The sequence below is a fragment of the Sylvia atricapilla genome, chromosome 6, assembly GCF_009819655.1.
Source record: "Sylvia atricapilla isolate bSylAtr1 chromosome 6, bSylAtr1.pri, whole genome shotgun sequence".
Lineage (NCBI taxonomy): Eukaryota > Metazoa > Chordata > Aves > Passeriformes > Sylviidae > Sylvia > Sylvia atricapilla.
In genome coordinates, this window is record NC_089145.1 from 36,466,509 (window position 1) to 36,605,537 (window position 139,029).

At 48.2% G+C, this 139,029-nt stretch overlaps 7 protein-coding genes and 1 pseudogene across 12 annotated transcripts in view; 4 read left to right on the top strand and 4 right to left on the bottom strand.

The window, feature by feature from the left end:
- Window positions 1–2,850: 2,850 nt before the first annotated feature.
- Window positions 2,851–35,246, bottom strand: TXNDC16 (thioredoxin domain containing 16). The gene is made up of 19 exons (XM_066321520.1): window positions 35,047–35,246; window positions 34,022–34,104; window positions 33,211–33,284; window positions 32,310–32,384; window positions 31,890–32,011; window positions 31,314–31,404; window positions 29,219–29,375; window positions 27,992–28,158; window positions 27,610–27,670; window positions 26,010–26,151; window positions 25,150–25,296; window positions 24,633–24,692; window positions 17,508–17,676; window positions 17,071–17,207; window positions 11,904–11,988; window positions 8,541–8,679; window positions 7,825–7,985; window positions 5,846–6,036; window positions 2,851–4,882 (listed from the first exon to the last, which is right to left on the bottom strand). Exons 1-19 carry the CDS (start codon window positions 35,213–35,215, stop codon window positions 4,596–4,598), a joined length of 2,517 nt encoding a protein of 838 aa, XP_066177617.1. The 5' UTR covers window positions 35,216–35,246; the 3' UTR covers window positions 2,851–4,595.
- Window positions 35,247–41,081: 5,835 nt separating this feature from the next.
- Window positions 41,082–62,525, top strand: GPR137C (G protein-coupled receptor 137C). The gene is made up of 7 exons (XM_066321521.1): window positions 41,082–41,491; window positions 48,675–48,718; window positions 49,381–49,609; window positions 52,658–52,807; window positions 53,317–53,439; window positions 53,533–53,648; window positions 61,334–62,525. Exons 1-7 carry the CDS (start codon window positions 41,159–41,161, stop codon window positions 61,479–61,481), a joined length of 1,143 nt encoding a protein of 380 aa, XP_066177618.1. The 5' UTR covers window positions 41,082–41,158; the 3' UTR covers window positions 61,482–62,525.
- LOC136362734 (splicing factor 3A subunit 3 pseudogene) lies at window positions 57,104–59,240 on the top strand (annotated as a pseudogene).
- Window positions 62,526–65,267: 2,742 nt separating the features above from the next.
- On the bottom strand, window positions 65,268–84,126 carry ERO1A (endoplasmic reticulum oxidoreductase 1 alpha). The gene is made up of 16 exons (XM_066321522.1): window positions 84,027–84,126; window positions 76,894–77,013; window positions 75,501–75,584; window positions 73,963–74,001; window positions 72,963–73,039; window positions 72,798–72,871; window positions 72,045–72,165; window positions 71,627–71,664; window positions 70,800–70,811; window positions 69,636–69,662; window positions 69,373–69,465; window positions 67,901–68,147; window positions 66,979–67,048; window positions 66,767–66,853; window positions 66,390–66,523; window positions 65,268–65,654 (listed from the first exon to the last, which is right to left on the bottom strand). Exons 1-16 carry the CDS (start codon window positions 84,117–84,119, stop codon window positions 65,594–65,596), a joined length of 1,377 nt encoding a protein of 458 aa, XP_066177619.1. The 5' UTR covers window positions 84,120–84,126; the 3' UTR covers window positions 65,268–65,593.
- A 1,685-nt stretch (window positions 84,127–85,811) lies between these two features.
- PSMC6 (proteasome 26S subunit, ATPase 6) lies at window positions 85,812–95,926 on the top strand. The gene is made up of 14 exons (XM_066321523.1): window positions 85,812–85,954; window positions 86,717–86,796; window positions 87,026–87,065; window positions 87,427–87,479; window positions 89,319–89,386; window positions 89,760–89,874; window positions 90,417–90,504; window positions 90,998–91,059; window positions 91,138–91,261; window positions 91,388–91,449; window positions 92,435–92,555; window positions 92,646–92,726; window positions 94,833–94,904; window positions 95,441–95,926. Exons 1-14 carry the CDS (start codon window positions 85,828–85,830, stop codon window positions 95,557–95,559), a joined length of 1,212 nt encoding a protein of 403 aa, XP_066177620.1. The 5' UTR covers window positions 85,812–85,827; the 3' UTR covers window positions 95,560–95,926.
- Window positions 95,927–98,355: 2,429 nt separating this feature from the next.
- STYX (serine/threonine/tyrosine interacting protein) lies at window positions 98,356–112,309 on the top strand. 2 transcript variants are annotated; one of them, XM_066321524.1, is made up of 11 exons: window positions 98,374–98,594; window positions 107,217–107,249; window positions 108,079–108,132; window positions 108,825–108,922; window positions 109,335–109,395; window positions 110,140–110,176; window positions 110,507–110,546; window positions 110,630–110,680; window positions 110,983–111,055; window positions 111,519–111,612; window positions 111,789–112,309. In XM_066321524.1, exons 1-11 carry the CDS (start codon window positions 98,538–98,540, stop codon window positions 111,860–111,862), a joined length of 672 nt encoding a protein of 223 aa, XP_066177621.1. In that variant the 5' UTR covers window positions 98,374–98,537; the 3' UTR covers window positions 111,863–112,309. The 2 variants fall into 2 exon arrangements, with proteins under 2 accessions (XP_066177622.1, XP_066177621.1); XM_066321525.1 differs by lacking the exons at window positions 111,519–111,612; window positions 111,789–112,309 and adding an exon at window positions 111,124–111,474 and having other exon boundaries at window positions 98,356–98,594.
- Window positions 112,310–115,178: 2,869 nt separating this feature from the next.
- GNPNAT1 (glucosamine-phosphate N-acetyltransferase 1) lies at window positions 115,179–122,436 on the bottom strand. Its single transcript, XM_066321533.1, has 6 exons — window positions 122,378–122,436; window positions 119,899–120,086; window positions 119,147–119,209; window positions 117,883–118,010; window positions 117,259–117,320; window positions 115,179–117,028 (listed from the first exon to the last, which is right to left on the bottom strand). Exons 2-6 carry the CDS (start codon window positions 120,068–120,070, stop codon window positions 116,881–116,883), a joined length of 573 nt encoding a protein of 190 aa, XP_066177630.1. The 5' UTR covers window positions 120,071–120,086; window positions 122,378–122,436; the 3' UTR covers window positions 115,179–116,880.
- Window positions 122,437–134,710: 12,274 nt separating this feature from the next.
- The window catches only part of FERMT2 (FERM domain containing kindlin 2), a 50,118-nt gene continuing 45,799 nt past the window's right edge, over window positions 134,711–139,029 (bottom strand). For 3 of the 5 annotated variants that reach the window (XM_066321526.1, XM_066321528.1, XM_066321530.1), the window contains 4 exons: window positions 138,060–138,080; window positions 137,462–137,586; window positions 136,872–137,013; window positions 134,711–134,991 (listed from right to left, as the gene is read on the bottom strand). In XM_066321526.1, coding sequence (XP_066177623.1) covers window positions 134,818–134,991; window positions 136,872–137,013; window positions 137,462–137,586; window positions 138,060–138,080 — 462 coding nt within the window. In that variant the 3' untranslated portion in view covers window positions 134,711–134,817. The remainder of the gene's footprint in view (window positions 134,992–136,871; window positions 137,014–137,461; window positions 137,587–138,059; window positions 138,081–139,029) is intronic. The other 2 variants (XM_066321527.1, XM_066321529.1) reach the window with 1 other exon arrangement.

The window sequence follows — 139,029 nt, forward strand, 5'->3', positions numbered from 1 at the left end:
CTTGGGAGCTGGGGGTACTTTCCTGAGACATTTGTATTTTTAGCAATGGAAGTGCCAGGTGGAAGAGGACATACAGTTCCTCACCCTATGTCATGAGGAACCCCATCCTGCTCAGCCACCACGCCTTATCTCACATCCCAGCTCCATCCTGCACCTGTACCCTCCTCTCCCCAGAGCTCCTCAGACACCTCCAACTCTGCTATTATGGCATCAAATCGCTTCCTGTCCCACCCTTGGACCAACATCTGCCTGTCTGTCCCTGGATTGTCCCTGCTTGGTCCCCACCACCTGCTTCACACTGACAGGCAGCAGGGGCATTGTGTGGGCTCGGGGAGCTGGTTTGGGAGGGAGCACACAGTGGTGGGGACACACTGCCAATGATGGACACACCAGGCAGCTGCGGAATCCTTCTCCATCCCCTCAGGCGATGCCAAGGACACAGGGAACACATCCAGGGCACCGACATGGATTGCATCAGCCTGGATGTCACCAAGGGTGGGCTGAGGTCTGGATGAGACTACTCCAGACTCCCCTGGCAGCAGCCCAGCCTCACCCGGCAACTCCGCACAAACATTCCGGACGTGGGGCAGGGCCCTGAGGCAGCAGCGGGTGCTCCAGGGCAGGGATCACAGCCAAGCCATGCTGGAGAGGAACCTGCCCTGCAGGGAAAGCATCTCTGCCAGGCTGAGCCACCAGATGGGATGGAGGGACTGGTTCTCACTGTCCTCCAGCCCTGCCAGCCTCCCTGTGCTCACCCAGCCCCAGGCACCGATGAGCTCAGGGGACACGAGCCAGCCAGGTCTTGTCCTGCTGCACATCCTGGCAGCGCTGTTGGAATCTGTCCAGGCAGATCTGTCCTTCCTGTGGCCCTGCTCCTGCCTGGCAGCATCTCCCTTCTGGGGATCACATCCCGTCCTTGTCTCCTCCCTGCTACAGCCACCTCTTCCACCATCCTGCAGCTGTATCCCAGACCAGAGCCTGGCCATGGAATGAGGCTTGCCAGGAGGGACTGTGGCTACCCATGAGTGATCCAGGATGGCCTGGGAATTTGGAAATTCTCAGCCAATTTGGAAAATCCACATTCCAAGACAAGGGCTTGTCTCTCACCACCCTGGTTCTGCTCCAAGAGTGAAAAACTTGGAAGAAATGCTGTGATTGCTTCCCATGTCCCACAGTTTGAGACTACTCCCCATAAACATGGAAAACACGACACTTTTAATATTCCCTCTGCCTGTAGTGAGCACTGCTGTCAGCCTGGCTTTGTGGGATTCCTTAAGGATGGGGACAGACCAGAGAATCACAGAATATCTTGAGTTGGAAGAGGCCAACAAGAAGTGCATGGAGAATTTCCTGTTGTTTTGGACAATAAATTGTTTTGCTTTCAGGACAAGCATATATAATCCTTTTTTGGGTGCGTGTGTATCTTTGTTTTACCTTCTGATAATTTAAACACCCCTTGAAAGGCTCCTGAAGCACATCCAAACGTCCACTGAAATGAAACTCCACCAGAAGAAGAGTTTGGTCTGAAGCTGCAGTTGATCCATATCAGCCAGGAAATCTTCAGCTGAGCCTGCACCCCCGAGGGAGGCAGAGCTGTGGTTGATCCGGACAAACACGGCTTTTATTGTTAAACGGTTGAAGAGGGAGCTGATAACATCAGTGGCCCTGGTGATCTCACCTCACTTGTGCAGCAGCATTGACACAGGGAGGTTGATGAGCACGCAGACCCTGCTGCCTTCCACGTGCAGGAGCATCTTGCTCCTCTTGTCCTGGACCAGGACGGATCCTGCTCCTCCAGCCTCCTGGGAATCACTCTGTCCCTCACAGCTGCCCCCCAGAACACGAGCTCTGCCTCCTCTGCCTCACTTCTTGCCCAAGGTTGTAATTTCAGGGCAAGCTGGATGGGAATTAGAGCAGCTTTGTCCAGTGGAAGGTGTCCCTGCCCATGGCAGGGTTGGACTGAATGCCCTTTAAAGGTCCCTTCCAACCCCAAACCACTCCATGGCTCTGATTCCATAAACACCCTCAGAGAGTTCCTTTCTGCCCCGCTCTGCCCCCAGAGCCAGAGTTCTTGGGAACAGCCAAGTGCCAGAGCATTTCCTCTGGTGGATGAGGAAACTTTGGGATGCACACCCCCATCAAACTGCCCTCAGTATCCCTAACATTTCTCCCCTGTCCATACATCACCTGGCACATCTCTGCCTCCATGGATTTCCCCGAGTGCCTGTTTGAGCTACACAGTGAAAAAGACATTTTGTGTTGAAAAATAAAACCCCAATAAACTCAAAACCACCGCATGTGATCCAGGTCCATGAGCTGCATCCAAAGCAAACCCACAGCTGGCAGTCCAGCAGGATTCTGGCAGTGATGGGACATAGATAACCACATCCCTTCCCAAGTCGTGCTGCCACCTGCAAGGTGGACTCAGCTCTGGGGCATCCCAACCCAGCCTGGGGCTGATGGATCCCACTGGTGATGTTGGGGATGAAGCCAGCAGAGCCGGGGATCCCCAGGCATGGCCCCTCATCCAGCAGCATCCCCACAGCGTCCCACCGGGAAGCTGTTCCTGACCAGAGCTCCGGTGGTGACGCTCCAGCCTCAATCCAGCAGCACTGGAAGAGGAAGGGGTTTGGATAGCCACAACGGAGATGTGGCACTGACCCCTAGTGACAAACTCCTGCCCCAGCCGTGCACGGGAGAAGGGTTGTGCCTGGAAAAAGACACGTGGATAAGAGTGGGGCCGTCGGAATGCTCCTCACCTTCCACAAACCCTGTGAAAGGATCCCGCTGATGAGGGGCACCCGCCCCAGGCCCCTTGCTCCCCCTACCCAAAACAGACGGAGAGGAGTCTACTGGAGATGGCGTTTATTTAAGATGTAATGACAAACCCAAATATTCCACTTCAAACTGCAAGTTGGCAAGGTTAGATGGGATAATTGGAAGAAATTCTTGGCTGTGAAGATGGGCACAGGGTGCCCAGGCACAGGGTGCCCAGAGAAGCTGTGGCTGCCCCATGATCCCTGGAAGAGTCCAAGGCCAGATTGGATGCGGTTTGGAGCAACCTGGGATAGTGGAAGGTGTTCCTGCCCCTGGAAGTGGTGGCATGAGCTTTAAGATCCATTCCAACTCAACCCATTCTGGGATTTGATGCTGATGATCAGGGAGAGGATGGGAAATGACCAATGTACAGTTTATGGAATTCAGCAGCGTAAGGAGCTTATGGAGCAGAGGAATGACGGGAACACACGAAGGCTCTGTCCACACCCTTCCCTGGGGAATAATGCCTTTGATCAGCAGGCTGCAGTTTATTCCTTTAAATACATACATTTTGGCTCAAAGCCTGTCACTCTGTCCAAAAATGGTCTCCCTCAATTAAGGGCTTCCAGGAGAGCCCAGGACTAATGACCTATTTCTGGGTATTTCAAAAGACTCACAGTCTGGTGTTGCTGCTTGCAGAATGAGAAATAGAGTTTGCAATGCTCTCAGCAGTCCCTTACCACCATTTCCCCCCCTTTCCAGTAATTTCAGAGCTCTAAGGAATAGGAAGAGGATCTGACTCTCCCAGCACATCTCAGCAGTGCTGTGGAAGGGAGATGTTCATTGGAGGGCGTGGGATGATCATGGATTCCATGGCTTGGGTTGGAAGGGACCTTAAAGATCATCTGCTTTCAAGGCCCTGCCATTTCTTGTCCCCAGGAGATCAGCAGAGGCTGGAAATCCACTTCCCCAGCTTTTACATCTCCCCACTTAAAGTTTTGGATGTGAAGCAGCTCCCTCCCACCTTGGAAAGGCCCAGCCTTGCCCTTCATCTCGCTCCCCTCTTCCACAGCACTTGGCTTTCCACAGACCTTGCTCCCTGCACCATTCCCAGCTCAGGAGGCACCAACCTCACCGCTGTCACCGAGAGCAAAGACAAATCGAGGCTGCAAATAACCCCCTGGGCTTGTGACCAAGAAAATGCCAACAGTGAGGAAAGCCATCTACTAACCTGCCCACCCTTGGGATTTGCTGGCAGGGTTTTGTCCCAGCTATTCAGGACTGTTGTGTGACCTGAGCTTTGGCCTCTGGAATAAATCTGCTTTGACCAACTCCTCCTCTTCCCCCTGAGGATGAACATGCTCACGAATTTGGGTCACAAGTCAGGTGTAAACACAACTGGGGGCTGGTTGGAGCAGCCCTGGAGTGGTGGAATGCTGGCTCCACACAGTTCCAGCACAGATGGAATTGCAGGATTTTCTGTCACACATCAGTAGAGCTTCTCCTGCAACCACGGAGGAGAAAAATGGGCTTTTTATCTTGGAATCATCCACCCCTTCCTGCTCAGGGGCAACTGAAGCAACTCTGAGATTTGGGGAATCTACAGAGCAGGGCTGATTTGTCTTTTCCAGTACAGCTTGTTGCTCAGTGAGCTCCCAACAGCAGCCAGGGAGCAGCATGTGGGATGTACAGACACGCCCCTGGCATCAGAAACCCCCAGCACTCTGCAGCAGGGAGTGTCTTTCTTTTCAACATTCCTTGACAGCTGAAACCACTTCTCTCCTTGGAGAAAAAGCTGGGAAAGTGGGAGATTTTCACACGTTTCCCCACCCCAACTCTCAGAGCTCGCTGTGCCTCTTGCCCAGCTTGTCCCTGGCTGCCAGCCTCGGGGCTGTCCCCCTCAGGCCCCTCCCAGGGGAACCAATTTCCTCCGCTGTGCTCTCCTGGGATGGCTCCTCCCGGATGGCAGTGTCTCCTCTGGCAGTGTCCCCTCCGGGGCTTTGGGGTGGGTGCTTTGCCGGGGTGTGCCCGGCGTGGGGGGACAACTCAGGCACCGATGGCTCCATCATCTGGAGGAAATCATAAGCAGGGAGTGGTGGCTTCCAGTCTTCCTCAGACAAGGTACCTGAGCAGGAAATAGAGTCCCAGTTAGTAGGTAAAGAGTTATGCCCCAGCTCCACAGATATTTCCCTTTCTGAGGAATTAGGGCTTTTTTTAACCCCCATTCCAAGGAATACAAAATTATTTTTTTTTTCTGAAAGATCATAAAACCACAGAACAATTTGGGTTGCAAGGGGCCTTAAAACTCATCTTGTTCCAGCCCCCTGCCATGGGCAGGGACACTTTCCAATATCCAAGATATCCCATCCAACCTGGTCTTGGACACTTCCAGGGATCCAGGGGCAACCACAGCTTCTCTGGGCACCCTGTGCCAGGGCCTCCCCACCCTCCCAGCCAGGAATTCCTTCCCAATATCCCATCCATCCCTGTCCTCTGGCAGAGAGAAATCATTCCCTATGTCCTGTCTCTCCATCCCTTATCCCAAGTCCCTCTCCAGCTCTCTTGAGGAAGGCAGATTCACGCTGGCTTCCTCCAAAGTCTCATCAGACTGATTAAGACAGGAGGGATGCTGTGAAAAGCTTCACAGCACAAGCCAACCCGTTATGTCCCAAAGGCCCCAGTAAAATACCAACTTCCTCAACATTTCCCACCCAAAAAGAAATGCAGGAACGTGCCTAAAGAGCAGCTACTTCTTACATTGGCAGCTGGGAGCTGGGAGGTTTTATTAGCAAGCTGTGGCTGGGAATGGGAAAACACAGCCAGATTTGGGGATTATCACAGGGAAAAGATGTCAATTCCAAACTATCCACGTTTGGCTCTGAGCATTAAACAGTCCCAAAGCAAACTTGTGAGTGTGGGCATTCTCTCCTGGCTGGACTATTTGTACTTCTCCAGCTCTAACAAGCAGAGCTGGTTTTTCCATCGTTAAATTCCAGGGCAGACAATTTATTGCACGTAGTAACTTCTCATAAACAGACTGGAGCTCACAGTGTGTGCTTGGGAACGTTATAAACCTGTGTCCACTTACTGCTGGGAATCTCCAGTCCTGCCTGGAGCTTCTCCAGCCACGACAAGATGTTCATCTCAGTGATGGACTGCTCTGATGGGAACTTGAATACCTGACCCCCAGCATGGAGGTTCACCCAGAGGAGAACGGGCAAGGAAGGCATGGTGGAAAAGTACGTCCTCAGGATCCCGTGTCCCACTGGAGTCTTCTTCCTGTTGGGAAGAGGAGATTCAGGTTTGGCAGCACAATAGGACTGAAAGCTAAAAAACCTCCAAAGCCCTTGGGTCACTTGGTGGGACTGCAGAAGCATCATCCCTGGAAGTGTTCAAAGTCCGTGGATGGGGCCTGAAGCAACCTGGAATTGTGGAAAGTTTCCCTGCCCATGAAATAATCCTCTGATTTTAAGCACTGTAAATAACCTTGATGCTTAGGGAACCTGTCAGGATCCAATGGAGAGAGAGCAGACAACAGCCTGGATGTGTGAAGAAATCCTTGAGCAAGACAAACTCTGTTGGAAGCTGAGATGTTTTCCCCCTTAATCTTCAAAGAACAGGTGGGACAAGAGTGGGACAGATCCTGCAGCCCCCCAGGGTCAGACCCTGTCTGCAGGGACAGCTGCCAGCTCCTTCCAGCCCAGCTGCTGCCACTGCCTCATGGCAACAGCAATTCCACAGGGATGGAAAGCCAAATTCCTCAAGTGACACAGAGAGAGTGAAAACAGGACATTGAGACAGAGGGACAGCAAGCCCACAAAGGTGCTGAGACATTCCAGCACTATTTTAAGGCTTCAGGTCTGGGCTACCTCTTGCCCTGGGAATGAGGACCTTTTTCTAGGATGAGGGACTTTTAACAAGGACATGAAGTGACAGGACACAGGGAATGGCTTCTCACCGCCAGAAGGCAGGGTTAGATGAGATATTGGAATGGAATTCTTGGCTGTGAGGGTGAGGAGGCCCTGGCACAGGGTGCCCAGAGAAGCTGTGGCTGCCCCCGGATCCCTGGAAATGTCCAAGGCCAGGTTGGATGGGATATCTTGGATAGAGGAAGGTGTCCCTGCCCATGGCAGGGGTTGGACTGAGATGATCTTTAAGTTCCCTTCCACCTCAAACCACTCTGGGACTGTGCCAGATCCTGTTTTGTGGCAGTGCCATTTTGCTCTGGCACAGGAAAGCTTTTAGTGTCTCAGGGAGGCAGAGCAAAGGCAGATGTGTAGGTGGGGAAGTTCCAGGGCTCTCGTTTCTGGTGTATTACTGGCAGCCCAATCCCCTTCTCTCTGCGCACATGTGCGCTTTCCCCCTCAGCTCAACTCCAGCCCACGCTGGACGGCGCTTCCCAGACTTCAAAGCACGTTATGATTAAGCGACTGAAGTTTCTCTGGGCTTGGGCACAACAAACAGAGGCCAAAAATTCAAAATGCAACTAAGAAGAGGAGGATTAAAAAAAAACCAAACCAAAACAAAAAAACAACCAACCCCAAAAACCTTTCCTACAATCTTCTATTTCTTAGGTCATGAATTAATTTTGTTGCTTGAATATTTATTAAGTTTAATTTACGGGCCTTCTGGTTGAACCTTCTTGTGAAAATTTTCTTTCCCCAGTCAATGACCAGTCATTCCCCCTAACTGCTGGTGGAAAATCACCATAAGACATTCCAGGAGGGCAAATTTCCAGTTTTTTTTCTTCCCACATGCAACAAAAATACAAATAACACCAGACCCAGGTTCAAGCTACTACAAGCACTAGAGAACATTTTCCTCTATTGAAAATGATTTCTGCAACCAATTAAATATTTACTAGTTTTACTTTGTCAGGCAATTTTTGCAGTTGCCTAGAACACTGAGTGAACCATTGCTCAATGGTTTGACCTCCCAGCTCCTGAAGATTTCAGACCAAATAATCACATTACCAGCTTGTGTTCTCAGTAATTGCAGCCTCAGGGTTTTTTTCCCCTGCAAGGCTCAGAGTGAGTTAATGCAAAGGAGAGACTTTCAAACACTCACAGGTTCAACCAGCAAGCCACAAATGTCTTCTGGGGTCTTCCTTTTGTCAGCTTCAGCATCTCCTCACTTTCCATCTGACTGATCTCACCAGCACTGAACAAGATAAGGAAGGGCTTTCCAAGCTGCAAGTACTGGGGCAGGTTTGACACGGTGATTTCTGGCTGCAGGACGTCACAAACAAGAAATTGGGGGTTATGAGGAAGAGAAAACAGGAGGAAATTCCACTTTCTGCTCTTACATGAGGGTGCAGGGGTTACAAGGCTGCCGTGTCCCTGTGGAATGTGGGAAGCTGGAAGAGGGCTGGGATTTTGGCACTACTTGGAGATGTCTTTGCCTAACCCAAGTGCACCAAGTCTGTGGGAGCAGCTGTGAGCTTGGTGATGGGGATGTGAGAAGAGCAGGCAGAGGCTCCAGAAGACACATGGAAAAAGCCCTGGGAATAGGGAATAGACCGTGTGGAAGGCCAAGCCACTGCTGCAGCAGGTGAGTGACTCTGAGGCGAGTCCCTCAACTCCAGGGTCTCCTGCTCCAAGACCACACAGCAAACAGCAGATTTCCGTTCAGACTCCCTGCTCCAAGTCATGAACTTTAAAAACAAACTCAGCACGATAAAAATAACGAGCAGACATGGCCGTTCCACAGAACTCCATGCTATAATCAAGGCTCTGCAAATGACTACAATGGAAAAAGCACATTTTGATTTTATTTTTACTCACAAAAATGTCCAGCAGTTGATATCTGATCATCTGCACCATGTCCTGCACGCTGTGTTTGGACAGAGGGATGCCTTCCACGCTCTGGCTGCCGCTCCGGGTGAGGAGGAGGGCAGGGGGGGACACTGAGTATTTTCGAGATCTGGAAAAGAGGGAGGGGCACAGAGGGGTTGGACACACCCTAAATGTGCTGCACACAGAGCTGGCATGCTCCTGGAGATGTGTCCTTGGAAATGGTCAAGGCCAGGTTGGACAGGGCTTGGAGCAGCCTGGGATAGTGGAAGGTGTCCCTGTCCATGGCAGGGGTGGAATGAATTTTAAGGTCCTTCCAACCCAAACCATTGTGGGATTTGGGGATTTTATTCCTACTTCTCCTTCATTTTTACATCTACAGTTGGGTGATGAAAACATCCACCCAGGGCTTCACTCTGCCTCCCCAGCCAAGGCAAACAGGGGTCTCAGATTCCATCCAAGGGACACAACCCACACAAACCAAGGCTGGATCCTCCAGGAGATCCAATTTTTGTCTCAGTGAAAAAGCCCCAAAATTTTGGTGAAGTCCAAGCTCTACATTGGAACAAAACACACAGGCTGCACCCATCCACTCTTGGTGGAGTAGCCAGACTATCCTTTGTTCCACCACGTCCTTCTGGTTGAGAAGGTTCAAGGTATTCAAAGAAAAGCTGAGAAAGTGGGAAAAGCAAAAATAGGAGAAGTCTGAGCAATGAAAGGGCAGAGGGGACACCAAGCCAGGACAGCAACTTTCTGGAAGTTTGAGGAACTTCAGCCCTGGAGGCTGCAGATGGCAATGGCCAGAGGAAGGGTGTGACCGGGAAAATCAGTTGCCTGTGCAGTTTTTGGGGGCATGTCTGGTTTTTCAAAGGCTCCTGGCAATTTTTCAAAGGCTGTGACACCAAAGAATCCCAGAATGGTTTGGGTTGGAAGAGACCTTAAAGCTCAGCCAGTGCCACCTCCTGCCATGGGCAGAGACACCTTCCACTGTCCCAGGTTGCTCCAAACCCTGTCCAACCTGGCCTTGGACACTTCCAGGAATGGGGCAGCTTCTCTGGAATCCTCTTCCATGGCCTCCCCATCCTCACAGGGAAGAGTTTTTTTAGGTCATCAATGACACAAGTGGAGGGAACTGCAGATAATTAATTTCCATGGTGTCCAACTCCTATGAAGGCCTTTCCCATCCTCCATCACAGCATTCATCTCTCTGGGACTAATATACCTACTGCAAACTTCACTGTGAGCTGATGTAATTACAGTAGATTAAGGCTGGCAAAATCCTAAAAAATATTTAATTCAGGGGTTTTGAACTTATTAAACTTCTATGGGTTTTAAAGAGAGTTTTGGCATGGCTCAGAGGAGTGAGGATTCTTGTTTCCTGTACCTAAAATACATCAGCTTGTTCAACAGCCTTTGATAAGCACCTGTGAGGGTGGTGAGGCACTGGAAGAGGATTCCAGAGAAGCTGCCCCATCCCTGGAAGTGTCCAAGGCCAGGCTGGATGGGGCTTGGAGCAACCTGGGATAGAGGAAGGTGCCCCTGCCCATGGCAGGGGGTGGAACTGGATGTTCTTAAACATTTCTTCTAATCTGAACCATTCTGGGTTTCTACTCTATGTTTCTATAAGGAAATATCTTCTATACTGCCAGAAAACCACCAAATTCCCCAGCTACACTCTATCCTGAAATCCCTTCTCCTCTTCCTGGTACTGAGGGGTTGTGCTGCTTACCACAGCTTTCTATTTATACAGCAGGACCATTCAATGGGTAACACGAGCCTTGCATTTTAATCAAAACCATCTGCAAACAAATACTTGGCAGGAATCTCTGACATCGATGTGGAAATAAATAACAACCTCATGCAAAACATTTATTCCTCAATGCCTTTTCCCCCTTCATTAGTGACCAGCCCAGCAGGTGCCTGCTGAGCAAACAGCTTTGCTGACAACAGACTTTGTGTATCCTGTAGCTCTTTTTTCTCTGGAAAAGGCCTACAGGATGCACAGAAGGGGAATCAGCTTTCTGTGACCTGGGAGCCACAAATATTTCCTCTCTGAGCACTGAGCTGAAGAAGGGCTTTTCATTTTCTGAAGAAGGGAAGTGAGCCTGGCTCTTGCATAAGGAATTCCTGTAAGTGCTTACTTTCTGCTTACAGTTGAGAAGCCCATCAGCTACAGTAGCTTCACCCACAAATCACAGCCAAAAGCCAAATTTGGCAGAAGGACTATCAATATAAACTGCACTAAATACTCCTGCTAAACAGGAGCAGGCTGCAGACTCCTGGAGCAGGATTCTTGCATGTGTCAGCACTGAAAGAGCACAGGCTTCTTTTACTGGTACCTTGAGAGATCACCCATTCCTCTGCTTTTTTGTCTTCTATCAGCTGGGCTGAAATCCTCAGGGAAGAAAAGTCTTAACTGATGCCTGGAGAAGTTTGGTTAATAGAGATGTATTCCCAAGGTATTTGCACTTTTATTCTCCATGCTCACCACAAAACTGCCTGTGTCTCATCAGGAATGCATCACACCTCTCTGAGGAACTAATGAAAATAATTCCCCACTGCACTGCATGCTGGTAAACCCACACCTGAAAAACAGGCCAAGGACCTCCTGGGATTTTTAACTCCGCCCTGATAGCTCATTCCTGATGGAAATGAGATGCCAGGGCAAGCTGGAGATTCCCCCTGGATCCAGCTGCACTTTTAGGCACTGAAGCACCTTTCACACTTCAACCCAAAAAACAGTGCTCTTTGCTGGAGTCCTAATGACACAGGTAAGATCCCATTAATTCCCATTTGGCTTAAAGTCAGGAATGCAGCTCCATGGCAAGCCAGCATTTATTTCCCAGCTTCCAAAGCCTTTTCCAGCACCCAGACTCAATGTTCGCTTCACTCTTAGCTCAAGTAGTCACAAGCAGCTTCTTTTCTGGCAGTTCATGGTAAATGGGGGCAACCACCAGAGCAAGGGAAGGCACTGCAGTGACTATCCATAATTTTTTTCCTCATGGAAAGAGAAAGGCAGGACTTTTTCTCCTTCACACACTGATGGTATGATTTTTCCAGCCTGTTTTTTTATTTCCAGAAAGGTTTGCTCCAGTTTATGTGAGGAACACAACCATATCCAAAGGGGCTGAAGGACTGAAAATACTCAGAGTGAAAATGAACAGCAGGAAGGTCACCATGGAGAGACTGAGAATCAGTGGCAGAGCCAAGGTGACAATTCCCTTTGGATGAATCCTGACCCATCTCCCTGCAGGAAAAAGTCACTTGTAGCTGTCACTGAGCACAGTGACACTTGCCTTTCACTAAGTGCAGATCAGCTTGAATTCCTCCCAAAGCAAAAGAGAAACCACTTACAAAGACAAGGCATCATCTTCAAAATACATCCCCATCCTTACGTCGCCACTTAGGATGTTTCCTGCCTCTTCAAAAGCTTCCCTGGCTGGAAAAAGACAAAGATACAAGAATAAACAATAAGAAGAGAGGTGTTGAGTTTTTTTCCTGGAAACCTGATCGATGCCTGCACACATAACATCCTGCCAGAGCAGACTAAACCAGGATTAGAGGCTCACAAGAAATTACTGCAGCTCAGGGCTGCAGGCCATGGCAGGAGGAGCAGGCAGAGAGCAAGGATCAGGGGAAAATTCCCATTATGAGAACAGTGTTTGCTCTTCAGCACTAAGCCTCCAGGATCTGCAGGACAGAGGCACTGCTGGAAAATGAAATGTCTTTAAGGACTTACAGTCCGTAAGCGTTCTTGGAAACGAGAGACCAATTATAAGTCTAAACAAAAATCTTATAAATCCCAGTGACCTTTGAGAAATGATGGATGACAGCTTTACTGGAGTAGGGCTAAGAGCCTGGAGATAAACCAACCTCTCCCTCAAGTGTCTCTTGGTTTATCCAGCTCCTCCTAGCAGACTGGGGCTGTTGCAGGATACAGAAAAACCAGGCTGGGCTCTCTTGATTACAGCTGAGACTGAGAGCACGGCTCCAAAACAAAGCTGACTGCAGAGCTGGTTTATTCCCTTATAAAAAACCTGCAATTTCACAGAATTCCAGAATTATTTAGGCTGGAAAGGACCTTAAGCTCATCTTGCTCTACCCCCTGCCATGGGTAAGGACACCTTCCATCAGACCAGGCTGCTCCAAGCCTTGTCCAGCCTGGCTGTGGTTTCAGGCAGTGGATCCATGGGAAAGCCAAGCTTTGTGGGAACATGCAAGGCACGGTGGGGAGCTTGTGAAATGCAGAGATCAGAGCTCCAAACAGCTGCTGCTGAAGGTGGGGTGAGAACAGAGAAGATTTCAACACCACCAGCCCTCCCTCCTCCTTTGCATTGAGCAACTGAAAGCAACAAAAACGGCTCTTCCGACCCGAGGAAAGGGAGAAATCTCACTCTTCGGAGAAGGCAGGTTTTTCCTGAGAATTAAGGGGGTATCTCACATATAGCCATGATATAAAGTGCTGTCACACAGCAGTGACTGTTTCTCAGAACGTTCACTGTCACAGCAGAGCTGGCCAGCCCAAGCTCCTGGGACCAGTGACTCAGAGCTCAATAGATGGAGCTGCCTCACAACTGGTCACTTTCTGGTTCTTTGATTCCTGTTTTGCAGCTACGCTCAAAGCTGTATTTTCCACTGTTTCCCACGTGGCCCATAAACTTTAATTTGAACTGTTTTCTTTTCTTTTTTAAATGAAAGGAGTTCCTTAAGGAGTGGCTCATTGAGGGCTCAGTCATTATCATAGAATCTCTGAATGATCTGGAGTGGGGACATTAAAAATCATCCAGTCCCACCCTGCCATGGGCAGGGACACTGTCCACTATTCCAGGCTGCTCCAAGCCCTGTCCAGCTTGGCCTTGGACACTTCAGGGATGCAGGGGCAGCCACAGCTTCTCTGGGCACCCTGTGCCAGGGCCTCCCCACCCTCCCAGGGAACAATTTCTTCCCAAAATCCCATCTCGCCATGCCCTCTGGCAGTGGGAAGCCATTCCCCATGTCCTGTCACTCCAGGCCGTTGTCCCAAGTCCTTCCCCAGCTGCTAGAGAGAAACTATTCTTGGATGTTGCTTTCCAGCTCTTCTGGTCTTTGGTTACTTGATTTTATCAGTGCTGAGAGAAAAGTTCCCATCCCAAGTACTTCCACTAAGCTTTAAATCCTCACTTGAGATATGAGCTTGTCTTGAAGTGCTGCCCTGGGTCAGCCCTGGCTGCAGGAATTCCCTCCTAAGTCAGGACAACCTCCAGCAATACCAGGCTTATTCCTTTACCTGATGAGATCCTCCCTCCCCATCATACTGTTGGAGTCCAGGACATCCCCTTGGATGGCCTGGGACCTGAGGAAAGGAGTTTGAGCCCTGGACAGGGGGGTGTGGAGACGGTCGAGGGGGCTCGGAGACCTTGACACAGAGCCCAGGGAGACACTGGGTTTGATTTTGATCCATGGGAAAAGCTCTCAACATTGCAGAAGTAATTACAAACTCCCAGGATGTCAAAATTGTAGTCTAGCACAGTAGATGATGTAGAATTTAATAGTCTTAGAATTTTTAGAATAGAGGTAAATGGGGACAAGATGGTGAAATTCGGGTGGTACCTTATGTACTTCTCCTTCCTCGTCCCCCATTTTCTGGGGCGGTGATGGCACAAAGTAGTTAGAGTAGATTGGACCAAAGTAGAATGTCACTTTTAGTATGGGCACTGGGCATTGGCACAAAATAGTAAATAACTAGTACGTAATAATCTGTATAAATGTTAGGGGACATCCCATCTGTGGGGTAGTCGCCTCGTGTCCCAGCTGCTGTCCGGACCTCGGCTGGGAGCAGAGAAAATTTTGAGATACCAAACAATAAACAACATGAGAAACCTGAAAACAAACCTTGAGGACTCTGCTTTCTTACACGGACGCGACTCGGGGCTTTTTAGAGGGCCAAGGACTTTAAACCACCTAAAGCTCGGGTGAGGAACCCTCCCGACACATACTTCCAAACTTTTCCCTATTTCTAGACCCACAGCCATACACCAGGCCATATTTCTCAAGTGACACGATCTTTGCTTTGTACCCAAAACCTCCCTAAATTCACACAGCTCCACTGCAAACAGAAAGCACTTTAAAAAAATCTTTTTAAAGATTTCCTAGGGAATTAGTCCCCCTTGAAAGCACAATTTTAATTCCCTGAGGGGCCCGATCATGCTCTACAGCACATTCCTTGAGCTGAGATCCCAGCTGCTCTGAACTGCACAAGCACAATTTCACTGATTTGGGAACAAGAAGGAAGCAATCTGCCAGATGAGGAAAGGTCTAAAATCCCTGAAGAGCTTTGGTGAGCAGGATCTGAGCCTCACCACTGAACCCTCTGGAAGAAGGCATCTTCTGACCGTGCTTTCCAGCACAGCAGCTCCTGTAGCATCTCTCATGCCTTCTTCACTTGGCTTCCACTGGTGCTGCCAAGGCCTGTGAGGCACCAGAGCTCAGGGATACTTTCAAATATTTTACTTCAGTTTTACTTCCCTGGATGCTTCCAGTTTCTGCATGAAAAGAAAATTTCTGTCCTAAAACTCCTCCAAGCTTCCAGGAAAACGCTCATTCATTGCCTTCACAACACATTCACCTCCTCCTAGGAAATTTTATTTAGGATTTTCCCATTAAGCCTCTTTTAGCTCAGACCCCTCAAAGGGCTTCTTAACATAGTCCTGACGTTGAGGGTTGGAAAATTTTCAGGGTTTTTTTCAGGACATCTCATTGCTCTGTTTCAGTTCACTAGAAAGGGCAATGACGCCACTCACTGCTGCTCGGGGTTAGAGAGGGAATTCTGCCATGAGAAAATAATTGGAAAATCCAGATAAATCTGCAGGTTGATAAGAGGAACAATGTAGCTCTCCTGACTCCAGCCTGGTTTGATGCCAGAACAGCTGGCTCCAGGTTCCTGCTCCCTCAGGCTGTTCTGCATCACAGCTCCAGCACCCCCAGGAAATGGATGGAGAAGACACCCCAAATTTCATCTCCTTGGGGCTGAGTTACTCGAGCCTGAGGATGCCATTCTGGATTGCAGATGGAATGTGCACTGAGGGAACAGGCAATCCTACAGGATCCACAAAGAGCTGTCTGGAAATCTCCAAGGCTCTTGTTTGCATGGAAGGAAATGAACAACTTCTCTGTAGATTCCCAGAATGGTTTGGGTTGGAAGGGACCCCATCCACCCCCTGCCATGGGCAGGGACACCTTCCACTATCCCAGGCTGCTCCAAGCCCTGTCCAACATGGTCTTGGACACTTCCAGGAATCCAGGGGCAGCCACAGCTTCTCTGGGCAGGACTAAAGTGTTTTTGGGATCAGTAGGATTTCCTACTGTATTTACCAGATTAGACCTCCAGAGGAAGGCAGAGAATTGGCTGTCAGCAGGCTCAGGGAACACAGCCCAAGTGTTTTGTAGTTGGTTCCAGGCATCTTGTCTTGTTCTTACCTCCTCCCTCTGGACCCTCGCACATGAGAGTAGATTGGTTTGCATTAAACCAAAGTTTAGAGGCACAAGAGAGCTTTAAAATGAAAAATAGTCCGAAAGTTTGATCTTAAGCAAGATCAGGAAGTTCTCCTATTTTTAAGGCAGCAATTCCCAGGGGAAGCCAGCAACTAAGAGTTTGTGGAGTTGGAAGATCTCAGCTCCCAATGGTGAGGCCCTGGGACAGGGTGCCAACAGAAGCTGTGGCTGCCCTGGATGTGTCCAAGGACAGGTTGAACAGGGCTTGCAGCAGCCTGGGATAGTAGGTGTCCCTGCCTGTGGCAGAGGGTGGAATGGGATGGGTTTTAAGATCCCTTCCAACCCAAACCATTCTGGGATTCTGTGATTTGCCTGATGTTCTCTCTCCAGACTGCCTTTATTCCCTCTCCCTTGGTAACACATAGCATTTCTGTGTCCACCTATTCCAAAATCCACAAGTGGATTTCATTGAGTTATTCACATTTCATTCCTTCTGATGCAGGAAACTTCTATTTTACCTTATTGCCGTTCTGTTTTTTTAAAAAATAAAGGTTTTGGATTGTGTTTTACAAGAACTGGGGCTACTGCTTCTGGAGAAGTCAGCAAGATCCAAGAGTGTTTCTCTTCCTTTTGTAAGGAAGAATATGCTGGGACATGTTGTACATGGGCTACAGGAAGAGGTTGATGGATCTGGGCTAAACCAGAGGCTAAGAGGGAATTTAATGCCAACCTTCAACTCCTTTGAAGGGACTCATAAAGAGGACAGAGCCAAACTCTTCTGGGTAAAGGAGCAGGAGATACAACAGGGACAACAGGCTTGGGAAGTTTCTACTCCCACAGTGGGTGTAGCAAACACACCTGGCAGCTGAATGTCCTCTGAGACAGGTATGGATCTGAAATCCCACACCTGGAATCACCTGCTACCCTCTCAGTGTAAAACTGAGAAAGGCAGGGCCAGGTAGACTGTGTGGGGAACTTCCAACAGCTGGAAGCATCCCTGTCCTACCAGGAATGAAGCTGGAGAGTGCTTAACCCACCAATCCCAACAAACCTTCACTGGTGGCTGTGCTAAAAACTCCCAGGAGTGAGGTGTGGTGGTGGGATGAGAGCTCAGGTGGAAACTCCCCTCTTAAATATCCTTCAGCTTCATCCATCGTGGCCAACTTCAGCGGGCAGGAAACTTGACTCCTGTGGAAAGACAGAGAAACAACTTGGCTGTTGTCTCCTCTGCTTTTGGGATGAAGAGACAACAGGGCAACCTCAATCCAACAAGGCCCCATCACAATGGGACAAATGTGACACCTCATTAGAGACAAAAATTATCATCCCAGAGAGATGCTGGAGCTGGTTACAGCGAAGAGAGAACAGCCTGAGCCAAATCCCCACTAAAAATAACAAAGAAGGAATTCCAGCAAGAAGACAGGGATGGTGACAGCAGAAAGTTGTGGCAGATGTGTCAGTGTCACCCTGTGGGGATTTGTCACTTACAGCAGGATGAAGCTGCTCAGCTCTTCTGTTCCCCACATGCCACCATATGTCACTGATTGCTGTCCCTCCTTGTAAATCCTCATGGTGGGGAATTGGGTGACATTCTCCTGGGAGCAAAGGCCAGGCCAGTCCCAGCAGTTCACCCGGGACAGCAAAACACCCGGGGTTCCTAGAGAGGAAAATGAAATACTCATGAATGATATGAAAAACTAAAAACAGTAATAAAGTGGATGGAAAATAGAGCTTTTTATTAGCTTGGTGGATATTATTGTCTATATTTGTATTAATGCTGACAGAAAGCCACCAAAATCCAGCCCCAAATACACAATCCCTCTAAGTACAGCTCACCTCCCTCTTGAAATCTCTCATTCCCAGAGACATTCACATCTGACTGGTAATGCCATGCAAAACCACAAAATCCTGAGACAACTGTCCAGGAGCTTAAAAGGCAGTAGGGAAAGGTATTGGAAACACCTTAGGGATAAGGCCAAGAGAAAGAAATAATGCAGGCACTCACTAACAGGAAAGAGGGAAGATGAAACTTGGCATGATGAAGGAGGAGGATGCAGCCAATTCTTTTGCATTTATTAAGATGTTAAGTATTGAAAAATCTCTGTTCTGCCTCAAGCATGCAGCTAAATGAACATGGACCAGTTAAAGTGGATGGAAGTGGATGCTCCCATCCACTGCCCACAGGCACAGAGTGGAATTCTTGGGGCTGTCCTGAGAGCCAAGATCAGGCTTGAGCTTGATGATCCTTGTGGATCCCTTCCAACTCAGGATTTTCTGTGATCCCACCCAAGCCACAAGCAGACACCTGTAGGACCTTAAGAAAGGGCTCTCACAAGTAAAGGAGTGGGAAAGGAAGAGCACTTGGGAACTACAGAGCAGTCAGTCCAACAGTGGGTCTGGGAAATGTCCTAAAAAGGCTTTTTAAGGGTCTCACCAATGCAAGAAACTCAAGAGATTGGTAAGAAGTGAAACAAAATGAAAAGTTGGTTCCTTGAGTGATCTCTATAAGCCAAAGGTTGTGCAGCTCCAGCATTTCCTTCTGCAAAGAATCATGGAGTCACAGAATGTTTGAGTTGGAAAGGACCTTAAAGCCCATCGCATTTCCACTCCCTTTCCATGGGCAGAGACACCTTCCACTATCCCAGGTTGTCCCAAACCCTGTCCCAACCTGGCCTTGCACACTTCCAGGGACCTTATCAGCCATTTTTTCATCTTTGGGCTGGGTGAAGCCCAGCAAAGGCTGCTGCTGTTGGTCCATGGCTAAGCCTGACCTAAATCCTGACCAGCTTCACTCCCTCCCTTTCCTTGGCTTCCAGCCTCACCTGAGCTGCCTCAGGTGGTTGACCAAGGGCAGTGTGCAGTTGTCCATGCCCATGGCAGGAATGCTCTATCTCAGAAATCTTCATTTCTTCCCTAAATTTCTTTGAACAGGACTCAAAAGCTGCATGAGAAAGATGGGATAAAACCTAGAAACAAGTACACACATGGAGGCAGATCATGGCAAAGAATCCTTCAGAAACCAGGGCTGGGGCGGATGATGAGGGTTTCTCAAGAGAAACCAGCCAAGCTTTCTTCTCTCCCTGTCCTGGGTCTGATTCTGATCACTCTTTTCATTAAAGGCCTGGTTGATGGAATAAAACACATCCAATCTGGTTTTGATCTCAAGCCAAAAAAGGCAAAGTGTAAGGACAGCAGCATTCCATGAGGAGTGATGCCTCGGGAAGTCTGACCTGGAACAGAGACTAGACAGAGCTAAGAAAACAAAGTAGGTATTTATTGAAAGGCCTTTAAGGACACAACTTGGGCAGGACAAGAGCCTGACCAGGGCTACACGCAAGATGGACCCAAAATGGTCACAAAATGGAACACTGGCCATGAGGCCTCACACTTTTATAAGTTTTGGTTCATTTGCATATTGGGGTTTAATTGTCCAATTCCAGCTCCAGGTGATGAAGTCCTATCCTTTTTGTTTTCTCTCTTCAGCCCTTGTTTGTGCGTTTGGGCTTGAACATTTGTACCAGTTGTACATTGGTCTCCAGCAAGAAAAGGATTTGTTTTGTCTCTCTACTCTGTGAAGAGAGCTGACCAACACTGAATGTGAGGCTCAGAACTGCACCCCAGGGCAGCACAGAAGTCCGAAATACATGGAAACTAAAACTTAAGGCATCAGGAGGAGCAGGATCCAAAGGTATCACCAGTGCTGTGGGAAATAGATGGACACTCAACAGCATCTGCAGCCCACGGGAAGAAAATTATGTTCTTCTATCCTGGTGAAACCTCTGCAGAAGGCAGCAAGTCAGCCTGGTAAGAACGTTTTTGGAAAGGTTTAAGCAAATGAGAATCTGGAGCAGTTTGGAACACTTCCCTCTTGAGGAAAAACCCAACCAAGTTTTGCTTGGAAATCGCCAGTGAGAGAGAAACAATAAAATCTCACAACACGTCAAGGGTGCTCTGGAGGGGGCAGTGAGATCACTGGGCAGGGTCAAGCAGCAACCCATGCCAGCATGGGGAGGGCTGACCAAATATTAAAACAAGTTCCTGAGCACAGCTGAAAGTTGCACAAACTCTTGTTGTTCAGAGGAGTCGTGGAGCCCCTAACCCCTGGGAGGGTTCCAGGCCAGGTTGGACAGGGCTTGGAGCAACGTGGGATAGTGGAAGGTGCCCCTGCCCATGGCAGGGGGTGGAATGAGATGGAGCTTTAAGGTCTCTTGCAACCCAAACCGTTCTGGGATTCCATGAGGATTTTTGTAGTTGAGAGTGAAGCCAGAGGTGACCTCAGTGTGAGTTCCTACTCCTTATCCCTGTATCCTTGGCCTCCCACAGGACCATTTTCTGCAACCTCCATTTGAGGTTCTGCACTGCAGTTCACAGGAGTTTGCTGCTGTTCTGCTTTGCATCAAACCTTTGTGCAGAAAAAGCAGGAAGCAGCACAAGTGAAGGGCCTGCAAATCCACTCAGGCAGGAATTGTCAAAACACTCCACGAGAACAGAAATGGTTTGTGTCATTTCCAGACTCTGCAAGAAGATCTCAAACTGAAAGCCTGACCTCAGATTTACTTCACACCTCTGATCCAGTATAGCTGGTTCTCATCATCTCTTACCACATCATCTTGTGTCTTGCCCAATTCCAGAATATAATTCCAGGGAAATGGGGCTTTGATGTCCTGTTCAAACCGAGTTGTGAGGCTGCCTGAAGCTCTTTCAAAGATGAATTTTAATATTTGGATATTGGCTCAGGGAATTATCTACCATGTGCTTTGAAGGAGCCCCATATGGCCTGAAAATCATCTGATACAGGATGGTCCCTCTCCTATCCCAACCTGCACTATTTCATTAAGGACTGAATGAGCAGAACTTTCACAAACTGAGTAACTCAACAAAGGACTGTCCAGCCCTGCGGTCACTGCCGAGTGGGAAGAAAGGTGAACGAAGAACACAAAATCCTGCCTTGTGGTTTTAGGTGCTACTAAATCTAGCAAAAGCAAGAATCTCTGTCCTAGAAAACCAGGACAAAGCAAACCATCAACGTCACAGGGAACAAGAAAAATCAGGAATCCCTTGAACTTATAATAATTTGAACTTAAAATTATTTGAAAGGCAGGACTGGCATGGTGCTTGAGCATGTTCAGGGAAAGGAATGGAGCTGGGGAAGGGTCTGGAGCACCAGGAGAGGCTGAGGGAGCTGGGAAAGGGGCTGGGCCTGGAGAAAAGGAGGCTCAGGGGGGACCTTGTAGCTCTGCACGACTCCCTGACAGGAGGGGACAGCCGGGGGGGGATTTGGCTCTGCTCCCAGGGAAGAGGGACAGGAGGAGAGGGAAGGGCCTCATGTTGCACCAGAAGAGGTTTAGGCTGGATATTAGGGAAAATTTCTTCACGGAAAGGGCTGTCCAGCCCTGGCACAGCTGCCCAGGACAGTAGTGGAGTCTCTATCCACAGAGGGATTTAAAATCTCTGTGGATGTGGCACTTGTGGACATGGGGCAATGGTGGCCTCGACAGTGCTGAGGGAATAGATGGACTCGATGATCTTGGAAGGCTTTTCCAACCTGAACAATTCTGTGATTGTATTAAAAACCAGCTCACTTGAAGAGCTGATCCAAAGGCTACAACATGAAAGAGAAGTTATGCACAAAGTGCTGCACTTCAAGAGGAAGAATCCAATACAGAACAGGAACAACTACCTGGAAAACATCATACAATGAACCCCAAAATCCTCACTCCAGAGTTACACCCCATGGATACAGATTGCTAAATCATGCAGTTGATCTTCCTTTGAGCTACAACCTCACCCCCTGTCTTTATAAGTTCCTGGTCAAGAAGACCCCACTAGCATAGAGGAGGGAAGCAGAACCAATTTTCCATCACAATATATTGCTCTTCTTAGATAATTGATTTCCTCTCCTCTTTGCAAAAAAGGCCAAAAACCCAACCAATAAATGCTCAGCACTATCTCACCTTCACATCCTCTGCCCTTAACCCTGCTGCTTAAAAAAATTCCCATCTTGCAAAAGCAAACCAGAGGTGCAGCAGTGAGTCCCAGTGGGACACGGCAATTCTTGTTCCAAGGGTAAAAAATGCTCAGTTCAGCAAGGAAGAGATGCTCCTCTCCGTCTCCTGTTAAACTGGATCTCTCAACAAATGGAAAACACTTGAGGGCTGGAAACTCCACTTGGTGAGGATCTGCTGAGCATCTGGTATGGGATGACTCACGGGGTCACTGCAGTCTCCAGCCTCCTCCATTCCCTGTGTTTGATCACACATGGCCTACTCTCAGGGCCATTTTGCACAAAGAATTGGCATCAGGAGCAGGACCTGGTTCTGCAATTCAAAATGTGCCTCCAGCATGGGTGATTCACTCCTCAGACAGCTGCTTGTGAACTCCCAGCCCTTGGGAAGGAAGCTCCACCCCGGAGCAGGCAGGAATACCAGCACTTCGGGGGAACTGAGAGCACCCCAAGCCATACCCCATATCCTGAGTTTTATTCTCAGTTCTGCACAGCTCAAGGTCATCTTCCTCATCCAGCCATCACTGAGAGCCCAGGGAACCACATCTTCTGAGGTTTTCCACCTCCTCTGGTAGCTGGTTCTCCCAATTCCCCGAGGCTCCTTCAGCAGCAGAGGAAAAGGATCTCCAGATTCACCAGTGCAGCTGTTCTGTGTCTGCCTCGAGGTCATGGCAGAGAGAGCAGACTGGACTCATCCCATAGGGTCACATCTGGCCTGGGAGTCTTTGGAGAGACCTCAGTGATCAGAGGAAGGGCCCTGACCCCAGGCAGTTCATGATCTCTGCTGAGAATCTGTCTGTGGCTGCTTCCCTGCCCCAAGATTGTTATCAAGTGATTCAGAACACACATGGTGAAATCCTGGCTGTGCAGAATCCACCAAGGATTGGCCACTGGCTTGGGGAGAGGCTGGGGTTTATCCACAGACTCTCCTGGGTTGCTCCTTTAGCTGGCCTGGCTGCTGGGGAAATCCAGAAGAAACCCCAAACCACCACCAACCCTAACAACAACTTCTCCTGTCCCTTCCTGTTTATTCCTGGGATTTCAGTCCAGATCAAAGGTGTCAGTGACTTTCCCTTCATGCAAACCGGGAATGCAGAGCTGTTTTCCTCCAGCCCCCAGCACTGTCTGCAGCATTCCCAGAAGAGCTTCTTGTAAGCAGCTCCCACTGCAGCTGCTTCCCAGAAAACTGTGGGGTCCTCTGCACACTCCATTCATGTCCCCACTGCTGAATCCTGCAGGACATGGTGCCAGGGGCTGCCAGCACCAGGAAAAAGGAGCCTTGATGGAGAAAAAACAAACCAGTAGAAGACACCAGCCACATCCAGAGGTGCCGGAATAACTCTTGCCCAGATCCACATGACTTCCCCACTCTGCTGCAGTAGGATGAAGCCACCTTAGTGTCCCATGCACTCAAAGGGAGAAAAAAGACACCTCTGGAAGAGATTCAGCCCATGTAAGAACCCACCTCTCCCCACAAACCAGAGTGGGATGGGGTTGAAGGGCTGAATATGGGGCTTGCACTGCACAGACCCTCCTGAAGGATCCCTCCCTCCTGCCTTTGTTCCCAGATTCTCTGATGTGTTTGCTCTAAATGCTGCTGATTGTTCATCATCACCATGTTATTTCTGGAGTCCTGTGGCCACCTGTGAGAATTCCCACATAACTGAGCCAGTCTGCAAGCCCTGGAGGCACCATCACTGGAATTGTGACATTGTCCTGCTCAGTGGATCTCGGCCTGCCCACACCTGTCTGTCCCATTTTCCTCCAAAGCCAGGGATAATCACAGCTCCTTTTTCCAGCAGAGCTGAGATGTCACCCAGCACACTGATGTGTAGGGTATCTCCTGGGCCTGGGCAGGACAGGGCCCTGAAGAGCACAAACGATATCCTGTTTCAATGTTCCAGGCCACAATTCCTGTTGTTGGCTGCTCTGTGTCACCCACTGGCCCTGGGGCTCTGCCCTGACCCTTCCCAAATTCTCCCCCATGCAGTCCCTGTGCCCACCAAACGGGATCACAGAGTAATTTGGATTGGAAGGGGAAGGGACACTTTCCACTATCCCAGGTTCTTCAAGCCCCATCCAGTCTGGCCTTGAATGTTTCCAGGATCATAAAATCATGGAATTATTTAGGTTGGGAAAGCCCTCCAAGATCATTGAGTCCAGCCATTCCCCCAGTACTGCCAAGGCCACCACTGTCCCATGTCCCCAAGTGCCACATTCACATGACTTTTAAATCCCTTCAGGGATGAGGACCCCATCACTGCCTTGGGCAGCTGTGCCAGGGCTGGACAGCTCTTCCCATGAAGAAATTTTCCCTAATATCCAGCCTAAACCTCTCCTGGTGTAACTTGAGACCATTTCCTCCTGTCCTGTGATTTTTTTCCTCCTGTCCTGTGATTTTTTTCCCTGGGAGCAGAGACTTTGCAAAGATCCAAATAAATACGAAACAAAGGAGTATTCCTAAACAACCTGGTGTGGATATGACTTTCCTTAGGAGTCTGAGGGGGAAAAATGAGTGTATTTCAGGTGAGGGAATGAGGTACCATCAATATCTTGGTTCCTACTGCCCAGAGGAGCAGGTGAGAGCCCTGAGCCCTGGGGTTCCTTACCCTTCAGGAGAGCAGCCACCTCGGAGTAAGAGCGCAGCACTGCCAGGGACACGGCTTCCCCTGAAACACAGGAGAGGGGAAACACAGCCCTGAGGGACAGCCAGGGGACAGCCAGCCCCACCTTGCTCCCTGATAATATCACATTATGAATCTCTGCATCCTGAGGTGCTTCAAGCTCTGTTAAGATTTGAAATAATAAGGAAAATTTAACTTTACATTTCAGCAGACAGCGGCCTGAGTGTCCAGGCCAGCCCATGCAAGATTAATTTCCCCTCTTGTCCCACGTTTTTTCCTATAAAATGAAGGTCAAAAAACTCTAAATATCAGATTGACATCTGCTCTTATCAGCCAATGGTAAGAACTGATTTAATCTGATTGTTATTAGTGCCCATGGGACAGGATGTGGCATGGATTAATGGTCAAAACTTGTCTCCAGGATCCCTCCAGGATCATGGAAAGCACAGAGAGCATCCCAAAATTAGAGAAAGGACAACCAGGCCCAACATTCAATACTCACAGCTGGCATAAAACAGCACCACTGTCCAGGCAGCCTTGGAGAGGGAAGAGTGGAAGTTCTCCTCTGTCAGGACAAGAATCTCCCCCAGGGGCAGCTCTCTCTTCTTGTCCCTGGAAACTGCTTCCACCACCTGGTCATCCTGAATATCTGCAAGGGAACCACAGGTGTGTCCAGGGCAGGGGGAACTGCAGCCCCCTGGGCCACCCCAGTGCATGATTTTGTAATCCAGAACCTCTCAGCAGAGACATGAGCTGAGTGAAATCTTGTGTGGGGAGAAGAGGCACAGCCACCCAGACAAACCCCCAAAAATGCCATAATCCCACCTCACACCAGCTCTGTCCTTGGATTGGAACAATACCCTTCAGGCTCCTCTAGGATCCTGTCCCCCCTTTTTTTAAGACAACACCCCCGGTTTTGCACAGAGAACAAATGCATTCTCAATTCTGCCTTGCAGAGACCACAGTTTTCTCCCTGGAGGAACCAAGTCTGGATCTGCTCTTACAAAAGCATGTCTCAAACCCTTCCAAAGGGATGGATAATTTTCAGATGCTCGGAGAGAACACAGTGCTGGGTGCATTTTTAACTCTCCCATGCCTCTGGAGCTGGTGCATCAAAACACATTCCTGTCCCTCACACAGCAACTGTTCCTCTAACAGCTCTGATTTTTCTCCCTGGTGTTTCCATGTAAAATCAGACCTGTCTGTCATATTCCAGTGACCTCAGGGAATGAAAGAGCCACTTTGTGGCCACCATGAAGTGATTGTGAAGGTTTGCAAGTGTTCTCCAATGCTTTGCCATGTCTGATATTGATTGCACCTTCTGTCTGATGACAATCAGCCTTTCACTGATTAATTGCACACCTTGATTGTTATTCTCTTTCTCATCCTCATCTTCCTCCTCCTCCTCCTCATCCTTCTGGATTTGTTTGACCTTGTTCTTATCTTCCACCAGGGTTATAACTTCATCAGTGTCTTCCAAGACCAGGTATTGGATTGGCATTCCCTGAGGAAAACAATAAAACAGTGGGAACACGACATCCCCCTCTGCTTATTTTGTCTGCACACCAAACTCAAGGCTGATGGGGCATCATCTCTCAACTCCTTATTTTTGGGATATGCCAAAGACCCCTGCAGCTGCCAAACAGGGTTATGTTTCTTTGACCCAATTTCTCCTGTGCATGAGTTTTCCTCACTCCAGGCTGATGTTTCCTTGCGAGAAAGTAAATGTGGCTATGAGGGATCCTGTGGTGAAAGTGAACACCAGCCCCATCTTCCAGCAACTGAACTCAGATCCAGCACTGCAGGAAAAATCCCAGTGGCCAAGCAGGAAAGGAGAGCAGGGAAGTACAGGGGACACTTCGATGTCCCCTCATTAAAGGTGTCAGGCAGGGTCTGAGGAGCCCATCACAGCCTTGGAAACCAGCATAAAAAATCCTTTATCTCATGGAGCTCAGCCAGGAGAAATGTTTCCAAGTATACAGGGACTTCCAACCCATAGAAAGAAGCAAAAAAGCAACATGAATTTCTCAGAAATGTGACCATGTCAGCTTAAAACCAGTGCTGGCACCAGCTCAGACTAAGGCACTGGAGAGAAAATGCGAAGTTCATCAGGAGCTGAGAGAAATGACAAAGTGCTGGCACCTCCCACAGGCTCCCAGAGCCACCCAACATGCACATCACTCAGCAGGCCATGGGAAGCCCTCAGGGGATGCTCAGGTCTGATCCTGCACCTGAAATCACAAGTGGGACAGTTCAGGTAATCTGGGCCATTGTGTGTTCCCTGGCATCTGCCAGCACCCAATCCCAGCCTGCCTCACAAGCTGGGTCAGGTCCCTCCAGAGTTTAACTCATCTTGATCAACCTCATTGAACTCACACCCTGCCCTATTCCCAGCTCACTGCCAGAGGCACTGGGTTACCTCAGCTCAGCACAGACCTCTGGTTGTTTGCTCTTTGTTTCACATTCAGTCCCTCTCCCATCTTTTGACACCCTTCCTAAGGCCTTCAGAAGTCCAAATCTTTGGGGAATTTGCACTTGGATGTTGTTCACAACCTTGTGTTAGGGTGTAGTGGAGATGCCACTCAATGTTTTGGTAAATAAACCTGCTGTTTTCTCATTCCCAGCAGGCACAATGGCTCTACAGCACCCAAATAATGGAATCATGGAAGGGGCATTAAAAATCACCCAGCTCCATCCCCTGCCATGGCAAGGACACCTTCCATTAACCTAGGTTGCTCCAAGCCCTGTCCAGCCTGGCCTTGGACACTTCCAGGGATGGGAAATCCACAGATTCTCTGGATAACCTGTTGCACAGGTTAATAATTTTTAACCTGTGTAGCTTGGGAAAGACGCTTCCCCTTGAGCTTCAGTGAATTCTGTCGAATTAATACCAGAGATGAGCAACACCCCACCACCCTCTCCAGAGCTAAGAGGTGTCCAACAAAGAAATCCAGCATCCAACCTCATCTGGTGTCTTGAGGGCGACGTTTGACCGGTGCAGAACATTCAGATCCACAAGGTCCCTTCCAAAACACAAGGTGAACATTAGATGGCGTGACATGGAAGGTCACCCCTCCTCTTTCTGCCCTAATTCCATCAGTGCTAAGTTGCCTCTCCCAAATCTCTCTTAATGTGAATATTTTCCCACCCCTAAGCCAGCAACGCTTCCAAATTAATACAATTCTGGACAAATCCTTAAATATGAAACACCCTGTCACAGGATATAGCCTGGTTTTACTGCCTCTCATCCAAGTGTGATTGAGTCCACTGACTGGTGTTGGGGTAACCCAGCTCAGAAACTCCACAAAAAGCAAGGAGAGCCCCAAAACACCCGAGAGAGATACCTGGACAAAAGGGCAACTCCTGCTTTCCCCAAGAGCTGCCAGGCCACAAACTCTGCTGTCCTCCTGTCAGCCTCATAGGTCTCCTTCTGGCTCAGGATGAACACCAGGGGCAGCCCAAGCTGCAGGTGGACAGTGGAGATCTTCTCTGGATCCTCAGCAACCTCTGTCTAGAGAACAGCCAGGGTTATGCTACAGCAGAGCTCCACAAGTTGAAGTTACCTCGGCTATTTCCCAGCCAGAGAAATCCTCAGGAAAAAGCTTCCAACCCCAATTCTAAAACATCCACGGAAGCAGAACCCACACAACTCCAGTTAGACTGTTCCAACATGTCACGATCTTCCCTGTTAAAATCTGGGCTTTATTTTGTGTGGGGCTTTTTGTTTGGCAATTCCAGATGTCAGATCTCCACTCATTTTTATTCACCTGGCATCCATTCCCTGGAGCTGTTTGAAAATCCCAGCCACAACATGCAAGAGCTGGAATCCTTCCCTTCCTGCCTTGGACATGCTGCTTCATGACAGCACGGAGGTGCTTGATGAAGTGCTTTCCCTACAAGGGCCTAATCCAGGAAAATGGCTGAAGGAGCATTCCCAGCTCATCTGCTCATCCTTTTGGATGGGCAGGGATGACAACTGGAGGCTGCTGAAGTTCTCTGCCCCGTGGAAGGAGGAAATAGGAGGGAACCTCCTGTTCCTTGTGCACACCAAGGTGTGAAGGACTGATATCAAATTCCAGAGGGTGCTGAAACTCCTGCAGGGAGCCTACAGGAGCAGCTGAGGATTTTGGGGTTGTCTAGTTTGGAGAAAAAAGAGGCTGAGGGATGACCCCATTGCTCTCCACAGCTTCCTGAGGGGATGTGGAGAGGGAAACACTGATCTTCAGAGTATCCAGGGATGGAATATGTGGAAATGGTTCAAAGGTGCATCAGGGGAGGTTTAGACAGAACATCAGGAAGGTTTCTTTACCAAGGGCACTGGAACAAGCTTCACATCGAGTCGGGCAGTGCTTAAGAGTCATCTGGAAAATGCCCTCAATATTTTAGTTATGTTTTGGCCAGCCCCGAATTGGTGAGGCAGCTTCACCAGGTGATTCCTGCTCCTCACCTGGACCCACGCTGGAAGGGGCAGATTCCCAGAGTCAGCCTTTCTCTCTGCTCTCACCTCCCTCATCCTCACATCCCTCCCTGCCCTCTCACCCAGGTCCCCAGCAGCTCCTTCCCAGTCCTACCACCAGTGGCGCTCCCATGAGCTTGAGGTGCCTGTGGATGCTGAGCAGGGTCAGGGGCTGTGCCAGGGCTGTCCTCCTGCAGGGCTGGGCTGGGTCTGTGGCCTGCTGGCAGTGGCAGAACAAGAGCCAGGCAGAAGAGACATCGGGGTCATCCTGGCTGTGAGAGAGGACACAAAACCCACCCTGAGCAGGGGTTCAAAGTGTCCTGACAGAAGGACCAGGTTTGCTGATGTATTTCACAGGTTAACCTCAAGCTCAGGGTTTGGCAGGGTGGTGGAACAGGCTGGGAGAGCTGAGGGTGTTCATCTGGAGAGGAGAAGGCTCCAGGGAGAGCTCAGAGCCCCTTCCAGAGCCTAAAGGGGCTCCAGAAGAGCTGGAGATGGACCAGGGACAAGGGACAGGACACAGGGAATGGCTTCCCACTGACAAAAGGTAGGGATGGATGGGATATTGGGAAGGAAGTTTTGGCTGTGAGGGTGGGAAGGCCCAAGCACAGAGTGCCCAGAGAAGCTGTGGCTCCCCCTGGAATTGTTCCAGGCCAGGTTGGATGAGGCTTGCAGCAACCTGGGATAGTGGAAGGTGTCCCTGGTTAGCTGTGACACCATCACTGCTGTTGGCCTGTGCATAACTCTGGAAAGTCACTTCCCTTTTCTGATGCATCCATTCCTTACCCCTAAAACAGCGATCAACTTATTTAGATAAGGATTTAAGAGCTCTCCATGAGAGCCAAGTGCACTATTAAGACCTCAAATCCTGCTGCCCCGGTTGGCTGGAAGCTGTTCCTGTTGGAGAAGCTCCCACCATTTCAGCAGCTCGGGAGGTGGCGGCGCTGCTTTAAAGCAGAATTAAGGCGATTCCTGTGCAATGACAACCATGCCATCTAGTGGGAGCCACAGCACAATTCCCCGAAATCCTGCAAGGTAGAATGGCATCCTTGGTGGGAACGGCCACCCTGGTGCCTGCCCTGGTGTCACCTGTGACAAAATCCCAAGAAAATCATTATGGAGTTATTAAGGTTGGAAAAGCCCTCCAAAACTGCTGAGTCAAATCGTTCCCCCAGGAAGGTTGGGGGCCATCACTGAGCCATGTCCCCAAGTTCCACATCCACACAGCTTTTAAATCCCTCCACGGATGGGAACTCCACCACTACCTTGGGCAGCCTGTTCTGACACGACAATCCTTTCCAGGAAGGAATTTTCCCTAATACCCAATCTAAACCTCCTCTGGAACAACCTGAAGCCATTCCCTCTCCTCCTGTCCCTGTTCCCTGGGAGCAGAGCCTGACTCCCCTGCTTGTCCCCTCCTAGCAGGGAGTTGTGCAGAGCCATAGAGTCCCCCCTGAGCCTCCTTTTCTCCAGGCTCAGCCCCTTTCCCAGCTCCCTCAGCCTCTCCTGGTGCTCCACACCCTTCCCCAGCTCTATTCCCTTCTCTGGACATGTTCTAGCCCCTCAGTGTTTCTTGTCATGAGGGGCCCAGAACTGACCCAAGGATCTGAGGTGTGGCCTCAGCAAAGCCAGCACGAGGGGACAATCACTGCCCTGGGCCTGTAGCCACAGGCTGGTACAGGCCAGGTGCATTGGCCTCCTGGCCAGCTGGGCACAGTGTGGGCTGAGGAAACAACATCCTGTGTGATGCTCCCACTTCCTCCCTCACATTCCTGGCTGCAAGAGGTCACATCAGCAGTGACATGGAAGGATCTGCCATTCTAAAGCGGCTCCTCCTGCGAGGGAAGGAGGTGGCCACTGAGGCCATGGGATGGGAATCCCCAAATCCATGAGCAGTGCTACAGTTCTTGCTCTTGGATATCCCAGCACAAGGTGGGAGTGCTTTTGGATTTTAACATCAACTCTCCTGAAAACCCATGGCTGAGGTTTGATCCATCAGCCATGGAAAGGAGACAAGAGGGTTCTTCTCCTGTGAAATCCCATCCAATACAGCCACAAACAGCAAGGCTACTCCAAGGCCAAGAACACACCCAGCACCTTTTGGAAAATAGATCTGACTGTCCAGCCTTGGCACAACATCCTAATCACTAGGAGTGAGGCACACAGTGCATGGAAGTAGCTCTCCATGCTGAGGGTGAGTCTGGATGTACCTGGTGACTTTCAGCAGAGCTGCCTCAGTTGTCAGGACAAACTGGTGGATGGTGCCATAGACAAAAGCTGCCTCCATCACAGCTCTGTGCTCTGCAAAGGGAAAGGCAAGGTGAACTCAGCTCTGCTCCCTCCACATCTCCTGTTTCATCCTTCCCAGGTGCAAATATCAATTCCCAGGCTTTCAGAAACTGTACAACATCTGTCTGAAAACACACTGTGAAGGGAAGTGAGAAACTGGAGCTGGATCCCATTCCTGATCCCCAGCAAACAAGTGCTGTGTGCGATTCCATTCCACTGCAGAGCCAGAGATCTGCCCAGGGATTTATTATTTTTAAGACATCAACCACTGACTTGCTTTCCCTCTCCAAGTCCTCTCAAGGTTTATGCTTCCAGCAAAACTTCTCTGGTGCAACTTGTCTTGTAAAAGTAAGACATATGGAAGTAGAGATCTTGTGGCTGGGTGGCCCTTTCAGGTTTCCATTTGCAGGAATTTGGGTCACAAACTCAGTCCCTGGATATTCTACCAAAAAAAGGCTGCGGGAAGAGAGGAAAGATGAAAAGCTGAGTGTCCATACCTGCTGTCCCAGTAGCTGGTACATAGGCAAAGACCATGTTGGACTTCCCTTTCAACACATTTTCAATGTTCTCAAGATCTGCTAGTGTTTCGACATATTTAACTTCATTAAAGAGCAGGGCACTGAGGAGGCAGAAGAAACCTCATTAGCAACTGGCTGAAGAGTAAATTTGCAGCCACACAACCATGATGAGAAAAACAGAGTAAAATGCTAGCTTCTGGCTGTCAGATTAAGGATTCACAGCCAACTGGAGGTGCCCAGGTGTGTGCTGGTGAGTTGCCTCAAGGGAAAAAATTTAACAAGATCAAACCATAACGAAGAAACCTGACTGAGAGCAGCCTCTGGAATACCTGGGATTGGCATTTAAGTGGGAATAGAAAGGAAGAGGATTTCAGAGAGTGGGACGTGGTCTGGACTCACAAGAGAATGTTGGCGACAATGGAGTTCACGTCGAACAGGGCGTCGGTGGGGAACTCTCGGATCAGGCGGCTTCCTCTGCGGAGGGAAGAGAGAGTCACCAAAGGGACTGAGAGAGAGTCACTGCATGGATAACATGGGAAAAGGGAGCCAAGGCAGGCACAGAAGGAGAGGAAGGATGATGGAGAAATGGCAGAACACACTTGAGAGGTCTTTGATCTGAGCTAGGAATCATTCAAGCCTGGTTGAGCAGGTTCCTGCTGCACTTGGGGATATGGTGGCCTTGGCAGTGCTGGGGGAAGGGCTGGACTTGATGATCCTAAAGGGTCCTTGGAATGGTTGAAGTTGATGACCTTAAAGGTCTTTGGAATGGTTGGAGTTGATGACCTTAAAGGTCTTTTCCAACCTTAATTATTCCATGATTATCAGTACAAGTTAATGAGGACTGAGCTAATAGCATGGAAGAGTTTCCAGGCGACAACTCTTGGAGAGACCAGGAGCTGAGCCTCCCCATCCAGGGCAGAAGAGTTAACCCCACCAACAAGGAGAGCACTAAAAAGTGTTTCTTTTTTTGACTAGACCCAAAATCTTGTGGCCTGAGTATAGCTCTGGGGATGGGAGGTCAGAGGAACACTGATAGAGGGTTTCTTCTGTGGCTTCATTCCACAGCTCATCCCTCTGCTGCTCCAAGGAACCTGGGGCAGGATGAGAGAATTCACACTGAGGACAAAGCATCTCCTCTGCCAGTGTTGGAATTTTGGGGGTACCTATGGCTGAACTATGCAGGTCACTGTTGTCCTCAGGGGTCCTCTCATTCCCTCACAGACATCTCTGCTGACAGTGTTTCCTTCAAACATTTGCACTGGAAAGAAATCCCAGTGCAGTGCCCAGAAATGCCCCTCACCTGAACAGGAAGGCTTTCCTTAACGCATTTTCTTTCCCACAATATCTTGAGACATCCTCTTTGGGACAATTCACCTACACAGCAAATATGTGTAAGTACAGACTCATTCCCACAATGACCACACACACCCCCTACAGCTTTCTTCCATTCAGGAGTGTAAATCCAGCCTTTCCAAACTGTCTGGGAGGGAAAATCCACCAAAATGAAGAGCAGAGCTAGAGAGTAAAGTTTGTATTTCAGTTTTCCAGCTCAGCCTGCTGCTCTGGGTCAGATGGGATCAAAAGACCCCATGATCATATTTGCCCAGCATATTTGAAGTGACAGATCAGTCCTTCCTTACTGAACTTGGTCTATAGCTGGAGGAAACTAAATAAATCCAAATATAAATATATAAGCACTTCTTAGAGTCTAATTACACTTGCCTGAATTTGTAATTTCCTCGTGTGAATCTGCATAAAATTTCAGCTAAAAATTCCTTTGTATGAAATATTTATTGCACTGAGCTGAAAAGAAGTTAACCAACCTCATCCATCATGGAACATGGACACTGGAACAGGCTGCCCAGAGAAATTGTGGATTTTACATCCCTGGAAATGTTCCAGCCAGGCTGGACAGAGCTTGGAGCAATCCAGGATAGTGAAAGGTGTCCATGCCCATGGAAGGTGAAGTGGAAAGAGATGAGATTTAAGGTCCCTGAAACCCAAAGCTGTTCTGTGAGTCCACAAGTCTATGAAAAATCTGTGCTCATCCCTTCCCTGCTCATCTCCTACTCACTCCATCCCACCCAGCAGCTTCCCTGAGCCCCATTTACCTTCACCACGGAAACACCATAGTCCTGGAGGGCCTCAGCTGAGCTCTCAATCTGCTCCAGGAAGGGCTGGGCACCAGGAGAAACTGAAATACACACAAAAAAAAATCCTCTCCAAGTCCTCAGGGTGAAGAGCAATCCTCCTGCTACACACTGAGATGTGGGAGATGTTCCTCAGCCCAAGCCAATGTCTTTGGGAAACCACACCCTGGGATCATGAAGAACGAAAGCAAGGTCAAGGATCTTCTAATCCATGACAGCCTTTAGTTCTCCCTCATGAAAGGGATTCTCCTTTTTCTAGCAGGTATTATGGAAGAGGGGAAAATTCCTTAGGAGACTGGCTTTCTCCTCCACAGTATCTCCAGAAAATAATCCAGAAAATGAATGAAGATGTTTGAAGGACTGTGCCTGAGGACAGCAAGGAAAGAACCCAAAACAAAAGGTCTCTGCCTGTCAGGAGAACTTGGAACTGTGGAAACACAGAGCCTGACCAGCTCTTCAAAACCACTTTGGGTTTAAAAATCTCAAGAACTGCCTCTTCACTGAGGAAGGCCACAAGTTGATTAGAGGAATGGAGCAGTTCTGAGGAAAAGCAGAGAGCTGGAAAACAGAAGGCTCTGGGGTGAGTTAATTGCAGCCTTCCAGTGCCTGAAGGAGACAAGAAAGATAAAGAGAGACTCTTTACAAGGGATGGAGTAACAGGACACAGGGAATGGCTTCCCACTGCCAGAGGGCAGGGAGAGATGGAATACTGGGAAAGAATTCCTGGCTGGGAGGGTGGGGAGAGTCTGAGGTAGAATTCCCAGAGAAGCTGTCCCTGGATCCCTGGCAGTCTCCAAGGCTGGGCTGGAAAGAGCTTGGAGCAGCCTGGGACAGTGGAAGATGTCCCTGCCCATGGAACAGGGGTGGGAGTGGATGGGATTTAACATCCTTCCAACTCAAATCATCCCGTGATTCTGTGATCATTCCACTCTCACCCAAACCCTGCTGAGCCTCCAGACTGATGGAAACTCACATTAAACACGTACCACTGGGGGTGAAAAAAGCCAAGGATGTTTTTCCAGCTTCCAAGCCACTGAAATAGTGCTGGGGGCTTGGCTCCTGCTGCAGGCTGGCACTTCCACATTTTGGGATGGAGGAGACACAGAAGAGAAGGAAAACCAAGCAAGAAATCCATCTGTCCTTTTGGGCTGACATGGCTAATCCCAGCTACAGGCACAGGAGAGTCATAACTAGGGGGAAAAAATGAAAGAAAAATATACATAAACACACACAAATACATAGATGAGTGTTTCTCTGTTTTAGTCTCTATTACATGACTATAATTTCCAACTGTGGAAATTATTATTAATATGACACACACATCTTGAGGATATTATGAAGTAGTCACTCAATCCACAGGTGACTCAGACAATTGCAAAGAGGACAGCAGAGGCCACTCTCTTCCCTCTGAGTGGCACCTTCAAGTGCACAGACCCTCAGTGCTTTCAGCTTAGGGCTGTTTTCCTTCCCTCCTCTTTATTTCTTTTGAGTCAAACAAAAATTCCATGCAGAGGCATCAAAGCAGTGACAGCATCATCCACAAACCCCCGCCCAAACTGTCTCAATTCCTGCTCAAAAGCTTCGAGGATGCCAATAGAATTTATGTGGCCCTGAAAGGTGTTTGCAAAGGGATGGGACACGTTGTGGTTGCCAAAAACCAAATGGCTATTTGAGATTCAAATGGGAGAGCTCCTGTTGCGGTGCAAAATAGAAATGTGCATCTTCTGACACTTGTTTCTGGTCAGAGTGAGGAAGAATTTCGCAGGTATATTTATAAAGATTTTCTAGCTGAAGTCCTTAGCATGAGGATGTTCTGCTGGTGCTTCAGGAACACATGTTCTGAATTATTTTTTTTATAGAATAACTGATTTCTCTCTTATATTTATAAGGATTTATGTAACTTAAATGGATGCTATTTTTATATATACTGCTGGGTTTTTTCTTTACTCTGTGATCAGACATTCTATACAATTTAACCTTTAAAGGATTAATTAAAAAATCAGATTACCCTTGACCTAAAATATGTGTAGCAATAAGACAAGAATTCTGTAAATTCTTTTCGGCTTCTGGCTACTTATTTTGCCACTTCTTAGTAACCACCTTGACTTTCCCAGAGAATATATTTATTAAATGTGAATTTTCCTGAACAGATTGATTTTGGTGGGAAGTGTGCCTGCCCCTGGGATGGCACAAGATCATCTTTAAGGTCCTTCCCAAACTAAACCAATCTGGGATTTTGGGATTCTGCTCACTTCAGGTCATGGCAGATGGTGTGAGAAGGTTAAAGGATGAGAAACCAACTTCTTCCCCCTCCATTCCTTCCCAGCCTGCTCCTACGGGATTGCTCTCTGCTGCTGGAGCGTGGCTGCTCCCTGCTCAACAAAGGGACAAAGCTGGGACTGAATCCACACAGAATTTACATCACGAGCTGCAGCTGCTTCCCTCAACAAACACCCCTGTGTCCATGGGCTGTCACTCCCTCCAACACCCTGGCAGAGCTCACCACGGCTGCCCTGGGATCAACCCAAGCTCAAACACTCCAAAAACAAGCAGGGAAAGCCATGCCCCAGGAGTCAGGAGTTACTGACAGGCACACTCAGCCTTCACAGGCTCCTTCTCCAGGAGCTGAGGGGTTTGGATCAGGCCTGAAGGCACAACAGAGCAGGAAACACATTATTTTTTTTTTTCTTTTCATCTCAAAATCTCCAGTTGTCTCCTTTCCAGCTTTGGGCAGTGTCAGGCATTTCTGGTCCCGTGCCCTCCCATCTGTTCCCCTGGCTTACAGAGATCAGGCTTGGGGCGGGGGGGGTGATGTTTATTAAATGACAAACTTGGCTACGGCAGGATGGAAAAAAAAACAATCCTGGCACGTGGGAACAAGCTCAGGTCAAATGGGAGAGCTCACAGTCAAGGAAGGAAGAGGAGCAGCCTCCAAGGACTCAAAGATGTCACAGAATTATACCTGGAGGAGAAGGTCAGCAGTTTAAAACATAACTCCAGCCCCCAAGGAGAGCTCAGAGCCCATTCCAGTGCCTAAGGGGGTTCCAGGAGAGCTGGAGAGGGACCTAGGATGGAGGGACTGGACACAGGGAATGGCTTCTCTCTGCCAGAGGGCAATGATGGATGGGACACCGGGAAGAAATTCTTCCCTGTGAGGGTGGTGAGGCTCTGGCACAGGTTGCCTAGAAAAGCTGTGGCTGCCCTGAAAGTGTCTAAGGCCAGTGCTTGGAGCAGCCTGAGACAGAGAAAAGTGTTTGAATGAGATTGGATTTTAAGGTGCCTTCCAACCCAAACCATTCTGGGGTCCAGGGAAAAATGTGTACTCACCCCTTCCCTGCTCACCTCCTCATCACTCCATCCTGCCCAGCAGCTTCCCTCTGCTCCCCATCAACCCACACCTGAATATTCAGCTTTAGGCCATTTCCTCTGTTACCTCTTGCCCATCAATGGAAAATTAACACCCCAGGGCTGGAAATAGCCAGAAGCCTGTATCACTGACACTTGCAGGATTACCAGAGATGTGTGAAAATACCATGGATGTGTGAACCAGCTCTGGGTCACTGCTGGGAAACCTTAAGCCCAGGGACAAGGGACAGCCTAGCACAGCACTGAGGGAATACCAGGCCTGGTCCATGTTTCCACTGTCAGAATTCCAAGGCAGACCCAGGCAAGGTGGTTAAGGTCACTGTAGGTGACCTGAAGTGAAACCAAATCCATCAGAGAAAGCCAGCCCAAACTCTTGTGGGGGCATAAATTGCTTGTGCCACATCAGTTTTGCTTGGGAGCCCTCCAGTGGAATCCATGGGCTGGGATCACCTCTGATCCCAGCTGCTTTCCGTGACACTTTTCCTCACACAGATCTCAGCTGCCAAGATTTACCACTGAGGAAGATGAGCTTCCTCCAGGGAGGGTGTTGTGGGATTTAAGAGTCGCAAGACAAGGATGAACTGCTGTCCTACTGGAATTATGGACTGCACAGCCAGCTGGTGCTACCTTCCATCATCCATGGGCTTCCTTGGACTCAGCAGAAACACCACCAGTGATGTAATGTGATTTAATGCCAGTGATGTAAAATCTACACTTTGTCTTGTCCAAATATCATCACAGAATCCCAGCATGGACGGGGTTGGAAGGGACCTTAAAAAGAAGGTTCCTACCTTGTCATGGGCAGGGGCAACTTCCGCTATCCCAGGGTGCTTCAAGCTCCACCCAACCTGGCTTTGGACACTTCCAGGAAACCAGGGGCAGCCCCAGCTTCTCTAGGAATCCTGTGCTAGTGTCTCCCCAGAAACAGACTACCCTGTTGCTCCTTGTTAATTTTATCCCATTCCATTCTCTCCCAGCCTGCAGAGGCCTCAGCTGGTAAGTTTTAACTCCCTAGGTAGATGTTCCTAAACCAGGAACATTAGGATGCTCCTAAATGGAGTCACTTGGAGCTCTCCTGAGCTGATTGCCCCAAATCAAGCCTCTCTCTGCAGCAGGACATTCACCCACACCCTGCTGGCACAGATTTTTAGCAGGATTGTCACCTGCTTACCCTGCCCTTCTGGCAGCACTTAACCAGGGAGCTGCTCTCCCAGATTTCCTGGCAGGAAGGACACAAACCAGATCCCAAATCCATGTGGAGCTGACTCAATCCTTTAACTACAGCAGGATGGACAGGCTGAAGCTCTCTCACCAGCTCACCTGGATGTCCCAGCACAAATATCCCTCCTGCTGCTGCTCTACAATGCAAGGCAGAGAAGAACACTGATGGCTCTCCTCATATTTTTGTCCATGCAAACAAGTTTCCTTTAGGTGGCCCAGAAAAATGACAGAATCCTTAAAGTTGGAAAAGCCTTCTAAGATCATTGAGTCAAATCATTCCCCAAGGGGGAATGGCTTCCCACTGCCAGAGGGCAGGGTTGGATGGAATATTGGGAAGGAATTCTTGGCTGTGAGGGTGGCGAGGCCCCGGCACAGAGAAGCTGTAGCTGCTCCTGGATCCCTGGCAGCGTCCAAGGCCAGCTTGGAGCAACCTGGGATAATGGAAAGGTGTCCCTACCATAGCAGGAGTGGAACTGGATGTGTTTAAGATCCCTTCCAACCTAAGCCATGACTCCTTGTCTGGAATTGTATTGACTTCTGATATTTTTCACTACACTTCCCTGCTCCAGACTTTTCTGCACAGCCAACAAGTTAATTATCACAAACCCATGATAATTATCACAGGTTCATTATCATTACCCAATTAGCTGGCATAGAGCTCAACCCAACTCCTTTCAAATTTTCCAAAGGTGAGTTCTTGGATACAACTGATTAGAGTAGGGTAGTAGAGCTACAATTCCCCAGCATTTGGAGCTGAAATAACAGTGAGATAAATAACAGAAGCTGGAATAACAGCTTCTCCAGAACTTTGGGATGAGCCTGCAATTATGGGACTAAAATAATCATGGCCCTTTGCACTCACTCCATCTCCCTACTGCCTACAGGGGCAGCTGTGGGAGCAGCCTGAAGCCCAGGGATCCTTTGCTGAACATCTAAATGCATCCCAGCCTGTTGACCAGTGTGCTTCACCTGGATTTTTGCAGGATTTTTTGCCTGGATTTTTGATGCTCCCATGCTGCCCCTTATCCTGCCACTTTCAGAAGAGTTTCACTTTCATTTTCACTTCCAGGTCTAATTTCCCAGCAGCTAGGTCACACTTGCTATCCAGGGCTGCAGGAGGGACACGCTGCAGCCTTCGCCTCTGTCCACGGCTGGAGAGGAGGGCTCTGATTCCCGTGCACAGCAGACAGTCTGCAGCATGGAATCATACAGGTTGGAAAAAACCTGTAAGACCAACGAGTCCAACCATTCCCCCAGCACTAACCCATTGTCCCCATGCACATAGTTTAAAAACACTTCCAAGGATGATGAATCCACCGCGTCCCTGACAGCATCGACGCATGCTGGAATCACCATCCGCTGGAAGCACCATCTGCTGAACCCCACCACTTCCCTGGTGGAACCAGCATCACCCACTGCTGCTGATGCCCCATTCAGTCTGTCCTGAGGAACCAGCCCCCCGAAGACCCTGGAAAGCAGCCGGCACTGGCTGCACATCACTGGGCAGGCTCCGGACGGCTTAGGGCCGTCACCTACCTGGTGTTCGAGCGTTCAGGTCGATGTCCTCATCCCTCCTCCGCGGTGCTGGGACAAGATCCCGCCCCGAGGCGTCCCTCGGCCCCGGCTGCCTCTCGGCTGCACGGCTGAAAAAGCCGGGATGCCCAAACCAGCGCGGGTGGGTCTGTGCCAGCCAAGGGAAGCGATCCTTGAGCCGAGCGAGGCCTCTCGGTATCCAGGGCTTGCACCCGGTGCCGAGACCTCTTCGCAGTGCGGGTCCCTGAGCTGTCCCTGCACCCACAGGGATGGCCGCCTGCATGGAACAGACGGTCCGTGAGCGACACCCGGACATCCCCACAGCCCCAGCCTGCAACGGGGCTGTTCCCGGACCCCGACTCTGCCTGCGGGGGTGCCCAGATCGCCCCGGCTCCTCCGGGAGGCCCCTCAACGCTCCCCTCACCGCCCATCTCGCCCCTTCACCGCCCCTCTCAACCCTTCGCCCCCCGCTCCCCTCTCTCATCCTTGTCATCCCTTTCTCCTCTTTTCTCCTCTCCTCTCCCATCCCTCTCTCCCCATCCCTCACTCTCTCTCTCTCTCTGTTTCCCTTTCACCCCTCACCGCCTCTCGAAGAAGGAGGGAAAAGGGAACGGAGGGCGGGCGACGCCGCCAACCCAAGAAGCAAAGCGGCGGCGCGGCGGGGGCGTCGCGCGGGTGATTGACAGGCGGCGCCGGCCAGTGGGCGCGGCGGGTGGGCGCGGCGGGGGGCGTGGTCAGCGGGCGGCCAATGGGAAGCTTGCGCCGCCGCCCCTCAAATCAGCGGGCTCAGCCGGCTGTCCCCGGCACGGAGTTGTTTGGCGGCAGGCGGGCGGGCGGTGCAGCCGGGCGGGCGGGAGGAGGAGAAGGAGAAGGAGAAGAAGAAGGGGAAAAGCAGGGGGGGGCTTCCCTTTGTTGCATGGGGGTGTCCAGCCGGGGCTGAGGGAAGGCAGGGAGGGGGTCGGTGCCTCCTGCTGCCCCATGGCCCTCGCTGAGGGGGCGGCCGTGCCCTACGCCGTGGAGCTGGGGCTCACAGTGCTCCACACGGCGCTCTACGCCGCGCTCTTCCTCTTCGCCTACCTGCAGCTCTGGCTGCTGCTCTACTACCGCGAGCGGCGGCTGAGTTACCACACGCTCTGCCTCTTCCTCTGCCTGCTCTGGGCAGCCCTCAGGACCACCCTGTTCTCCTTCTACCTGCAGAATTCCCTGCAGGCCCTCCGCCTCCAGCAGCCCTTCGCCCACTGGCTCTTGTACTGCCTGCCCGGCTGCCTCCTCTTCTCCAGCCTCTGCCTCCTCAACCTCTATTTCGCTGAGGTAAGTTTTGCCGTTTGGGCAAAACCCCTCCAAAATTCCATTTCTCGAACCTCCACTCTGCGGGACACCGGAGCTGGAAGCTCCTCTTCAGCCACCTCTCCAAACTTGGAGTGCCCTGGAGCCGAGGCTTTGGGGTGGGATGGGGATGTGAGCGTCCAGGTGAGGGTGGGAGGTGATCCTGGGGGTCTGCCCACACTGCAGGCTTTGGGACAGCCTAGGGGGATGCTGGGCTGTGCCCTGAATCCCGGCTTGGAAGGAGGCACAGGGATTGTGCCCTGAATCCAGCCCTCGGTACAGACTTTGGGACAGGCTCGGGGGGGATGCAGAGGTTGTGCCCTGAATCAAGCTCGGGGGAGAAACACAGGGATTGTGCCTTGAATCCAGGCTTGGGGAGATGCACAGGGATTGTGCCCTGAATCCAAGCTTGGGGGGGGGGGCGGGGTGGGATTTTGGTGGGGGGGATGGTGTGAGCTAAAAGTATGCCCAGAATCCCAGCATCAGGGGTTTGGGGTGCGGGGCTGTACCCTGCCTGCAGACCCCGCATGGCGGGGGGGACAGGCACATGCCCTGAATTTGGGATTTGGGGGGTGCAGGGAGATGCCTTGCTCCCAGGTGGGGTTTTCCTCTTTGCAACCCAGACCCACGGCGGGATGTTCGTGTTGGGGGGCATCACTTGAGGGTCTGTTTTGCATCTTTTTTTTTTTTAATTGATTTCCCGTCTGCAAAGGGGACCAGAAAGTGGCAGCAGCAGGGGCTGCTCTGGCCTGGAGTGATGCCAACCATTACGTCACCAGCCAGAGCCTCTTCTGCTATTGTTGCTGCGCTCCCTCCTTCCCTCCATCGCTCCGCTGCAAACCGGGCTTGTTGTTCCGCAGCTTGTCAGACAAAAAAAAACCCCGAGATCTCTCCCACAACAGCCCAGGGCAGCCGAGAGGGGCCCCTTCCCAGCACCGGCATCGCTGCTGGGACAGTGCCTAGCTGCTTGTTATTGTCACCGAGCTGTGTCCCTGCTTTTTCTGGGTTTCCCATCACTCGTGTCGTGATTTTAAGCCTCCTTTCCTTAGTCCTTCCACTTGCCTTTATCTCCTAAAGCCCTAGCTCTCCCCTCCCCATCCTCCTCCTGAATATTTTGTTTCTGCTCCAGTTTCTCGTGAGCAGCCCTCTGCTCGCCTGCCTCCCGGTTCGCTGCCTATTTATGAAACAAGTCACCACTTTTTCCTTCCAGCTTTGTTGTTGTTGGGATTCTTTGCTCTGCAGCTCTCAGCTGTTCCCCAGCCTCACAAAGGAATCGCTAGCATACAGCAAAATCACTCCAATGTGTCACCCACGGGAGTTATGATTTCATTTTCCCCAGGACACTGACGTTTGCATGATACTTGGAGCAGTGGGGTTGTTCTGCTGTTCTGGTTCTTTTCCTCCCCTCTCTTTCCCCCCAGTAAACACCTGGAGGCTTTGGGGGTGAGTTGCCTGTTGCAAAAGCTGTTAGAGGTGTTGTTGATGGAGTGGCAGTGGAATAATAAATGGTGCATAGAGTGCACAAATCCATCTTGCCTGCTCAAGGGAGCCTGACCTCTCAGTTGCTCCAGCCAGGAGGGGTTTGTGTCCCTTGAAAGGCAGGGATTCTGTGCTCTGCTCCACAGAGTGGCTGGATTTCTGTTTTCCTCTAGGTCACTGGATTTGACAGCAGATTTGCCTCTCTGCAGGCTTGTTTAAAGGTCCTCTTAAAGTAAATCCAAATAGATTCCCAGGCTTCTCCTCCTCCCACAATATCTGTTTTTCAGTGAACTCTGCGTATATCCCACTTCTTTCTCCTTGAAGACCTAGAGCCAAGGGAAATCCTGTCTGAGGAAATAAGAGCTCTGAATCTGGAGTGTGGAAGGATAAAGTGACTTATGAAAATGGGTCTGCTTGCTCAGCTCCAGGGAGAGCCTGACACTTCCCTGGAACAACCAGGAGGGGTGTCCATCACTCTGTGGGGTTTTTGGGAGATCTCAGTGGTGGCACTCCAGAGGTTTGGAGGAAAAAAAAATGGAAAGCTCCTGTAGCTTTTCTGGCTCCCGTGATCTAGAGGTGTGTTTGCTGGTGTGACACCAGCAGAAAGTGCCCATCCATTCCCAATTTTTAAGGGCCCACTTGGCAGCAGCCTGTGGAAGGACACTGAGCTTCTGCTGCCCTCAGGGTGGGTGGCATCCTGAGCCGAGATGTCCTTGGATAAATGCATGGGCTGCTGCTGTGCTGAGGCTCATTGTCCCTGGACACAGAGCCTCCTTTGTGGAGATGCTGGAGAAATGGCATCTGGGGAAGAAAATGGCCTGTGCTGATATTTGAGCTGATCTTGCTTGATTTACAGAGCACCTCAGGCTGTGTACAGGCTGAGGATGGAAAGGTGGTGGGGAAGAAGCTCCAGGAAACAGATAGCTGTGGAGGACTAGTATTATTTAACACTCCAGGCTGTTTTAGGGCTGAAATTCAAATTTGCTAAAGTGCCTAGTGTTCCTACTTTCCCTGGGGACAGGCTATCCTCTTCCCATCCCTGAGATTGACCCCTGAGATTCCTGAGGGGATGCAGAGACCCGACAGAATGAGTGTGGGATGTGTATTTCTTTTTCATAGAATCCCAGATTGGTTTGGGTTGCAAGGGACCTTAAATCTCATCCTATTCCACCCCATGCCATGGGCAGGGACACCTTCCACTATCCCAGCTTGCTCCAGCCTGGCCTTGGACACTTGCAAAGATCCAGGGGCAGCCACAGCTTCTCTGGGCACCTTGTGCCAGGGCTTCTTCACCCTCACAGCCAGGAAGTCCTTCCAAACATCCCATCCATCCCTGCCCTCTGGCCGTGGGAAGCCATTCCCTGTGTCCTTTCATACCACACTCCTGTCCTTTCCAGCTCTCTTGTAGGCTCCCTTGTGGGATGCTTTTTCCACCTTCAATATCCCTTTAGCTTGGGAGCATTTCTTCCTTTCTACTTCATCATGTACTAGGAGTCCTTTCTTGGGACTCTGGGGTTCACAGTCCATCAGGTTAGAATTCCTCAGATCCACTCCCAATCTTACTTCAACAGCACTTATATCCAACCTAGGATGCTCCTTTGTCTTGCCCTTGGAATAGCCCCTGTGCTGCCAGCTGCTTCAATAATGCCACCTTCCCCAAGAGTATGCAACTTCTGTTTTTCCCCAGGTCTTTGTCAGGATCATGGTACATGGAAATGGAAATACATGGGGAAAGTTCAGGATATTTAGCCTGGAGAAAAGGAGGCTCAGGAGGGACCTTCTGGCTCTGCACAACTCCCTGACAAGAGGAGGCAACCACAGGGGCTTGAGCCCTATTCCCAGGGAACAAGAGACAAGAGGAAATGGACTTAAGTTGTGCCAGGGAGGTTTAAATGGTATATTGGGGAAAATTTCTCCACAGAAAAGGTTGTCAGGCATTGGAAGGAGCTGCCAGGGAGGTTTGCAGTCCCCATCCCTGGAGGTGGCACTCTGCTCTGGGCTGGGGACAAGGTGAGAATCAGGCACAGCTTGGACCTGATGGCTTTGGAGGTTTTCTCCAACCCAAATGATTCTGTGAAATGCAGCCACAACAGTCTTGATCTTCAAGACCTTCTTGCGCCCTTAGCACCCCTGGTTGTCCTGGGCATCAGCAGCTGGCATTGGGATGAGTGAGGAATGCTGGCCTGGTGGGGCTGGTGGTGTGGCCAGAGCCCTTCACCTGTCTGGGTATCTCTAAGTGCTCCATCTGAGGAGATGACATCAGCCCCTTTCATCCTTTCCTGCTCTAATGCTTTCCTGCTCTTTTCTGCTTGCACTGGACACAGGCATGGAGAGAGCATCCAGCCTGAGAGATGCTTGTCTTTATTGTCCTGGATCTTCCTGCCTTCCCAGGTGGAAAACTGGGAAAACCTCCGTCCTTCATTTCCCTCTTTCACCTCCCCTGTGCAGCAGACACCTGGCAGTGCCCTGTGCCTCGGAGGGACAGCTGGTGCGGGATCACTGAAACTCCAAACTGCTCCATCCCAGAGCTGATGATTCCCATGTTTCCCAGCTGAACAGGTGGCCCTGCTGGGGACCAGCTATTCTAGGAAAGGAGGAACATGCAAAATTGCAGCCTGTGTTGATGATGGCATGGAACGATCTCGATATTAATCTGAGACTGCTGAGAGATCCTCATGGATAGTTCCAGCTTTTCCTCTGTGGATTGAAGTGGGGCTTTGCACACTTGGAAGAAGGTGTGATTCCAAAATAGTCTGTGCTGTGCTCCCATTATCTTGTGTGGTAAGGGGAGGGATCTGTCTGGGGGTGCTCCTGCAGCTGAGCTGTGTTGGGGCGGGACATGGTTGTGTCTTGTATCTGCAGAGCCCAAATTCACGTTGTCTTTATGTAGCAAAAAAATAATTTGATTCCAGTGGACAACAAGAAGTTCCTGGGTCTGTCAGATCTGCTGAAAAGTAGCTTGGTTTTGGTCCAGCCTAAGTGACTCAGTGTTAGGGTTAAGATCCTGCCTTGTGCAGGTACTGGGAGTGGTCCTTGGATTCATCTGTGGGATCTGGGATATGTCACTTATCTTCCCTTAGCAGCTGTGACACCTCCAGTTCACCTTCTAAGAGTGAATGTGTCTCTTGAACACACCCTTAGGGACACTCTGGGCTGTGATGTGAGCAAGGAAATCACTTTTATGGGATAAATCCACTCATCCCAAACCCAAAAGCCTCCAGCATCATGGAGGGCTTCGGAGTCTGTAGCTCATTTCAGCCGCACTTTCTGGATGATTTGGAGTGCTCAAGGGATTCATGGCTCTGGAAAGGCACCTGAGTATTCCAAACTGCTGTAAAATACTTGTTCAGGAGTAAGTGTTCCCAGTCCTGCTGCTCTGTGCTGCTGAAAGGTCTGTTCCCTGTTTTCATGCTTGATTTCTCCAGCTGGGCTCAGCTCAGATTTGAAGGAAACCGTTCAGTTTGCAAGGATTGCTGCTCACAGCTTGGCCTAATGCACCTGCTGAAGCACAGGGGTCTTATTTTTCCTGTTTTTCTGAAGAACAGGGTTGCTCCTGAGCTTTCTGTGCTGGATTTTTCACAGCAGAGCCCTCAGCCTGAGGCGTCCTTGGGCTCTGAGAGCAGCAGAGGCTCAGAGCTCAGTCTGAAGGATAAGAACCCAGAGACGCCCTGTGCACACTGCTGGTGGCGCCTCCTGACCCAGTCCCTGGGAAGGAAAAGCAACCTTCAGATAACATATCAGCCTTAATAAGCAAGCCCACCAAAGCAGTGGTGTTTGTTCCCTTCCTGAAGTTATGGGAATAACTGTCCAGGGGCTAATAAAAGTGTAAGGCTGAAGCTGTGGTCTCCCTCTGCTTTCCATGGCAGCGGGCCAAGCATGAGGCTCAAATTGCTGTTGCACTCTTAACCCTGACTCAGCTTTGTGTGCTTTAATCCCCAGGGCTGCAGGGGAGGGTTTGGGAAGAGTGTCCTGCTCAAAACAGCACCTTCCTGTGAGTCAGGGGCACTTCCCTACTCAGCTAAGGGGCTGTTTTCAGCTGAGAACACAACATTCCCAGCTGGAATACAAGCCAGGGACTCTGCAGAGTTGTTCAAAGGCTGAGGTTACAGACAGAGTCACAGCAGGAAAGCAGATTCCTCAGTGGATTTCCATGCTGCTGGACTGGGTGCTGAACCAGGAGTTTTCCAGCTGGATGTCACCAATGCCTGTTTTGACAGGACAAGAGGAAAAAGCCTCAAGTTGTGCCAGGGAATATTTAGATCCTAAGTGGATGTTAGGAAAAAATTCTTCACTGAAAGGATGGTGATGTGTTGGAACAGGCTGTTCAGGGCAGTGGTGGAGTCTCCATCCCTGGAAATGTTCCAAAAACTTGTGGATGTGGCACTTTTTAGGGCATGGTTTAGTGGTGAATGTGGTGGTGCTGGATTAATGGTTGGGCTTGATGACCTTGGAGGGCTTTTCCAGCCTCAGTGATTCAGTGATTCCATGATACTCCCCAAGTGCCTGAATGTCACCCACAGGCAAACAAAGGAGGATTCAGGGATATTTCTGTTTTGGAGTCACCACGTGGCCCTTCCAAGGCGCAGTTTCCTTTAACTGAGAAGCATTTTAGAGCTCAGAGTGGATTGTGCCACACTCCTGTACTTCTGTGGGACAGAGAACATTAACAGAGACCCATATCTTGTTCCTCACTAAGTTGAGCTTGTCCTTGCTCAGCCTCGGGAAGAGGAGCCAGGCAGAGGCTCTTGGAAAAGAATCATTGAAGCTGTCCAATGTCCTTTGAAATACTTGGAACCACTGTAGTGGCTCAGACAACCCTCAGATCCTGAAATGTCTCTGGAAATCCTGTTGGCAGCAGCCTGATTCCTGAAGCTCATGTGCCATTTCTACCTCAATGCTGACTTAGAAGCAGGAGCCAAGGAATCCCACCAGGATAAAAGGTGCCTAAGGATGCCTGGGAGGAGAGGAGTGATCCTTCACTGCTGACAGGGAAGGCTCCTTGTAGGAGAAGAGAAACTGAACCTCCACACCTGTGCAGTGATCCCACAAGTACAGTTGGGATTACTCTGGATGTGTCTGTGCCTCTTCCCAAGTTCCTTCAAAGTCTCTAATGAGGACATGAGCTTTGTCTGTGGCTGAATGTGACCCCAGCTCTGGAATCTTTCTTGGTAGGGACTGGACCTGGAGCTGGACACTACCCAGTTCCTGACCAGTGTGAGCGCTTGGTTCCCTATGTCTTTGCAGCAGGAATTCACATCTGAGCTGTGACTTGGGAGTATCTGCACCTTCCTAAACTGCCCCTACTTCTCTGATATGGAAATCCAGCATGGTTGAGGTCCTAAAACAGCCCAAAACATTGGGAAAAGGAAGTGTATTTTTTAAGGACTCCAATGACTTTCAAGTGCTAAACTCCCTTCTTTTCTTGAAGTCTTTAAAGTATGGTGTTAAAGTGCTTGTCACATATGGGGTGTTAAATATGTTTGTGGTTGTTGAGAACATGTATTTGGGCTGGGCTTGTACAAGGAAAAAGTACCATTCTTTTGGGTCCAGAGCAAGACTTGGTGCTAATAAATAACCCAGAGTCCTTGAAGATATCCAGCTGGATTCTGATTTCCCTGTTTATCTCTTGACAAAGTTGAAAGGAAACTGTAGGGCGTGTAAAGTAACCCTGTGCAAATCTTTCCTCCAGGTCATATTCAAAGTGAAATGTGCAGCTGAATTCAACAAGTACAAGTAAGTGCTGCTGTCCTGACCTTCCCTTCAAAGCTGGTCCCAGGGGAACTGGCTGGGAATGGGAGGGTCAGGCCCCAAAAGCTGAACAGGGCTCTAATTCCATACCTGTGCTCTAAGAAAGGAGCAGAGTTGGACCTTGGAGCAGGACTGGGAGCTTCAAGGGTGTCAGGGAAGTTCAAGCATCCCAGTTTCCCTGGGTGAATTCTTAGGGTCACTCTGAGCTGTCTCAGCCCAGGAAAGATCTGCAGAACAAGGCTTGAGCAGTGAGTGAGCCCCAGGTTTGTGCAGCCCAGGTGCTTCCCAGGGAAACCCAGGGTGGAAAATGCAAGCTCCAGTGGCTCTCAATAAAGGAGTTGCAGTGGTTGTGATGACTCATGGCTTATTGACTGGAGTTAATGCAGAGCTGGAGCAACACTTAAAATCTGCAAGATAAGAACCTGACTGTCAGAAGATGAGTCTTGTAACTCATGACTGCTTACGCTGCTCATGTGTTATGAGAGCAGCTCCAACAAATCCTCTGCAGCCTTGGGCTGCCAATACAACCCCTGAAATTTGCTGGAATGCCTGAGCTTCCCTGCAAGCAGAGCACTTGGGAGGGTCTGCTGAGACAGGAGAGAGGTGCAGAATGAACCTGGGCATTTTTCCCCTCACCATCTCTCCAGGGTCCTGTTGTACCTGGGCTCCATCCTCACCAGCCTCCTGTTCCTAGTTGTGAATTTAACCTGTGCAATGCTGATCCACGGCGAGGTCCCGGAGAAGCAGCTGAGGTGGACAGTCCTGGCCCGGGCTCTGGTCAATGACAGCCTCTTCATCCTCTGTGCCATCTCCCTGGCCTGCTGCATGTGCAAACTGGGAAAGATGTCTTCAGCCAACGTCTACCTCGAGTCCAAGGTGGGTAAATGCCTTGGGAATTCCCACTGGCACTGCTCAGCTGGATCTGAGTGTGCTCACTCAGGGCATCACTGGCCTGGTGGCACCTGAGCTGCTCTTGCTCAAATTCTCCTTTCAGTGGGGAGGTGGCAGCTTTTGGATTCCTCCCTTTCACTAAGTGCACACTCCTGCTGTGGGAGTGCTGTTTCCTGCATGTTTTAGGGGTATACTTTGCAGCTTTGGCATAACAGATTTATGAGCTGCTTCTGCTTTTCAGGCATAGAAAATCCCAGGTTTGCCTTGAAGAGAGGGTTCTCTAAGAGCAGCAGATGCAGTTTTTGCTGTGTATTTTACTTGTAGCAGGTGTGTAATGATTTCCTGCAAAGTGGATCCCACAGAAATTCAGCTTTAGCTGGGCTCTGCTTGGGTAGGAAGAGATGAGCATTTTGGAATGGGAAGAGAAGTTGCTGTAGGTCCTGTCCCAAAGCAGGACAGGTGAGGGTCTGGACACACACAGCTCTTTTCCAGTAGATAGCAAAGTGGAAAAGGCACCAGGAATGTGCCAGGAGGCTGCAGTCAGTGTCAACTTGAGTGCTTGGAAACATCTAGAGGGAAACCCAGAGCACCTAAGCACAGCTAGTTGAGGCTGAGGTTTTCTGTAGGAAATGTCTGGCTCCTTAAGCAGCAGAGGGCCTTGGTGGATGTGTGGGCTGGGTCTGGTGTCCTGCCTGGCTCCTGTGACAGCTGTCCAGAGGCTGCAGGTTGCATCCAGATCTGCAGTGAGGTAGGAGCAGAGAAGCTGCTCACATCCCTGCTGGCCTGGGCCTGGTATCCAGCTCTGACTGGCTCTGAACACTCATTAACTCACCCAGCTCCCCCAGTGCAGGAACAACTTCTCCTCACATGCCTGAGGCTGCCCCTGGGCTGTGTACAGCGTGCTCCAGGGAAGCCTCTGCTATCCACTTGGATACTCACCCTGGCTGTCTGCTAAAGGTCTCTGCCTCCTGCCTCTGCCTTGGGGGCATTCCCTGATGTTGTGTGTGGGAAATTGCTGCAGAAACAGGCTGGGGGGGAGCAGAAATGTTACACAGATGCTGCAGAAGGTTGCTGCCCTGAGCTCAAAGCCACGCAGCAGGGCTGGAGGCTGCTGCCTCCACAATGAAGGTGGGAATGTTTTATCTGTGGGCAGGAGGCTGGACTACAGCCAGCTTCTGTCCTATGGTCCTTGTGAATTGGAGATTTGCTTCAGCAGCCTTTGTGCCTCATTGTGCTTGCCTGAGCGCCACAGGCTCAATTTCCATTGACAGCAAGGTGTGTGCTGGGTGTTTTGGTTTGGAAACACAGGTGTCTGCCAGAGAAAGCCAGAGCTTCTCTTGGAATGGGGAATGTAAACCCTCTCCCTCTGAATTATTATAATTTTGAAATTAAGGGGCTTTCAGGCAAAGAAACAAATAGGAACGACAGTTATTTACTAGGAATTTTAAAAATAAAAACACAGTAGTACAAAAAAAACCCTAAGAAAATAACAAAAAAGAAAACACTGACAGAGTCAGAACACGAGCTGACCCCCTGTTGGTCAGGGTGTTGGTGTCAGCCCAATCCAGTCCTCCTGCAGTGACAGATGTGGTTGTTGGAGCAGAGATGATCCTGGAGAAGGGTCCAGTGGTGCTGAGATGGGTCCGGTCTCCCTCTGGGAATCCAGTGCAAACAGGCTGTGCTGGTGTTCTGAATGCCAGGTTTGATCCAGGCAGGAATGCTGGGCTCCTCCCCCTGGCTGGAGCCTCTCCCAGTGGGATGCTGGAATTGTATCAACCATGGAGTGAGCCTGGATGGCCCATGAACAGCAGATATCCGCTGCAGGGAGGATGGGTCCTGGAAGAGATAGAAAACACTGCCCCACTTGGTTTAACAGCTGCCCATTGACAGAAGGCACCTGCTCCCTCCCTTTGTGGAATGTGGAATGGATTATAGAAGAAATGAAAACACCTCCACAGCCACTTTTTACAGATGGCAATAGAATACACACTGCTGGTTACATATTGCATTGCAACCCAAGACACTGAGCTTTAGGGTTGTCACTTGTCTATTGGCACCTGTCTCCTGCTGACTCTTTCAAGATACTGTTCTGAGCTCCCAGTCTAAGAAAATAGAGCTGGGATGTGGAGCTGACCAGTGGGATGAGCTTCCCCAGCAGATTGTCTGCTTAAACACAAAGGCAGCTCAGGTGCTGAGGGGTGTTTGCCCCCTTACTGTGACTTGCTGCCTCCTAGCAGCCATTAAAGGAATTAATGGATGGATTTAACAAACCAGGCTTGAGTTGGTATGCATCCCTTGAGTGGAGGGGATCCAGTTTCAGCCCCCTGCCATGGGCTGCCTTTAACTAGATCATCCAGCCTAGCCTTGGACACTAACAGGGGCAGCCACAGCTTCTCTGAGCAACCTGTGCCAGGGCCTCAGCTCCCTCACAACCAAGAATTTACTCCCAATAGCCCATCTAACCCTGCCCTCTGTCTGTTTGAAGCCATTCCCTTGTCCTGTTCCTCCATGCCATTGTAAATGGTCTCTCTCCATCTTTCCTGTAGGTTCCCTTCAGGAACTGGGGTTCAAGCTCTGGGTCTTTCTGCCCACCCCAAATACTTGAGCTTCTTTCTTAGACAAACACTGTGTTAGTGTTGGGGTCCTGGGTGGCTGCAAGTGAAAGAGCTGGGTTAATACCTCTGCAGAATTTGTTTTCCTGCTGGTTGTTTGTTTGCCTTGTGGAGATTCCCAGAGAAAGGCAGAGGATGGAACAGCATCTCCCTGGACCCCCAGTTTGGAGTTGACTGACAAAATCCTGGCAGGGACACTCCAGTGCCTCCAATCCTTCCCTGCTCCCAGGCAGCTCTGGCTGTGTGGCTCCTGCAATGGACTCATCACATGAGAAAGCTCTTACCCAGCTCTGAATATTTTAGCAACAACATACAAATGTTCTGGGTCATTCTTGCCTGCACAGCTGCTCATGCATTTAAGGGAACAGGGAAGAACATCACAGCTCTGTATTAAAACTCTTTTTATTTCTTCCTGTCCTAGGGAACATCTGTCTGTCAGGCTATTCTGGTAGGATCTGTAGTAGCCCTCCTGTATTCCTCAAGGGCTTGCTATAACCTGGTAGCTGTGGCCATATCTCCAGACAATGTTCCTGGTCCTTTTAATTATGGCTGGGACAACCTTTCGGACAAGGTGAGTGTGCGACCCCCAATCCAGAGCCAGTGAATTGAAATGAGTGAAACTCCTCATCCTGTGAGGATGAACAGGGGGCTCTGGGGAGTGTCTCAGTAGCTGAACCCCCACATGATCTGCCTTTCTGCTCTGCCAGCTCTCTCCACCTAGCAAACCTGAGTCCTCCTCTCTTCAGGAAGGATTCCCTGTTATGCTCTTCCCTTTCAGCCTGCCAACTCTTCATTTGAAGGAGAGGAGGGATGGCTCAACTAGAGCAGAACAGCAATGCTTAATCGGGCATGGCTGTGTGTGAGGGAGAGTCACTGGTGTGGGCAGCCAGCTCCCAGTGCCCTGGTAGCACACTCTGAGCAGAACCAGCTCACCCAAACTAGCAGCAGCAGCCAGGTGAAGGTCACTGTGCTGCTTTAGGGACTCCTGCCTTTGGAAAGGTTTCTCTGTACTCCCAGTTCCAGCTTTTGGGAGCTCTGTGGGTGGCTGGAATGACAGACCCCTCTGCCTTGTGCCCACAGGTGCACGTGGAGGTGAGCAGCGAGGAGTATGTGGTGTTTGGAGTGGTCCTGTTCCTCTGGGAGCTGGTGCCAACCACTTTTGTGGTGCTGTTCTTCCGCGCTCAGAGACTGAGCCAGAACCTGGTAGGCCTAAGCAAGTCCCACTTCGCTGGGAGGTTGCCCGGGATGACTTTTGGGAATGTTTTGCTTCTAGCCTAACTCCTTTCTCCTTGGCAGACTGCAGCAGGGATGGTCAACAGCCACAGCTACAGCTCCAGGGCCTATTTCTTTGACAATCCCAGACGCTACGACAGCGACGATGACTTGTCACGGCTCGGGGCCAGGGAAGGAGGGTAAGGAAGGGTTGTGCTGCTGCTCTGCTGCCCTCTGGGGAAGGAACAGAGCTCCTGGCTTCTGCTCCTAGGAAAAACTGGTGGAAGAGGCAGCTTGGGCAAGGTAGATGGGGCAGGGAGCCTCTGACAGAGCTTTTGTTCCCTTGTGCAGCTCTCAAGTTTTTATTGGGCAGAAGTGACCAGCTCAGAGAAATGTATGGTGCTCACAGAGAAATGTATGGTGCTCACAGATGGTGCCTGCAGACAGGAGACCTCATCCAGGAGGGCTGGGGTCCATTTCAGAGGGCTCTGGAATGATGTCCAGAGAGGTTTCTCCACTGGGAAGTGAGATCTGCTGAAGTTTTCGAAGGGAGCTGGGACAAAGCTCTGCAGGAAGTGCTGGTGGGGGGGGGAAAAGGTGGTCAGGTATCCCCAAAAAAACCTCATACGAGGCATCCTGGCATCTGTCACCTGTCATCACGGAATCATGGAATGGTTTGGGCTGAAAGAGACCTTAAAGACCATCTTGTTCCCCCCTTTGCCTTGGGCAGGGACACGTTTCACTATCCCAGGCTGTTCCAAGCCGTCTCCAACCTGGCATGGAACCTCGCTTCCACTTCGCCTTCAAGTCCCTTACTGTTGGAATAAATCAGCTAAGAGTCCACTTTATTCATGCAGAAAGCCAATTCTTTATTCACAAAGCTTATATTTGTAGGAAATCTCAGAAGGCACTGTGTTAAACCTAACTGGTCAGCAATACAGTGAAACTCAGGTCATTGGTCACTAAGGGCTATTGTAAATGTCTATCAAATTTTCTCTCTCTAGATATGTTTACATTTTTCCTTTGTGGGTCCTCATGGGACAAATCTTACTGTTTACATAGGTGCATTTGTTTTTCACCCTCAGAATCGATTGTTGTGTTAAATGAACTTATCATTTTCAAAATAGCTTCACATAGGAACTTGCAAATTGCTTGTGAGCTGCACTTAGAAGAAATGCCAGGCCAGCATTGGCAATTTTAGCAGAGTGAGGCCTGATTTCATAAGGCCTTTTTTTTTATAATTCTACCTGTCTACGACATCTCACCCTTTTCATTAACTTAAAAAAGGCTCATGTTCTGATGTTAAAACAGCTTGCTCTTGTGAGGGTATTACCTCATTAAGGTTATTACTGGTTATCAATTAGATACGGGATAAGATACGTAAGAGATGGATTACAATCAACAAAACTTACCAAATTCTATCATGTCATTGAACACAGTTTTGCAGCATGAGAAAACAAAAGAATAATGTCCAACGTCTCTTAGGGAAATGGAAAAAAATGACCATTGTTTTAAAGTCCAAATAGTTGAGACTCAGGACAAAGTTCATTCGCTGGAATTGTTGATCTTTGACATCAATGAATGTCCACTCTTAGATCCTGGAACAGGGAATAACTGAAGGTTAGTAGGAACACTATACCATGATGACATAAGGCTTTTGTTGGCAAATTGCTTCTGGAGTTTGCAGACACAGCTAAGTCTTGGCAGTCCTACTTCTGTTGCTGTTCTGGCCATGAGGGCTGCGTGATGATCAGGTTTTTTCTCTTTCCACTGGGCCTCATTTTCTCAGAGGTGATCACTGTCCAATCTAACAAACAGGTGACTGCTTTGAACCTGCTGATGATAAAACACAAGCATGCCCTCTCTTGAAGTCAGTGAATCAATTAGGTTTTGCTGTGGCACACTCAATTAAGATTTAGATTTGATGCTCTTTTTTCCATATTTCTAATGCAAAATTGCATTATTTAAAACTATTCATTGCCTAAATTTCTAATGTACATATTACATTGTTTGGATGTTCTTAAGGCACTAAATTCTCCTTTTAGTTTTTTTTTTAAATGAGATGCATGTCTTTGGTTATGAGCATGAAGAAACATCAAGCCGAAACAATACATGTAGTGAACAAGGAACTGACAGCAGTCAGGAATAAGTTAGGTACAACAATTAAGAATATTTCAGATAATACACATCATTAATAATACATGTGAAATTAGGTAATTAGGAATCTTTGAAATACTGTACCATCATCCCAGAGTCTGCCAACAGCTGACAAACCTTAATCTAGTAAGGGCTTGGATAATTATTTCCAGATAATAATTCCCAAGTTCACTCTAAAAATAGGTTCAGTCATCATATATAAAGGGTCAAATTGCCAAGTCCAAGTGACCTGAATCTAGTTTTGATGCAGAACACATCTGGGTTTATTGGGAAATTCTCTATCCAGGTAGAGCCAAGGCCTGGCCACTGCCCAAGCTCCAGCTGGGAGGGAATTCCCTAAACATATTTTAAAACAAGGCCCTTAAGAATAGCAGTTATGAGTAAAGACCTTGGGGTTAAACACTAATCAAACCATCTAGCACTTGGATCCCTCTGAAGTTTCCTTCAGGATAGAGATGCTTCAAATGCAGCAAACTGCTGGAGTGCTTCTGTAATAATAACTGGGAAAAACTAAAAGACTAGCAGTTTGGAGGAGGCTTTCAACGAAGCTGAGGTATCTTTTCTTAGAACTCTGAAAGATACTTAAAATTATGAGAGAGCATTGGGTCAAACCATAGAGCCAGTGGAGGGACTAATCAGAGAGCTAACCTGGTCTAAGAGATCCATAAGTAGCTCGAGAACAAAAAAGAAGGATCTTGAAATGGGTCTTTTAGATAATTACACGAAGAGATGTTAAAGCATATAAGAAACCAGCTGTAAACACAGTAATAAGAGCTTATGAATAATGATTATTACAAAATTGTAAATTCACATCATGTAATCAATACATCAGTGGTAACTGTCTTAGGAAGTTGAGATAATACCTTTCTAAACAGTCAGGTACCTATGACAGCAAAATCAAACTAAGGAAAACACTAAAACAGCTTACAATCAGTAACATCCATAATGTAGAATCATAGCTGAGTCTTCTGTATTATCTATGGAACATAAAACAGCAGAGATTGTAAGGAGCAATAGAATTTTCAACAAAATCAAGGGTGAACACACTGTATCTTCTTTATCCCCAAACAGGTCTTTATCAGTGTTTCATCACAGGTGTTTTAGTCAGTCATCTTATCTCTTAAATATGTTCTGTCACAATCTGTTGAAATCAGGTGGGGCAGTCTTCTTTATCTTTTCCACAAGCAATCCTACCTCCAGGAGATATCTTCTGCTGATGGGCCATTGAGGCTCACTGCATGACTGATAAGATCATATCATCCCATTGGGAGATGCTTCACCCAGGGAGAGGAGCCCAGCATTCCTACCTGGATAAAAGCTGAGACTTGGAACACCACAGGCAGCCTTTTTCCACTGGATTCCCAGAGGAAGAGCAGACCCTTCTACGCCACTGGACCTTCAGAGGAAAACTACACCCTTTCTACAGGATCATCTCTGCTCCAACAGACCTACATTCTTCACTGCAGAGGACTGCAGCCACCATTTATTCAGACTACTACCAACACCCTGACTGACAGGGTGTCAGGTTGTATTCTGACCTTGCTTCAGCAGTAAAATTTTTTTTTGTGAGCTAATTATTTCTAAACTTTCAAGAACTGCTGCAGATCAACTTCAAGGTTATAGAACTTAGTTAAGAACTTAAAATTAATTGCTGCAAATAATCTTGGGAGGAGACTTGCAGGTAGTGGGAGCTGTGCGTGGGATGGAGATGATCCTGGAGCAGCAGCGGCAGTACCACGAGGAGTGGGAGTCACTCATGGATGTGATGGTGAAGGAGATGCTCACCAAGAAGTCCATGCTCCATGACCAGATCAACTCAGACCACTGCACCCGGGCCATGCTGGACAGGTACATGAAAGTGAGCAGCAATCTGCAGGACCTGTATGAGGATGAGGACGGCCTACGTAAGGAAGAGCTCAACGCCATTTCCGGGCCAAATGAATTTGCAGAGTTTTACAGCAGACTGAAGCAAATTAAGGAATTTCATTGGAAGCACCCGAATGAGATCTGTGTTCCTATGTCAGTGGACTTTGAGGAGCTGCTGAATGCCAGAGACATCCTGTGTGAAGAAGCTCAGAATCTAGTGCAGTTTACGGATGAGGAAGGGTATGGGCGATACTTGGATTTGCATGGTTGTTACCTCAAGTACATGAACCTGAAATCATCAGAGAAATTGGATTATGTCACTTACTTATCCACATTTGACCAACTCTTCAATATTCCCAAGGAGAGAAAAAGTGCTGAATATAAGAGGTATCTTGAAATGCTCCTTTGGGTACCTGCAGGATTACACGGGTAGAGTGAAACCATTACTGGACCAGAATGAACTTTTTGGGAAAATTCAGACAGAATTTGAGAAGAAGTGGGAGAATGGCATGTTCCCAGGCTGGCCAAGAGACCAGCAGTGTCCTCACCTATGCTGGTGCCCACCTGGACCTCTCAGCCTTCTCCTCCTGGGAGGAATTGGCCTCCCTGGGACTAGACAGGTTAAAATCAGCTTTGCTGGTGTTGGGGCTCAAGTGTGGAGGGACTCTGGAGGAGTGTGCTCAGAAGCTTTTTAGCACAAAAGGCAGATCCCTGGAAGAACTTGGTCTTTCATTGTTTGCTAAAAATCCAAAGACAAAAGCAAGCAAAAGAGACACTGAAAGAAATAAAGATGTTGCATTCATGGAAGCTCAGATTTATGAGTATATGGAAGTTCTTGGGGAACAAAGACATGTCACCCTTGAGAACGTGCAGCGTAAGCAGGCGCAGACGGGAGGAGAGAGAGGAGGAGGGGGAACAGAAGAGCAGTGAGAGCGAGAGTGAAGATGAAGAAAATGAAATAATTTACAACCCTAAAAATCTGCCTCTTGATTGGGATGGGAAGCTCATCCCGTACTGGTTGTATAAACTCCACGGTCTGAACATCAACTACAACTGTGAGATTTGTGGTAACTACACCTACCGAGGGCCCAAGGCGTTCCAGAGGCACTTTGCAGAGTGGAGACACGCCCGTGGAATGCGGTGCTTGGGCATTCCCAACACAGCACACTTTGCCAACGTCACACAGATTGAGGATACAGTCTCGTTGTGGGCAAAGCTGAAACAACAGAAGACTTCAGAGAGGTGGCAGCCCAATAGAGAGGAGGAATATGAGGATTCCAGTGAGAATGTGGTGAATAAAAAGACCTATGAAGACCTGAAGTGCCAAGGGCTGCTGTAGCTGTCCCCAGGTGAAGGATCACATGTCTGCAGAGGGTGGATCTGGCAGCATCTCTGACTTCTTCATTGCCTGGCTTTTGTATATGCATGAATATAGATTCCAAGAATACTTTATTGAGTTGCTTTCCGGTAAGCCCCTTAGACTTGTGGCATTGTTTTATATTAATAAATACCTTGAAAAATAGAGTCATTGTAATTTAAAAAAAAAAAAGAACAGAGCTGCAGCAGCCAAGCTGTGTGCCGGGGTGGGAGGAGGCACACTGTGCTGTCCCATATCTACAACAGGTCTCTTAGATGAGCAGCAATTAAATATAGATCATCTGGTCCCAAGTGATGGGCAGGGAAAACTTGGTGGCACCATCCTGCGCTGCTGCGCCTCTGTTCTCTCTCCTTAAACACTTGTGGTTGAAAAAGAGGAGGGGAAAAGGTGATAAAAAAAGAAACCCTAAAAACTGCACACCATAAGGGGAAAAATACCAGAAGACAAACATAGAAAATGCTAGAAAGGCACAAAGCACCCACAGTTCTCCTCTTCTGTTTCGGAGTCTGCAAATTCTGCGGGGGGCTGCTGACCAAGGGGTCCAGCCCCGGTGGAGCTGCTGGGCCTGGAAAGAAGCTTTGCTACAAAAATGCTGCCTGGCCACTGCTGGTCCTGCAGTTTTACAAGTTCTGCCGGAGGATGAGAGCTGCTTAGACGGCTGCCATGCCACCACCTGCAGTCATGATGGCTCCCCAGAGAGCAGAGGTTGGCCAGCCCTGTGCCGTCTGTCCGTGCCATCTGGGGGAGGTAACTCAAGCATGACGGAGGTAATTTTGCAAGAATATGCAATGAAGTTCTGGTTCCTGGTTCTTAGGTTGTTTCTCCACGCTGTTTGACTCTTGCTGCCCCTACTGCTATGTCCAGCCCTGGGATAGAAGGGAAAATGACCGTCATGAGGGCAGTGTGCTCCTGAGCATCCACACATGGGGACACACACACAGGCACTGTCCTGGAAAGAGAGTGTAGGCTCGGGCTCCACTAAATATATTTGCCAAATGGGGGACCAGCCCCTGGACCATACAACACAGTATAACAACAGTATCAGTATATACTTTCCCTCTCCTCAACATATTTTGCCTCTTTTAACTCACAGTCTTTCCGTGACACGTATGTTTTCACGCCGTCACCGTTCCCGTGTGCTGTTTCCACATCACAGTTCTATTCTGTGACTTGTTTCCCCACACGCTAACAGATGTACTTTCTGGTTCTTCAGCATTCACTCATCACTGTACTTGAGACTGTTGTCCCCACAACTCACTGCGCCCTTCTTTCCTCAGCAGCTCTTAGGCTGCCTCACCTTCTGTGACTCTTTTCGGCCGTGTATCTCCTGCAGTTCGGGACCACATCTGTGTTCTGTGACTTTGTGTTCTGTGACTCGCAATTTTGTTCTCACCTGGTGCGCAGTTTCTCCCAGGAGTTCATTTCTCTGCATTCCATGTTCCACACTGATTGTAGCCATAGCCTTTTGCTACTTTGTATATTCGCTGCTTGAATTTCTTTTCCTGCTGATCCTGTGGCCAGTGATACTGCGGGTGGTTGTATTCATGTGCTGTGTCTCCTCTCGCTGTAAGCTGCTCTTTGCTGCTTCCCTGGCCGTACTCGCGGCCGGCTGCAATCTTCCTTTCATGACTTTGTATACTCCATCTCTAAATCCCTTCTCAATGCCCGATCCTGTGGTTGGCTTGGCTCGTTTCACCTTATCCTTTTGTGACAGACTGTTCATCTCGCATCAATCACGTCTTCGGGTCACCTTAAGTCGGAATAAATCAGGCAAGACTCCATTTTCTTCACAAAGAAAGCAAATTCTTTATTCATGAAGCTCATGTTTGTAGGAAATATCAGAAGGCACTGTGTTAAACCTAACTGGTCAGCAATACAGTGAAACTCAGGTCATTGGTCACTAAGGGCTATTGTAAATGTCTATCAAATTCTCTCGTATATGTCTATCAAATTTTCTCTCTCTAGATATGTTTACATTTTTCCTTTGTGGGTTCTCATGGGACAAATCTTACTGTTTACACAGGTGCTTTTGTTTTTCAGCCTCAGAATCAATTGTTGTGTTAAATGAACTTCTCATTCTCAAAATAACTTTGCATGGGAACTTGCAAATTGCTTGTGAGCTGCACTTAGAAGAAATGCCAGGCCAGCATTGGCAATTTTAGCAGAGCAAGGCCTGATTTCATAAGGTGTTTCTTTTATAATTTTTCTACCTGTCTACAACACCTCACTTGCTGCCCAGGTGAGCAGTTCAGAGGTTCTGGCTCCTCTTGACCAGTGCTATGGTACCTTATGCTCTTTCTCCATGTAGCTGTCTCATCAAAGCCAAGTCCTTGGAGATACTGTACCTTCAACACCCTGACCAGTGCTGGGAGCAGAAGTCCAGAGGAGCCAAATTATTAATCCCTAAAAAGCCCATGCCTGTTTTTTTCTGCCTCTATTGCAGTTTGGCCACCTCTCAGTCTGTTTTTTCTGTCTCTCCTGCAGCTTGGCCACCCCTCAGTGCTCGGGCTGCTACGGCTCCCTGGCTGGCACCGACAGTGGGAGCACCGCGGACAGCGCGCCCTTGCTCTGCGCCGCTGGCGGCTCGGAGATCAACCACCACCACAGCTCCCACCCCACCCCACAGAACTGAGGAGGCTCCCTCTCTTCCCAGAGTGGCACTCATGTATAGGATTGTAACCTGGTTTTTCCTTTTTCCTCCTCTGCCCCCCGAAGCATCTAACTCATGACACAAACATTCCACTACCTGCCGCAGCTGCGCGCGGGACTGAGCCCAGGGCTGCAGGCAATTAAGTCAGAGAACTGTGACTTTAAGGTACCATGTAGCAAAGTGAAGCTGAACTCTCTGGAAGCTTTTTTTTTTCCTTGGTCTGGTCTTCAAGATGTTGGCAGCTAAATGCACCAGAGCTTCCTCACTAGAAAAGAAACATCAAATGCATATTTGCACTTTTATCTGCACACTTGGAAGGAACGAATCTTGCTCAGGCTGTGCTTGGCCTGAGACTGTTCTAGTTACTCTTTTAATTGCACATCCAGGGCTGGGAGAGGCACTGTCTTCCTGCAAAGACGTGTTCCCTGAAGGATTCTGCATCTTGCCTCCCTGGGAGCGGGGAGCTCTGTCTGGGCAGGGCCCCGGTGCTGGATGCTCGAGTTTACTGTGCCATATTCCCACCTGGCAGGGCTGGGTGAGGCTTTGGGGCTCGGGGAGATCTTGCTCTGCCTGCTGCTGGTCCCACCTGGCTGCTGCCCTGTCCTACCTGGGCCTGTGGCTCAGAGCTGAGTGAGGTCAGTGTTCTGCTGGCCTATTGACCACCCCGCTGGCTCGTGGCAGAGGGACAGGGGCTGCCTTTTCCCTGCAGGGAGAGGCTGGAGCTGGCTCAGCAGGAGTGTGTGTGCAGGAATGCGTGTGAATCCAGGGCTGCTGCACCCCCTGGGTGCTGGGACGAGCCCTGCTTCCCCTCCTCCTTGCCCACAGTGGGGCTTCCCTCGTCCCCCTCAGTATTAAATTGCATTTAGCAGATAACCAAGAGTTTAAACCTAAAGTGAATGTGAACTGCTGGGTCCCCACTGAGGTGCAGGGGGTGTGTGGCTGCCTGTGGAAAGTTGCTGTTGAAGAGGGAAGGGGCAGAAACCACAGGGATATGATCCTTGGGCTCCTTGCTCTGCCCTCTCTGTGAACCTGACAGAGCTGTAGAGTGCACAGGGTGGGAGTGCTGGGTTAGGCTGGGACAGGTCCCTGTGTCTTTCCTTAACCAAAATAGCCAAGTTTGACCTGGCATGGGCTCTTTGGAGATGAGGCTTGGTGTTATTCCTGGCTTGTCCCTGAGCCAGCCGTGGGGATGAGCAGAGCAGCTTTGGATAAAGGCACTGGTGCAGGGAGGGAGCTGCTCTGACCGTGGGGCAAATCTACCCTTTTAACCTGCCTGCTGCTGCTCCAGCCCTGCTGTGACACTGAGGGCCAGGGAGTGCTGTGCTGGGACAACAACCTGGATGCTGGAGGGACCCCGGGGCAGCCTCACTGCGGTGAGAGCTGTGAGAGAAACCCCAGCCCCGGGGCATCCTCTCAGCCTGGCCCTGCTCGCCCCTGGGGCTGTGCTGAGCTCAGTGTGGCTTGTCCTCCCTGTCCCTGCGCGTGGCCTGTGCTCTCCCTGCTCACCTCCTGCACTCGTGCTGACCCAAAAAAGCAGCAAGTTCTGCCTCTTTTTTTTGGAGGAGGCAAAGACGGCAACTCTCAGCACATCCCTGACCCAGAGCTCCACCCCTGTCTCCTGGCAGGAACAGGTTGCTCCATCTCAATCCCTGCTTGGCTTATGGCAAAGCTGGTGATGGGCCAGGCACTGTCACCCTTCCTTCTGCTCCCGTAAGTCTCCAAAGACAGCAAGTGACACTCGTGGCCCCTGTTCTTGCTTAAATTCCAAAGCACTAGGAGCACTTTAAGTTGTACTTCCAAGGGAAAGGAGTGTAGTGCAAAAAAAAAAAAAAAATTAAAAAAAAAATTAAAAACCCCTACAAAATCCAAGGGCTACAGGCTCATTGTTCCTCTTGCACTGAAGCACACACCCACACTACGATCTTCCTGGATTATTTTGGATGGCAGGTCAGGGCAGTGAGCCTCGTTGCTGATGGACCCCCGAGCGACTGGCCAAGTGTTTGGGTTTTACTCCTTTGTCCGGGGGATTCCTAACTGACTGCTCCTCCCGGGGCCGGTCTCGTGTTTTACTGAAGTAATTTATAGCTGAGAAGTTACAAGGACTTTTTTAATGCATAGTTGCCTTCCATTAAACTTTCTTTTGGGATATTTTGGAGGGGTTTTTTTTGTTTTGGTTTTTTTTGGGTTTTCTTTTGGTATGGTTTAACAGTGTTCTGGCTTTGCAGGCGGGCAGCAACTGCTGCCCCAGGAACTGTGGCCAATGAATGTACCTATTATTTGTTCTTCACTAAACTGTAACCAAGCACTACTCTGTTGAAATAAATTTAAAAGAAAAAGCCAGCAAGAAAAAGGACTTTTTGTGCTGGGTTGGCTCCCAGGGTGACCCAGCCAGCTTCAGGTGTGGCCCTGTAGTCCCCTGTGCCCTGCCAAGACCTGGCCCATCTGACTGCTCTGCTGCCACAGGGCTGGGAGCTGTGGGATGGGGTCTGAGGGCTGAGCTGGGGGTGGCACAGGGGGTTTCTCCTCTGGTGTTTCTCTGGTTGCAGCCCTGAGGAACAGCTGGAGCTGAGCCAGGGGAGCTTTAGGTTGGGTATCAGACAAAGGTTCTTCCCCCAGAGGGTGCCCAGGCTCCCCAGGGAACATTCCCAAGGCTGCCAGAGGTCCCAGGTGGGATCCCAGGGATGCCCAGGGTGGGATTGTTGGGGGTGGGAGCTTGTGCAGGGACAGCAGTTGGACTCCATCACCCTTGTGGACCCTCCCAGCTCAGGGAGGCTCTGCCATGGTTGTGTGTCGCCATCTTGTGAGGTACAGTGATCTCAAACCAGCTCCCAGGGCTGCTCAGAGACACTTTGGCCAGAGGCTGTGCTTTGTCCTTTCTCAGAACTGGCCCTCCCAGCCCCAGCAGCACAGAGGGGCTGGAAGCTCCACCTCCAGACTTGGAGCTTCCTTTATTCCTTTCCCAGCTTTATCCACATCCACACGGCCTGGAGCCAAAGAGCAGCAGCTTTGCTGGAGTACACACTGCCTCTCCTTGCTCCCCTCACATTTTAGGGTAGAAAGCAGAAGGGTTTCTACACAGCTCCAGGCACGAGGGCTCTGTTTTCCAGCAGCACTGCCCACACCAAGCCTGTCCTTTGTCCCTGTTGGATCTTGGATGGTGCAATTAGGGTGGCTCCATCCCTGTTGGGGGAGCAGAGTAGGGAATCTCACCCTTATGGCTGTGGAGGATCCATGGGATTTTGTCCAGCCCAGGAGAGCGTTTCTGCCCTTTCCCAGCAGCTCTGCCCCCTTGCTTGTGGGGCAGAATTCCCCTGCACTCACTCGGTGCCACCTCCGAGGAGCAGCAACGCCGTGCCCAGCACGTCCTTTCCCATTTTAGCCCTGCCTCCAAGGAGCGGACCCCAAGAGGCCAAACCCACTTGCACAGGCCAGGAAAAGGCCAGGATTGGGGTCCTGGCAACAGCTGCTGCCCCATGGACACTCCAGCACAGCTGAGGGTAGATTCTGCTTTTCCTGAATGAGGAATGGCAGCCTCCAGGTGCCACAAGGGAAGAGGTGGAGCTCCTCCAGCGTGATTCTCCTTTGGTGCATCTTCCCAGCCTCCAGTGGGTGCAAGGAGCATGAGGAAATGCCTGTTCCCACAAGAAGAATTCACCTTGGGACAGCAACAGCTCCTACAATCCCTTGAAGTTGTTTTTTTATGCAGCAAGAAGTTGGTGTAGGCACACTTGTGAGTGAGGGGCTGCTTGGAATGATGGAGCAGACAAGGAATTTCCCCCAAATTTATTCAATGGCACAGTTCTTGCCCTACCTCCAGCTTCCAAAGGCAAGGCCACGGGTCTGATCCATCCAAATTGCTCAGCAATATTTCAAAGAGTTATTCCAAATGATCTTCCAATATTTAAAATAAAATTTACATATAGTCCCCACCTTAATACAAAAAAATATAGGTTTTTTTTTTCCCTTGTACAAAATACCTCCTCAGCAGGTTACAGACAATCATGGGACAGGAGGCCCAGCAAGTGGTTTCCATGGTTTTAAGTCAGTGGTAGAATGATGGTGTTTGTCCTCAAATTTCTCTTTCTCCACTGAATTCACGTCATGTTTTGTAAGAGAGTCCTAAAGTTTTCCAGTTCTTTCACGCTGGTTGAAACTCTGTGTGCAAGGAAAGCAAAAGGGAAACATTACAGCAGCATTCATGTAGTGAATTATTTAAAATCTGGGAGAAAGGGGCTGTATCAAGCAAAGCTTCAGGCAGCTCTTGGGAAGAGAAGATTTGGAATTCAAGCTAAATTAGGTTGAGGTTACAACCAGGCCCTTCACTAATTCCCCTGCCTCTTTTTAAAGCAAACACTGGGAAGCACAGTGGAATAGGATGTTAAGGAACTTATCCTTGGAAAAACCTGTTTGCCAGAAACTCCTGGTCTCTCAGCATCACAAAGAACACATGTATAACCAGAGTGTCCTGAAATCCCCTCCTAAAGGCCTCATTATCCTCCTTTTCTGACAAAAACTCCTCATCCAGAGAGGCTGGACTGATGGATTCCTGTTAAATGCAATCATGATCTGGGAATGACCTGGTGGAGAGGCCTAAGAAAGCAGCCCTTGCCTGGGACAATGTGCTCCAAGGACAGAGTCACACAATCCTTTAAAAATGATGAAATTCTTTGTATCTTAGCATAAATGCTTCTTTGAATTCCTTACACAAATGTAGAGTATAAGGAGTATTTTAATTCATTCCAGTTGTTGCACTCCATACCAACACCTGGTATCAGATTGACACGGGCAAGAGTTCTCACCAAAACTGCTGAGAACTGACTGAAATTAGAGCTCAAACTGGATGTAACACAGTAGCTTATGCAAAAGCAGAGGCAAAAGTCTCAAACTCACCTTCCAAAGGCATTAAATAAGGCCACAATTTCTTGTCTGGTCAGCTGGAACCCATAGGAAGGGCCGCTCTCAGGAATCTTCTCAATGAGGTTCTCTGAGAAGAGGATCTTCAGGGCTGTGCCCAAGCCCTGGGTCTGTGCAGGGATCAAAGAGGATTCTTGAACAACAGCATTCCAAACTCCCTCCACCTGGGCAACATCATCTGAACAGAGCAAGAGGATTTCACTTCACCCAGGCTCTGCACGCCCTCCCCTCTCTTGGGTTATCCCAGTTTTCCAAGCTGAGCAAACTGGAATCAGCTGCTGCCTGCACAGGTGAGGAATCAGCAGCCCTGAGCTGTATCCATTGGACCAGTCCCAACACCTGACAAATCTCACCTGCAACTTCCCCCACAGCCGACACTTGAAGCAGCCAACACAATCCATGATCCTGGAAATATTCTTAAAGTGCAGCCTAAATTCCTCCTGGGGGAAAAGATATTCATATTGGTCATGCACTAATTAGGACTCCTTCCAGGAATTAATCCTGGAATTCAGTGGGACTGAAATGGGGAAAAGCCTCCTGCAGTGGGGTCCTTGGCAGAAATTACCTTTAGTTTCGCAGCTTCCTTTTTATTCCCTGCAAAGAAGGAGTTTTCATCGAAATGCAGCGGGAAGGACCTGGAAGGGAATGATGAGAGTTTGATTTCTGCCCTGGTTGACTGTATGGCTGCAGTCAGGGGTGGGCATAAACAGAGGCAGGAGCCACTGGACATCTCCAGAGATGTTTTAATCTGACATCCAATCCCAAGGAATGGAATGAGATGATTTAAGGTCACTTAAAATCCTCAACTACCTTGGGATTTTATTCTCTCTTCCAATTTGAGCTGGCATCTCACCTTGGAGATATTTTCAGCAATTGCTCAATGGTTTAAAAGCAATTTCAGTCTGTTTTCTGACAGACAGAAGCACAAGAGGGTGACAAGATAAATCAAATATGGATCACTTTAGAAGACCATATTTCTGCCGGGTTCCAATATCTTCCATTCCTTTTACTCTGAACTCCATCCAACAGCCCAAACCTCTGTTACCAAGATATTTAGGATGTTTTTCTAGTTGCAAACACGAAGCCAGGCCTGGTATCCCACAGATGAGTCACACAGGTAGCCAATTTTAGGGCTGACACGTAGGCAGTTATTAAATTCAATTCTGCTAAATCCAAAAGGCAGCCGAGGCTATTAAACTGTGGGACTAATCAAACTGTGGGACTAATTACCCAAATTCTGCAATTTGCATACAGATATTAATGTGTTCCCAGCAAAACTACACTGCTGGTACCATGTCCCTGCTCATTGTAAGGGGCCTGGACTAGATGACCTTTAAAAAGGTCTTTTCCAACCCAAACCATTCCATGTTTCTGTAATTCTACTGCACAAATCACTCCAGGAAAGAACACAGAACCTGCCTTTCTAGGAGCTTTACATGTCAGAGATTGTGCCAGTGACACTGTCCCCAGGTACTGAGTGCAATTACTTGGCCAGATGGAGAATTTCCAGCAGCAGGTGTTTCATTTCTGCATCCTGGCTTTTATTCCCGGTGTACAGCTGGAAACTTGGGCGCTCAAAGAAGGGCAGCACTTTGGAGAGGGCCCTCAGCTCAATCAGGTACAGAAAATAGAGATTCTTGAGTCTTCTGGGCCCTTCCCCACTGGTGAGGACTTCATCAAACCTCTGCTGGAACTCGGTGACGTTGGGGCCCCATTTCTTCTCCGACCACGTGTCTGAGACAGAAACAAACCCCAAAGGTGTGAGGTGGAGGGGTTTAGTTCTGGTTCATCTCCTCCCTCCAGGGAAATGGTGAAACAGGATTCCAGCCAGGTCAGCTTTTCCAAGTCACTGACCCCAAAACCACAGAATCATTAAGGTTGGAAAAGACCTCCAAGATCAGCCTTGGACTGAGTCCAACCTTTGAGTGGCACATCCAGTCGTTCCTCGGACCTCCAGGGATGGTGATTCCACCATTTCCCCGGGAAGCCCCTTCCAATGCTTGACAACCCTTCCAGTGAAGGAATTTTGCCTGAAAATTGTTCAAGGGAGGCATGATTGCAACTCAGTTCAAACCCCAGCAAACACAAAACTCCTGCAGACTTTTTTCAGGTAATTCCTGGAACTTCCTAACGAACAGGGACACCTTAGGAGAATTCCTGATGATATGGAAAAACAAGAACGGAGGAAACTGGCCTCTATTTTCCATTTTCAAGGCCACAAAGAATATTTCTGTTGCTCATTTTACCAGGTATTTAAGATTATTCTAAAAAACACATAGTGGAACATATAAATTTGATGCTGCAGCCCCAACTCATCTTTTGCCTCTGATGTTTCCCACTTTATCCCATCTCCCAACTCCAACCTGGCCTGACTCCCATTGAGGTGAGGTCCGAGTGGGCTGTAGAGACTTAAATACAATTATTTCATTAAATCTAAATGACTTGCCCAAATTCCAACAGCTATCACTTTGATTTTTCAAGCCCAGGGTTGAAATTGGGATTCCTCAGACAGGTATTTATGGACCAAAGCATGGGAAAGAAATGGAAATGGAAGTGGAAGTGAAATGGAAATGGCTTCTAGAAATGGATCAATGGCCTTGGGAAAGCCCAACCAAGCATTTCCCAGTCCAGGTGAGGTTATTGCTGAACTGACCATCATAAAACCAGGCTGGGAAGAGACAGCTTCGACCCACAGCTAGAAACCCACTCCAAAATAACCCTGGAGGAAGAACAGAGGGAGTATGTGCTGGAAGTCCTGGTACAGAGCCTGGCCCAGCCCCTGTCAGACCTGAAGGCATGTGGCAGCTGCATCCCTAACCCTGTTACACAAGCTGGGTGCTAGAATAGCACAAATAGGCCTGAATCCTGCTGGAACAGGCTCCAAGCAGCATTTAGCAGAGCCATGGAAGTGTCAGGTTTGGAGTGAGGCAGAAAAGCTGGGGCAGGAAGCGGGACTTACCTTGCAGGAGGTACCTGGCACTCAGGTGGATGTTGATACTGGCATGGAGACCAGAGATGAGCCTGTAGAAAGCTCTTTTCTCCACACAGACCCCTGCAAAGAGAAGGGCAGTTTAAGACACTGAAAGCACCCTCTGGATTTTCAATCCTCTTGGCTGTGAGGCAGGAATCTAATCCCACTGAGAGTGGCCACTCATCCCACCCACTCCCTGGCCATTCCCTGTCCATCCCAGGAAGAGCAACCACGTTCAGACCAAGGATTACCTTTGAGCCACTTGTAAAACGTGTGCCCTGGAAAGAAAGGAAAACACATCAGTGAGGGTACAGCCCAAGCCCTGATGCCCTGAATCCACCTCCCAGGCTGGCCCCAGAGGACCCTCTGCTGACTCCAGTTTGCAGAAATTGGGAAAGGAGCATTAAAAGAGCATGAAAAGAGTTTTCCTGCCCACCCTTGTGACTGATGCTTCTCTAACATGGCATGGCAGCAGCTCAAAACAGCATGTGGGCTTTCCCCCAGGGGCTGGGGGGGAGCAGAACTGCCCAGTGCTGGGAAAAACAAGGATCAGGGATTGCTTTCCTCTTCTGGGCAGAGTGGGGAGAGGGATATTTTTATAAAACAAACAAACCAACCAACCAAAAAAAACACCGAGTGCAAGCAAGCGTGCAGAATCCCACAAGTCAGGGTTTCACTATCCCTGCTCTGTGCATGGGAGGGATCTGGAGATCAGGATTTGGGAATAGTTTGAAGATAAGAAAATGCTGTGGAGAATGGAGAACTCCAAGGAACAGCCCTTCCCAGGGCCTGAGGGAGTTGGGCACCCAGCTCCTACAGCTCCAGAGACTTTTGGGATTATGAGTCTGTTCAAAGCGTTCTCGGTAATAACCACTGAAAACATCCCAGGACAATTCCAGTTCCCCAAGGCTTCTCACACTTGCGTGACTGCCTTCAAACTGGATTTGTGCTGTTAAAAAAATGCTGGTGGACTTTTTAAGCCCTTCATATGAGGATGGGCTGGGATAGGGAGCTCATAGGGATCTCCTCTTCACTCTGCTCACCAGGGACAGGACCCAGAGAAGGGCTGGAGTTGAGCCAGGGAGGGTCAGGCTGGATTTCAGGGAAAGGTTCTGCCCTGCCCAGGCTCCCCAGGGAATGGTGACATTCCCAAGGCTGCCAGAGCTCCAGGAGTGCTTGGACATCCAGGGATGCCCAGGGTGGGATTGTTGGGGTGTCTGTGCAGGGCCAGGAGTTGGACTGAATGATCCCTGTGATCCCCCTCAGGATTTTCTGATGCCAACACTCTAATTTCTGGTTTGCCTGATTAATAATTTTGCTAACCAGGTGCATTATCTAATGGCCCAGCCTGTGACAGCAGGATAAAGACACCCCATTTGTTTCTGTTATCAGTAAAAACAAACAGTTCCACTCACCTCCGTCATCTCCTGGTGGAAAAAAAAGCACAAGTGGTGGAGGGAGAGAAAGAAAGAGAGAATAAAAACATTAAACACGACCAAAATGAAGCTCCAAAGCACAAGCACTGCTCTGTTCATCTGCTCTGACAAGAGAAGGATCCTCTCCAGGGAGGTTTGGAAATGTTCTGAACACTGAGAACTCCAAATGCAGCTGTGAGGACACCGGATGAGCAACAATGCTGAGTAACCTGACCAATGCAGCAGGGATCAATATTTGCAAAGGAAGTAAAACCTGATATTCCCAGGGATATTGTGCATCTCCTTCAGCAGGAGAAGAGCAGGGTCAAAGGAAGGGGGTAAACACCTCCATAATTTAGTGGAAAATGAGGAGATTGTGGCAGAGGTTGATGATGTTCTCATGTTTCCAAACCCCTTCCCTACTTTCATTTATACTGCCTGGCCTTGGCTCTAGGGCAGAGCTGCTCTTCCTAGGTGGTTTCCATGGAGGATCCCAGCAAGGTTCTCATTTCAATCCATCAGAGATGGTTTGGCACTGCCAAGTACAGCCAAGTACAGACCAGGGACCCAGGGAGAGCTCAGGGCACAGTCCTCCTCCCAGTCCCTCCAGAACTCATGTTTCTTCCAGGACTGGAAGATCAAACATTCCTTTTCCACAATGGATGCTAGAAAAACCCACTTCCAGGTGCCATCAGATTCTACACTTGGTCAAGAGCTACAAGATATTTCTCATGCAGCAGGAAAAGGAGCTCAGAGAACAGTAACTGTTCCTGGAGCTGGGATCAGTTCACTACTAACCCACTTAGTGAGACAAATAAATGACTCACCTCTGCCAGATGCCAAAGGTCTTTTTACATTCTGAGGCCTAGGAGGGGGAAAAATATCATTTAAATAAGAGATGTAAATAAGTTACTGTCTCTTGCATGCACAAACAAAGCAGAGCAGAAGTAACTGCTTCTGCAGTCAAAGAGCCTGAGGGGATCTAAAAACCCCTTCCATGCTTTAGCTTTGCTCAGAAGAGAAAGGATAGAGCAAAATGTGGGTTTCTGTGGGATTTTGGTGGTGTTTTCTTCTTTTTTTTCCAAAAAAACAGGCAGGAAAACTCAAGTGTCTTCTTTGGGGACAGCCACATGACTTGTCCCCAGTGTATTCCACCCTGCACAGGCACTGGAGCAAAGACAGAGTGCCCCTCTGCACAAATCAGCACCTTCTGGCTTGTGGAACTTGTCCCCCCAAAGCACCTACTTGAAGCAGTTCTCTTCATAAATACTGTTCCAAATTTTCCAGGCATCTGGCCCCTTGTAGCCAGTGTAACGTTCTGGATTCAGGAGTAAATCCACATACTCAGCATCAGGAGAATGGATGTCTGTGGAGCAGAGTGCTGGGTCAGGGACAACCAATTTCTGAGGGAAAATGACATTTTCCAAGGCTGATCCAGCCACCTCTTCCCCACCTTGCTAAACACAGCCAGGCCTAAAGCAGCAAGGAAGCTTTATCAGAAATATTTGTGTATTATTTTCAAAAAACTGAGGTTGAGGGTATGGAAAGGAGCAGAAATGCTATTTTGCTGGAATATTACATTTTGGCCTGGAATTGGGGCTGTCCAGCCTGGAGAAGAAGAGGTTGTATAGAGCCTTCACAGCAACATTCCAGGATCTGAAGAGGCTACATGAAGTGGCAGAAGAGGTCTACCTCAGGAACTGTAGGGATAGGATACAAGGAATGGCTTCCCACTGTCAGAGGGCAGGGATAGATGGGATTTTGGGAAGAGATTCTGCCCTGTGAGGGTGGAGTGGCCCTGGCACAGGGTGCCCAGAGAAACTCTGGCTGCCCCTGGATCCTCAGAAGTGTCCAATGCCAGGCTGGTCAGGCTTGGAGCTACCTGAGATAGTGAAAGGTCCTTCCATGGAATAAGATGGGCTTTAAGGTCACTTCCAACCCAAACCATTGTGCTTAAATTCCATTTCAAGCCTTGCCAGCTCTCCCAGGCCCCCGTACCATCAGCCTCACAGAAGCTGTCCGAGGAGTCATCGTGCTGTGCCCACTGCAGCACTGCCTGCCGTGTTTCCTTGCTGCAAAAAACATGGGGAAGAACTCTCAGAGAGAGCTCTGATCTGAGCTTTCCTTCAAGGCAAGGAAGGATTATGGCAAAAGAAGTCAAACCTCAAAGAGTCATCAACAGCTCCGAGCCTCTTGGCTTCTTCACATTCTTCAGCGAGGTTATTGGCTTCTTCCGAGTACTGGGTTGGAAAGCAAAGGGGTGGGGAGGGATGAGGATTAAAAAGGAAATTTTTTTGCTGTTTTAATTTAGCCACTATCCAGGTTAAGCCCCAGAAACACTTTCATGATTCACCCCAGCTTGTGTTTGCACAGGATGTCTGCAGATATCTGAAGGCTTATGCAATGGTGACGAGTCTTGCAGGGACTCGGGGCAGCCTCTGGCACTGCCAGAGGAGCTTTTTGTGCCTGGTGACACCTGCTCTTGGAGAGATGTCAGGAATACCTGGCTCCAGGACAGCCACCTCAGAGGCTCTGTGGCATCCCAAGCACTTGAAGAGAGTAAAAATTTAGGCCTAAAAAGCATCCTGACAAATACTCACCCACACTTAAATCCTGGGGGCAGTTTTGGGCCCCTCACGACAAAAAAGACATTGAGGGGCTAGAGCATGTTTAAACAAGGGAATGGAGCTGGGGAAGGGTCTGGAGCACCAGGAGAGGCTGAGGGAGCTGGGAAAGGGGCTCAGCCTGGAGAAAAGGAGGCTCAGGGGGATCTTTTGGCCCTGCACAAGTCCCTGACAGGAGGGGACAGCCAGAGGGGATTTGGGCTCTGCTCGCAGGGAACAGGGACAGGAGGAGAGGGAACGGCCTCAGGCAGAGCCAGGGGAGGCTCAGGTTGAATATTAGGGAAAATTCCTTCACCAAAGGGGTTGTCAGGAATTAGAAGGAGCTGCCCAGGGTGATGGTGGAGTCTGGACCCCGGAAGTGATCAAGAAACACATGGATGTTGTACTTAAAGTCATGGATTAGTGATGAACACAAGGGTGGTGGGGTGACAATTTGACTCGATTATCTTAGAGGTCTTTTCCAACCTTATCAGTTCTATGGCACAAAACTGGACCACAAAACAAACCTCATCCTTTTGTACTCCTTTTGTTACACCCACCTTGTAACTTCCAGATCTGATTCCATCTGGGACTTCATCCTGAAAGACAAAGCAAAGCATGTGCCACACGTGGGGCTTATGAGACCTCTCAGCCCTGTCTTTGGGAAAGGTTTGGGATGCCACCACAGCTGCCAGAGGTGAGAAGGTGACCAAAACACACAGCCCAGCTTGCAACACATCCAACTCCTCACTCTTCCCCAGACCAAGAAGAAGCAACTTTCCTAGTGGGTTTTTTTTTGTTTTGTTTTGTTTTGTTTTTTGCAAGATTCCTCTTCTCCAAAGGTCTGCAGCCTTCCACGGCTGCTGCATCAGGTTCTTTGCTTATCCAAACAGCAATCTGGGGAAGCCAACAGAAATTCCAGAGGAGCTAGAGCTGCCTCTGGTCAGTCCAGGTCTGGTATCACCTTCCTGGCAGGAGCCCAGGTGTCTCCTCAGATGTTGCATCTACCAGCCCCTGATACAAGACATTCCAAAATTCCCTCTGACCATACCATCAGCCCTGCCAACCCCACAACAACCAGACCCCAAATTTTCCTCAACTTCCATTTTCTCTGGGAGCAGGAAGGCAATAGAACCACTTCTACAGGAGCAAATACTGTGATGGCAAAGAAAAAAATTAAACAATAAGAGTTATTTTATTGATTTCAGGATGAAAGGAACTCAAATCAAAATAATTAAGGACAGCAGGGACAGTCAGTTCTTAAAATAAGAACAACTTTAAGCTAAAGAACAACTAAGCTAAAACTTACGTAATTGTAACATAACTCCATCACATTAGTCATAATCACTACCAAAAACAGATCTTTTTTAAGGAAGAAAAAGTATTTAAACAACATTTAGGGTTATTTGGATGTAAAAAAAAAATTCCTCATTCCATTTTAGAACCCAAGAGTGAGGGAGTAAGACAGTCTGTGCTGGCTGTCAATACCTAAACATGAAATGTCCCCAAAGGGAACACCAGCCACCAAGTTGTGATTCCCTCACCTTCTCACCCCCTTCTTTTTAGGCAGATATCTGCAGTCAAGATGTTTTCTTACAGCTGAGGGGACAAAAGCCTTTTGTCCAGGATACAGGGACAAGAGTGCCTTTGGCAACAGGATGCTGAAAGAGCCATTTGTCCTACAAGAAGAGGGCTGGAAAGCTCTTAGTCCAATTCATCAGCCAAAACTAAATCACACTGCAGCTCATGGGCAACAGGGTAAAATTCTGTCAACTAACACAAAAACAATAATGGATTTACCCTAAAAACTACCTAGTAATGGAAATAAGAATAATAAAAAAGGACCAGGAGAAGGTTTTGGCTGTTTGCAGGTCATCTATTAAAATCTCAGTCAGTCTTGAAACCTTCAGAATTTTGTATTTTGGCCTTTCTTATGGCCACCAGTGTTGCTGTACCCATGAAAGATCCATCAGAGCCCCAGTTATGCTCTAACTAAAACAACGAGATTCAGTCACTTGCCTGCTGTTCCCTCTTGGTCTGCTAAAGTTAAATTAAAACAAAACAAAAAAAGATGCAAAAGAATGGATTTTGTACTTACAGAGGGGCAGGGCTGCACAGCACAGTCTCTCATTCCGCAGTGACTGTTGTCCTCCCAAAAGGGACAAGGTTTCTGTAGGTTTACCTGCAAATAGCACATCACCCTATTCAATAACTCATTGCCCCCATGCAGCCAAGCCAACCTTCCACTGCCCAGTTTTCCAACAGAAATCCATGTTCTGCACTTGTTTGTTCCCACATCAGCAACTCCTCGGTGACCCAGACTGATAACATCACTCATAACCTTGTTATCAGAACAGCTTATCCTTTTAATCCTTGCTTAGATCTTTCTGCTGGTGCTCTCCCACACAGACATTTCCATTATTCCACAATGTTCTGAGGGCCAGAGCTCTTCTGGGAGAGCTGGGGGTGTTCGCTTGGAGAGGAGAAGGTTCCAGAGACAGCTAAGGAGAGAGCTCAGAGCCCCTTGCAGGGCCTAAAGGGGCTCCAGGAGAGCTGGAGAGGGACTGGGGACAAGGGATGGAGGGACAGGACACAGGGAATGGCTTCCCTCTGCCAGAGGGCAGGGATGGATGGGATATTGGGAAGGAATTCTTGGCTGTGAGGGTGGAGAGGGGCTGAGATAGAATTCTCAGAGAAGCTGTGGCTGCTCCTGGATCCCTGGAAGTGTCCAAGGCCAGGTTGGACAGGGCTTGGAGCAGCCTGGGATAGTGGAAGGTGTCCCTGCCCACGGCAGGGGTGGAAATGGATGGGCTTTAAGGTCCCTTTCAACTCAAACAATTCTGGAATTTCAGGATTCTACACTTCCTTCAGACCTATCTCAGTATTTCTGTTACAAATCCCAACCCTGGAAGGAGGAAGGACATGAGCTTCTTTAACAAATCCCAGTTTTTCTCTTCCATGAGTTAGTATCAAGTATAATTCTTCTAAAACAATTAACACTGAACAAGATTTGTTTGGTTTGGAAGAGAGGGGGATAAAAGGAATCTGACTGAATAGGAGCAGAACCCATCTCATAGAATTTAATCCATGGAATGCCTGGCAGCAGCAACCATCAATGAACCTGAGTGTCTGTAATTAATCCAGGTTTTCCATGTCAGTGGGGAGTCACCATGAATCCTCTAATTATGGATAACTGGTCATCAGCATCTTTAAATCACAGCTCACCAAAGTCCTCTCATTAATATGTTGCTTGAGAGGGGGAAATGGATAAGAAAATAACTCTGAGATCATCTTAAAAGTACCTTGCATTTTATTAAGATTTTCCTCATAACAGAAGGGTCCAACTTACTGACTGCACACTTAAAAGATCAAGGTTAAAATGCAGGTGTCTGATTTTAAAAAGATCAGCAATAAGTTCATGGGAGATTAAACAAAAAAAAAAAAAAGACAGCAGCACAAAAATAAATGCAATTCTTGTAAGAGAAAATTACCTTGTAGTATCTAAAATAGTCACTTTCCAGGAGTTCATTCAATCTAGGGAAAAGTTTGTAGTTGTTGAAGGCATCGATGGTTTCTACATCACAGGTGCAGTCATCTAAATAACCAGTAACCTGGGGGAGAAAAAAACCCGAAAAAATCAAAATCAAAACCATCAAAAATAATAAATCAAATATAAACAACTTGGCCAGGACTTTAAACACTGCAGACAATAAAATATTCCATCCTTTTCTTTCCTTTTCCCTGAGAGTCAAGTTAAGTTTAAGCAGGATGGATGTGGCTGCAGTGACAGCTGTGAGCCACAGCTACCAGCTCAGGTTCCCTCCTGGATGAGCCTCAGGAAAAGCAATTCCTGCAGGATAACAGAGCTGAGAGCTGGAGTTTGCATATGGAACCAGTCAGGCAACAATGACACAATGACAGCCCTCAAAGAAAGTCCTTGTTGTTAATCAGCAGTGCTGCAGCCATTGATTTGATTTGATCAGAACCACAGCAAGCTGATGAGAGGGATGGAGAGATCCCCTATGAGGAAAGGCTGGGAGAGTTGGGATTGCTCAGCCTGGAAAAGACAAGGCTCCAGGCTGATCTAACTGCACCTCCCAGTACCTGAAGGAGCTGACAAGAAAGATGGAGAGAGATATTTACAAGGGATGGAGTGCCAGGACACAAGGAATGGCTTCCCACTGCCAGAGGGCTGGAATAGATGGGAGATTGGGAAGGATTTCCTGATGTGAGGGTGGTGAGGCCCTGGCAAAGGCTGCTGAGAGGTCCTGCTGAGAGATCCAAAGGCTACCCTGGATCCCTGGAAATGTCCAAGGACAGGTGCTTGGAGCACCTCAGGATAGTGGAAGGTGTCCCTGACCAGGGCAGGGGGTAGAATGGGATGAGCTTTAAGAACCCTCCCAACCCAGAGCATCCCATGATTGTGTAATTAACCGCAACAGTCCCTCTGCTCTCCTCAGAGAAACATTTGTTCTAAATCTGATGGATCCTTCTTGCATCATCCTGAACAACTCAACAGGCTTTGTGCAAGCCCTGAAGGAAAAAAAAAAAAAAATTCAGCTGTGGTTTCCTGACACATCCATTACTGGCTGATGACAAAGTTGCTCAACACAGTAGTTTTGCTTCCCCCACACCCCCAGTGAGTCCTTGGGGAAATCATAGAATCCTGGAATCATTCAGGTTAGAAAAGATCACTGAGTTCAACCATTCATCAGGTGCCACATCTACAGAGCTTTTAAATCCCTCCAGAGATGGGGGCTCCACCACTGCCCTGGGCAGCTGTGCTAGGGCTGGACAACCCTTTCCATGAAGAAATATTCCCTAATAGCCATTTTAAACCTCCCCTGTTACAACTAGAGGCTGTTTCCTCTTGTCCTGTCCCTGTTCCCTGGGAGCAGAGCCTGATCCCACCTGGCTGTCCTCTCCTGTCAGGGACTTGTGCAGAGCCACAAGGTCCCCCCTGAGCCTCCTTTTCTCCAGGCTGAGAAACCTCCCTCAGCTGCTCCTCATAATTCAGCAAGAGCTACACAACAACTCAAATAAAACCATTATATTTACCACCATGGAAATGGAGCTGAGAGGAGGATGGCAGAAATGGAGCATGGAGTCACATGAAATGGGGAGGTGGGGGAAAAAATAGCCAGAGTTCCCTGCCCTACTGGAACAACTCTATTTTGTTGAGGCAGCATGATTTGGAGGCTCACGCATATTTTAAGTGTTTACACTGAAGCTCAGTGTGTCACCCTCACACATTTACTGAATTCTGTCCTGCGTTTTGCATGGTAATGAAGATTAACAGTGATTTAAGATTTCCACTAACCTGAATCACCCTCGTAAAAATAAACAGTAGCAATTTGCTAATCCAGTTACCCAATTTAAAGCCGTTTCAAAATTATATATACATTAAAAAAAAAAAAACAACAAAAAAACAAACATCAAAACAAGAAACCACAGCAAGCCACCAACCAACCACATTTTTATTTCCTGGAATCTTGGCATCCTTTGAGACAGGAAGCTTAAAGGTTGGGTCTCAAAGTGGCCTACAAAAAGATTTGGGGATAATCTTCATACAGAGTTGCTCTCTGTATCCATGCTTGACAAAGATGTCGCTCTAAAGGAAGTGACTTACATTCCTGTAAGTGAGAACTCTGGAGCTCCCACCAACCCCTCCACTGGAAGCACCATTTGGGCCAGGTCTGTTTTTGTTAAGCCTGGTGACCAATTCAAGCCAGAACCAACCTCATCCTGAATATAATCCAGAGTGAAGTACTGGAGATGATCCCAAAATTCTTAGGACTGATGGGGTTGTGCTTTGGAGCCCTCCAAATACCAGTTTATTGGTGCAACCAGCCTCAGGGTCACCCTGAACACAAGGGGGCAAGGGGCAAAGGGGAAGTGATGGGAAAACTCCACCTCTGCTCAATCTTTCTTCCTCTGAGGATTTCAGTTGAACTGGGCAGAAATGGGCAATTTCCCCAGCCTGTGTGTGCCCAACCTAGCAAAGCTCACAGCCAAAGGAGCACAGAAGAGAAGCAGCATCAAGAACATCCAGAGCTGAGGCTCCTCAGAGCCCTGGTGAAAGCCCCAGTGATGCCCCCAGCAAAGAACTTGAAGCTGAGCCACTTGAAGGCTCAGGGAAGTGGCAGTGTCAATCATTTGAAACTTCATTTCAAAAGTTCCCTCTTGCTCCATGAGCACCCCAGAACCCATTTTTCAGCCCTCACTTGGTTTGGGACCTCACCTTCTGCAGCCAGAGCAGTTGAGCTTTGGCACATGTCAAACGTGCCCTTTAGTAGGTGGTACCTTAAAACACTTCCTCCCACCCCACAAACAAAATATTTACCTACATCTTCAACCTGTGCCAATGAGATAAATGTTTGAGATAAACCACAGATGGATCCAGGCCCCAACACGTGCCATGCGCTTGCTGGCACTGTGAATCACTGAGCTGAGGGGGTTTTGTTCCACCTGCCTTGGGTGTGAGAAGCTGGCAGGAGGCTGAGAGACAGGGCTGGGCTTTCCCACTGGGAAGAGATGCAAGGGAGCCGCCGGGACAGACGCGGCAGGAGCGGCTCTGGGTGCTGAGTAAGCGCCCAGGGGTGACGTGCTCACAGAACTCCGACAGACCCACCTCAGGTGCTGGTTGGGAACACCAAGAGCAGGGACTGTGCAATCCCTGGGTTTGGTCACTGCTTCAACCTCCATTCCTGTCAGGCTGCTCCTCCCACCTTCTTTCTGCTCTCCTGAGTGTCACAGGAACCTCCTCTGAGCAGTGGATTTCAGGATTTCTTCTAGCTATGTCCCACACCACAGCCTGACAGGAAAGAAGGAAAACTTTTTCCTGCATCTCCCCCTGCAGCCACAACCGGGCACAGGGAAGGGAATGCCACAGAGGCTGAGGGGTTGAGTTTAGCCTGTACCAACATCCCTGGCACTGCCTGCTCCTCTGGACAAGCCACAGCAATCCCAGGCCAATGATGAGCAGATGCCTTCCCTGCTCCCTCAACAGAAGTTTCCTGGCACAAAGGAGCTGGACTTTGATGATCTTTGTGGGTCCTTTCCAACTCAGGATATTCTATGATTCTATGAAATTATTTCTCTTTCATCCTTGCCAGTGCACTTGGAGCAAGTTGCTGGCAGACAGCTGAGGACAGTCATTCCTTCACCTGCCCTGGAAGCATTATCTACCATTCCAGGTGCTTTAGTCCCATCTTCTGCCCAGAAAAAAAAAGACTAGGTTTTCCAGAACTCACACAGAAATGCATCTCGCATGGGAGCCTCAGGATGGGGTCAAACCACAGGGCCTGAAGGGCTGCCACAGCATCCCAGAACGATTTGGGTTGGAAGGGAGCTTAAAGACCATTTAGTTTCACCCTCTGCCATGGGCAGGGATGCCTTCCATCATCCCAGGCTGCTCCAAGCCTCATTCAACCTGGCCTTGGACGCTTCCATGGATCCAGGGGCAGGCACTGCTTCTCTCGGCAACTTGTACCAGGGCCTCAGCACCCTCACAGGGAAGAATTCCTTCCCAATATCCCATCCATTCCCTACCCTGTGGCAGTGGTAAGCCGTTCCCCTTGTCCTGGCACTCCATCCCTTGTAAATCATCTCTCTCCACCTTTTTTGTCATCTCCCTTCAGGGACAAGAAGGTCACAATTAGGCCACTCTGAAGTCTTGTCCTTTCCAGGCTGAACAATCCCAAGTCTCCCAAGCCTTTCCTCACAGGAGAGCTGCTCTGATCATCTTGGTGGCCTCCTCTGGATTCGCTCAAACAGCTCCACCTCTCTCCTGCTCTGGAAGGACTACAGAGCAGGACACATTATTCCAGGAGGGATCTCACCCAGAGCAGAGCAGAGGAGCAGAATCTACCTCCAAAGATCTGCTTCTCTCCACCTGGAAACTCCTCCTGAAGCTACCCCAGAGAAACTGGGAACTGTGCTAGGAATGAATTCCTGCCCTGGAGGCTGCAGAGTGAACACCAACAGGAACTCAAGGACAGCTTGAAAGCCTGCCCAGGTACCAAGGAGGAAACTCTCCATGCCCAGACTCACCCCTAATGACAGCGTCCTGCCCACAGAAACATTCCCAAAGGGAACCAGCCCTCAGCCAGACCGGAAACCTCGGCAAAATCCCTGTCTGCCAAACACCTGCAGCACATCCTTAATGCAGCTGCACCAGCCTGTAAACAGCAAATGAACAATAATTACCAAGAATATACAGAAGACATCCATGGCTGACTAAAGCTGTGATGCAAACAGGAATATCTCGAGGGGGGGATGAGCTGCCTGCAAAGTTTGAGGGGATTTTCATATTGGAATGCTCATCAGAGCTTGGGAAGCAGAAAACAGTATTTGAAACACAAGTGTTTGTAGCAACAGATGGATGTTTCTAATAAAAGTTTCAGGGCTGCTTGGTCTCTAAGGAAGGGAGATAAAATAACAGTGACAAAAAGCAGGTGAGGCATTGCCTTGGGTGCAGACAGACAGGAGTACAACACCCATTCCAGAATCACGGCCTGCTGAAGTCAGCACTTGGAATACTGCTGGAGCAGCACTCCCAAAAGTGGCCCTTGTCAACTGTCGCAGCACAGGCTGACAGACAAGTCAGAGCTCTTTCAGTCACCCCACATCAAGGCTTCTTCACCTGAGAAGCTCAGGAGACAGCAGGAGACAGTTCACAGGAGGAAACCAAAAGCTGTACCAGGCCTTTAAGGAGCTAAACAAAAGAGGGCAAACCAGATCATTTAAGGCTGGCCCTACATTTACTTTGGTGGCAAATAAAAACCACCAGACCAGTTCTGCACAAGAGGATCAGCAGTTTATTTTTAACCAAAAGACGAGGCAGCCCTCGGGTGTGATTTAAAAGGTTTGGTGGTTAGAAAGGCTGAGAAATGCTGCCCTACATGACACCTTTTCCTAAAGGTAATAAAAAGTCCTGACCTAAACATTTGTAGGGAAAACCAAGCTGCTCCACAGAATGAAAAGTGTGTTGAAACAACCCAGCAGTGCACAAAGCATCACGCCAGCTCCTCCAGCCCAAGGAAAAGAGCCTGCCAGTCACTGCCATGCCAGAATGCCAGTTCAGTTAGTGGTTACAGCTTCTTACCCCATTCCACACTCCTGACTGAACAATCAATCCTTAGGAGACAATCTTCTCTGCTTACAGGAAGCTGCAAGGGAAAACCCTGCAGAGATCCAGAATCTAAACGCATGTTTTTCAATTCTTTATCAGCAGAGCTTTTATTTACCATTTCCACAGGAAGCTGAAAGTGTCAAGAGCCACCCCAGAAGGCAAAGCTGAAGCCAAGAATGTAATTCCATTTGTTTTCTTTCTCCACTCTCAATTCCTGACCCACACTGGAGGACTAGAAATTTAATACAGCAAGAGTAGCCTTTGTAAAAGCTTCCTGTTTTTAAAGTCAATAAAATACAGGACTAAAGACATTGTGACATCTTCACTCCTTGATCTTGCGAATGTGCTTATCACAAGAATTATTCGGGTTGCAAGGGACCTCAAAAACCATCTTATGTCACCCCCTGCCATGGCAGGGACACCTTCCACTACCCCTGGGTGCTCCAAGCCCTGTCCAGCCTGGCCTTGGACACTGCCAGGGATCCAGGGGTAACCACTTTACTTGTGCAAAGTGGGGTCAGAAGGAACTGCAGAGTGAGCTCTTCCTTAAATCCAGATGCTTGGTCAACTGTACCCAGTTCTCTCACTACTGTACCTCAACAGAAGCTGCACTGAGTGCACAGTGACACACCTGGCACACAATAAGAGGAATTAACCCTGCAAGAGTTTTAGGGAGCAGAGCAGCCCAGCTCACATCTGGGCATGGCAGGGCAGGGCGGCAGGAGCCCGCTGCAGCCACACTCTGTCCTGGACAGCCGAGCAGGGAGAAGAGCAAGGCAAGAGAGGGGATGAAGCAGCTCCCACGAATAGCAATGATATCCCTGAAACATCCCAGGATGGGTACTTGGGTAGCTGGGGAAGAAATGCTCAACAAGTTGGAGCACATCTCTCTCCTGATAGGAGCAGGAAGAGAATACAGTTATGATGGCATGGAAGAGAATCACAGAATCCTGGAATGGTTTGGGTTAGAAGGGACTTTAAAGCTTATCCAGTCCCACCTCCTGCCAAGGGCAAGGACACCTTCCACCATCCCAGGCTGCTCCAAGCCCTGTCCAATCTGCCCTTGGACACTTCCAGGGATCCAGGAGCAGCCAGTTTCTCTGGGCACCCTGTGCCATGACCTCACCAACCTCATAGCCAAGAATTCGTTCTCTGTATCCCATCTCTCCCTGCCCTCTGGCAGTGGGAAGCCATTCCCTGTGTCCTGTCCCTCCATCCCTTGTCCCCAGCCCCTCTCCAGCTCTCTTGGAACCCCTCTAGGCCCTGTAAGGAGCTCTGAGCTCTCCTCGGAGCCTTCTCTCCTCCAGGTCTTTCCACACAGGAAAGTTCCTGCAGTCCTCGGAGCATCTCCATGCTCTCCTCCGCACTCTCCCCAGCAGCTCCACGCCCCTCCCGTGCTGGGCACCGCAGATCCGGCCGCCGGCCCCATCCAAGCCCCTCTCCTTCCCCCGACGAGCCCAGCCGCCATCCCCACGCCCGGGCAGTGCCCACCTGGCAGAAGCAGCGTGGCTCGGCTCCGCGGGGCAGCGCGGCGGGCAGAGCCCGCAGCAGCAGCAGCGCCAGCAGCACCATCGCCGCCGCCATCTCCGCGCTCGGGCCGGCCGCACCGCAGGGGCCGCCCCGCTCGCACCGCCCCGCCCGGGGCGCGGCCGCCGCCGGCTACGAGCGAAGCCGCACGGAGCGGGGACACGGCGGGCAGGGCCCGGGGACACCGCCACGCTTCCCGGCCGCGTGAGTCACACGGCGGCGCCGAGGGACACGGGGCTGGCGGTGCCTCTAGCCCCGCTCCGAACGGGAGGGCTCGGGGTGCAGCCCCCCCTGCGCTCAGCCCCGAGGGTCTGGCAGGTGAAGATCAGATCAAAGTTTTTATTATCAAAAATAATAAAGCAGGTGGAAGGTCCCGAGCGTGTCGTGCCTTGTTTTGTCTCCGCCAGAAAGTTAGACCACTACAACCTACGAAGGGAGTGAGGGGCAGGTACCAATATAAAACAGTGATGTGCACGTTACAGAAAAACAAAAAACCCCAAAAACCCACTTTATCCCACTAACGACCCAGTGGATGAGAAGCAATGCTAACATTTCAGACCAAAGCAAATTTTAGTGAATATTCACACATCAGTTATCTGACAGCAACAGCCAACCACGTGGTCCATTTCTATCATGGTTCATTTTTTGCCTTCACAATGACTGGAGAGAGAAAATCAGAAGGAAAAAAAAAATGCTTCATTCACCCTCTGAGTTGTGGTTTGGAACTATCTAGTGTGTTTTTCTGCCAACTATCTGATCACCAAAAATTTAATTCTTTGCTCCTCAAAATCATTAAGCGGATTTAAATCACAAAAGCTTATAATTTTGTGGGCTGCCTCATCCTGGAAGTTTTCAAGGCCAGGCTGGATGCGGCTTGGAGCAACCTGTGATAATGGAAGGTGTCCCTGCCCGTGGCAGGGGATGGAATGAGATGAGATCTGAAGTCCATTCCAACACAAATCAGTCTGGGATTTAGGACGCAAAACCTTCCAGGTTTCACCCAGAGTACATCCACTCTGAGGCAGAGCTTGAGGAAAAGGTGTCTGATCCCTCCCTGGCAGTGACAGCAGCCAAAAGTGCTTCCCATGCCACCAGCTTTCCCTGGCACATGCTTTAGGATGTGCTCCTGGGGTACAGTAGGATTTGGAGGAGCAGCTGGTCATTGACTTAGGTCTCTTCAGAACCATAGGGACATGCCATGGGACAGGAGTGAAACCCCAACATTTTTCTTCGCTTCCCAGTGCTAGAGGGCAGCGTTAGATGCGATATTGGGAAGGAATTCTACCCTGGGAGGGTGAGGAGGTTAGGTGGGATATTGAGGACAAATTCTTGGCTGTGAGATTGGTGAGGCCCTGGCACAGGCTGCCCAGAGAAGCTGTGGCTGCCCCTGGATCCCTGAAAGTGTCCAAGGCCAGGTTGGATGAGGCTTGGAGCAGCCTGGGACGGTGGAAGGTGTCCCTGTCCTTGGCAGGAGTTGGAATGGGATGGGCTTTAGGGTCCCTTTCAACGCAAACCATTCCACGATTCCTTGACCTCCATGAGGTCTCCCCGCACCTCCTCGCCCCTGTACCCACACTCCGCGGCCGCCCTTTAGCCCAGGCTGCGGCCTCTGAGCGCTGACACAGCCCGTGCCAATGGCAGTAGGTGTTAGCGGCACCCGCGGCCCCTCACGACAGCAGCCGAGTGTCGCGACAGCCGCAGCCCTCCGCGACGGCAGGGGGCGCTGCGCCGCGCTGAGGGCCGGGCGAGAGCGCCCCCCGCCGCCATGGCCCTTCCCGGCATTCCCTATGAGCGGCGGCTGCTCATCATGGCGGACCCCAGAGACAAGGCGCTGCAGGATTACCGCAAGAAGCTGCTGGAGCACAAGGAGATCGACGGCCGCCTCAAGGAGTGTGAGCGCGGGCACGGCGGGCGGCGAGGGGACAGGGGGTGGCTGTCGCTGAAGCGCCCCGCGGAGCCCCGGGAGGGAGCGCGGCGGCCGCGGCGCTGCCCGCGCTTCGTCATGGGCCTGGCCGGGCCCCGGGGAGCGGGGGGTGGATGAGGGTGGGCGCTGCAGCGCCGCGGCTGGGTCCTGGTCCCCTTGCGAGAGCTCCGGAGGGTCACAGAATCACGGAATCACTTAGGTTTGAAAAGATATCTGGGATCTGCGAGACCAACTTGTGACTGTCACCACCTTGTCAATAGACCAGAGCACTGAGTGCCGCGTCCAGCCGTTCCTTGGACACCTCCAGGGATGGAGACTCCACTATCTTCCTCGGCAGCCTTTCCCCAATGAGTAACCACCTCTTCATGAAGAATTTTTCCCTAATATCCAATTTAAACTTTCTCTGGCACAACTTGGGGCCGTTTCCTCTTGCCCTGTTCCCTGTGAGCAGAGCTCGACCCCCGCGGCTGTCCCCTCCTGTCAGGGACTTGTGCAGAGCCACAAGGTCCCCCCTGAGCCTCTTTCTCCAGGCTCAGCCCCTTTCCCAGCTCCTTTAGGTGTTCCTGGTGGTCCAGACCCTTCCCCAGCTCCATTCCCTTCTCCACATTAGCTCAAGGATCCTTACTGCTCTCCCGGTCTAACTCTACCTGCAGCTTTGCTGCTGGAAAAGGGTCTGATGCTTTTGTGGGGTTGAAAGTTACCAAAATCCTGTGTTTCTTTCCTCTTCTAGTAAGGGAACAGCTGAAAGAACTCACCAAGCAGTATGAGAAATCAGAAAATGATCTCAAGGCCTTGCAGAGTGTTGGGCAGGTACGTGAGAGAAACGAGAGGTTGGCATCCTGTGCTGGTTGTTGACAGTGGATCTGCCTGGAAGTAAACATAACATCCATTTTTAGCATCAAAAAAGAGAAAGTGTGAACAGTCCAAGTAAATATAACTTTGACATCAGGAACTGATGGGTTTATGGTGGGCTCCAGTGTGTCTGAGTCCTGCAGTGTTGATTTCTCTTGAGGCTAATGCTGTATTTACTCTTTTACAGATTGTTGGTGAGGTTCTTAAGCAGCTGACAGAGGAGAAGTGTAAGTACACTGAACTGTTATATTCTCTGAGATTGTGAAAATCATGGAACCATGGGATGGTTTGGGTTGGAAGAGAACTTAAAGCCCATCTTATTCCACCCCCTACCATGGGCAGTGACAGCTTCCACTCTCCCAGGCTCCACCAAGCCCTGTCCAGCCTGGCATGGAACAATTCCAGGGATAGGGAAGCCACAAAAGAATAAGCTTTTGAAGTTTAAATCTTTTTAAACTTGTGGAGAAGTAAATAATTAAAATATGGTAATCAGATTATTGGCAGATAAATATTCTGGATAATTCAGAATCACAACTCTGAGGGTGTATTGAGTAAATTTGGGTTTTTTCTCTAATCTTCTTTCTCCAGTCATTGTGAAGGCTACAAATGGGCCAAGATACGTGGTTGGCTGTCGCCGTCAGGTAATTGATCTGTATGAATATTCATTAAAAATTTACTTTGTTGTTGAATGTTAGCATTGCATTTCATCCACTGGGTCCTTAGTGGGGTGTCTTTTTCTTATGTAGTGTGCACACCACAAATTTACAGTGGTACCTGCTCCTCTCTCCCTTTGTAGTGGTAGCAGTGTAGCTTTCTGGTGGAGACAAAATAATCCACAGCATTCTCAGGACCTTGCATGTGTTTTATGACTTTTATTAAATCAAAAGTTCTGTCCCTCTGCCTGGTTTTGGACTCTCTGAAAATTAATTATTATGAAAGTTGATAGTTGTGTAATGTCGCCATTGCTGTGCTATGACTGTCATAGTGCTGAGCTTTAGTTTTAATGTTATTTCACTGTATATAATCATCTTGGAATAGTTTGGGTTGGAAGAGACCTTAAAGTCCATCCCATTCCCACCCCTGCTATGGACAGGGACACCTTCCACTGTCCCAGGTTGTTCCAAGCCCCATCCAGCCTGGCCTTGGACACTTCCAGGGATCCAGGGGCAGCCACAGCTTCTCTGGGCACCCTGTGCCAGGGCCTCCCCACCCTCACAGCCAGGAATTTCTTCTCAATATTCCATCTAAACCTGCCCTCTGTCTGTTTGAAGCCATTATCTTTATCTATATCTTTATGATTTTTTTTCCTTTCTGAAGAAAAACTGATGCTCATTGCAGAATTTTGATGCATAAGTAAACCTAATCCCACTGTGAGGCATGTGAGGTAATCTTGATATTCTGTGTTGAAGCAGAGGTGAATCCTAAGGAATAGGTTGTCCTTGGATGAACCAGCTGTTTGGAGTTTATTCTACCCTAAAAACACTCTTTTATCTTATAAGATCCTTGATTTGCTACCAGAGGCTCAAAAAAAAAAAAAACCCAACAAAACCCTGATTGTTTTCAAAATGTCAAAATATCAAAGACAAGCAAATTTTCCTGGACTAGAAGGATGAGTTTTTGATCAAAGCCCTCATGGCTGAGCTGCTGCTGCTCAGGAGGGAGGAGAGCAAGGCTGTTCAAGTGGGAGCAAAATTACTTCCCTATCTCAAGTGCATTAGCTAAGAAGGTCAAGTGGTTTCTCTTTGTTTTCTTCTCATTGCAAAATAATTTCAGTCTGTTGGGCAGAGTTGAATCTGAGAGAATTCCAGGCTGTTACAAAATTTTTTGGGTAAGGAGGCTGGAAAGAGACCTTAGTAGTGACCCCCATAAGGGAGGGGATCAGCTTGATCTTAAACCCTCCCAGAGGGTCAAGAAACCATGTGGCAAGAGACTTATAAATCCCCCAGCAGGGACAATGGGAAACTTCCAGCAGTCCTGGAAAAGGATTGTCAAAATCCTTTTTTTAATTCCAGCAAAATTTATTAGGATGTAGTGGAATATGTTTAAAATATCCCATAAAGATGGAATAAGCAGACAAAAGCTGCTGAGGCAGGTGAGGAGGCATCCAAGGTGAAAGAGTAATAATTGAACAGCTGACTTCAAAGAGGGGAAATAAAGACACAAGAAAATGTTCATCTTTTTGTGAGTTTAGTTATTCTGAAACAGCTGTTCCTGTGTGGAGCAGGGGGGAGGATTAGATCCCACTGATCCAGTCAGATTGACAGCAGTAAATTTAAAAATTAATGATGGAGTAGAAAAAAAAATCTTTATTTTAATAAAGTGGTATAGGTAGGTTAATGACTGCTTGATGCGCCACTCTGTAGCCTTGTTTTTTCTTGTGTGTGATGGAGCAAGGAGTGCAAACTCCAGTGAACATTTAGGCTAAAATCAGGGATTTTGTTGGAGTGGGGTTCTAACAGAATTCCTTTTTTTGGGACTAGCTTGACAAGAGTAAATTGAAGCCAGGTACGAGAGTTGCTCTGGACATGACCACTCTGACTATTATGAGGTAGGATTCTGCTTTTCTCATCATAAAAAGAGGGAAAAACATTACACAAAGACTTGAATAATCACTTCTGCAATATTTTGTATTTGCAAAGCAATGCTTAAAGAAGGACAGATACTTTCAGGGAAGACTTGTGTGTCTGTTTTATATGATTTTAAAAGAAATTAGTTGTCCTTTAGAAAAATAAGTACAGTATTTTCAGCCATGTTTTAAGTTGTGTTTTAAAACTTTAAAAAGTTTACTAGGTTTGGGGTTTTTCCAATACATAAGGTGGGAAGAGAAGAAATAATATTCATATTGCTGTAAAATTTATGGGAATAACTTTACGAATTTATAAATGTCTCTACACAATAAAAATATCTTCTCCTAACTCCAGATACTTGCCCAGGGAAGTGGATCCACTGGTTTATAACATGTCTCATGAAGACCCAGGAGATGTTTCCTACTCTGAGATCGGAGGCTTGTCGGAACAAATCCGGGAGTTACGGGAGGTATCCAGTGCCTCAAACCCTCCATCAGATACTGATCAATGCTCCCAGTGAAGATTTCAGGGCAAAACCACTTTTTTGATGTTTGTCTTCCACCAGCATGGGCTGTTCAAGGACCCTCTCAGATCAGTGCTTTCCATGTTTCATTTAAAGTACTTGGATTCATTAAAATGAAGATAATCCTTTAGAGAAGAGGATTTAAAGGATTCAAGACCCTTTAGGCTGAGGGAGTGCCTTGGAGTCAAGTGGGAGGGCCAGAAAGCAGACTTCAATTTTGCTCAAAAACTACCAGGATTGCTGTGGGGAATGGAATTAGGACAGTAGGGATGTGATTCGAGCAAAGAGCATTGAAAGGAAGCAACAATTGCAGAACCAGAACAGGGGAGTCAATTGATCCATAGCATCTCTCACATTTTCTTATTAAACTGTTTCTCACACAGAAATGCTGCCAATAAATAACGCAGTTAGATGAAAAACAGGCTGGCAGGTGCACTGTTAACTGTTTTAAAACTCAGAGGCTCAGTTTGTTCTCTGTCCCTTCACAGGTCATTGAACTGCCACTTACAAACCCAGAACTATTCCAGCGTGTGGGAATTATCCCTCCAAAAGGCTGCCTGCTGTATGGCCCCCCTGGTGAGTCTCAGCAAAGGGCAACAACAGACTGTGGCAAGAGCCTTCTTTGTTTCTCCTTCTTTCCTTTTTGATTTTTATTTTTTCCTTTCCATTTTTTTTTTCATTTTTCTATTTTGTCTCCTCTCTGTCTCCTCTCTGTCTCCTCTCTGTCTCCTCTCTGTCTCCTCTCTGTCTCCTCTCTGTCTCCTCTCTGTCTCCTCTCTGTCTCCTCTCTGTCTCCTCTCTGTCTCCTCTCTGTCTCCTCTCTTTCTCCTCCCTAACTTCTCTCTCCGCTCTCTCTTTTTCTTCTTTATCTCATCTTTGGGTTTTCCTTTCTCTTTTCCCTTTTTTTCCTTTTTTATCTTTTTCCTTTCCTTTTTACTTTTACTTTCTCCTTTTTCTTCCTCTGCCTTTCCTTTTTTCCCTTTCCCTCTTTTTTTCCCCCTCCTTCCTAAGTCACTGGCAATCAGTGTTGAATTCGTAATGAAAGAACTGCAATGTTTTTTCTGTCTAGGGACAGGAAAAACCCTTTTGGCCAGAGCAGTTGCCAGCCAGCTGGATTGCAACTTCCTCAAGGTGTGTAGTGGCACCCCCACACACATTGGGTCTGTTTGCTCTCCAGTCTCCTCATCTACATCCTCTGTCCTTCCCAAGGTGGTGTCCAGTTCCATAGTGGACAAATACATTGGCGAGAGCGCTCGGCTGATCCGAGAGATGTTCAATTATGCCAGAGATCATCAGCCCTGCATCATTTTCATGGATGAGATCGATGCTATTGGTAAAGCTCATCGTCTGGGGGGTGGCTGGGCTCTCCTTTTAAGGCTGGAGTCAGCTATAAAGCCAATTCCCCCTGTTTAGAAGGCAAAAATCAAGTAGCAGAGCTTATGGGTTTGCTGTGCTGCAGGTGGGCGCCGCTTTTCTGAAGGCACATCAGCTGACAGAGAAATTCAGAGGACTCTGATGGAGGTGAGTGTCCAGTTCCTGACTGTGACCGGAACAGCCACATTAAATAATAATACAGGTGTGAATTGTTACCTGGGATCTGGCTTTGCACAACCTTTTCTGGGTTAATAATCTTGAACTAGAAGGGAACTAAGTGCTGCTTTTACAAAAGGCAGCTGCATGTCCTGGTAACTCAGCCATGAGCTCAGCATGGAGACTAATTGAATTTTTTAAATTGCTGAAATGGTTTGGGATATTTTTCTTTTGCTTATTGCTGCTCCCTGCATCTATGAAGGTCTGGAGAACACCCCTTTCTGTCTCCTTTAGTCCCAAAGACACCCAGTCTATAACATTTTTGGACTGCTGCAGTTAGATTTTCAAAGCTAGGAGGAGCACTTGTATTTCTTTGTTTCTGTATTAATTGCTTTGATAAACTGGGTTGTGTGAAGAGAATATTAAAACCACTGGTGACAATTAGGAATTCTGAAGCTGATGAGAACCTTGCTTGGCCTGTGTTTGCAAACAGTTTGCCTTGTTCAAAAGAATGTCTCTGCCTTCCATAGAGAATTAAATCATTGTGATCAAAGAGCAAGTGCTTTGAGTGTTCACAATGAAACGCCTTCCTGTGTGTGGATTAGTATTCCAGAGGCTGTTCTTCAAGTCTAATTGGAATGTCTTGGCCTTGGTGCACTACAGTCCAAATGTGTCAGGCAGCCATTGGCTCCTTTAGTCCTTGCAATATTTTCTTTGCCTTACTGTTTTAGTGAAGTGTTTCACGTTTGAGCTCAGCTTTGCTCAGTGTCCTTTTCTCTGGGCAAAGCATTTTCAGTGTCTCTTCAGCCCTTCATGGCTTGGGATGGAATATTCAGGGAGCTCAAGGCGTTGCAGGATTCTTTTTTTTTTTTTTACTTTATAGCTTTTCATCTTGGTCAAGACTACTTAGGCAGGAAAACAAATCAGACTGGGAAGATTTGGGGTTGGTTAAAACCAAAGTTCTGTTCCCTGTCAGTTGTTGAATCAGATGGATGGATTTGACACTCTGCACAGAGTTAAAATGATCATGGCTACCAACAGACCTGACACCCTGGATCCAGCCCTGCTGCGGCCCGGAAGGCTGGATAGAAAAATCCGTGAGTTTCTGCTTCCCAGTGGCTGGAATGAGGATGTGACCCATGGGAATTGTGGATTTCTGGTTTTATTGAAGCTGTGATTCTTTGTAGATATCGATCTCCCAAATGAACAAGCCAGATTAGATATTTTGAAGATTCATGCAGGTCCTATCACTAAACATGGTGAGATAGGTAAGTAGAAGTTCACTGGATGTCATTCCTACTGCTGTTTGTAGAGATGGGAAGAAGCTAAGTTGTTACAGTGATTCTGACTGTATTCCCACCTTTACACTGCCCACACAGCTTCCCCTCTTGGAATTCTACTTGTTTTATTTGTTAATGCATCCTGATTGAACTGTTGTTAAGTCTTTGAAAAGGAAAACCTAATATAATCCCTTGGAGCCCAGCTGGAAACTGGAAAATCAACGTGGTTCTCATCAGGCAGTTCCTGTTTCTAATGGAATGGCTTAGTGCAAGTAAAGAGTGTTTTCATTCACCCTTCCATGAAAGAAATATTGTTAATGAAGAAGTCTGAAAGCAACAGTCTTTAAAAGTCAGGGAGAAACCTTGGAGTCTGGAGATGGCATAAGCAAAATTGTTGTCTGGTAGTGGTGTGGATCGTTCTCTCAGGAGTGTAAGGGGAGAAAAATAGGATAAAATGGGGAAGGTTTATTTGAGGACTGTGTTACTCTGAGCTGCCCAGAGTCCTGCTTTCACAGTGACTCCTCCTAGCTTTCGTGGAGGAAACGGGCTGGGATTTGCCTTTAAAGCAGAGCTGGCTGCCTGGGAGTGCAGCAGTGCCCCAGGGCCCTGTGCCACCCCCACCCCCTCTGTGCTGACAGCAGCGATTCCTGCAGCCCCTGGAGCTGATCCCAGTCACCATCTGGCTGCATCAACAGCTGCAGCTCAGCTCAGGGACAGCAGGAGAGAGCTGGGGGAGGGCTTTTCTTAGCAGCAGTGTTGGCTTAAACCTGCACATGACTGCAGGCTAAGAGACAGAAGGAGCTCGAAAGCAAATCATGAGCCTGAGGTAAAGTTCTTGAAGAGAAAGTTTTTACAAGGCGTAGAGAGGCAGGACAACGGGGAATGGCTTCCCGCTGCCAGAGGACAGAGTTAGATGGGATACTGGGAAGGAGTTCCTGGATGTGAGGGTGGGGAGGCCCTGGCACAGGGTGCCCAGAGAAGCTGTAGCTGCCCCTGGATCCCTGGAAATGTTCCAGGCCAGGCTGGATGAGGCTTGGAGCAACTGGGAGGTGCCCCTAGCCACAGCAAGGGTTGGAAGGAGATGGTCTTTAAGCTCCCTTCCAACCCAAACTTTTGTGGGATTCTGGAATTCTGCTTCATCCTGTTCTTGTGTCTGGCACTGGAGTGGAGTAGGGTGGGATCATTCCTTCTGCCATTCAGCAAGGTATGTGTCATCCTGCATGTGATGTGGAAAGACTGGTGCTCAGCTTTGATACCCCAAAAGGAAGGCCTGAACTTAGCAATAGGGTGAGGTGGAAATTGGATTGAAATCCAGAGATAAAGATTTTCTCAGGTTCCAGCATGAGATTCTCCTGCTTCAATCCTGGTGTCTGCTGAAAACCCCAAACTCACAACCCTTGCGCTGTTCAACCTTGCTCATTCCCCTCACGTTTTTTAACTTTCCAATTATGAAAAGAACTTTTTATATGACATTGTACTCCATGGAATTAAAATACAGCTGAAGAATGTCTCATCTTTAAGAGCTTTTCGATTCTCAAGATAAAAACATTCAGTTCAAATGTTTAGAATTTTATACAAAAGGGAAACTGAAAAGTTTTCCAGGGAGTTGATAATTTTAAGAAGCAGCCTTGCAAAAAATGGAGGCTCAGTGGTGGTTTAGAAATTGATTTCCACTGAATTATAACCATAGCCACTCTTTTAGTAAATATATGTGCATAAAATATCAGGCTTAATATATTAAAGCACTAAGTGCCTTTATTAGGTGGAGTGTTGGAAGTGGAAAGGGATTGAGTTATGACCACTTGGAGATAAGAACATAGCCTTGAAGGAGCTTTTGCATTTTCATGTTGATTTTTGTAACCACAAGTTGGTAACTTTGGGATTTAATTATATAACATGAGCTTTTGGCTGCCACACGTGTCTGTTTTAATGGAAGGGCTGATCCAGCTGCTGATTCCAGTTAATTTATCAGCCCAGTGGGCAGCTCTTCGCTTGCACTGAAATCCAAGTTTGGTAGCTGGATCTGTGTTTTATTGGTGTCCCTAACAGGAAAGGGTGATTTATTCCTAACGGGCATTGGTGTTTTATGAACAGATTATGAAGCAATCGTGAAGCTTTCAGATGGCTTCAATGGAGCAGACTTGAGAAATGTCTGTACTGAAGCAGGTAATTCCTTAACTCTTCATTTGGATGTGCTAAATCTTGGATAATGCTGAATCTTGGAGCTGTTCCTCGTGGATTAAGCCCAGGAGCTCAAAAACGTTCTGCTGGGACATTTCACTCGAGCTGATCTGAGCCAGCCACTTGTTGGCTGATCATGATGGGTCTCACTGTCTCATTAGAACCAGATGCATTCCAGGAACAGGGATTGTACCCATTTTTCTCCTTTTTGTAGAGAATTCAGGGCTCTTGGTAGCAGTGTCCCTGGAGAGTTGATGCTATTTTATGCTTTTTTCTCATGAAAAGTTGTGCACTTGGGGTTTACCTGCATGGGCAGGCTAAGTAACGCCATAAATGCACACTCAGAGTTTAAACAAGTTTTCTTTTTAATAATCCTCTAGTTCAGAAAATTAATTCCCTCCTCTTCCCAACATCCAAGACATGTAGAAAGTCATGTAGATTGTGTAACCTGGATCAGTTTTCATTTGAATTTGAGTGAAACTTCATGTTCTGTCTTCACACTGTTAACTCCTCCCTCCCAGGGATGTTTGCGATCCGTGCTGATCATGACTTCGTAGTTCAGGAAGATTTCATGAAAGCTGTCAGGAAAGTGGCTGATTCCAAGAAGCTGGAGTCCAAGCTTGACTACAAACCTGTGTAAATTAACCATAGAATTTGTGATTGATTGTACACATCCTACTGGGTTAATGCATAAAAAAAGGAGAGAAATAATGTACCTCTTGATTATCATTGTAAGGTGTTTGTGTAGCATGTAGCTAGTAATTTTGGGAATGCTAGTTGCAAGTTGGCTACAGGAGTGTGTTCTCTGTACAATTCCGAAATGCAATGTTCATTACAGCCCAGGCTCAGTAAAAATGTGTGGAGATGTGTTGTTCTCTTAGCAATTATGGTGGGAATTTATAAATGTGCCTGAAGGGACTCACAAACAGAAGTCAGTTAATTTCTTGACTTTTTGTATATCAGTAAATCTCCCCAAACAGTTTATGAATAAAACGTGTTTAAACCTGTTTATCCTTGTGGACTTTGTGTGTAGCTCTCACAGAGAGGTGAATTTTGTGTCTTCTGAGTTTAAGGAGAAGCTTTTCTCTGGTGTAAGGATTAGAGTGCTGTGCCTCCTGTAGCAAACAGAGGCAGCCTAACCCTCAGAGAGAGAAGGGATTGCTGGGGTCTGGACAATTCTTTCCATGAAGAAATTTTCCCTGATAGCCAGTCTAAACCTCCTCTGAGGCCATTCCTTCTCCTCCTGTCCCTGTTCCCTGGGAGCAGAGCCCGACTCCCCCATCTGTCCCCTCCTGTCAGGGACTTGTGCAGAGCCACAAGGTCCCCCCTGAGCCTCCTTTTCTCCAGGCCCAGCCCCTTTCCCAGCTCCCTCAGCCTCTCCTGGTGCTCCAGACCCTTCCCCAGCTCTGTTCCCTTCCCAGGACACGCTCCAGCACCTCAATGTCCTTTCCATGAGTGGCCCAGAACTGTCCCCAGGATCTGAGGTGTGGCCTCAGCAGAGCCACATCAGTTTTCATTTGAATTTGAAAAGCCAGGTGCCTTTGGCCTCTTTGCCTACCTGGGCACACTCATTTGCTGCTGAATCCTGGAAACAGGATTTACCTGAGCTGGTGTTTATTTATTGCAAAAAGTAAACAAGGTGGTGGTGGTTTTAAGGGCATCTCCTTTATTTTTATTTTCCAAGCAGTTCCACCCCGAGGGGTGTACACAGACCCACTGCACTGTGCAGCTCACCTGAATGTTAGACTGGAGCAGCAATGCACTAAACTGCTCTTCTGGCTACTTTAATTATCCTAATTGGATTACTCTGCGCCTGCTCAGCTGACAGGCAAGTACATTAGATTAGCTCTTGACTTCCCAGGAAACACACAGCATCTCCCTGGCAATTTTAACAGCTGTAGTTTTATTTCCTTTCCCATCACAGATAAAACAGATGGTGTAAGGTGTAGAACAGTTAGAACAGGACAGGCAACATTTCCCTGTTTATATGGCTGCTCCAGACCTTTCTCCCTGTTGTGTCAGGAGTGTAAAGATGCAAATCTCAGGTTTAGTTTTAACACCCTTTTGAGTGCAGCTCGTACAGCCTATGTGCCTGGAACAATGAGAACATGAAATAAAAGCCCATTTCTGAGCAGAACAGTGGTGTGAACAGTAAGCTGAGCCTCTGGCTGAGGGAAGGGCTGCTGAAATGTGATTGTTGAAGGTTTTTTCAAAGTTTTATTTAGTAAAAACAGTAGAAATATGCACTAGAAATAAAAATTGAGACTCTAAAATTCCAGGGCTAGTATTTCTAAAAGGACACTTCCAATTTTATTTAAACAACCAACCCACTGACTTTGCTTGCTTTGACTAAACTTCCCTCAGAAATTCCAGCGACATCAGTGTAGAATTTTGGTTCACTGAAAAGCAAAGGAATGAAAAACTGCAGCTTAAAGTAAAATCTCATAAAAGATCATAAAATGGTTTGGGTTGGAAGGGATCTTAAGAACCATCCCATCCCAACCCCCTGCCATGGGCAGGGACACCTTTCACTAGACCAGGCTGCTCTAAGCTCCATCCAGCCTGGCCTTGGACACTTCCAGGGATCCAGAGGCAGCCACAGCTTCTCTGAGCACCCTCTGCCAGGGCCTCCCCACCCTCATAGAGAGCAATTCCTTACCAACATCCCATTTATCCCTGCCCTCTGCCATTCTGTGTGTCCTGTTCCTCCAGGCCCTTGTCCCCAGTCCCTCTCCAGCTCTCCTGGAGTTCTCAGAACATGGGACCTCAAAAAGCAGAAAAACACGTTCTTGCCCCAGCACTGAGATGTCTGAGGGCATCATTTACACAAAGAGGAGCAGACTGGAGATCGCAGAGTCATTGAGGTTGGAAAAGGCCTCTGGGATCATCGAGTCCAATCTGTGACTGATCCCCAGCCCAGAGCACCGGGGCCACGTCCAGGCGTTCCTCGAACACCTCCAGGGGTGGGAACTCCACCACCTCCCGGGGCAGTGCAGAGATGACTCGCTCCGCGTTTCCAGCTGAAATATGAGGCAGCAGAGTCCTTCCCATGGGCGATAAAGCCAAGATGGAAACGGGCGTGCGAAGAGAAGGAGCCCTCGGGAATGTCAGGGGACGGCGACAGGCAGCGTTTAATGGCCGCGCCATGGCGGGAGCGCGCCCGGCGTGAGGCGCTGCGAGCCGGGCCCTGGTCGCCGTTAACAGGCGAAGCCCCCGTTACAGAAACTCTGGGGTGAATGACTCCGAGTTTGGGGCGGCCAGCGGGCTCATTAAACCGCGGCGGTAGCTGTCCGTGAGGGGAGGGCACAGCGCTGAGGGCGGAGCAGGGCGGGGGCCGGGGGAGCGCGGCCCGGGGGCGGGCGGGAGGCTGGGAGGAGGAGGAGGAGGAGGAGGAAGAGGAGAGGGCGGAGGAAGAGCAGGAGGCGGAGGAAGAGGAGGAGGAGGAGGGAAGAAGAGGCGGCAGCGGCAGCAGCAGCAGCATGGCGGCCGGCCGCGAGCGGTTGAGCGCGCCGCCGCCGCCTCCTCCTCCGCCGCCTCCATCTCCTGCCGCTCCCGAGCCGGAGCCCGCGGTCCCGCTGCCCAAATAGCCGTCCTGCCCCGCCCGGACAGCGCCCGGCCATGGAGCTCGCCAAGCCGGCCTTCCCCGCGCTGCCGCAGGCCAAAGAGGACTCTAAGGTGAGCAGGAGCTCCGGTCCCGGCCCCCCGCACACGCCCGGCTTCCCCTCGCAGCCCTGCCCGCCCTGCGGAGCTTCCCGCGCCCCTTCCCGCGGGATTCCCGCTGGGATCCATCGCAGGCCGCGGGTCTGTGTCCCGCCCTGTGCTGGTGACACCCCGTGCGACCACCGACAGCATCCTCCCTCCCCTGCTCGCTGCCGGGCTCTGCTCCCTCCATAGCCCTTGCAGACCCCTGGTCCTTCGGCATCTCCCCTCCCTGGTGCCTCCGGCCTGAAAGTGTCCCCCTATCCCGGCTTGCTCCAAGCCCTGTCCGACACGGCCTTGAGCACTTCAAGCGGTGGGGCAGCCACAGCTTCTCTGGGCGGTCTCATTCAGGGCCCTCACATTCAGGGAACGGAGTCCCCTCGCTTTATCTCCTTCGGCTTTTGCCCACCCATAGCGGCCCCCAATCTTTTTTACACCCCTTTTCTGCACTCGGGGAGTCTCAGCCTGTCTGTTCTCCGCCCTTTCGCTCCCCCTGCGTGTCCCTCTGCCTTTGTAAGGCCCGTGGCCGTGTGCGAGCAGCCCCGGCAGGGAGTACCTGCGTGTCCCTTCCACCTCTCCGCTCCTCCAGGAGCGATCCGGCGCTCGGGTGAGTCCATCGGGGAGAGATTTTCACGGTGTTCCAGAGCCAGGACTTCTCTGCGGACGAGGACAGGTGGCAAAGTGCGCTCGGGCTGAGCTGTGTGCGGTGTCACAGGAGCCGGGGCAGCGCGGTGTCTGATTTCTGAACTTGGCTGAACTCCCCGGCGCTGACCCTGGACGCTGCTGATTTGTTTTTGTGTGTCACAAACATCACCCAGTGTTGTCCCCCCCCCCCTCCTTTGGTGGCCTCAAATATTTAATGCGAAATGTCACAGCCTGCGTGAGGGAAGCCGACAGTGTCTGAGCTCTTCAGACGTCTGTAGATTTGTCATGTGTTTCTAAACATCAGCATTTATTTTCCTGTGAGCAGCAGTACTCAATGCTGTTATGGTGGTAAATTACCTTCAATATGGGAGTGACTCTCTTTTCTGTTTTTGTTGTCAGGATTTAATACCCCCCTCACTTCATAGCTCTTTACAAGTCATTTGGTTGTTCTCACAAACTTGTAATCACTTTGTATCTCAACACAAATCATCTGCCACTCTGTGAGGTTTATAAATTGTTTTCAAATATCTTTTCTGTCTGGAGAAACCAATCGTGTTATCCACAGTTTTGTCTGAGAATGCTTAACTAAATTAGCCTGGGTGGCTTTTCATCTAAAATGGCTAAAGAGGAATGTGGGGTTAAAATAAAAATGAAACCAGAGCTCAGTGCTAGTGTAACAGCTCTTAACTGATGAAAACTGAGGTTTTAATACAGTGTCTTTCAGAGTAGTTTTTATTTTTGGCTTTTTTTCTGGGCTATGTGTAAATAATGCAATGTGTAGTGTGTTAGAACTTCAAGAACTTTCAAGAACTTTCAAGAACTGATTCTAAAAACTGTAGGAATTTCTTTTCAATATGCTACATTCGTATCTGACTTGACCTAAATATGAGATCATGTAAACAAATTCCAAGCTCCGAATACAAGATAATAAATAGTTGGAGTATGTGGGGGAAACAGGAAAGTGAAAGCCAGTGGTGAGTGTCAAAGTTCTTATGGAGGTAACTTGTTAAAAGCAAAGTGTAGGAGACTTAAGCCCTGCTCTTATGAGGAAACTAAAATCATTCTGCCCACAAAGCGTAGATTTTCCTGGACAGCAGAAGATCCTCTCTTATACACTGCAGCCAGGAGGCTCTTTAATGAGGAGCAATCCCTAAGATTTCAGGAAGTTGGTGATGGATGGTTTAATGCTGGCGTGGCAGATTTGATTTCAGGATACTGAGAAGGGGAGGAGGGAGAACTTGGGGAATCCCTGGCTGATTTCCTGCTGCTCAAAAGTGCAGCTTTGGCACTTCTTTAACTCAATCCACGTGCCACCCCCAGCTCCCTTCTCCCAGCTGACACTCATAACCATGTCACAGCTTTAATAATAATAATAACCAGTGATTTGGTTTTATTTTTGATTGGCTGCACAGCATCCCATTCCTTCCTGGCGCATGGAGAAGTGTGGAGGGGAGAGAGCAGCCTGGATTGACTGGGGCAGGCTGCAGAGAGGTGCTCTGGATAAAATAGGTCACTTTTCCAGCCTGGATGTTGTTTGCCCTGTCCCTAATCCACAGTGTGGTGTTTGAGATTGCAGGATTTTTAAACCTCTTGGCTTGTTGATGCTTCTGGGAGCTTGGGAAATGCCAGAAAACCTGGAACTCATCATTCTGACAAAGCTTTTCTGGTTTATAGCAGGAATGTCTGTGAACTGTGTGTTCTTTTACAGTCTGGTGATGGTGAATATCTCAGTTTTATGAGTAGTAGTGATTATTTGTGATGTGGAACCATTTCTAAGCTTAGATTTTTAATTTTTTTTTCTAAAATCACATTTTCCAAGGTCAAGTCTCAAACTTCCATAAATTTGATAAGTTCTGTTTTACATGTTTATACTGGGAGAAAAAAATATGGCTAAAAACCCATTAAAAAGGGTCAGGTTAATAACAATTAGTACACGTTGGGTTATTAGTACTGAGACATCTTAGTCCTTCTGAAAAGAAGGTCAGTAAGGACTGGAATAATTGAAGGAATTTAATAGAAATTATTTTCCCATTAAATTTTAAACAAACAAAAAGATCTAGGATATATGTAATGAGAACACAGCAACAGTTACCAGTTTATTTCTTTGTTAAAACATATTTGCTTGCTATCAGGCTGAGCAAACCAAGTATTCATGGTGTACTTAGAATTTTTTTAGGACTCTCCCTGGGTTTTGTAATTAAATTAGCAGCCTATTGACTAAGCAGACATATTTGCCTTTTTATTATGCATAAAAGCTGAGCTCTTTTTAGCACATGGGGTTTTTCTAAAAAAGAAATTTACATTTTTGACAGCTATATTTAGTCTGAAATGCTAATGTATTTCTGACTGCTTTTTTAAGCTATGAAGTGATGCAGCTCATCTAAAGGTGGAACAAATCTATTAAACTTCTTTTCCTCTCACTTTTGATAGGCAGCACAAATAAACCCCTTAAAACACAGCTTTTTCCCTCCTCTGCAGACTCTTTAAAATAAGTAGGAAGCCTGTGTCATTAGAATTATTTTACCTGCCCACATAATAGAACCCAAAAAATGGAGAACAAACGCTGTGTTGTGCTGAGAAATGTAAATCGGGTGACAGATTTTGATCACAACTCTGTGGGATACTATCAGACTGCTTTGCATAAATCAGAAAAGTGCTCTGTGGCAGCTGAAGTTGAGCAGTCTCTTTCAGTCCTGATGAACTTGTGCCTCCCATCCAGGGGAGGCCTGGTGGGATCCACACAGGCACAGCAGAGCAGTTTGTAGAATTTGAGAATTAAAGCATGTTTGGGGTTTTTTAGCTACGTGAGGGTTGTCTCAGTATAGTCCAACTCATGAATTTAAAAAAGGAGGGGCATGAAAACGGTCATTCCTGTACCATCATAAACAATTCTGATTATCTGTGTGTGTGGCACTCCAGGCATTTGGCTTTGTGCTTCCTGTAGGCTGAAGGATTCTGCCTCCACTGCTTTATTTCCAGTTTATTGGGAAAAAAATTACATGATGAAAGTTTTCATCAATGCTGCTGAATCCTGTGTGCTGATGATATTTGATGAGGTGTCTTTAGGACCAGTGTTAGAGAATGGGACAAATAGGAATTGTTTTGTTTCTGCTTTCCATTTCTACTTTTGCTTTAGTTGTACCTTTTATTCTTTTCTGTGGCTTGTGTTTCTCTCTGCTAAAATAACATTTCTTTCCCTGTTGTCCTTCATTCCTTCCTTCCTCCGTGTGCTCTGTCATTCCCACCTGCCATTCTTCCTCTTCTCCACCTTCCTGCTTTTGTATTCCTTTGTATTTTCAATAGCAAAAATGTCTCTGGTGGGGCCTTCCTATTGTCTGAGTGTTCTTGACAAGCACAGAATTCCCTGTAAAACTGCTTCCATCCATTTCCCGAGTGTGGTGGCGTGGGATGGAGCAGCTGGGCAAGGGTGGCAATGTCACCTTAGTCTTCTCCTGCCCCTTTCTCCAGCCCTCAGCCACTTTTGGGATAGCACCACTGTCCAAACATTGACACCTTCAGGGAATTAAAGGATTTGGTTTAATTTTGTGTATTTTATAGACTTGCACCAGGATTTCTACCTGGGGAAAAGTGTATATTTATATTTGGGCCTGCACTAGTCTGGTTTTGTTGCACTAAATGATTGTTGTAGGCCCCTTCCAACCAAAATAATTCTATTTGTATAATATTCCTCATATTTTTAATATAACTGTCCAAGAACACAAAACATGACTGAAACTGAAGACACAACCTTTCACTTCATTCCTGTTTGTAGCTAATTTTGAAGCATTTAAGTACCATGTTTCACAGTGATAGATGTGACAGGTTTCAGTGATACTCAAATATTTTCCTTGAATATTCTTTCAGTGCCTCATTTAGTTTGTCTGCTTTATTATTAAAATGTGGCAAGTGAGTGTGATCTGCTACTGCTTTACTATTTCAAGGTTTCTTCTGCAGTTGTTCCATTTTACAAATCGTTGTAGATTTTTGTGCAAGTCTTTGATGATAATATCCCTCTCCCTCACTTGGTTGGGCTGTGTAAAAATAACGTGTAAAATGCTTTCAAACGCAAGGTGTGATCTCATTTCATCGTGTGAATGACACTTAAAGCTGCCTGGGTATTAAAGCCTTTTGTGTCGAGGTCATTGTTGTGGGATCAGGACCCAGCCCCAGTGCAAGCTGCAGCCTGGGCAGGGGGATGATGGTGCTGCTGGCAGTTGATGTAATCCTGTCCTGGGAGTGCTCTGATATAACACGGCCAGGCTGTAATTTGAATTTCCTGTGCAGTGGTTAAAGGCAGAGGCAGGAGCTGGAGCAGGTCAGAGCCCCTGGCTGGTGCCACTGTTACCTCACAACTTTTGTTTGTGCTGCTCCAACCTCCCAGCTTGTGGGGGAACCTTGCAGCAGGTTTGGAGTAGAGGCTTGGAGTGTTACAGGGAAACAGCTTCAGGCAAGAGGATTCTGACAGCCCTGGGTTTTTGAGGTGCACAATCCATCCTGCAGGAGTCCTGCTGGGCTGAATTGTGACGGGAGGAGAAATCTGTGTGGAGAGGGAAGTGATGCGTAAGTCAACAGCAGAAAAGCTGCCTGGGAGCTGGGAAAGGATTGGACCTGGGGTGGTCAGGGAGGTTTTCCTGGGAGCCATGTGCAGCTTTTCCACAGGAGCTGAGTGATGGTCTGGGAAGCAGGAGGAGTCATTGCAGGGGGTGGGTGATGCTGAGCAGGTGAAGAGCAGCAGTGAGAATCTAGAAGAGATTTCCTGATATCATCTCCTCTAACTACACTTTTGATTTCTTTTCCTGGTGGTTTTTGCAGCATCTCTAAGAGCTTCTCCCTTCACCTGGGCCAGCCTGTGGTTTGCAGCCTCTACAAATTATAAGGCAGCAGGATTTGAACTGTCTGAACTGGGCTTGCGTTTCAGCCAGAGCTGAGCTTTGACAAAGACTGTACCTTTTATGTGTGAAAATCAGATGGGTCTGCAGACTTCAGCTGTCAGTGAGGGACCAGTTAAGCCGTGTCACGTGAATCCATTTCACTGCATTCCTTCTGGAGAGGCATATGCAGGTTTGCTGTTGTATTTAAAACCCACACTCTTTGCTTTGGTACAGCGTCTCAACGTCAGGGTTGCTAAACTAATTAAAAAACCAATAATCTTAAGTTTTTTTAGGTTAAGTCCTAGCCGAGGTCACTCTTACAAAAAAAACCCTCCATGTCACGTTTTGCCATTAAACTCTTCATTAAGGAAGAACAGGTGTAGCTGTGGCAAAATATGGACAAAGTAACCCAAACTGTTGGCAGAGCTGCTCCTGGTGTAGTTGGGATATTGAATACCAAGAAGCTCTTTGTAGTGTGGACAAGTCTTACCTATTAATTCACAGCTTCCATTTGGCTGTGGATAGGGAAGGGAGGACTTTGGGATGTGCTTTATTCCCCCTTCTCCTTTTTTTGAAATCTGTCAGAGGGAAGTGGCTCATCTTAATCCCTAGAACTCCAAAGGTTTAATTTTTTCTGCCCCATCTCTTTGGTGTCTTGCAAATACTGATGAGGGTGAGTTGTCACTTGTTTTGGGGAACCTCCCAAATCTTTGGCAGCAAGAAATGCTGTTCTTCTCTCCACCTCTGGCATCATCACCCTTTGTTTTTCTTAGCAAAATTCTTGCATTTGATCTGATCAAAAGAGAAGCTTTCAGTTGTTATTCATCTCCTGAGTGCTCCAGACAGTGTGGAAAACCTGGCTGATGGATGAATTCCTTAAAATGGAACCTGTGCTTGGCTTCAAGTCTCCATTAATAGATTGGGGTTTTTACATAACTTTGCATACTATTTGAATAATCTGGCATTGTTGGGCTCGAAGGGCTGTCAGCAGTCACCAAAATCACTCTTTCAGTGGTTTGTGTACTTGTCCCAGATTAAATGTTTTCCTTAAACACTGGCTGTCAGGGAGTTATTTTGCAGACAAAATAACTAAATCCCATTGGAAACTGTAGCTTTTTGGCTTCTTGAAAGGCACTGAAGACCAACGTTTGAGGCCGGTAGTGATATTTTTTTCTTGTTCAGAAAATCTGTGCTGTCTCTTGGGATTTGGCTCCCTTTGGACTTACATTGCTCAGTTCTTACCTGTTTATTTTACACAGTTTACAGCTGTCAGGGCTAAAAAATTCATGCCTCTGGTGCCTTTGAAAGGAATATTTGCATACGTTGTTAAGCCAAAATGGTGATAAATTTGTGTTTTCATTGTGCTCCAGGTTAAGATTTCTAAATTCTACAAACAGAGTAATAAACCCACTAAAGTGCTTGTATATTCCTGGAGTGCAGCTTAAGCTTTTCAGAGTTTATTGCTCTTAGGCTTGGTTTTAAACTTGGACAAGCCTGGAGTTTTCTGGCCTTTTGAGGGCTGAATGATGCTTTTGTGTACAGAGCAAACCAGCAGTGTTGCGCTGAACCCTCTCAGGTCACCCTTCAAAGGATACAGGTCTGCAAATACCATCCTTTTGTCACAGCATTTCCCCGTTCTGCTTCCAGGAGTTTATTATTCCAGCTGGAACATGCAAAAGTAATTTAGCTACTTCTGTGTCTTCAGCAAAGCCCGTTTCAGTGTCTTTTATTTCCCTGTTTGTGCTGCTGCTTTAGGTGTTGTCCATTTAGCCATGGAGTGGCTTAATGTTTGTTTGCTTTCTTTTCCAGAATAACTTTACTGATACTAAAATCCTTCTTAATTCCATTACCAAGAGCTGGGAAATCCTCCCTGTGCACTGTGGGGGAAATCCTCCCTGTGCACTGTGGGGGTGTCCGAGGGAAGCACAGGATTTTTATTGTGTTTCTAAAAAGAGGTTTAATGTGAAATTAACACAACTGGGACAAGTGAAGGTGATCAGGTGAACAGTGCTGCAATTTAAAGGATCCTTCCTGCTGTGTAATCCAGACTTCCCTTCCCAGCTGGAATATTTCTACTTTAACTTCCCCATACTTTTGAGGACATAAGAACACAGGGCAAGTTATTTCTTAGCTGCTGGTGTGTGTATGTGTGAATCAAACAACAGAGTTATGTAAACAAATGTATGCAGCCTATTGGATATATTTGACTATTCCCTTTTTTTTTTTTCACCTCCAGATGGTAACTGGAATCTCAGCTCCAACTCCTTCATGTGTGAGGGTCAAGGAATGAGTAAGAGCCTGTTAATAGAGGCCAGTGGGAGTTGTAGGGAAGGAAAGACAGGAATAGTCTCAGCCTGAGCAGTTTTCTGTTCAGCTTTGGCAGAGCTGCAGAATGGAGCAGAGGGTGGAAATGTTGATCCTGGCACTTGCTCTGGGCAGTGTTGTTGGTGAATGGGAACTGAACCTTCCCAGTCCTGGGGGTCTTGGGCTGTAAAGTATCATGGACAGAGTGTTTTATTTACTGTGTGAGGAGCCTTCCCAGTTACTGTGGGATGGGAAATAGTGGAGACTCACTGATGGCTTGCTGTGGTCATGGAGAGCACAAAAGTCTGGAATTGTTCAAGCTGAATCCTGAATATTCAGGCAGTGTGGATTAGGGGAGGCAGTGTGGATTTTAAGGGAGTTACCTGCTCCACTTGTTATCTTCTGTTATTTCAGTGGCTGCAGGAATGCATCGGCCAAAGGAATTATTTTCCTTGTCTGACCAGCACAGAATGTTCTAAACCTTTTTTCCTTTCTCTTTTTTTCCCCCATCTCACTTCAGAGGGAAGTTTGTTGAGGTGTGAATGTACAGCTGATTAGGATCTTTCCCAGCCTTAAGGATTCTTTGTAGAATACTCGAGGTTTCTTCACATTAACTTTCCAAGTAGTGTTCCCCGGACTTGGGTGGTGCTGGCATCCATGTGGAAAAGCAGCAGGGAGCTTGTACAGAACTTGTGATTATTTTCTATAAAATGCATGTAGACATCTCTGCCTGAGTGTTTTCCTCTGTTGTATATATAATTTTTTTTTTTTTTTTAAGGATTGGACCTATCCCATGAGGAGAGAGATGCAGGTAGGACACTTTTATTTACTGTTTGAGGCCAAACCCATGGAGCATTTAATGAGGAGAAAAAAGAGCTGGTATCAAAATCAGTCTTTACCTGTAAAGTGTCAGGCAGCACCATGGGAGACAGAATTAATTAGTTAATTAAGGTGGTGGTTTGCCAGCATGGAAAACAGGTGTGTTTGCATCTCTGTTGAGCAGGAACTAAAAAAGAAACACACACACACACACACACCCCACCCCGATACTACATTTTTCTTTCTGAATGTTTTCACATGATTACTAAAAATGTAGCAGAGCTTTGCCTTGTGCCTTAAACTTGGAAGTGTTCTCCAGTGGGATAGACAATTAAAATTTTCCCACCATGGTGTCAGTCAAACCTTTGCACAAGATAAAATCTACACACCTGCATATCTTCATTGCTGGGGAGATAAATGGTTAAAAACTGATATTTTCCCACTGCCAAAGCCTGAGGAATTTCCATGAGTGTGTCTCTTTTCATGAGAGCAATTTGGAAGTAATGACAAGACAGGATTATAAACCAAGTTAAGAGTTCCCTTCACCTGATTTGGTGGGTGAGATGCAGGAGTCAACCTGGAACTTAGTTCAAATCAGGGACTCTCTTCCTGGTCCAAAACAAGATCACCAGCACCAAGATCATGTTTTATCCTGCCATAGCAATTCTTTTTTCCTTGTCCTGCTATAAATGACATAGAAAACACATTTCAGGAATACGTAAATTATCTGTGTCCATGGCCATGTTCTGAGGTGAGTGAAATGTGTTATTTTAAATCATTTGGAGTTGGTATTAAATGTCTGTTCTTCTCCTGCCTCTTAGGAAATCTTACCTGGGTTATTTTTAGGCCCATATTCTTCAGCTATGAAAAGCAAGGTATGATTTTCAGAATATTCTCTCACAGGGAAGCTTTGCTGTGGTGATTTGATTTGTTACTGTGGAGATCTGCTTGAGTGTATCTATAGAGGTGTAAATTTGGTTGCAGTTCTGAACTGGAACGTGAAAAATGCCAGAGTGGAAGGAATATTTGGTGCATTTGTGGGATGGTCTGAGCTATTTGTATTAACATTGAGTCTTAAATGTAATTTTTCTTAGAAAATTTAAACCATTTGAGACACTTCACCAATTCCTGTTTCCTTTGCTAAAGTGTTGCAAGACAAATAGAACTGGTCACTTATAAACAGACATTAAAACAAGGAAAATTAAATCTACAATAAAGTCAAACACTCCTCAGGCACAGCTTGGCTCTGCAAATTTGCCTCTGGTTTAAATGATCTTATTTTCATGGTCTGATTCCAGCAAGAATCCAATGCTGGCTGCAAATTCCTCCCTCATGTAGGAACTTGAAATTTCAGGCAAAGTCAAAGGTGAGGAGAGACAAACAAGTTCATTGAATGTCTTCCTTTTTTGTCATTGTTTTCTTTTGAAAAAACAACATTTGCACCCTCTGAATTCTAGAAAACCAGTTCAGATTTTCCTTGATGCAGCCCTATTTTTTTCCTTTTATTGCAGTCTAACAGATGAATCTGTAATTTAAAAAAGATACTTTTTTTTTTCTTTCTCCACAGCTACCTATACTCCAGAAACACGGAGTAACCCATGTAATATGCATACGGCAAAACATTGAAGCAAATTTTATTAAACCAAACTTCCAGCAGTTATTTAGGTGAGAAATGGTCAAGATTCCTTTGTGTGTGTTCTTCGTGTGTGTGTGTTCTTTCCAAATATTTTCACGTTGTCAGAATTATTTCAAAAATGTGCTGAGGTGCAGAAGGACTCAAAATCCAAACTGTGAATTTTCTTCAACCTGAACAAGTCTGTAAATTGGAATGATCCGTAGTTTGCAGTAACTGTTTTCAGTTTTAGGTGATTTTCTGAGGGGGGAAATGTCAGGGGGTGTTGGAGGAGATTCCTCATTTCTTTCTTCACAAAGTTCTTGATTGAATTTCTGGAGTTCAGAGCAGGAATTAAAGGCAGGGGGTTCTGCTGGGTTCGTCCTTGCAGTGGAGGATTTGTAGTGGCTCCAAGGAGCAGCAACTCCTTGGTGTTTTTGTACTCACAGTAAATTTTCATTGCAGGTATTTAGTCTTGGATATTGCAGATAATCCAGTGGAGAATATAATCCGATTTTTCCCTATGGTGAGTGGATGGATTGGGAAGGGACTTGCCCAGGAGTTTTCTGAACTAACAAACACCAGTTTCACAATTTGGGATACTCAGCCTAAAGCACCTGGAAGTGCTGTCAGCTCTTGACTTTATTATTGACACTTTAATAAGTGTAATTAACTCCTTTTTACAAGTATGGAAACAGGTGGAGTTGTAAGAGCTGCTTCTTGTTATTGTATTAAAAAAAAAAAATTAAAAAAGACTGGCCTCAAAACAGAGATTTGGTCATGGGGTAATTCTAGGGCCCTTGACCTGGGAGGAACTTCTGTCTGAGCTAAGAATATTTACATTTATTGTATTAAATTCAAAATACTGACTAAATTTTACAGTGTCTTAAAACATAATTGTGCAGAGGACTTAAAAAGTAACTTTTAAATAAGCAATACCCATTATTGGAACAAATACCTGGTTTTGAGCTGTGGGTTTGTATCTTTATTTTAGTTCAGTTTGCAACTGAACAAAAGGATTTTGTTCCTCCTTCTTCCACCAAAAAACCCAACAGTGCCTTCACTGCTTTTGCACTGACAGTTTTAGGAATAGTTTGAAGTACAAAAGAAATACAAATGTCCAGTTAAGTGAGGTTTAAGTCTGCAAAAATGTGCATTATTGTCACTGTAAATAAAGACTGATATAAAAATTATACCAAATTTAGGTGTTATTACTACTTGCACTTAAAATAATCTGCAAGTTTGAGTGTTGTACTCTGTTTCTTTTCAGACTAAAGAATTTATTGATGGAAGTTTACAAAGTGGAGGTAAAATTATATTAACTTTTCCCTCATTTATTAAGGTGTTGTTAAAACTTTCAAACTAACTTAGATGTATATATTAGAGGCTCTTAAATATGAGCTTTTCTTAAATTTGGGGGTTTATTATGCTTGATTTGAACTCCTATTAGACAAACTCAGAGCAAAGTGTTCTTTCCTTTTGTCTCTAACTGGAAAATCAGCCTCTGAGGTTTGGGCTTTTTTCACTTGAAACACAACTGAGTTCTGTGCATGAGATTTTCTTATCCCCTCTAATGTAGGGCCTGAAATCTGCGATTCAGTTTATACAAACATGGTTAATTTTTTTTTTTTTCTCAGGGAAAGTTCTTGTCCATGGGAATGCAGGGATTTCTAGAAGGTAGGAAATGATCCATCATGATATGAATACTTTTAAACAATTAAAAGGTATTTTACTGATTTTTATTTGGCCTTTTTTTCCAGTGCTGCCTTAGTTATTGCATACATAATGGAAACATTTGGGGTGAAGTACAGGTAAGAAGAGCTATTCAGGTTTTAATTCAGGTGGTGTGAGAGAATAATTATTTTGGAGGGAACAGAAGCTGCTGTGTTTTCAGTCTCAGTGCCTTACCTAAGACTTTTCCAGGGGCTGATTATTCGATTTTACTTCTTTGCTGTGGCCAAGCAATTTCGGTTGTAAAAATCAGTTAATGGATCCAGTTCTGGGTAGAGTTTAGAGGTTCTATAGTGCTGAAAAACTGATAATCTGAAGGAAGACTCAAACCACTGAGACTTTAATCTGTTTTTCACTGATGTGTTTTTCTCTTCTTTTAAAGGGATGCATTTACTTATGTCCAAGAAAGAAGATTCTGTATTAATCCTAATGCTGGATTTGTCCATCAACTTCAGGTGACTTTATTTTTTATTCTTGATCATAACTGAAAAGCAATTTAATGAATCATCTTCCTGCCAAACAGACATTTACACAAATCTGCTTCAAGGAAATGTCAGGAGCTGGAGTAAAGCTTGGGAGGAAGATGAGTGGGCACCTCAGTTCCTTAGTCTTAAGCTTTGGACAAAGCAAATCCAGGAATGGAGGAGAAATAAAAATCCTGGTTTGTGCAGTGATTAAGAGGCTCTGAAATGTCTTGGCTGAAGGAGCTGCAAGGGAAATGTTGTTTGTTCCTTAAAACCATTTCTTTAGTCATCCTTGAACTTTTCCTTTTCTCTGACTTCCTGATGCTTTTTGTCATTCATGTTGAAGCAACAAAGAATTCTTCCCCTCCAAAATCTGTGCCTGAATTAGCCCTGCTCATCCTTAGAAAGCTTTATACCAAAGTTACACCAATCACCATGTTTTGGACCGTTCCAGGAATATGAAGCCATCTATCTAGCAAAATTAACCATCCAGATGATGTCACCTCTGCAGCTGGAGAGATCCCTCTCAGTCCCACCTGGCAGCACAGGTGAGAAGCTTCTCCTGCTGTGGGGGGATGTGAGGTGATTTTCAAGCAAACCTTTAGCAGCAGAATCCCAAACTCTTGGGAATGGCATTTGGTGTTCAAACTGAGTTTAAATTTCAGTGTGAAGTGTTTAAATATCCTAGTTTCCCATGGCTGAGGTTCCCTCTTGCCTCCTGCAGGAAGTTTGAAGAGGATGCACGAGGAGGATGAAGATCTTGGCACCATGCAGGTGGCCGCAGCACAGAACGGGTGATGGCTGAGGACAAGCAGTGAGGTCATAGTGAGAATTCCTGCCAAGAAAGGTGAAGAAAACTAGGAGAGAAAAACAAAACACAAAACAATTAATGCAAAACAATGAACACACATAGCTTCTTTTCAATTACATGTTGCTTTCAGATGTAAATCTGCCTCTGCAACACACTAAGCATCATTTTTAAGATGTTGGACTTCTTGAATGAATAGATGGCACTGATTGTTTTGCTCCTTTTTTACACTTTACAGTTTTGTTCTAAACCAAGATTTTTGGACTTGCAAAGAGGTATTATTGCAATAATGCACTTTTCATACTTGAAATTTCTTTATTTGTATGATATAAAGTTATTACTTTAAACAAAATGCAAGCGGGGGGGATTTGTTTATAAAGTTATTTGTGTAATTTATAACAAGAGACTTTAGTAAAGAAAAAGTTTGCTAAAATTCACCTTGTTCTCAGTATGTATTATGGCAAAAGTGTGCTTTAGGAACATAAAGATGGAGGTTAATTCAAGTTGAACTTGATCATCTAGATCATCATCAGACTGGTTTTCAAAGAGTGGTGGCATCATTTGAGGTAAAAAGTGGGTTTGGCTTTGAAAACTGAGGCCCAGGGCACTGCCCATAATGGGATCAAGACTTAAAAGGATTCACCTCAGCTCTTGTAAAACCTTAGACTCAGCTAAGGAAATGCTTCTTGGTGCTTTAAAGGTTTTTACACTGGGCAGTGTCAGGGTGGTTTGTGCAGCTGTAACTCTCCTGTCCCAGCAGCACAAGGGTTGTGCAAGCACAGTCCTGGTTCTGCATCTGCTTTATTTCCCAATGTTTGTTGCCTAAAAGCCAGGGCTGGAATTATTTGGGAGCACTGTGGTGACTGAGCAGGGCTGTTAGAAAAACTTGTGTGTTTGGGAAGTGTGAGCTTGGTAAGCAGACTGTGTTTTTAACAGGGGGAAAAATGGGCTCAGGATTTGAGGATCAGAGCATCCAACATCCAGCAGCACATTCCTGTTCCTGCTGATACCCTCTGCCACCTACAGCAGTGATGGAGCAGCATAATTCCTTCAGGGAGGAAAAAAAAACCCCTACAATAAATAGTGTGATGCTTTAGTTAAGAACTTTTCAGCCAGAAGAAAAGGAAGTGATTTATCTCCTGGAGAACAGCACTGTTTTAGTGTCCAGCACCTGGCTCAGGGTGCAGTGCTGCTTTTGCAGTTGTAGAGGGTTTGTTCCTGCTCTGAACTGACCCTCCAGAAAGGAATGCTCTGGGCCTTTTGGGAAATTGGGAAATGCATTCCCAGCCATTGGAGCACATGGCAGCAGTGCCTGGCCCTGCAGAGCCCCCAGACACTGCCAGCCACAAGCTGCTATTGGGACTGGGCTGTGGGAAGCATCAAATCCTTCTCCATTTCAGGTCCCTGGGGAAGGGGAGGGATGTAACACAGATGGAAGGCACTGATTCATCTCTCCAGGCTAGGCAGTGTCCGGGTCTGTTCTCTCTGGGGTCCTGGGAACACTCCCTTCATACTGACAAGCTCCATGACTAAGGACTTCTCATCAATCCATTACCCCCTCCTGGTGCCTTTTACAGTCACTCTGCTCTGTCTGCCTGCTAGATCCTAAGGGAATCTGAGATTTAATTTTCCTCAGATCTATTACTAAGCTGTCTATTTAAAACTTCCTGTGTCTGTCTGCTGTAGTTTCACTGCCAGGAGGCGTTTCAATATTTGGTTTTGGGGGCTGAACTAGAGGCAGGAATTGGAAGCAGGGTTCCTCACTGTGGACTGGAAAGAGAAGTGGAGAGTGAATTATTCTTTTTATTTCCCAGGTTCAAACACAAAACTGCAACACCCAAATCTTTGGGAATCCACAGCTGTTCATAGAGGTGCTGAAATTGCCTTTTCCAGCTTAGGGGAAGCAGAGTGAAGGAGCTGGAAATTTCTTCCTTAGGATGAGAAAGGTCTTAGCCAAAAAATTAAATCACAAGGAGGAGATAACATTCAACCTCTGGAGAAGCTGGTAGTGCTGCTTCTGACAAAAAAAAAAAAAAAAAAAAAAAAAAAAAAAAAAAAAAAAAAAAAAAAAGTTCTGGACAAGGCTTGCAGCAAACTGGAATAGTGGAACTGGCCCTGTCCAGGGCAAGGGGTGGAATGAGATGGGCTTTGGGGTTCCTTCCAACCCAAACCAGGCTGCGGTTCTCCATTAATCAACTTTGTTCCCAAATACTGCTATTTATTTATATATATATTATTTGTATGATTCATATATATATGTATATATAGAGAGAGAGAGAGAGAGGAAGGGGGGGGTGGGGAAGACATTATTCCAGGGGGAAAGTTTGGTGTTTTCCTCAAGGAGGTCATGGTTGGTTTTATACATATATATACACACACAGTCCCTTTATATATATGTGTGTGTATATATATAAAAATATCTAACATTATAAATATGTATACATTATAAATATGTCATCTATCAATTTTATATATATACATATCCATATATAGATTTTATATATACATATTCATATCTATGTTTTAGCTTTTACTTTTATACTGCATAATACATGTATAGGAGGCCTTGCTTTTCCCTCTTCAGCCCTTTGCACTGTGGATAAATTCACAGGAACTGCTGCAGTTCTCTGTTTCTCCTCTCCTTGAGGCCATTCAGAGCTGGCACTTGTGGCATTGTCCCTGTCCCTTCGACAGTTTCAAACACCCCCTGTACTGTGGTGGCCCAGGGCACACCTGACCCCACAGTGGCACCTCCAACTCCCCAGCCTGGGCACTTCCAGCTGCGGTTGTTCCAGAGGGGTGGGAATGTCACCTCGGGGATGAACAAAGAGCTCTTCAGCTGCCCCTGAGGGGGCTGTGCCCTGCAAGGCCCATTGTGATGCAGCCACAAGCCCCAGCTTTCAACCCCATTCATGTGTTTGACAATGATCTGAGTGGGGGCCGTGGCACCTGCTCCTCACTCTCATCTTCTCATTAACTCTTCATGAAGGCCTGGGGCTCTTTAGATGGTGTAGATACCATGGAATTCAAATAACCCACTTTAAATCTTGGAAATTCTGAATTAACTAAAACTGTGAAAGGCAAGAAAATCCACCTCAGTCACTTGGGGCAGCAGAAAGCAGGAGCTGCTTTTACAGAATGAGAGACAGGGCCGTCAGAGGAGCACAGCTGCTTTCTCTTAGGAGAGGAATCCACATGGAATTGCTAAAAGTGTTCTTTTCAGCCTAGGGAAGGGGAATAGGTTAACTGCAGCAGGTACTGCTGCTCAACAAGCACATCCTCACACCATGAAAACCAGTCCAGATATACAGGTGGCAATCATTTATTCAGCTTCAACAAAGACATTCTTTAAAAAAATAATCAATAAATAAATCAGACATCACCAAGGAGACAGTGGATGGAGTGGAGAACCCTCAGGAAGATCAAGCAGAGCCCCCAGCACTGCAGAGTCCCTCTCCAGAGCACAAAGCAGGACAGTGTGGAAGGCCTGGCTGCCCACAAACAACCCTGGCTGGGTATAATGCCCTATTCATGGCTGTGGGATTTGTCACTCCCCACACAAAACACCACTGTTGGCAACAGGGCTTTGGATGCTTTTTTGCTTTTCAACCCTGGCAAAAGAGCTAAAATTGATCCAATCTTGCAGCAAGAAGGAACTCCGCAGCAGCAATTCCTTTAGGAGCAGAAGGGGGGGATTTTTCTCCTGGTTTGCTGTGCCACAGGTGGAAATCCCTTCTGGCAAAGCCAGAGCCCCCCCTGGTCCTCTGGAGTTCCACTGCCTGGGCCAGGGATGTTCAGTAAATCCCATAATCGTTTGGGTTGGAAAGGACCTTAAACTCATCTCATTTCAACAGGGACACCTTCCACTATCCCAGGCTGCTCCAAGCTCTGTCCAGCCTGGCCTTGGACACTTCCAGGGATCCAGGGGCAGCCACAGCTTCTCTGGGCACCCTGTGCCAGGGCCTCCCCACCCTCACAGCCAGGAATTCCTTCCCAGTATCCCATGTGACCCTGCCCTCTGACAGTGGGAAGCCATTCCCTGTGTCCTGTCGACACAAACATTCCTCTCCCTCCTTTTTAGGTACCCAAGTGGCATTAAGGCTTTTCTGGGCTGAGCACCCCCAGCTGCCTCAGGTGAAGCTCAATCAGCCCATCCCAATCCTCTAATTAATAATAATTGATTATTAGCCAGGACCCCACTCCATATGAGATCTATTCCTTCAGACATCCCAGTTTCCCAGTTACCCTCTGCCCTGTTGCAAACCACGTTTAGGGTTTTTGTTTATGTAAGAAAAAAAAGGTAATTATCCTGAAAACCAAGTTATCAGCTAAAGTGCAGGAGCCCTGCAGTGAGAAGCACACATCCATTTTTAGACTGGGGAATTCAGCACAGCCTTTAAGGATTCTCCCCAGCCTGCACCAACAGCAACAAATCCAGTCTTAGAAAACGATGCCTATAAAACTTCTGCTGCACCACCAACACTTCCATGAGGTGTCACAGAAAAAAAACCAGAACTAAGACCTGTTCTGTGTCACTAATTCTGCATAAGAGACACCTCATCCCTTCCCCAGCTATGTCATCCCTCCATCAGCCCAGCCAGCAGGACAGTCCCAGGGCTGTCCTTTGGCTACTGAGAAAAGAAGCACAAACTTTTAGAAAAATACAATGCAAGAGAAAATTTGAGATAAAAATATATACCTTTGGTTAAAAACCATCTCTTTAACGAGTCCTCCATAACTCAGCTAGAACAGAAACGCTTCACCTCGACTCAACAGTAGTAAAAATTAGTTCTAAACTTATTTCCTAACCCAGAGGACCCTTTCTAAAACCTCAATTTTTTTCCCCCCAAGGTTTACACATTTGATGTTCATTATTTATAGGGATTGTTACATATGAAGCAATAAACTATAGAAATTTTCCACGGAGAGAATGTCTGTAGCACAAGTTCCTCTACCAACAGTCTTTCCAAGAAAAAATAAGAAAAGAACCCAGAACACCTAGAAGTTGCTAATTGAAGAACCGTTGAAACATGTAGTTTTCATCAGATACCAAATAGCCAAACTTCTTGTAGAAATCCACATTTTTGGGCAGACACTCCAGCGTGATTTTATAACAGTTCAGTCTCTTACTTAGCAAGGTGAGGGTGGACGTTAATCTGGAGAAGACAAAAAAAATCAGCAGTTAAATGCTGGGTCAGTGAATATTTAATTAGTTCAGTGAATATTTAATTAGCCACAACACTGAGGGCTGACAGCACTCTGTTTTCCTGCAGATCATTTTATGCCCAGCTGGTGATCCCTGCTGGCTGAATTCTTCCCAGGTGCTTGGCAGGAACGTGTGAGGTGTAAAGGGTTTTGCTGAATGGCAAAGGTGGGGAATACTCACAGTTTTCCAAGCTGCTTCCCTCTGCACTCCCCGCTGACCACCACATCTTCTATCCTGCCTCTCTGAAAACACAGGCAAGTGTTTGTTAGCCTTGGAATTGCCCTTCCAGCTCCCTGTGTTCACAGCCTGGCTGGGACTCCCAGCCATCTGCTCTGTCAGAACCACGTCTGACTCCTTCAAAAACTCACTGGGACAATGGGACAGTGCTCCTTTTCCTTAGGAAAAGCCAAAGCTTCCTTTTACAATCAGCTCAGCACTCAAGGATGTGATGTATTTTTTAAATACACAAAATACTTGATCTTTTAAAAATATATTTTTTAAAATATTTACATTTTTAAAGTTGGAAAAGCCCTTCAAGGCCATTGAGCCAAACTGTTCCCCAGCACTGCCAAGGCCACAACTGACCCACATCCTCAAGTGCCACCACATCCACATGGATTTTAAATCTCTCCAGGCATGGGGATTCCACCACTGCCCTTTCCCACGAGGAAATTTTTCCCAAAATCCAACCTAAACCTCCCCTGGATACAACCTGAGGTTGTCACCACATGGTAATACCATCAAACCAACACACCCAGAGTCAGGGACAGGATCTTTTCCTCCCTTCCCAGCTGCAGGATTTACCTTGGCACAGGAGTGAGTGAATTTATGTTCTATAACCAGCGTTGCCGTAGCAACGATCTGCCCCAGGTTTGTGTCCTCCACCACGGTAACAAAGTAATCTCCAGACCTCTTCATGTGCTCAAAGGTTTCTGTGGGAGCAGACAGAATGGAAGAGGCAATTCAGGCTCACGGTAAACTGCAGTTAAATCTGATATTTGCAGCAGTCTCTGACTGCAAATCACTGTGGTATCACAGGAATGATGCACCCAAAACCCTAGAAAATGAAAGCCCCAGAGTGAGACTAACTCATGAAAAAACAGGAATTACCCAAATTTCTTCTCCTTATCTGCTCAGAGAACCCTCTTTGCTGAGCAGCTCTGCACATGGGTGCTAAAACATCAAATCATGGAATGCTCTAGCTTGAAGGACCTTAAAGCTCATCCAGTGCCACCCCTGCCATGGCAGGGACACCTTCCACTATCCCAGGTTGCTCCAAGCCCCATCCAGCCTGGCCTTGGACCCTACCAGGGATCCAGGGACAGCCACAGCTGCTCTGGGCACCCTGTGCCAGGGCCTCCCCACCCTCACAGGGAAGAATTTCATGGAAAGAGTTTTCCAGCCATGGCACAGCTGCCCAGGGCAGTGGTGCCATCCCCATCCCTGGAGGGATTTAAAAGCTCAGTGGATGTGACATGTGGGGACATGGATTAGTGGTGGGTTTGGCTTAGATCCTGTGATTCCCTGAATCCCTGGGATGCTTCCCCCCGGCCTGTCTGGCCCAGGAGTTGGATCCTAAGGGGACCAAAAGTAGGTTCAGAGAGAGCTTTTGGTCAATGGCCTGGAGGGACAGCACCAAGGGAATGGCTTCCCACTGCCAGAGGGCAGGGTTAGGTGGGAAATTGGCAAGAAATTCTTCCCTGACAGGGTGATGAGGGGCTGGCACAGGCTGTCCAGGGAAGCTGTGGCTGCTCCATCCTGGAGAGTGTTCCAGTCCAGATTGGAAGGGCTTGGAGCAACCCCTGGAGCAAATGCAGCCCAAATAATCCATCCTATCAGCTATCTGAAGCTCAGTCTAAAAACCAGTTTCACAATTTAGGCCTATCCCAGCCAAGCAACCCTTGGGGGGTAGCTGTAACTGGATCCAAGGCTGAGTGCCAAGGAAAGCAGAACTAATCCCTCCCTCTGGCATCAGGCACTCAGGAGCCTCACACCTGAGCAGCTTTGCTGTCAGCATCAGGATCCTTTGATTCCCTATGGAAATGCCAACGAATAATGAGGTACTCACTGATGAACTGCTCTGGGCTCACAACTCCAGTTTCTGTCAGCTGACCCAGAACCTTAAAAAAGCCTGTCAGGAAAGAAGGGAAAACAGCTCTCAGTGAGGGACAGACAGCAAGGAACAATCCAGAACAACTGTCTGGAGAGCGACCATCCCCATGGCACCATCCCATCACAGTGGAATTGAACAGTGTTGAAGGACTGGCTAAAGCTCAGTAAGCCTGGAATAATGAGTCCAACTTTTTGTCCAAATTCCAGAACCGAAGGAGAATTCATGCACCAAGATGCTTGTTCATGTTGCTTTGGTATTAAAGGGTACAGTATGAACAACTGTGCTCCCTCTCCAAAACCATGGTGAATGGGAACTTGTGGATTATTTGGAAGATTTTACTTGAATTATAGGATTAAAACAGTAAACCAAATGTTCAGTGTCACCCAATAAAGCACCAATCCATGATGCCAAAAGCTCAAATTCAGGGATGAGATCACAGCCCCAAAGCTACCAAAGCCCAAAGGATGTCAGGACAAGGCACAGAGTGGGATTGCTGGGGTGTCCTGTGCAGGTTCAGGAGTTGGAGTCAATGATTCCCGTGGGTCCCTTGCAACTCAGGATGTTCTAAAATTCCATAATTATTTACTGATAAAAATAACCCAAATCAGGGAAAATAAGGAATCCAAATCTACTGAGAGCTCCTGCAGAAAAAGTCACCAACTCAGCCCCTCAGTGTCATTTCTGGTGATGATAAACCAGCATTCTACCTCGATTTACATCAGCTGTGCAAAGTGGTCTCAGGACCAGTCCATCCCCTGGGTCCAGTGGAGAAATAGCAGGAGAAAAAGTCGTGGTGTTCTCGCTCCAGTCAAGTTCCTGCAGGATCCTGGGGTCAAACATGGGCGTGTCATCCGGCATCACGGTGGCCACGGGCATCATGGCTGCAAACAGAGATCTGGAACGGAATGAAACAGGTCAGGCATGGTTTAATCTCTAAATAAGTTGTTCCCCTGTAGCGTGGCATGGGATTTTCCTCAGGGATTTCAAGGGAGGTGAATACACTGCTGTTCACTTCATCTGCTCAGCCTTCACCCTCTGGGTGTGCCCGGACATGGCGCACGTCAGCCGGAATCAACACACGGAGTCGGTGTGTTTGTCCTGGAAAAATCCAGCCTGATAAGGCTTTGAGGAGGGTGTTTAACCTCTACAGACAGGAAAGCATCACTCTCAAGAAACCTCCCAACAACCTGTCCAGCCATCATTTGCACTCCTGTTCAATTTAAAACCTGAACTGAGAATAATGCACTTTTTTCTGAACCAGTCCCACTCCACAAATGTTTAATCTCTTGGGCACAAGGTGCCACATCCCACAGCAGGTGATGGCACAGCCACAGCCCACCCTGCCTCTCCTGGGCTGCCCCTGTTTGCTCTGTGTGTTGACAGAGCCCAGCTGCCAAGCACAGCCCCACAGTGTCCACGGACAGGGAACGCACCAAGGGGACAGTGAGACACTGTTAATGATTAAAAGCACTGGGGAGCTGGGGGTTATTCCAGGTGACAAAGGGATGGATTTTCCTCATTGCATTCAAGGCCAGGCTGGACAGGGCTTGGAGCTGCCTGGGACAGTGGAAGGTGTCCCTGCCCATGGCAGGGGATGGAATGAGATGGGCTTTAAGGTCTCTTCCAACCTAGAATTCTATGATAAAGGAAAATAATTCTTACTCTGCCCCCTGGTCAAGGTTCCTGTATGAGCAGAGCTCATGAAAACTTCTGATTTCTTTATAAATCTTCAGATTGCCTTAGCTGCACCATGAATGATGCAGCAGTCACACAAGAGTGGTCAGGCCAAATAAACAGCAGAAAGAAAAAAAGTGTTTGGGATGACACTTTTTAAAGTAAGACACATCACAGCCTAGAGAAAGAACAGAATGTTTGCTGTGAAGCATCACAGTGTAATGAGCCTCAAAAGTGAATGTGGCTCCAGAAACCCAACTGAAACTTCGTAACAAAAAAAACCCCAATACAAAAATCTTTTTTCAATGCCACCTGCTGGTACACACTGGTCTTTAAATCCCAGCTCTCACCCTAATTTTGCATATAAAAGTAAAAAATGTTGCTGTTATAGCAATTAAACGGCAACACAAACTCTCATCCCATGTGAATTTTCAAAATGAAACAGCGGGAAAGATGAACTGCAAAGAGAAACATTTCAACTGATTTCTCTGTTCCTACAGCTCAACTAGTCTAATATCGCTTTTCCTCTGTCCCCCAGAATTCCCAAGTGCCTATATCAACATTCAAATAGAGTCTGTACAGAATAATGCAAACCTCAAACTCCAGCTCAGGGTTACAGCACACTAAGGGAAAAGCACATAGAGAAAATAAAATTTTCGATGCTCTGTGAGCAATCAGTGACTAACTAAGAGTCATTTTCCAACTAACTGCTTCTGGCACAGCTGGAGCAGGATGGTGTTGCAAGCTATGCTAATTTTCTGGAGGCAAGAATATGACTTAGGAAAATGTCAATTAAAAAGAAAAAGGATTAAGATACAGGGAAGAAAAGCTCTGTGGCCTGTGGGTCATCCTGAAGTTTCCCTGAAGCATCCCGGGATCCCCACGTGTTGGAAGCAGCATATGGCCAGGGATCCCCTAAGCTGAGCTGCCATCCTGAGGGAGACCCCCAAACCCCCTGGGAGGGTCAGTGGGTGCTTGGCCAGACCTCTGCCAGCTCCCCACTTTTGGGGGATGGGGTGACAGAGCCCAGCTTTGCCCCTGGAGGGTCCCCACAGCTTTCCTCAGCTGAAACAGCTTGATAAAGAACAACCTCCATCTCACACATGGCCCCTTGAGGGGGTCCCCTCAACCCTTCCACTCACACACAGCCCTTCAGGGGGGTCCCACACCTCCTCACCCCACACACGGTCTCTCGGGGGGTCCTTACAGCTCCCCTCAGTTGAAGCTGCCCCTCGGGGGTAGATCCCTTCCACAAACCGACCCTTCAGAGGAGACCCCTCAACTCACACATGGCCTACTGAGGGCACCCCCTCGCTCCATCCGCATCCTGTTGCCTCACACACGGACCTTCGGGGCGGTCATACCAACCCCACACACGCGCGCGCAGCCCCTCGGTGGCGTCCCCACAGCGCCCCTGAGCTGAAGCAGCCCCCCGGCGGTGGGAGCCCTCCCCAGACCGAGCCCTCCGGGGGTCCCGCTCCCGCAGCCCCTCAGGCCCCTGCCCGCACTCACCCGCGCGCGCCGGCCCCGCCGCACGCGCCGCACGGACGTGGCAGGGTGGGCGGGGCCGTGCCGGGCCCGGCGCGCGCGCGCGCCCGCCCCTCCGCGCACAGCCAATCGCAGCCAACCGCGGCCGACCGCAGCCAATCGTTGCCGATCTCCGCCCGTTGGCCACGCCCCCATCAGAGACTCGCCGGCCCCGCGACCTTTGGGGCCCGCCCCGCCCCCTCTCGAGGGTTGGGCGGGGGCGCCGTGGACACGCCCCCTCCCTCAGAGCGGCCATCCCCCCCGCCCCGCCCGCGGGCTTCCGCCAACATGGCGGACGGTGCTGTGTGGTGATGGTTTGTCTTGTCTCGACTTGGCGCTCCCGCCGTTCTTCCCGCCGCCTGAAAGATCTTTTCACCCTCAGAGAGGCCCCAGTGGGCTCTGCGAGGGGAAGGGTGAGGGCAGCGAGGCACGACAGGCCTCAGCTCTGCCCCCCACACACCCCCCTCCCTCCACCTCAGGGGCGGCAAGGCTGAGGCATTTGATCGATTTGGAATTGTAGAATCATGGAATTCCAGACTGGGTTGAGTGGGAAAGTACCTTTAAAGATCGTCTTGTTCAGCTCCTGCCGTCGGCAGGGAGACCTTCCACTCTCGCAGGTTGCTCCAAGCCCCATCCAACCTGGCCATGGACACGACCAGGGATCCACGGGCAGCCACAGCTTCTCTGAGCACCCTGTGCCTCCTCACCCTCACAGGGAAGAATTCCTTCCCAACATCCCATCTAAACCCACTGTCTTCCAAATTAAAGCCATTGCCTCTTGCCCTGTCACTCCAGGCTCTCACTTTGATAATTTTTATCTTAATGGGATTGTTTTTTGAGGCCACATTTGGACAAGACCTGTGCTGGGACGGGTCTTGTTCAGCCTTCAAGGCTGACAGACTTCGTGAGTTAGGATTTTGATTCCATTTCAATAAAAAACCCCAACTTTGGGATCATCTCAAGAGACAGTTTTATGAGTAGCTGAGGTCAGGGTACGCATGTAGCCTGCAGCAGGAGAACTGATGAATGCAATAATTACACAAAACACTTCTGAGACATGATTCTCATTTTCCATGTGTCTCCCCTGTTATTTTACCACCAGAATGAATCATTCTGTAACCGTGGAAACAATCAACATTCCTTATTTTTTGACTTCTTCAGGCTCAGAGTGACCAGATGACACACACTGACCTCCCTCCCTCCAGGCACACCCAAAATCTGGGGGCGAAGCTCCCAGATTGCAGCCAGATGAACCACTTGCAATATTTAACCTTTTATTGCAAGGGGAGGGCACAAACTGGGTGTGAGTTTCCCCTCCTATCCCTTCTTGTTTGTTTTGAGGTATTCAGAGGACTGGGAATGTCCCATCCATTCTAAAAATTACTATATTGTTCTGCTTTACCTGGTTGAACACTGGGACTGTGGACTCATTTCTGTGGTGGGAAAAAGGACAGATTGAGGTTTAGCTGAAATCCCTCAACAGTGCCTTCTCCTGAATGGAAAGATTTTATGGATTTGAGGTAGATTTTAAACTTCGTGTAAGTAAGTGTGAAAAGTCAATGGTTTCTAAAACCAAAACCATGCCATAACAAGGCCATGGCCACATGGGGTCAGCCCAGCTTTCCTCACTGAGACTCAGAGCAGAGGTCCTGGACCTGCAGCAACTTTTGGACAATCCTTATCCAGGTGCATCCTCCCAGATTCCAGCAATCACTGTGGAGGGACATCCTGACCCAGAAAGTGAATCTGCCCTCTGGGATTTACCAGCTGAGCAGTGTCCTCTGTGTGTGTATCTCAACTTCTGAACTCTAGCGCTCCTGTGCTGCAGTGGAATGTTGAAAAATGTGGGGGAAATCCTTTATTTTTGTTAAAACTCTTGCTCTGCCCCAACAAGGCTGAGTTTGTCAGTCCTGGAGACCAGTGCTGTCCTGTTTCCCACCACAGGTGCTGACAAATCTTTTTGCATGTGGGTTTTGTAGCAGCAAGAGTTTAAACCAGAGCAGGGGAATAATCTGGATGGGAGAACCTTCCTTGTCATTCCAGGCCCTTGTAAATAGTCTTTTCCCATGTTTTTTGTATGCTTCCTTCAGGCACTGGATGCTGCAGTTGGGTCACTGTGAAATCTTTTCCAGGCTGAACAATCCCAATTCTCCCAGCTTCTCCTTGTAGGAGAGCTGCTCCATCCCTCTGATCAGATTGGTGGCCTCCTCTGGACTTGCTCTAACAGCTCAATTACATTGATTTGTGTTCCTAGAATGGAAAAAACTGGATCAAGGATCACACACTTTGCTGAATCCACAGTGGAAATGGGCTTTGCTTCTCTGCTGAGCAGGGACAGGACCCAGGGAAGGGCTGGAGCTGTGCCAGGGGAGATTTAGGTTGGATCTTAGGGAAAGGTTCTTCCTCCAGAGGGTGCTGAGCACTGCCCAGGCTCCCCAGGGAACATTCCCAAGGCTGCCAGAGCTCCAGGAGCATTTGGACAGCGCTGGCAGGGATGCCCAGGGTGGGGTTGTTGGGGTGTCTGTGCAGGGCCAGGAGCTGGACTCTGATTCTTGGAGATCCCTTCCAGCTCGGGATATTCTCTAATTCTTTCCAAGGCTAACAAAGATACACAGCTCCCTGGTATCTCTGAGGCCAGGATTTGGCTGCTGAAGACCAAGGGGAAAGTTGAAATAACACCTTTCCACTGTTTCCTCATTTCCACCTCTCGTCTCTGCTGGTTCCACTGTTGCAGCAGGGAAAAAAACCTAAAACTCTAGCAAAGTGATCTCCTTTGGCTGTTACAGCAGGGAAATTGCAAATCCATGACTGCAGGACAGCCAGAAAGATGGGAAGGGAGCTATGCACTTGTTTGATGTCAATGTTGGAGCCTGAACACACCCAGCTTTATGAGGAGAGAGAAAGTGCTCTCCTTTTCCATGGGATGCATGACACAAGGCAGGAAGAACGGAGCAATCCTTGCCACAATAAAAGTGTTTACATTCTGTTTTGGAAACATGCTCAGCGCTTGGAATACCCAGGGGTTGGCCGATTTGGTTCTTTTAACCTCTCATAGACAGGGCTGTATCTAGCCACAAAAAAATCCTGAGGGGTGGAAATGTCTGAAGAGCTGCACAAACCAGCTCCAGGCACCTGGATTTTGCAGAGGATCCAGTGCCTGTTTATCTCCTGGAGACAAAGATGCTGCTGTGTCTCCTCAAGTGTTTCCTGCAGACACATAATGAGAAACTAAATAGTTGCTCCAGCTTAATAAAGTCAAGAGGAAACCTGGCAAAGCTCTGCTGCCATCCAGATGGCCTCCTGGGCCTGGGAAATGGCATTTCCTTGGGGTTTGGGATAGTGTTAGGGCAGTTATGGAAGGAGAAGTGCATCTGGACCATGTCTGCCTCGCTGGAAATAATTATCCTATCTTTAACCAAGCAGCCAAATGTAATTTAATTGCCCAGAAAGTGTTTGGAGCCACAGGGGTGTTGCAGCCCCAGCCTGCCATCCATGTTTGGTGTCTTCAGGTTTTCCCATCTTTCCTGCCCATTCCCCAAACTCACTTTTATTTTCATGGAGAAAATCCTTATCTAAAGCTGACAACACCTCCCCTTATTAATGCTCCAATATCCTGGCTCAGAGTTCAAGTCAAGGCTTAAAAAATACAACAAAAAAGTTCCAACAAGAAACTTAATTATGGCTCTTACCCTCCTTTGGATGTGGCTGTTTTATGGGAAGGAAAATAGTGTCAGCTGATCCCCAAAAAATGGAGCTGGGATCAGATCCAGCACGAATTCTTGGGCTAAGAAATGGGGGATGAAGCCCAATGGTGCTTCTAATCCCAAAGTGCAGCAGGTCTAGGGGTGTGCACATTGCAGGTGACTCCAGAGATTTGGGGTTAAAGGACATTTTCTCATCAGCCACAGGCAGAGCACTCGGGATGACAGATCTTCCCATACAAAATGAGCACACTATGGATTCCATAAGCTGTTTTTCCTGGATTAGTGAGTAAATAGCAGCTTTTACCTTTCTCCTTTCCACCAAGACAGCGTTTGCAGACACACTGTCACCTGATGTCCCATCAGTGGGACACAAGGAGTGCTGTTTCCCAAAGGCTGTGTTTCTATGAACTCCATTAAATTCAGGATTGAAGTTTCTCTAAAGGAAATACAACCCTGATCCCTTGCCCTCCTCTTCCATGGATATTGGGGGATATATTTAAGGGGTGTATTTAAGAGATGTATTTAAATGTCCCAAGTGAAGGACTTGAAGAATCTTCTGTGTGAGACCAGTGAGGGGCAGCTGTTCCTGGGGCTGGAAAGGGACAAGTGGCTTTGGGATCTAAGCCAGCCATGGGATCATTGGGAACTGATGGTCTCAGATACACCCAGGGGACAGAGCATTTAAACTGAATGAGGGAAGGTTTGGATTAGAGATTAGGAAGAATTTTTTCCCTGTGAGGGTGGGGAGGCCCTGGCACAGGGTGCCCAGAGAAGCTGTGGCTGCCCCTGGATTCCCAGAAGTGTCCAAGGTCAGGTTGGACAGGGCTTGGAGCAGCCTGGGATAGTGGGAGGTGTCTCTGCCCATATCAAGGATGGCACTGGATGGGCTTTGGAGTCCTTTCAACCCAACTATTCTGCAATGCCACAATTCTCAGATCATGCCACTGTTGTCCCAGTGGCCATCTCTGTGTCCAGACAGCGATCCCTCCTCTGTGCCAGGATTGGGAATGTGCTCAGCCCTGCTGTGTTCACTTGTGGCCCTTCTCTCCCTGTCCTTCTTCCCTCTAGGTGGAGTTATTACACATCAGATTTCAGCTTCTTCCATGTCTGGAGCTGCTCCTACAGCCGTGCAGACAATGAGAGATCCCTGCCACTGCCTGGGTGCTTTCCTGGAATTTAATGAGGCCCAGTGTTCCTCGGAGAGCTTACATGTGTTGCATGGATGGGACGGGAAAGGTGAGCTGTTCTTTAGGGATGTGTGGACTGGGGAAGGATGGGGGTCCCTCAAAATGAAAGGAAAATGATTAAGCAGGGATGTTCCATGGAGCATCTTCCCCTAATTCTGCCTTATGAGCTTTTCTTCCTTTCTCTTACCTTGTGGCACTGTTGTAGGGGAGGAAGAGGAGGCAGGAAATCCCGCAGGTTGGTTTTGAACTCTGCCTAATTAACTATCATTTGGATTGACTTGATCACAGAGGGCTTGAAGGACAATTTGAGACTTGGAGGTTCTGAGTGCTCTCATTTCCAGGCCCTGTGGACATCTGGGACAATGTGGGTGCTGGGGGTCCAGTTGGGCTCTTCCCTTTGCTCCGCGCTGTGCCAGAGGCACATCCACCCTTGCTGTGGCATCCTAGCTCTTCATCTTCTCCACCTCCCCCACAGCAACATTCCCTGTTCTCTTCCAGGATGCAGCACATCCCTGTCCCTCCCTGCCGTCATTTCCCTGTCTCAGACACATTCCCATCCTCTCCTCCTGTTTATGGCAAGGGGAAAAACATTCAGGACATAAAGCAGCTGCCCAAGGCCGTCAGCCAGACCCTGCGGCTCATCCTGAGTTTCATGGAGCCCCCGGCTCTAAGGCTGCATCCTTGGAAGTGCCTGACGTGGGATTTTCAGCTGGGAGATGATGTGGATCAGATGTGGTCCCTCCAGAGGGCCACCCAGGGTGGGACACAGCATGCATAGGGGCTGGAGGTGGCCTCGGGGTAGCCCTGTCCCTCTGCAAGGATGGACAGGCTTCTTCCCAGGTTTGCCATTCCCAAGAGCTCTCCTCATCCTCGCTGCCTCATCAGGGGAAAAGCAAAACTCACAAAACTTTCTCCTCAGGGTTCACAGGAGCTCTTTCCCCTCCTGCCTAAATCTGCTGAGAGCCATGAGGGATACCAGGAATCTGTTTTCTCCCAAGTGTCCCAGGTGAGGGCTGGCCATCCCTGCCCCTGGGTGAGCAGAAATTAGATGGGCTCATTCTACTGGGACCAGCATCCCATCTCCCACTGGTGAAGGAGAGATCAAACCTGAGCTCAGTGAGCTCAAATGCTCTGAAACAGGGGAAGTTAGGGAAAATAGGGCAACTTTAGATGGGATATTAGGGTGGTGAGAGCCCTGGCACAGGTTACCCAGAGAAGCTGTGGCTGCCGCTGGATCCCTGGAAGTTTTCAGTGCCAGGTCAGATGGGGCTGTGAGCAACCTGGGATAGTGGAAGATGGAATCCCCATGGCAGGGGATTGAAATAAGATGGGATTTAGGGCCACTTCTAACTTAAACCATTCTGGGATTCTGTGATGATGATGATTAAGAAATTGCACAAGGGGAACAACAGAGCCACTGTCATCCCATTCCCTGAACCCAGTTTGGAAGGCAGTGTGGTGCCTTTCCTAGGGATCAGGGAGCTTCACTTTCTCTGGGCACCGCTGCAGTTCCCCTGTGGCCCCTAATGCTTGTTCCTGAGCTGTTCCAGTGCCTCTCTTTGGGACATGTCCCCAGGCAAAGGACTAATGGGAGTAAATCCCAGCTGGGATCACTGGTGTGAGTCAAATTTCTAACCCAGATCCTCTCCCGTTTCTCACCCCCTTCTCCAGGCAGGAAATCAAAGCCCAGCTCACTCATTAGGGACGGACCAGCTGTTGACCAAAAGCCAAAAATAAAACCCAGAGCAAATGCTTTATTTGCTCAAACTGCTGCATTCTCAGAGGAGGGGGAGTGGGAGTTTTCCAAGCAGAGGCTTCCCACCAGCTGGGAATCTGCAGCTTCACCAGGAGCTGACAGCACAAGGGAGCTCTGTTACCAACTCTTTGTCTTAGCTGAGGATCAAAGGGAAAATTTTCTGAATGATTTCAGTATCTGACAGGTTCCTGCCCATTTGAGCCACTGTGAAATATGGGATTGGCCTTGCCAAGTCACTTGGGAATTTGGGAAATATTTTGCTGCTCCTGTGTCAAGCTAAAAAAAGAAAAACTCCTGAAATGCAGCTCCACAGCCTCTTCCTCAGATCAGACCAAATGCTGATCACACTGATGTGAGCTCCCTGGCAGCTTTTCTGGGATGAACTCGGCATGTTGGGATTTCAAGCTCTTCTTAAACTGGAGTTTCCCGTTCTCTCCCCCTACAGCCCATCAGCAGGGCTGGTTCCACACGGGGAACATCCAGGTTTGCATCCCGAGGGATTGCAGACCTTTGGCCTAGGAAAAGTCCCCGCTTGCATCCTGGAATTATGAAAACCAGACGGGAGAGCTTAAAGGAGCAGTTCCTAGGGGGAGACTGAAGGCTGAAATATGTGGAACAGCTGGAGGGATGCAGGGGGTTTCAAAGGGAAGGCTGGGATGCCGATGGAAACGGGAGCAGGCAGGCGCAGGGGCCGCATTGCACTGGAGCTTACGGGAAGAGCTGCGGGCGGGGCACTTTATTTGTTTCAGATCTATAACATCCAGCAGATATTTATGGATCTTTTATCTCTTTAGTGCTTCGGGGCTGCAAATCAAAGCACCCGGGGCTCTTGTGAGACTGAAAGCAAACAAATAAAACCCCCGCTGGTCTCCAGAAAGGTTTGGAGCCGGTCACTGATCCGCCTGAATTTAATCAGACCCATTACACCACTCCTGGTGCCATCACTCTGGAGGGCTTTGGATCCTCACCATCCCTTCCTGCCTCGGAGATGAGAGATAATACACCTGGGAAATGAGGATTGTCTGTGCCAGATGGAACCAGGCACATCCACATCCGTGTGTGGTTCCAGCTCAGCACTGGATCCTGGCTCTGGCGACACCAGGTCTGGCTTTCCTGCATCCCCAGTCAATTCCAGGAAAGTCCCTGCTGGTGGTCCTGTGTGCCCTCACAGGGTCCCTCAGTGAGGCAGGTCAGGGTGAAAGGTTCTGCTGATCCCAGCCCTGGGATGCTCAACCCCACAAAGGGTTTGGAGAGATTGGACAAGGCAGGGCAAGGTCGGATAAAGCTCTCGCATTCCCCCTTGGTGCGAGCACCGGGAATTTGGGAGATGATTTTACACACAGTCAGGGAAGTAATGCTGGCCACCCAGGAGCCCCTTCCCGGCCTGAAGGCTGGAAAGTCTCCAGTGTGCTTCCTGAGACACTGCAGTGACTAATCCGCCTTGGGTTTACTATGGATTCATTTAAGGAGCTTTTTCAGCCCCTGCTCACCACAGGAAAGCCCCTGGGGCGGCCATCCCAGGGCGGGAGGAACGGGAGGGCTTTTGGAAACCCACATGTCCTGAGTGTAGGGAATAACCCAGCTTCTTTTGGAGTGCTTGGGGATCAGTTTGTGTTTGAGAATTGCAGTCATGGAATGTTTGGGTTGGAAAGGACCTTAAACATCATATCCTTCCAACCCCCTGCCATGGGCAGGGACATCTTCCACTATCCCAGGTTGCTTCAGGCCCCATCCACGCAGCCTTGAAAATTTCCAAGGATGGGGAGTGATTGTCCTCCCCCTCCCCACAAACCGGCAGCTTCCCCAAATGTCCCTTTTCCATCAATTCCTGTCAGTAGGATGTCTCCATACCCAGCTCTCACCCCCTCCCTGCTGCAGGGGACAGCCCTGCTAGGGAGATACTTCCTCTATTGCTGTGTTTTTAAAATATCTGTGCGTCTACAAACCTCTCCCGCATCCAAAACTCCGCTGATTGTGCTCCGAACCCGCTCCGGCACTCACCCATCTGCACAGTATTAAATTACTTGGGGCATAAAACGCCGTAGGAATTCCAGCCGACCCCCAAGGCCATGCCTGACTCACACAGGCATCCAAATCCCCTGCTGCATTCGAAGAAGTGCATTTTCAGCCTGGCAGCTGGTTTGCATCAGTAGGTTTTTTGCCAAAAAGTGATTTATTTTTTCCTTTTCCCCTCCTCAAGGTCCTGGAGTGGGGTCAGCAAGAGGGAGGAACATCATCCCCCTGGCCCTGCTGCTGTTGGAGGTCTGGAGTTGTCCCATTTTCAGGCATCTCTGCCACTTATTTTGTTAAACGGAGGTTGGAGCAGCCCTTGTTGGCTTTGAATCTCCCTCCCCATCATGTGCTTATCGCTGGAAGTTGGAAATAATCCGTTTCCCAAGCACAGCCCCCGGTTTGTGGATGCCAGGCGGTCACAGCTTTTCCTCCCCGAGGCTGAGTCACCCTGAGGGCTAGGGACACCCACGGGCTCGCTTCTCCTGGGTTTTGCTTTGGGTTTTAATTTGAACTACTCCTTTGATTACCCAAAAGAAACTACCACAGCCAGATTTCCCTGTGTCAGCAAAATCAATCTCTGTGTCTTCTCCCAGTGCTGGAGCTGCAGGATCTGGGATTGGCTGTGCCTTGTCTTGCCAAGACCTCCCTCATCCTCTGCTGTTGGTTTTAATACCCAAACACCCCAAACCCACCTTTCCCCCACAGCCCATCATTTCCACATCCCTGGAAACCCTCTGTGCCCACCACATCCTGGTTTTCCTTTGGCTCAGGATCATGGAGCAAACAACCACAAACCTCTTGGTTCTCACTGCTGCCTGTCCCTGAGGTGGGTCATCCTTCTCTTCCCATGGGTTCCAGCTCTCATCATTTCCCTCCTTAATCCCTTTCCCAGTGTGCTCCTCACACTTCCTCCTCAGCCCTGTCCATCCTCAGCGTGTGGCCATTCCCATTTGTGCCACATTTTATCTAGTGTTCCTCCAGATTTTGGGAAAACCACATCATTTTTTTATCCTGCTTCACTCCAACATCTCATTACCACTTGCATGTTTTCATCCAGACAGAAAGGAAGTTTTCCTCTAGGAAAGATCCTGGAAAAGCCAGCAGGCTCCTTTGGATCACCTCAGACCCCCTGTGACCTCTTCCGTTTCCTACAGCTCCAGCCCCACTTCCCACCCGGCTTGTCCCAGCTCCCACCCTCAGGGGGCCGTGTGAGGAGGGCTGTGGTTGACAGCAGCCTCTGCCTTCCCATGGCCCTTCCCCGACCTCCTCTGCTTTTCTGCTCAGCGTTTCCTGCCTCACCACCTCCCCCAGCTGCACGGCCAGGCCGAGCCCTGCCAAGGTGTCTGGGGACAGATGGACCACTTGATCCATCTTTTCACCTCCTCATTCTGTTTAACCTCAGGCTGGGCAGGCAGTAGGAGGTCGATATTTTTCTGGGAGCCATCCGATCACACACCCAGCTTTGGAGCTGTTCCAGCTGTTCCTGGTGCTGCCTTGCCAGGAGCGTGCTCGCCGCCCTGTGCTCGCGTGTTGGAGCTGCCCAGACTTGCAACATCTCTAAGAACGAGCCCATGGCTGTGGGGCACGATTTGGAACATCCCTGGCACGTCCTGGGTGCTGCTCCACTCTGGCTGTGCTCCTGTTGGAGTGGGAGCCCCACTAGGCCACCCTTATCCTGGATTTTATGGAGCAAGGGTGCAGCCTGTCCCGGGGCACAGGGTGTGAAAGGATCAGTGCAGAAATGGGGAGGTGAATTTGTACCAGGGGGGCCTTAGATTGGATATTAGGGAAAATTCCTTGATGGAAGGGATGGTCAGGCACTGCAATAGGCTGCCCAAGGTGGCAGTGGAGTCACTGGGGGCATGTAAAAGCTGTGGGGATGCAGGGACATAGTTTAGTTGTGGGCTAGAATCCTGTGATCCCCTGAATCCCTGGGCTGCTTCCCACTGCCTGGCCAGAGAGTGGGATCTAGAGGAGACCCAAAGGGGACTCCACGAGAGCTGGAGAGGGACTTTGGACAAGGGACTGGAGTGACAGGACTCAGGGAATGGCTTCCCATTGCCAGAGGGCAGTGATAGATGGGAGATTGGGAAAGAATTGTTTCCCTGTGAGGGTGGGGAGGCCCTGGCACAGGGTGACCAGAGAAGCTGTGGCTTCTCTGTGTTCCAGGCCAGGCTGGACAGAGCTTGGAGCACCCTGGGACAGTGGAAAGTGTCCCTGCCCTTGGCAGGAGGTGGAATGAGATGATCTCTAAGGTCCCTTCCAACCCAAATCATTCCAGAATTTTATAACTTTTTTGGTTACATTTGTTTCCGCAAGTAAGGCAGCAGGAGGGAGCCCAAGGCTGGCATGGGATGCCTCCATCCTACAGGAGTTTGTTCATGGTCTTCCCATAGAACAGTTAAACCCCAAAAACCAGGAGTGGCAGCTGATTGTTAAATAAAAGATTTGACTTTTATTTAAAATAAAATGTATTTGAACATAGTCTTGATAACACGGACTACGGGAACGCAACACTGGTTATTCATTTGCATTAGGTGGGCACAGGATCCCTCCTTGTCAGTGTTAATGTGGGAATGGCTTAATGAACCTGGCAGTCCTGGCCCCAGGGATCAGCTACTGAGGGTGTTGTGGCACAGCTCTGGAATCCCCTTTAACTTAGATCAAAATTTACTGGACTGAAATTGTATTTTTTGTGTTTTTTTTTTATTTTTATTCCTTGGTTTGTCCCCGTACCCCTTCCAGACATCCTACAGTTACTGCTGATCTATGCAATATCCTAGCTGGCTTGTGAGACTAGTTACAAAAACTGTACAACTTTATAAAATTTGTGGTTTTTTACATTAGTTACACAAAAACCTTTACTTCATAAACCTTTTACTTCATATCATAATGAAAAAAGTTGCATATCAGAGGCAGAACAGTGACTATGCTGGTGAATACTAGAAGTGTCATAATACAATATGGTGTACAAATAAAATTAAAAAAAAAGGAAGACAATATAAATGATTATCAAAAGGCAAGTTAAACAAATAAAACCAAGCTATAACAGACTAACAGAAGATAATCTTCAAGGCCACACAAAACTATTCTCAAAGTCATGTCAGGCACCTTCAGAGTCCTGGTGTAGTGTGAGAGGAGAGATGGCAGCTCTGCTTGGGAGCAGGACGACTTCAAACAGGTCAAATGTACAGAATAAAAACACACACAAAAAAAAGGAAATAGAACACTCATGCATTAAACATGATAAATAGACTTCATATAGGTTAGCCCTGGATGGCTTTACAAGAAGATGGCTTAGAGTTCTCTTCAAAAATTGGCTTTTTAAAGTCAGTTAAATCTTTATCCTGATCTGCCCATCGGAGTCTGGATCTGTGGGTCACCCTGCCCAGACACGGTCTGGTTATAGCAAATTAACAGAAGTGCTTGTTAGTGCACACAGATTAACTGGTCTGGTAATGCAGAAAAAAACCCCCAAAAAACAAAAAACAACCCACAAAAAGCCACAAAAAACCAAAAACAAAACAGAAAAAAAAAAAAAAAAACCCAAAACAAAAAACCCACAAAAAAAAAAAAAAACAACCAACAAAACCAAACCCAAAACAAAACAACCCAACAAAAAACCCAACCAAAAATCCAATTATTAAAAAAAAAAAGATACATTTCAAGCTTACTTTATTAAGCAGCATTATCTCAAAGGACAGCTTTGGAAAGTTAAACATGAATATGGCCATGGGGGTTCCTGTGGGGTGAGGCTGGCGGGGCTCACACCCAGCCACTGGTCAGTTTGTAGAACATCTCCTCGTCCAGGCTCTCGTTCTGGTCCTTGGCCCGCGTGGACAGGAAGATGTAGCCCCCGATGAACTCGTGCACCACCTTGCAATCCACCTCGGTGCAGATGAACGACACCCGCACCTCATCCGCGAATTCCACCGTCACCTGCGGGGCATACACGGCTCAGCCCCACCCTGCCCTTCCCCAGGGAAATGCTGCTGCCCTTCTCCCTGATCTTTCCGGGTGTGCAGATGATTTTCTAGTGCCTAAGCAAAATTCTGTGCTGCCAGTGAAGGAGTGAGCCCAGAGGGAGGCCAGGAGCTGGAGCCCCTCTGCTCTGGGAGAGATGGGGGTGTTCACTTGGAGAAGAGAAGGCTCCAGGGAGAGCTCAGAGCCCCTTCCAGGGCCTAAAGGGGCTTCCAGGAGAGCTGGAGAGGGACTTGGAAAAGGGATGGAGGGACAGGACATGAAATAGCCAGAGGGTAGGGGTGGATGGAAGACTGAGAACTGAGAATTTTTCCCTGTAAGTGGGGAGAGGCTCTAGCACAGAGAATCTGTGGCTGCCCCTGGATCCCTGGAAGTGTCCAAGGCCAGGTTGGACAGGGCTTGGAGCAGTCTGGGATAGTGGAAGGTGTCCTGCCATGTCAGGGGGTTGGAACGAGTTGATCTTTAAGGTCCCTTTAAGGACTCTGCGAATGGTGATTTGGCCTTGAAGATCCTTATTAGTTCCTTCCCCCTTTAAATATCCTATGACTCTTATTCAAATGTTTACCTACTGAAATACCTTCTATTGCCTTTTTTATTGTTTTCTATTTATTTATCCATTCATTTATTTGTTTAAATTACCATTACCCCTTGTACTCCCCCATGACTCAGAAACAATTCCCTAGTGTGTTTCCATCTCTCCATGGTGAGCACGTGGCCACACTTTGCCTGCTTGCAGAGAAACAGGGATTGGGCACAGACCTGTTGAAGTCTGGGCTTTCTTTCCACTTTTCTCTGGTTTTCTAAGCTGAATTTTGGCCACAGAAATACTTTATGGGATGGGGGAGCTCATTCTGCAGTGATTTCACAAACCGTTCATTTCTTGATGCTCTTTCTCTTTTTCCAACCCCCCCACCCCTTCCCCGCCGTCACTGACAGCTCTGCAGGAGGGATGGGATTCCCAGCAGAGTACCCAACCTGGATAATTGGGGTATCAGGGCTTGCAGCTGAGTCAAAACAATGACTGAGGCAGAGGGGGAAACTGAATAACTTTTCCAGCAACTCTTAATGAACTGCAAACTGCAGGAGAACAGCCCTTACATATCCCCGGCAATTTTAATTTGGTGTTCTGCCAAAAAGGAGCCCAAAAATTTGTGCATCCAAATGTAACAGCAGGGGGAAAGCCCATCTCAGAACTTGGGGAAATAACTACTCGGAGTTTTTTTTGCTATTTACATGAAAGTCTGAGTTGTACAGCAAATGAAAGGAATTTTAGTATGGAATAAGGCCCCTGTATATTTGTGTTATGGGTTAGGACGGAGCCTGAGCATCAGGGCTGAGGTTTCACTTCATTTAATTGTGTCGGGTTGAGAGAATGGAGAAAATAATTCCTGGCTACATGAGAGAAAGATTCAGGGCTTTTTCTTGAGGGTCACACAGAACTCCACCAGTGCCTAAAGGAATTATTTCCAGGAGAGCTGGAAAGGGAGTTGGGACAAAGGATGGAGGGACAGGACACAGGGAATGGCTTCTCACTACCAGAGGGCAGGGATAGATGGGATATTGGGAATTGGGTGAGGGGGGAGAGCTTCTCTGGCACAGAGAAGCTGTGGCTGCCCCTGGATCCCTGGAACTGTCCAAGGCCAGGTTGGACAGGGCTTGGAACAACCTGGGATAGTGGAAGGTGTTGCTGCCATGGCAGGTGGTTGGAACAAGATGAGCTTTAAGGTTCCTTCCAGCCCAAATCATTTGGGATTCCAGGACTCCTGGAGTCCAGGGAGTGGTGCCTGTCTCACTGGCAGGAACAGGGGGAGAGGACGGGGTGTCAGACACCATCTCACCATTTTGATCTCCCAGTTGACGTTCCACTGTTTCATGTTACTGAAGCGCCAGGTCTTGACGGCGTCGCCCGTGCTGGCATCCATGCGGATCAACCGGTTGTAGGCGATGCCGATCAGCTCATCCTTCTTCCCACCCTGGAACCTGGCAGAGGGATTGACAAAAACAAGCCTGTGAGACACATAAACCCAGCAGCTAAATTCACTTGTAAAATCATTTTTATAAATCATTAAAACCTCATGTTTTTAATTTCAGCTGCAGCGCAACTTCACCAGCCAAGGATGTGCACAGGGATGGTCTTCCCCATGGCAGGGAGTTGGAATGAGATGATCTTTGAGGTCCCTTCCAATGCAACCCAGCCCAATGCAACCCAACCGAATCCAACTCAATCAAATCCAACCCAACCCAATGCAATGCAACCCAATCCAACCCAATCCAATGCAATACAACCCAACCCAATCCAATGCAATCCAACCCAACCCAATCCAGCGCAACGCAACCCAACTCAACCCAAGATTATTCCACGATATTTAACCCACTCCCTGTATACACTTAGGAAACGCCGCCAGCCCAGCCCCGCAGCCCCACCCACCTTGCGTTGAAATGTGTGATGCCGAACTCTGGCAGTGACTGCCAGGCTTGGATAAAGCGCATCTTGGCCTCGATGAGGCTCATCTGGGCCACGTTCTGGTGAGCCTCCAGGATGCGTGCTGTGATCTGCAGGTGGTGAGACACAGTGGGGTCAGAGGACAGGGGACCTCGGAGCCACCTCCGCTGTCACGCGCACAGGAGTGGCTCCAGAGGCGATAATGAGCTGCCGCGGATCTGAGAGCGGAAAATCAGTAATTCCTCCCCTGAGGTTTTATTTCAGCTCCGACTGTTCGGAGCCTACATGGAGCTTCCCATCTCCAGATACAGGAAAGCAAACACAGATGAGAGCTGCCTGGAGGCAACGAGCCACTCATGCTCTTGGGAACTTTAAGGATGTGAGCGAACAACAAGGCAAATTTCTGGTGTAGGGTTTCCAGTTTCACCCCATAAATCACTGGGGACTGTTATAAAAACCAACCAGGACACAAGTGTCACGGGGAGGGTGCAGGTTTTGTTAGTGCTTTCACCGCTGCTCTCTAAACCAAAGGGGTTCTAGATTAAGTTTATTTTATCTTAATTTTATTGTTGCTGTCACTTACCAAGTCTCTTACATAGCCTGGCTGAAGATGGCAAGGCGAAATGAAAAAAAAAGAAGGAGGCAGAAAGAAAAAAAAGCAATCAGAAATATGGCAATAAAGCAAAGAAAAAGCGTAAATTAACTGCAAACCAAAGTTCAAGCAAAAAAAACCAAAAAACAAACCAAACCACATGCACAATTCCTTAGGTGGAAAAGCAGCCAAAGGGAATGTGAGCAGGGACAAGTGAGCAGAGATTGGCCGCTCATGCTGGCCCTGCTGGAGCACTGGAGTGATCCTAGCTGGGCCCTGGTGTTGTGGAGAGATAGTTTTGGTCCTGAGATGGTTTAGGATGGGTTTCAGGAAAAGGTTCCTTCCCCAGAGGGTGCTGGCCACTGCCCAGGCTCCCCAGGAGATGGTGACATTCCCAAAGCTGCCAGAGCTCCAGGAGTGTTTGGACAGCGCTGCCAGGGATCCAGGGATGCCCAGGGTGGGATTGTTGGGGGGTCTGTGCAGGGCCTGGAGCTGGACTCTGATCCTTGTGGATCCCTTCCCACTCAGCATATTCTGTGATCCTGTGGTCCTGCTGGGGGGTGAAGGGGAGGGTGAAGCTGCCAGTTCTGAAATGGCTTCAGGTTCTCACTTCCCTCTCGTCTCTACACAAATGGAGGCCATTCTCTGGCTGGGGAAGCTTGAGAGGAAGCTCAGCTCACTTTGAGCTCAGCAGATCCTTCAATTTGTGGATAGAAGGGATATGTGGAGAAATGATTGGGATGTTGTTTCCATGGAAATATTATATTATTGGGATAAAATATTATATGTATTGGAATAACAAGCAGATGAAAGGAACATCAGCTGCGCTTCCCAGGGATGTGTCTGCCCTTGCTGGCTCTGACACCAAAATCTGGCAGGGCATCTGAGAGCTCTGAAAATCCTTATTTTGGGTTGTTTTTTGTTTATTTTCATTTAGGATTTGGTGCTTCCAATACCAACC

Bases quoted from the DNA above. Each gene is read 5' to 3' on its own strand.
- STYX (XM_066321524.1), top strand. From the start codon at position 98,538: ATGGAGCTCGCCAAGCCGGCCTTCCCCGCGCTGCCGCAGGCCAAAGAG. The intron at 98,595-107,216 runs GTGAGCAGGAGC...TTTTTTTTTAAG, and splicing joins AGGCCAAAGAGGACTCTAAG to GATTGGACCTATCCCATGAG. The intron at 111,056-111,518 runs GTGACTTTATTT...GGACCGTTCCAG, and splicing joins GATTTGTCCATCAACTTCAG to GAATATGAAGCCATCTATCT.
- TXNDC16 (XM_066321520.1), bottom strand. From the start codon at position 35,215: ATGTCAGCCCAAAAGGACAGATGGATTTCTTGCTTGGTTTTCCTTCTC. The intron at 25,297-26,009 runs GTGTGCAATTAA...GTTCCCTTGCAG, and splicing joins GAAAGAGAATAACAATCAAG to ATATTCAGGATGACCAGGTG. The intron at 6,037-7,824 runs GTGAGTGTTTGA...TCTTCCCAACAG, and splicing joins GTGGCTTGCTGGTTGAACCT to GAAGAAGACTCCAGTGGGAC.
- GNPNAT1 (XM_066321533.1), bottom strand. From the start codon at position 120,070: ATGATGCCCGTGGCCACCGTGATGCCGGATGACACGCCCATGTTTGAC. The intron at 119,210-119,898 runs GTAGAATGCTGG...CTTTCCTGACAG, and splicing joins CACAGCTGATGTAAATCGAG to GCTTTTTTAAGGTTCTGGGT. The intron at 118,011-119,146 runs GTGAGTACCTCA...CTGCTCCCACAG, and splicing joins GAGCCCAGAGCAGTTCATCA to AAACCTTTGAGCACATGAAG.
- ERO1A (XM_066321522.1), bottom strand. From the start codon at position 84,119: ATGGCGGCGGCGATGGTGCTGCTGGCGCTGCTGCTGCTGCGGGCTCTG. The intron at 77,014-84,026 runs GTGGGCACTGCC...TTTCTCCCCCAG, and splicing joins AGCCACGCTGCTTCTGCCAG to GTTACTGGTTATTTAGATGA. The intron at 73,040-73,962 runs GTGGGTGTAACA...TTTCCAACCCAG, and splicing joins TCAGATCTGGAAGTTACAAG to TACTCGGAAGAAGCCAATAA.
- GPR137C (XM_066321521.1), top strand. From the start codon at position 41,159: ATGGCCCTCGCTGAGGGGGCGGCCGTGCCCTACGCCGTGGAGCTGGGG. The intron at 49,610-52,657 runs GTGGGTAAATGC...TTCCTGTCCTAG, and splicing joins ACGTCTACCTCGAGTCCAAG to GGAACATCTGTCTGTCAGGC. The intron at 53,649-61,333 runs GTAAGGAAGGGT...TCTCTCCTGCAG, and splicing joins CTCGGGGCCAGGGAAGGAGG to CTTGGCCACCCCTCAGTGCT.
- PSMC6 (XM_066321523.1), top strand. From the start codon at position 85,828: ATGGCCCTTCCCGGCATTCCCTATGAGCGGCGGCTGCTCATCATGGCG. The intron at 87,066-87,426 runs GTAAGTACACTG...TTCTTTCTCCAG, and splicing joins GCAGCTGACAGAGGAGAAGT to TCATTGTGAAGGCTACAAAT. The intron at 92,556-92,645 runs GTGAGTTTCTGC...GATTCTTTGTAG, and splicing joins AAGGCTGGATAGAAAAATCC to ATATCGATCTCCCAAATGAA.